This window comes from Rhipicephalus microplus, unplaced genomic scaffold, assembly GCF_043290135.1.
Source record: "Rhipicephalus microplus isolate Deutch F79 unplaced genomic scaffold, USDA_Rmic scaffold_29, whole genome shotgun sequence".
In the NCBI taxonomy this organism is placed as follows: Eukaryota; Metazoa; Arthropoda; class Arachnida; order Ixodida; family Ixodidae; genus Rhipicephalus; species Rhipicephalus microplus.
In genome coordinates this window covers 6,242,342-6,386,520 of record NW_027464602.1, presented here as the reverse complement: position 1 = coordinate 6,386,520, position 144,179 = coordinate 6,242,342, and positions in this window count along the sequence as shown.

Below are 144,179 nucleotides of genomic sequence, written 5' to 3'. Positions count from 1 at the left end.
TAGTGAGATGCAGTGTTTTTCACCTTTACAAGTTGGGAACTGTGATATCTAATGGGAAAGCGCTTGAAACCGTCGTAATGTTGTAGAAAGCAATGTAAAGTAGCGAGTAAAACGTTTTCTAACGATAGAAGTGCGAAGGTTATGTTAGGTTGAGTTATGTTAGTTTAAGCTAGGTAGCGTCGTGAAACTACCAAAAACAACGTCATCTAACGAGATAGTGTTGTTTTATTGCGAGTACGAAACTGCGATAGGTGAAATGTTGTGAAAGCACACAAAACGGCATGAACAAGCCAAATACTGCGTGTTGTACCGTTACAAGTGCGAAACTGCTATGTTGTGATATTCTCCTTGAAGCGCATGCAAGTATCTTGAAACCTTAAAGAACGATGTCATTTAGCGAGATACAGCGTTCTGTACTGTAATAAGTTGGTGAGAAACTGTGAGGTCAAGCAAATATCGTAATTGTGAACGAAACAGTGTAATTGAGCGTATTTAGATACAAGTGCGAATGTTAGGTTAGGTTGAGATATCAACCGTCGTAAAACCGCATTAAACAATGTCACTTAGTGAGATGTAGTGTTTTTCAACATTACAAGTCGGGAACTACGATATCTAATGTGAAAGCGCATGAAACCGTCGTAATCTTGTAGAAAACATTGTAAAGTTGCGAGTAAAACGTTTTCTAACGATAGAAGTGCGAAGGTTAGCTTGAGTTATGTTAGTTTAAGCTATGTAGCGTCGTGAGACCACCAAAAAGAACGTCATCTAACGAGATAGTGTTGTTTTATTGCGAGTACGAAACTGCGATAGGTAAAATGTTGTGAAAGCACACAAAACGGCATGAACAAGCCAAATACTGCGTGTTGTACCGTTACAAGTGCGAAACTGCTATGTTGTGACATTCTCGGTAAAGCGCATGCAAGTATCGTGAAACCTAAAAGAACGATGTCATTTAGCGAGATACAGCGTTCTGTACTGTAATAAGTTGGTGAGAAACTGTGAGGTCAAGCAAATATCGTAATTGTGAACGAAACAGTGGAATAGAGCGTTTTTCAATACAAGTACGAATGTTAGGTTAGGTTAAGATATGAACGGTCGTAAAACCGCATTAAACAATGTCACTTAGTGAGATGCAGTGTTTTTCACCATTACAAGTCGGGAACTGCGATATCTAATGTGAAAGCGCTTGCAAACGTCGTTAGGTTAGGTTAGGTTAGGTTAGGTTAGGTTACGTTAGGTTAGGTTTGGTTAGGTTAGGTTAGGTTAGGTTAGGTTAGGTTAGGTTAGGTTGGGTTAGGTTAGGTTAGGTTACGTTAGGTTAAGGTATGAACTGTCGTAAAACCGCATTAAACAATGTCACTTAGTGAGATGCAGTGTTTTTCACCTTTACAAGTTGGGAACTGTGATATCTAATGTGAAAGCGCTTGAAACCGTCATAATGTTGTAGAAAGCAATGTAAAGTAGCGAGTAAAACGTTTTCTAACGATAGAAGTGCGAAGGTTATGTTAGGTTGAGTTATGTTAGTTTAAGCTAGGTAGCGTCGTGCAACTACCAAAAACAACGTCATCTAACGAGATAGTGTTGTTTTATTGCGAGTACGAAACTGCGATAGGTGAAATGTTGTGAAAGCACACAAAACGGCATGAACAAGCCAAATACTGCGTGTTGTACCGTTACAAGTGCGAAACTGCTATGTTGTGATATTCTCGTAAAGCGCATGCAAGCATCGTGAAACCTTAAAGAACGATGTCATTTAGCGAGATACAGAGTTCTGTACTGCAATAAGTTGGGGAAAAACTGTGAGGTTATGCAAATATCCTAATTGTGAACGAAACAGTGTAATTGAGCGTCTTTAGATACAAGTGCGAATGTTAGGTTAGGTTGACATATCAACCATCGTAAAACCGCATTAAACAACGTCACTTAGTGAGATGTAGCGTTTTTCAACATTACAAGTCGGGAACTACGATATCTAATGTGAAAGCGCATGAAACCGTCGTAATCTTGTAGAAAACATTGTAAAGTTGCGAGTAAAACGTTTTCTAACGATAGAAGCGTGGTTAGGTTAGGTTAGTTTAGGCTAGGTAGCGTCGTGAAACTACCAAAAACGACGTCATCTAAAGAGATAGTGTTGTTTTATTGCGAGTATTAAACTGCGATAGGTGAAATGTTGTGAAAGCACACAAAACGGCATGAACAAGTTAAATACTGCGTGTTCTACCGTTACAAGTGCGAAACTGCTATATTGTGATATTCTCGTTGAAGCGCATGCAAGCATCGTGAAACCTTAAAGAAATATGTCATTTAGTGAGATACAACGTTCTGTACTGCAATAAGTATGTGAAAAACTGTGAGGTTATGCAAATATCGTAATTGAGAACAAAACAGTGTAATAGAGCGTTTTTAGATACAAGTGCGAATGTTAGGTTAGGTTAAGATATGAACCGTCGTAAAACCGCATTAAACAATGTAAATTAGTGAGATGCAGTGTTTTTCACCATTAAAAGTCGGGAACTGCGATATCTGATGTGAAAGCGCTTGCAACCGTTGTTAGGTTAGGTTAGGTTAGGTTAGGTTAGGTTTTGTTAGGTTAGGTTAGATTAGGTTAGGTTGGGTTGAGTTGGGTTAGGTTAGGTTAGGTTAGGTTGGGTTAGGTTAGGTTAGGTTACGTTAGGTTAAGGTATGAACCGTCGTAAAACCGCAATAAACAATGTCACTTAGTGAGATGCAGTGTTTTTCACCTTTACAAGTTGGGAACTGCGATATCTAATGTGAAAGCGCTTGAAACCGTCGTAATGTTGTAGAAAGCAATGTAAAGTAGCGAGTAAAACGTTTTCTAACGATAGAAGTGCGAAGGTTATGTTAGGTTGAGTTATGTTAGTTTAAGCTAGGTAGCGTCGTGAAACCACCAAAAACGACGTCATCTAACAAGATAGTGTTGTTTTATTGCGAGTACGAAACTGCGATAGGTAAAATGTTGTGAAAGCACACAAAACGGCATGAACAAGCCAAATACTGCGTGTTGTACCGTTACAAGTGCGAAACTGCTATGTTTTGACATTCTCGGTAAAGCGCATGCAAGTATCGTGAAACCTTAAAGAACGATGTCATTTAGCGAGATACAGCGTTCTGTACTGTAATAAGTTGGTGAGAAACTGTGAGGTCAAGCAAATATCGTAATTGTGAACGAAACAGTGTAATTGAGCGTCTTTAGATGCAAGTGCGAATGTTAGGTTAGGTTGACATATCAACCGTCGTAAAATCGCATTAAACAATGTCACTTAGTGAGATGTAGTGTTTTTCAACATTACAAGTCGGGAACTACGATATCTAATGTGAAAACGCATGAAACCGTCGTAATCTTGTAGAAAACATTGTAAAGTTGCGAGTAAAACGTTTTCTAACGATAGAAATGCGAAGGTTAGGTTATGTTAGGTTAGTTTAAGCTAGGTAGCGTCGTGAAACTACCAAAAACGACGTCATCTAACGAGATAGTGTTGTTTTATAGCGAGTATTAACCTGCGATAGGTGAAATGTTGTGAAAGCACACAAAACGGCATGAACAAGCCAAATACTGCGTGTTCTACCGTTACAAGTGCGAAACTGCTATATTGTGATATTCTCGTTAAAGCGCATGCAAGCATCGTGAAACCTTAAAGAAATATGTCATTTAGTGAGATACAACGTTCTGTACTGCAATAAGTATGTGAAAAACTGTGAGGTTATGCAAATATCGTAATTGAGAACAAAACAGTGTAATAGAGCGTTTTTAGATACAAGTGCGAATGTTAGGTTAGGTTAAGATATGAACCGTCGTAAAACCGCATTAAACAATGTAAATTAGTGAGATGGAGTGTTTTTCACCATTAAAAGTCGGGAACTGCGATATCTAATGTGAAAGCGCTTGCAACCGTTGTTAGGTTAGGTTAGGTTAGGTTAGGTTAGGTTTTGTTAGGTTAGGTTAGATTAGGTTAGGTTGGGTTGAGTTGGGTTAGGTTAGGTTAGGTTAGGTTGGGTTAGGTTAGGTTAGGTTAGGTTGGGTTACGTTAGGTTAGGTTAGGTTACGTTAGGTTAGGTTAGGTTAGGTTACGTTAGGTTAGGTTAGGTTAGGTAAGGATAATTTGGTTAGGTTAGGTAATGTTAGGTTAGGTTAGGTTGGGTTGGGTGTTGTTGGGTTGGGTGATGTTGGGTTGGGTTGGGTTGGGTTAGGTTGGGTTAGGTTAGGTTAGGTTACGTTAGGTTATGTTAGGTTAGGTTAGGTTACGTTAGGTTAGGTTAGGTTACGTTAGGTTAGGTTAGGTCAGGTAAGGTTAGGTTACGTTAGAATAGGTTAGGTTAGGTTAGGTTACGTTAGGTTAGGTTAAGTTAGGTTAGGTTAGGTTTGGTTAGGTTAGCTTAGGTTAGGTTAGGTTGGGTTGGGTTGGGTTGGGTTAGGTTAGGTTAGGTTAGGTTAGGTTGGGTTAGGTTAGTTTAGGTTAGGTTAGGTTAGGTTAGGTTGGGTTGGGTTGGGTTAGGTTAGGTTAGGTTAGGTTAGGTAAGGTTAGGTTAGGGAAGGTTACGTTAGGTTAAGGTATGAACCGTCGTAAAACCGCATTAAACAATGTCACTTAGTGAGATGCAGTGTTTTTCACCTTTACAAGTTGGGAACTGTGATATCTAATGTGAAAGCGCTTGAAACCGTCGTAATGTTGTAGAAAGCAATGTAAAGTAGCGAGTAAAACGTTTTCTAACGATAGAAGTGCGAAGGTTATGTTAGGTTGAGTTATGTTAGTTTAAGCTAGGTAGCGTCGTGAAACCACCAAAAAGGACGTCATCTAACGAAATAGTGTTGTTTTATTGCGAGTACGAAACTGCAATAGGTGAAATGTTATGAAAGCACACAAAACGGCATCAACAAGCCAGATACTGCGTGTTGTACCGTTACAAGTGCGAAACTGCTATGTTGTGATATTCTCGTGAAAGCGCATGCAAGCATCGTGAAACCTTAAAGAACGATGTCATTTAGCGAGATACAGCGTTCTGTACTGCAATAAGTTGGTGAAAAACTGTGAGGTTATGCAAATATCCTAATTGTGAACGAAACAGTGTAATAGAGCGTTTTTTAATGCAAGTGCGAATGTTAGGTTAGGTTAAGATATGAACCGTCGTAAAACCGCATTAAACAATGTCACTTAGTGAGATGCAGTGTTTTTCACCATTACAAGTCGGGAACTGCGATATCTAATGTGAAAGCGCTTGCAAACGTCGTTAGGTTAGGTTAGGTTAGGTTAGGTTAGGTTACGTTAGGTTAGGTTAGGTTAGGTTTGGTTAGGTTAGGTTAGGTTAGGTTAGGTTAGGGATGTTAGGTAAGGTTTGGTTAGGTTAGGTTAGGTTAGGTTGGGTTAGGTAAGGTTAGGTTAGGTTAAGATATGAACCGCGCTAAAACTGCATTAAACAATGTCACTTAGTGAGATGCTGTGTTTTTCACCATTACAAGTCGGGAACTGCGATATCTAATGTGAAAGCGCATGAAACCGTCGTAATCTTGTAGAAAACATTGTAAAGTAGCGAATAAAACGTTTTCTAACGATAGAAGTGCGAAGGTTCGGTTAGTTTGAGCTAGGTAGCGTTGTGAAGCCACCAAAAACGATGTCATCTAACGAGATAGTGTTGTTTTATTGCGAGTACGAAACTGCGATAAGTGAAATATTGGGAAAGCACACAAAATGGCATGAACTAGCCAGATACTGCGTCTTGTGCCGTTACAAGTGCGAAACTGCTTTATTGTGATATTCTAGTTAAAACGCATGCAAGTATCGTGAAACCTTAAAGAACGATGTCATTTAGCGAGATACAGCGTTCTGTACTGTAATAAGTTGGTGAGAAACTGTGAGGTCAAGCAAATATCGTAATTGTGAACGAAACAGTGTAATTGAGCGTACTTAGATACAAGTGCGAATGTTAGGTTAGGTTGAGATATACACCGTCGTAAAACCGCATTAAACAATGTCAATTAGTGAGATGCAGTGTTTTTCACCATTAAAAGTGGGGAACTGCGATATCTAATGTGAAAGCGCTTGCAACCGTCGTTAGGTTAGGTTAGGTTAGGTTAGGTTAGGTTAGGTTTGGTTAGGTTAGGTTAGGTTAGGTTAGGTTAGATTAGGTTAGGTTGGGTTGAGTTGGGTTAGGTTAGGTTAGGTTAGGTTAGGTTGGGTTAGGTTAGGTTAGGTTACGTTAGGTTAGGTTAGGTTAGGTTACGTTAGGTTAGGTTAGGTTAGGTAAGGATAATTTGGTTAGGTTAGGTAAGGTTAGGTTAGGTTAGGTTAGGTTGGGTTGGGTGTTGTTGGGTTGGGTTGGGTTGGGTTAGGTTGGGTTAGGTTAGGTTAGGTTACGTTAGGTTAGGTTAGGTTACGTTAGGTTATGTTAGGTTAGGTTAGGTTACGTTAGGTTAGGTTAGGTCAGGTAAGGTTAGGTTACGTTAGAATAGGTTAGGTTAGGTTAGGTTACGTTAGGTTAGGTTAAGTTAGGTTAGGTTAGGTTTGGTTAGGTTAGGTTAGGTTAGCTTTGGTTAGGTTAGGTTGGGTTGGGTTGGGTTAGGTTGGGTTAGGTTAGGTTAGGTTAGGTTAGGTTGGGTTAGGTTAGTTTAGGTTAGGTTAGGTTAGGTTAGGTTGGGTTGGGTTGGTTAGGTTAGGTTAGGTTAGGTTAGGTTAGGTTACGTTAGGTTAAGGTATGAACCGTCGTAAAACCGCATTAAACAATGTCACTTAGTGAGATGCAGTGTTTTTCACCTTTACAAGTTGGGAACTGTGATATCTACTGTGAAAGCGCTTGAAACCGTCGTAATGTTGTAGAAAGCAATGTAAAGTAGCGAGTAAAACGTTTTCTAACGATAGAAGTGCGAAGGTTATGTTAGGTTGAGTTATGTTAGTTTAAGCTAGGTAGCGTCGTGAAACTACCAAAAACAACGTCATCTAACGAGATAGTGTTGTTTTATTGCGAGTACGAAACTGCGATAGGTGAAATGTTGTGAAAGCACACAAAACGCAATGAACAAGTTAAATACTGCGTGTTGTACCGTTACAAGTGCGAAACTGCTATGTTGTGATATTCTCGTTGAAGCGCATGCAAGCATCGTGAAATCTTAAAGAACGATGTCATTTAGCGAGATACAGCGTTCTGTACTGCAATAAGTTGGTGAAAAACTGTGAGGTTATGCAAATATCCTAATTGTGAACGAAACAGTGTAATAGAGCGTTTTTAATACAAGTGCGAATGTTAGGTTAGGTTAAGATATGAACCGTCGTAAAACCGCATTAAACAATGTCACTTAGTGAGATGCAGTGTTTTTCACCATTACAAGTCGGGAACTGCGATATCTAATGTGAAAGCGCTTGCAAACGTCGTTAGGTTAGGTTAGGTTTGGTTAGGTTTGGTTAGGCTAGGTTAGGTTAGGTTAGGTTAGGTTAGATTAGGTTAGGTTGGGTTGAGTTGGGTTAGGTTAGGTTAGGTTAGGTTAGGTCTGGTTAGGTTAGGTTAGGTTAGGTTACGTTAGGTTAGGTTAGGTTAGGTTACGTTAGGTTAGGTTAGGTTAGGTAAGGATAATTTGGTTAGGTTAGGTTAGGTTGGGTTGGGTGTTGTTGGGTTGGGTTGGGTTGGGTTAGGTTGGGTTAGGTTAGGTTAGGTTACGTTAGGTTAGGTTAGGTTACGTTAGGTTATGTTAGGTTAAGTTAGGTTACGTTAGGTTAGGTTAGGTCAGGTTAGGTTAGGTTACGTTAGAATAGGTTAGGTTAGGTTAGGTTACGTTAGGTTAGGTTAAGTTAGGTTAGGTTAGGTTTGGTTAGGTTAGGTTAGGTTAGCTTTGGTTAGGTTAGGTTGGGTTGGGTTGGGTTAGGTTGGGTTAGGTTAGGTTAGGTTAGGTTGGGTTAGGTTAGTTTAGGTTAGGTTAGGTTAGGTTAGGTTGGGTTGGGTTGGTTAGGTTAGGTTAGGTTAGGTTAGGTAAGGTTAGGTTAGGTTAGGTTAGGTTACGTTAGGTTAAGGTATGAACCGTCGTAAAACCGCATTAAACAATGTCACTTAGTGAGATGCAGTGTTTTTCACCTTTACAAGTTGGGAACTGTGATATCTAATGGGAAAGCGCTTGAAACCGTCGTAATGTTGTAGAAAGCAATGTAAAGTAGCGAGTAAAACGTTTTCTAACGATAGAAGTGCGAAGGTTATGTTAGGTTGAGTTATGTTAGTTTAAGCTAGGTAGCGTCGTGAAACTACCAAAAACAACGTCATCTAACGAGATAGTGTTGTTTTATTGCGAGTACGAAACTGCGATAGGTGAAATGTTGTGAAAGCACACAAAACGGCATGAACAAGCCAAATACTGCGTGTTGTACCGTTACAAGTGTGAAACTGCTATGTTGTGATATTCTCGTTGAAGCGCATGCAAGTATCTTGAAACCTTAAAGAACGATGTCATTTAGCGAGATACAGCGTTCTGTACTGTAATAAGTTGGTGAGAAACTGTGAGGTCAAGCAAATATCGTAATTGTGAACGAAACAGTGTAATTGAGCGTATTTAGATACAAGTGCGAATGTTAGGTTAGGTTGAGATATCAACCGTCGTAAAACCGCATTAAACAATGTCACTTAGTGAGATGTAGTGTTTTTCAACATTACAAGTCGGGAACTACGATATCTAATGTGAAAGCGCATGAAACCGTCGTAATCTTGTAGAAAACATTGTAAAGTTGCGAGTAAAACGTTTTCTAACGATAGAAGTGCGAAGGTTAGCTTGAGTTATGTTAGTTTAAGCTATGTAGCGTCGTGGGACCACCAAAAAGAACGTCATCTAACGAGATAGTGTTGTTTTATTGCGAGTACGAAACTGCGATAGGTAAAATGTTGTGAAAGCACACAAAACGGCATGAACAAGCCAAATACTGCGTGTTGTACCGTTACAAGTGCGAAACTGCTATGTTGTGACATTCTCGGTAAAGCGCATGCAAGTATCGTGAAACCTAAAAGAACGATGTCATTTAGCGAGATACAGCGTTCTGTACTGTAATAAGTTGGTGAGAAACTGTGAGGTCAAGCAAATATCGTAATTGTGAACGAAACAGTGGAATAGAGCGTTTTTCAATACAAGTACGAATGTTAGGTTAGGTTAAGATATGAACGGTCGTAAAACCGCATTAAACAATGTCACTTAGTGAGATGCAGTGTTTTTCACCATTACAAGTCGGGAACTGCGATATCCAATGTGAAAGCGCTTGCAAACGTCGTTAGGTTAGGTTAGGTTAGGTTAGGTTAGGTTACGTTAGGTTAGGTTTGGTTAGGTTAGGTTAGGTTAGGTTAGGTTTGGTTAGGTTATGTTAGGTTAGCGAAGTGAAAAAACAGCGCGTAACACAGGACACAGGACAGAGAAGAGACGGACGAGGCGCTGACTTACAACCAAAATTTTATTTCGTACAGGGGTGTATATATAGCACACGAAACTTGAAAAAAGAGGGAGTGACATGAAAGAGTAATTTTTGTTATGATATTATGCGTATAACAAATAAACTGTGATTGCGCAATCATTCGCTTGTCAAATACGCCAATTCCCTGGTGAGGAGCGTTATCGAAGGTGCACTGACGCACATATCGCCTTTCTTGATTATGCAGAATGCCTCATAAATCTCACGTGTCCTTTTATCTCTGTAGCGTCGAAGTATCTTGCATTTGTCAAACAATGCACGGCATCCACAAATGGAGCTGTGCGCAGCTAAGTGGCTGCCAACAGAACCCCGCATTAGATTGCGGTGTTCCCTGAGGCGGTCATTTATACAGCGGCCAGAATGCCCGATGTAACAGCGACCGCAAGAGAGGGGAATTTCATAAATGGCACAAAAACAACATTCAACAAACTTGATTGCGTGTTTTTTATCACACACGCGAGGCCCTCTGTCCTCTCTGTTCACCTGATGGCACATACTAGAGAACTTATTTCTGGCTGAAAAAACAACTCTGATTCCAGCTTTTTGTGCTACCTTTTTTAAACAATGTGACACCTTATGCAAGTAAGGAATGACTGCTGTTCTTGAAAAAGAACTTTTTTCTTGACCACTAGTCGGTTCGGTTAGCTGTTTGATGTCTTTTAAGATACTTTCAGCTATGGAACACAGTATGTTATCCGGGTACCCTGCCTTGCGCAATCTGCGCACCTGTGACTCAAAACTAGTACACAATGTGTGATGGCAAGACCGCATCAGGGCCGCCTTTAGACAGGATTTTGCAATCGCTCGCTTTACAAGTTTTGAATGCGCAGAACTGTAGGGTAGCAAACTTTTTTTGGAGCGGGGGGCATACTGCCAGCACACGTGGTCGGACAAAAAAACTTCAATGTCAAGGAACCGGAGTTTGTTAGCAATGGGGAATTCAGTGGTTAGTTGCAGTGAGCCCAAGCAAGTGCGAAACACATCAACAATTTGATCAGCACGTTGCTGAGCTTCAGAGTGGTTGGACCGGTACAAAATCAAGAAGTCATCAACAAATCTAAACACTTTCACGGCGCTCGTCAGTTGTAGGCAATTAATGAGAGATCTGTCATATTTGGCTAAAAGAATGTCACTTAGGATCGGGGCGAGACAGGAACCTATGCAAACACCTTCTTTTTGAATATAAAGTTTGTCATCATGCTTTATAAATGTAGAACGTAAATAAAAGGTCAACATTTCTAAAAAGTTTCTGACGCTAATTCCGCACGAGTCCTGAAATTTGACGTTCCCATAGCGGTCTATGCAGTCGCTCACCTCTGCGCACACCTGGTCCATCGGTAGGGAATAGTATAAGTCTTTTACGTCCACAGAAAAGAAGCTCACTTCTGAAGGGCACTCTTGTTGAAGAAATTCGGATACTATTTGAGGCTTTCTGATGAGGCAAGGGTCTTCCACAGGAAGGACAGATAGGGAACGCTGCAGGTACCTTCCCACCAGGCGCTGCCATGTGCCCTGTTCCGAGACAATGACGCGGAAGGGAACTTCCGGCTTGTGCGTCTTTGCTGAAAAGAACACTGAAAGGTTCACACCCCTCGCTGCTCTCACTGATGACGCCAGTTTTTGAAGGCCAGCCTCTTCACAAAGTTTGCTAGCTGTTGCCTTGACCTTGGAAGGTTTTACATTCGCGACTTGGAAGTTTTCGGTGACAGCAGCGTCCGCCTTTTCTTTGTAGACGGTTGTCGGGGCAAGGACAAAACCGCCTTCTTTGTCCGCCTGAAGGAGCTTGAGATCTGCAGCGCGTAGCGACTTAATCACGGAAGGCTGACGTGATGTTCCGGTTTGCTTTGTTGGCAACAAACAATCCACGCCTTCTTGAATGCACCTGTCTCTATTATCAACAGAGGCTCGTGCCGCCGTGCTCCTTACTAAGCTCAAAAGCTCTACTTGGTCCAATTTTGGTGGCTCGCAAAATTTTGGGCCCTTTTCCAATGCGCTTTTTACTCCAGGAGGGATGCTTGCGTTCCCTAGAGTCACAACTTCTTGTCCAGATTGGCATGTTTGCTTCTTTCTTCTTGGCAGGCTGGCAAATATCATCTTCCAAAGAAAATCCGCTGTCCGGGATGCAATACCCAGGTCTCTGCGGTACCCAGGTCTCTCCGTGATTAAGTCGCTACGCGCTGCAGATCTCAAGCTCCTTCAGGCGGACAAAGAAGGCGGTTTTGTCCTTGCCCCGACAACCGTCTACAAAGAAAAGGCGGACGCTGCTGTCACCGAAAACTTCCAAGTCGCGAATGTAAAACCTTCCAAGGTCAAGGCAACAGCTAGCAAACTTTGTGAAGAGGCTGGCCTTCAAAAACTGGCGTCATCAGTGAGAGCAGCGAGGGGTGTGAACCTTTCAGTGTTCTTTTCAGCAAAGACGCACAAGCCGGAAGTTCCCTTCCGCGTCATTGTCTCGGAACAGGGCACATGGCAGCGCCTGGTGGGAAGGTACCTGCAGCGTTCCCTATCTGTCCTTCCTGTGGAAGACCCTTGCCTCATCAGAAAGCCTCAAATAGTATCCGAATTTCTTCAACAAGAGTGCCCTTCAGAAGTGAGCTTCTTTTCTGTGGACGTAAAAGACTTATACTATTCCCTACCGATGGACCAGGTGTGCGCAGAGGTGAGCGACTGCATAGACCGCTATGGGAACGTCAAATTTCAGGACTCGTGCGGAATTAGCGTCAGAAACTTTTTAGAAATGTTGACCTTTTATTTACGTTCTACATTTATAAAGCATGATGACAAACTTTATATTCAAAAAGAAGGTGTTTGCATAGGTTCCTGTCTCGCCCCGATCCTAAGTGACATTCTTTTAGCCAAATATGACAGATCTCTCATTAATTGCCTACAACTGACGAGCGCCGTGAAAGTGTTTAGATTTGTTGATGACTTCTTGATTTTGTACCGGTCCAACCACTCTGAAGCTCAGCAACGTGCTGATCAAATTGTTGATGTGTTTCGCACTTGCTTGGGCTCACTGCAACTAACCACTGAATTCCCCATTGCTAACAAACTCCGGTTCCTTGACATTGAAGTTTTTTTGTCCGACCACGTGTGCTGGCAGTATGCCCCCCGCTCCAAAAAAAGTTTGCTACCCTACAGTTCTGCGCATTCAAAACTTGTAAAGCGAGCGATTGCAAAATCCTGTCTAAAGGCGGCCCTGATGCGGTCTTGCCATCACACATTGTGTACTAGTTTTGAGTCACAGGTGCGCAGATTGCGCAAGGCAGGGTACCCGGATAACATACTGTGTTCCATAGCTGAAAGTATCTTAAAAGACATCAAACAGCTAACCGAACCGACTAGTGGTCAAGAAAAAAGTTCTTTTTCAAGAACAGCAGTCATTCCTTACTTGCATAAGGTGTCACATTGTTTAAAAAAGGTAGCACAAAAAGCTGGAATCAGAGTTGTTTTTTCAGCCAGAAATAAGTTCTCTAGTATGTGCCATCAGGTGAACAGAGAGGACAGAGGGCCTCGCGTGTGTGATAAAAAACACGCAATCAAGTTTGTTGAATGTTGTTTTTGTGCCATTTATGAAATTCCCCTCTCTTGCGGTCGCTGTTACATCGGGCATTCTGGCCGCTGTATAAATGACCGCCTCAGGGAACACCGCAATCTAATGCGGGGTTCTGTTGGCAGCCACTTAGCTGCGCACAGCTCCATTTGTGGATGCCGTGCATTGTTTGACAAATGCAAGATACTTCGACGCTACAGAGATAAAAGGACACGTGAGATTTATGAGGCATTCTGCATAATCAAGAAAGGCGATATGTGTGTCAGTGCACCTTCGATAACGCTCCTCACCAGGGAATTGGCGTATTTGACAAGCGAATGATTGCGCAATCACAGTTTATTTGTTATACGCATACAATCATAACAAAAATTACTCTTTCATGTCACTCCCTCTTTTTTCAAGTTTCGTGTGCTATATATACACCCCTGTACGAAATAAAATTTTGGTTGTAAGTCAGCGCCTCGTCCGTCTCTTCTCTGTCCTGTGTCCTGTGTTACGCGCTGTTTTTTCACTTCGTTGACCATGTACCAACCGGCCCAAATAAGCACTTTAGTATGTTAGGTTAGGTTGGGTTAGGTTAGGTTAGGTTACGTTAGGTTAAGGTATGAACTGTCGTAAAACCGCATTAAACAATGTCACTTAGTGAGATGCAGTGTTTTTCACCTTTACAAGTTGGGAACTGTGATATCTAATGTGAAAGCGCTTGAAACCGTCATAATGTTGTAGAAAGCAATGTAAAGTAGCGAGTAAAACGTTTTCTAACGATAGAAGTGCGAAGGTTATGTTAGGTTGAGTTATGTTAGTTTAAGCTAGGTAGCGTCGTGTAACTACCAAAAACAACGTCATCTAACGAGATAGTGTTGTTTTATTGCGAGTACGAAACTGCGATAGGTGAAATGTTGTGAAAGCACACAAAACGGCATGAACAAGCCAAATACTGCGTGTTGTACCGTTACAAGTGCGAAACTGCTATGTTGTGATATTCTCGTAAAGCGCATGCAAGCATCGTGAAACCTTAAAGAACGATGTCATTTAGCGAAATACAGCGTTCTGTACTGCAATAAGTTGGTGAAAAACTGTGAGGTTATGCAAATATCCTAATTGTGAACGAAACAGTGTAATAGAGCGTTTTTTAATACAAGTGCGAATGTTAGGTTAGGTTAAGATATGAACCGTCGTAAAACCGCATTAAACAATGTCACTTAGTGAGATGCAGTGTTTTTCACCATTACAAGTCGGGAACTGCGATATCTAATGTGAAAGCGCTTGCAAACGTCGTTAGGTTAGGTTAGGTTTGGTTAGGTTAGGTTAGGTTAGGTTACGTTAGGTTAGGTCAGGTTAGGTTTGGTTAGGTTAGGTTAGGTTAGGTTAGGTTATGTTAGGTAAGGTTTGGTTAGGTTAGGTTAGGTTAGGTTGGGTTAAGTAAGGTTGGGTTAGGTTAAGATATGAACCGCGCTAAAACCGCATTAAACAATGTCACTTAGTGAGATGCTGTGTTTTTCACCATTACAAGTCGGGAACTGCGATATCTAATGTGAAAGCGCATGAAACCGTCGTAATCTTGTAGAAAACATTGTAAAGTTGCGAGTAAAACGTTTTCTAACGATAGAAGCGCGGTTAGGTTAGGTTAGTTTAGGCTAGGTAGCGTCGTGAAACTACCAAAAACGACGTCATCTAAAGAGATAGTGTTGTTTTATTGCGAGTATTAAACTGCGATAGGTGAAATGTTGTGAAAGCACACAAAACGGCATGAACAAGTTAAATACTGCGTGTTCTACCGTTACAAGTGCGAAACTGCTATATTGTGATATTCTCGTTAAAGCGCATGCAAGCATCGTGAAACCTTAAAGAACAATGTCATTTAGCGAGATACAGCGTTCTGTACTGCAATAAGTTGGTGAAAAACTGTGAGGTTATGCAAATATCGTAATTGTGAACGAAACAGTGTAATAGAGCGTTTTTCAATACAAGTACGAATGTTAGGTTAGGTTAAGATATGAACCGTCGTAAAACCGCACTAAACAATGTCACTTAGTGAGATGCAGTGTTTTTCACCATTACAAGTCGGGAACTGCGATATCTAATGTGAAAGCGCTTGCAAACGTCGTTAGGTTAGGTTAGGTTAGGTTAGGTTAGGTCAGGTTAGGTTACGTTAGGTTAGGTTTGGTTAGGTTAGGTTAGGTTAGGTTAGGTTATGTTAGGTTAGGTTGGGTTAGGTTAGGTTAGGTTACGTTAGGTTAAGGTATGAACCGTCGTAAAACCGCAATAAACAATGTCACTTAGTGAGATGCAGTGTTTTTCACCTTTACAAGTTGGGAACTGCGATATCTAATGTGAAAGCGCTTGAAACCGTCGTAATGTTGTAGAAAGCAATGTAAAGTAGCGAGTAAAACGTTTTCTAACGATAGAAGTGCGAAGGTTATGTTAGGTTGAGTTATGTTAGTTTAAGCTAGGTAGCGTCGTGAAACCACCAAAAACGACGTCATCTAACAAGATAGTGTTGTTTTATTGCGAGTACGAAACTGCGATAGGTAAAATGTTGTGAAAGCACACAAAACGGCATGAACAAGCCAAATACTGCGTGTTGTACCGTTACAAGTGCGAAACTGCTATGTTTTGACATTCTCGGTAAAGCGCATGCAAGTATCGTGAAACCTTAAAGAACGATGTCATTTAGCGAGATACAGCGTTCTGTACTGTAATAAGTTGGTGAGAAACTGTGAGGTCAAGCAAATATCGTAATTGTGAACGAAACAGTGTAATTGAGCGTCTTTAGATGCAAGTGCGAATGTTAGGTTAGGTTGACATATCAACCGTCGTAAAATCGCATTAAACAATGTCACTTAGTGAGATGTAGTGTTTTTCAACATTACAAGTCGGGAACTACGATATCTAATGTGAAAACGCATGAAACCGTCGTAATCTTGTAGAAAACATTGTAAAGTTGCGAGTAAAACGTTTTCTAACGATAGAAATGCGAAGGTTAGGTTATGTTAGGTTAGTTTAAGCTAGGTAGCGTCGTGAAACTACCAAAAACGACGTCATCTAACGAGATAGTGTTGTTTTATAGCGAGTATTAACCTGCGATTGGTGAAATGTTGTGAAAGCACACAAAACGGCATGAACAAGCCAAATACTGCGTGTTCTACCGTTACAAGTGCGAAACTGCTATATTGTGATATTCTCGTTAAAGCGCATGCAAGCATCGTGAAACCTTAAAGAAATATGTCATTTAGTGAGATACAACGTTCTGTACTGCAATAAGTATGTGAAAAACTGTGAGGTTATGCAAATATCGTAATTGAGAACAAAACAGTGTAATAGAGCGTTTTTAGATACAAGTGCGAATGTTAGGTTAGGTTAAGATATGAACCGTCGTAAAACCGCATTAAACAATGTAAATTAGTGAGATGCAGTTTTTCACCATTAAAAGTCGGGAACTGCGATATCTAATGTGAAAGCGCTTGCAACCGTTGTTAGGTTAGGTTAGGTTAGGTTAGGTTAGGTTTTGTTAGGTTAGGTTAGATTAGGTTAGGTTGGGTTGAGTTGGGTTAGGTTAGGTTAGGTTAGGTTGGGTTAGGTTAGGTTAGGTTAGGTTGGGTTACGTTAGGTTAGGTTAGGTTACGTTAGGTTAGGTTAGGTTAGGTTACGTTAGGTTAGGTTAGGTTAGGTAAGGATAATTTGGTTAGGTTAGGTAAGGTTAGGTTAGGTTAGGTTGGGTTGGGTGTTGTTGGGTTGGGTGATGTTGGGTTGGGTTGGGTTGGGTTAGGTTGGGTTAGGTTAGGTTAGGTTACGTTAGGTTATGTTAGGTTAGGTAAGGTTACGTTAGGTTAGGTTAGGTTACGTTAGGTTAGGTTAGGTCAGGTAAGGTTAGGTTACGTTAGAATAGGTTAGGTTAGGTTAGGTTACGTTAGGTTAGGTTAAGTTAGGTTAGGTTAGGTTTGGTTAGGTTAGCTTAGGTTAGGTTAGGTTGGGTTGGGTTGGGTTGGGTTAGGTTAGGTTAGGTTAGGTTAGGTTGGGTTAGGTTAGTTTAGGTTAGGTTAGGTTAGGTTAGGTTGGGTTGGGTTGGGTTAGGTTAGGTTAGGTTAGGTTAGGTAAGGTTAGGTTAGGGAAGGTTACGTTAGGTTAAGGTATGAACCGTCGTAAAACCGCATTAAACAATGTCACTTAGTGAGATGCAGTGTTTTTCACCTTTACAAGTTGGGAACTGTGATATCTAATGGGAAAGCGCTTGAAACCGTCGTAATGTTGTAGAAAGCAATGTAAAGTAGCGAGTAAAACGTTTTCTAACGATAGAAGTGCGAAGGTTATGTTAGGTTGAGTTATGTTAGTTTAAGCTAGGTAGCGTCGTGAAACTACCAAAAACAACGTCATCTAACGAGATAGTGTTGTTTTATTGCGAGTACGAAACTGCGATAGGTGAAATGTTGTGAAAGCACACAAAACGGCATGAACAAGCCAAATACTGCGTGTTGTACCGTTACAAGTGTGAAACTGCTATGTTGTGATATTCTCGTTGAAGCGCATGCAAGTATCTTGAAACCTTAAAGAACGATGTCATTTAGCGAGATACAGCGTTCTGTACTGTAATAAGTTGGTGAGAAACTGTGAGGTCAAGCAAATATCGTAATTGTGAACGAAACAGTGTAATTGAGCGTATTTAGATACAAGTGCGAATGTTAGGTTAGGTTGAGATATCAACCGTCGTAAAACCGCATTAAACAATGTCACTTAGTGAGATGTAGTGTTTTTCAACATTACAAGTCGGGAACTACGATATCTAATGTGAAAGCGCATGAAACCGTCGTAATCTTGTAGAAAACATTGTAAAGTTGCGAGTAAAACGTTTTCTAACGATAGAAGTGCGAAGGTTAGCTTGAGTTATGTTAGTTTAAGCTATGTAGCGTCGTGGGACCACCAAAAAGAACGTCATCTAACGAGATAGTGTTGTTTTATTGCGAGTACGAAACTGCGATAGGTAAAATGTTGTGAAAGCACACAAAACGGCATGAACAAGCCAAATACTGCGTGTTGTACCGTTACAAGTGCGAAACTGCTATGTTGTGACATTCTCGGTAAAGCGCATGCAAGTATCGTGAAACCTAAAAGAACGATGTCATTTAGCGAGATACAGCGTTCTGTACTGTAATAAGTTGGTGAGAAACTGTGAGGTCAAGCAAATATCGTAATTGTGAACGAAACAGTGGAATAGAGCGTTTTTCAATACAAGTACGAATGTTAGGTTAGGTTAAGATATGAACGGTCGTAAAACCGCATTAAACAATGTCACTTAGTGAGATGCAGTGTTTTTCACCATTACAAGTCGGGAACTGCGATATCCAATGTGAAAGCGCTTGCAAACGTCGTTAGGTTAGGTTAGGTTAGGTTAGGTTACGTTAGGTTAGGTTTGGTTAGGTTAGGTTAGGTTAGGTTAGGTTTGGTTAGGTTATGTTAGGTTAGGTTGGGTTAGGTTAGGTTAGGTTACGTTAGGTTAAGGTATGAACTGTCGTAAAACCGCATTAAACAATGTCACTTAGTGAGATGCAGTGTTTTTCACCTTTACAAGTTGGGAACTGTGATATCTAATGTGAAAGCGCTTGAAACCGTCATAATGTTGTAGAAAGCAATGTAAAGTAGCGAGTAAAACGTTTTCTAACGATAGAAGTGCGAAGGTTATGTTAGGTTGAGTTATGTTAGTTTAAGCTAGGTAGCGTCGTGCAACTACCAAAAACAACGTCATCTAACGAGATAGTGTTGTTTTATTGCGAGTACGAAACTGCGATAGGTGAAATGTTGTGAAAGCACACAAAACGGCATGAACAAGCCAAATACTGCGTGTTGTACCGTTACAAGTGCGAAACTGCTATGTTGTGATATTCTCGTAAAGCGCATGCAAGCATCGTGAAACCTTAAAGAACGATGTCATTTAGCGAAATACAGCGTTCTGTACTGCAATAAGTTGGTGAAAAACTGTGAGGTTATGCAAATATCCTAATTGTGAACGAAACAGTGTAATAGAGCGTTTTTTAATACAAGTGCGAATGTTAGGTTAGGTTAAGATATGAACCGTCGTAAAACCGCATTAAACAATGTCACTTAGTGAGATGCAGTGTTTTTCACCATTACAAGTCGGGAACTGCGATATCTAATGTGAAAGCGCTTGCAAACGTCGTTAGGTTAGGTTAGGTTTGGTTAGGTTAGGTTAGGTTAGGTTACGTTAGGTTAGGTCAGGTTAGGTTTGGTTAGGTTAGGTTAGGTTAGGTTAGGTTATGTTAGGTAAGGTTTGGTTAGGTTAGGTTAGGTTAGGTTGGGTTAAGTAAGGTTGGGTTAGGTTAAGATATGAACCGCGCTAAAACCGCATTAAACAATGTCACTTAGTGAGATGCTGTGTTTTTCACCATTACAAGTCGGGAACTGCGATATCTAATGTGAAAGCGCATGAAACCGTCGTAATCTTGTAGAAAACATTGTAAAGTTGCGAGTAAAACGTTTTCTAACGATAGAAGCGCGGTTAGGTTAGGTTAGTTTAGGCTAGGTAGCGTCGTGAAACTACCAAAAACGACGTCATCTAAAGAGATAGTGTTGTTTTATTGCGAGTATTAAACTGCGATAGGTGAAATGTTGTGAAAGCACACAAAACGGCATGAACAAGTTAAATACTGCGTGTTCTACCGTTACAAGTGCGAAACTGCTATATTGTGATATTCTCGTTAAAGCGCATGCAAGCATCGTGAAACCTTAAAGAACAATGTCATTTAGCGAGATACAGCGTTCTGTACTGCAATAAGTTGGTGAAAAACTGTGAGGTTATGCAAATATCGTAATTGTGAACGAAACAGTGTAATAGAGCGTTTTTCAATACAAGTACGAATGTTAGGTTAGGTTAAGATATGAACCGTCGTAAAACCGCACTAAACAATGTCACTTAGTGAGATGCAGTGTTTTTCACCATTACAAGTCGGGAACTGCGATATCTAATGTGAAAGCGCTTGCAAACGTCGTTAGGTTAGGTTAGGTTAGGTTAGGTTAGGTCAGGTTAGGTTACGTTAGGTTAGGTTTGGTTAGGTTAGGTTAGGTTAGGTTAGGTTATGTTAGGTTAGGTTGGGTTAGGTTAGGTTAGGTTACGTTAGGTTAAGGTATGAACCGTCGTAAAACCGCAATAAACAATGTCACTTAGTGAGATGCAGTGTTTTTCACCTTTACAAGTTGGGAACTGCGATATCTAATGTGAAAGCGCTTGAAACCGTCGTAATGTTGTAGAAAGCAATGTAAAGTAGCGAGTAAAACGTTTTCTAACGATAGAAGTGCGAAGGTTATGTTAGGTTGAGTTATGTTAGTTTAAGCTAGGTAGCGTCGTGAAACCACCAAAAACGACGTCATCTAACAAGATAGTGTTGTTTTATTGCGAGTACGAAACTGCGATAGGTAAAATGTTGTGAAAGCACACAAAACGGCATGAACAAGCCAAATACTGCGTGTTGTACCGTTACAAGTGCGAAACTGCTATGTTTTGACATTCTCGGTAAAGCGCATGCAAGTATCGTGAAACCTTAAAGAACGATGTCATTTAGCGAGATACAGCGTTCTGTACTGTAATAAGTTGGTGAGAAACTGTGAGGTCAAGCAAATATCGTAATTGTGAACGAAACAGTGTAATTGAGCGTCTTTAGATGCAAGTGCGAATGTTAGGTTAGGTTGACATATCAACCGTCGTAAAATCGCATTAAACAATGTCACTTAGTGAGATGTAGTGTTTTTCAACATTACAAGTCGGGAACTACGATATCTAATGTGAAAACGCATGAAACCGTCGTAATCTTGTAGAAAACATTGTAAAGTTGCGAGTAAAACGTTTTCTAACGATAGAAATGCGAAGGTTAGGTTATGTTAGGTTAGTTTAAGCTAGGTAGCGTCGTGAAACTACCAAAAACGACGTCATCTAACGAGATAGTGTTGTTTTATAGCGAGTATTAACCTGCGATAGGTGAAATGTTGTGAAAGCACACAAAACGGCATGAACAAGCCAAATACTGCGTGTTCTACCGTTACAAGTGCGAAACTGCTATATTGTGATATTCTCGTTAAAGCGCATGCAAGCATCGTGAAACCTTAAAGAAATATGTCATTTAGTGAGATACAACGTTCTGTACTGCAATAAGTATGTGAAAAACTGTGAGGTTATGCAAATATCGTAATTGAGAACAAAACAGTGTAATAGAGCGTTTTTAGATACAAGTGCGAATGTTAGGTTAGGTTAAGATATGAACCGTCGTAAAACCGCATTAAACAATGTAAATTAGTGAGATGCAGTTTTTCACCATTAAAAGTCGGGAACTGCGATATCTAATGTGAAAGCGCTTGCAACCGTTGTTAGGTTAGGTTAGGTTAGGTTAGGTTAGGTTTTGTTAGGTTAGGTTAGATTAGGTTAGGTTGGGTTGAGTTGGGTTAGGTTAGGTTAGGTTAGGTTGGGTTAGGTTAGGTTAGGTTAGGTTAGGTTGGGTTACGTTAGGTTAGGTTAGGTTACGTTAGGTTAGGTTAGGTTAGGTTACGTTAGGTTAGGTTAGGTTAGGTAAGGATAATTTGGTTAGGTTAGGTAAGGTTAGGTTAGGTTAGGTTGGGTTGGGTGTTGTTGGGTTGGGTGATGTTGGGTTGGGTTGGGTTGGGTTAGGTTGGGTTAGGTTAGGTTAGGTTACGTTAGGTTATGTTAGGTTAGGTAAGGTTACGTTAGGTTAGGTTAGGTTACGTTAGGTTAGGTTAGGTCAGGTAAGGTTAGGTTACGTTAGAATAGGTTAGGTTAGGTTAGGTTACGTTAGGTTAGGTTAAGTTAGGTTAGGTTAGGTTTGGTTAGGTTAGCTTAGGTTAGGTTAGGTTGGGTTGGGTTGGGTTGGGTTAGGTTAGGTTAGGTTAGGTTAGGTTGGGTTAGGTTAGTTTAGGTTAGGTTAGGTTAGGTTAGGTTGGGTTGGGTTGGGTTAGGTTAGGTTAGGTTAGGTTAGGTAAGGTTAGGTTAGGGAAGGTTACGTTAGGTTAAGGTATGAACCGTCGTAAAACCGCATTAAACAATGTCACTTAGTGAGATGCAGTGTTTTTCACCTTTACAAGTTGGGAACTGTGATATCTAATGTGAAAGCGCTTGAAACCGTCGTAATGTTGTAGAAAGCAATGTAAAGTAGCGAGTAAAACGTTTTCTAACGATAGAAGTGCGAAGGTTATGTTAGGTTGAGTTATGTTAGTTTAAGCTAGGTAGCGTCGTGAAACTACCAAAAACAACGTCATCTAACGAGATAGTGTTGTTTTATTGCGAGTACGAAACTGCGATAGGTGAAATGTTGTGAAAGCACACAAAACGGCATGAACAAGCCAAATACTGCGTGTTGTACCGTTACAAGTGCGAAACTGCTATGTTGTGATATTCTCGTTAAAGCGCATGCAAGCATCGTGAAACCTTAAAGAACGATGTCATTTAGCGAGATACAGCGTTCTGTACTGCAATAAGTTGGTGAAAAACTGTGAGGTTATGCAAATATCCTAATTGTGAACGAAACAGTGTAATAGAGCGTTTTTTAATGCAAGTGCGAATGTTAGGTTAGGTTAAGATATGAACCGTCGTAAAACCGCATTAAACAATGTCACTTAGTGAGATGCAGTGTTTTTCACCATTACAAGTCGGGAACTGCGATATCTAATGTGAAAGCGCTTGCAAACGTCGTTAGGTTAGGTTAGGTTAGGTTAGGTTAGGTTACGTTAGGTTAGGTTAGGTTAGGTTTGGTTAGGTTAGGTTAGGTTAGGTTAGGTTAGGGATGTTAGGTAAGGTTTGGTTAGGTTAGGTTAGGTTAGGTTGGGTTAGGTAAGGTTAGGTTAGGTTAAGATATGAACCGCGCTAAAACTGCATTAAACAATGTCACTTAGTGAGATGCTGTGTTTTTCACCATTACAAGTCGGGAACTGCGATATCTAATGTGAAAGCGCATGAAACCGTCGTAATCTTGTAGAAAACATTGTAAAGTAGCGAATAAAACGTTTTCTAACGATAGAAGTGCGAAGGTTCGGTTAGTTTGAGCTAGGTAGCGTCGTGAAGCCACCAAAAACGATGTCATCTAACGAGATAGTGTTGTTTTATTGCGAGTACGAAACTGCGATAGGTGAAATATTGGGAAAGCACACAAAATGGCATGAACTAGCCAGATACTGCGTCTTGTGCCGTTACAAGTGCGAAACTGCTTTATTGTGATATTCTCGGTAAAGCGCATGCAAGTATCGTGAAACCTTAAAGAACGATGTCATTTAGCGAGATACAGCGTTCTGTACTGTAATAAGTTGGTGAGAAACTGTGAGGTCAAGCAAATATCGTAATTGTGAACGAAACAGTGTAATTGAGCGTACTTAGATACAAGTGCGAATGTTAGGTTAGGTTGAGATATACACCGTCGTAAAACCGCATTAAACAATGTCAATTAGTGAGATGCAGTGTTTTTCACCATTAAAAGTGGGGAACTGCGATATCTAATGTGAAAGCGCTTGCAACCGTCGTTAGGTTAGGTTAGGTTTGGTTAGGTTAGGTTAGGTTAGGTTAGGTTAGATTAGGTTAGGTTGGGTTGAGTTGGGTTAGGTTAGGTTAGGTTAGGTTAGGTTGGGTTAGGTTAGGTTAGGTTACGTTAGGTTAGGTTAGGTTAGGTTACGTTAGGTTAGGTTAGGTTAGGTAAGGATAATTTGGTTAGGTTAGGTAAGGTTAGGTTAGGTTAGGTTAGGTTGGGTTGGGTGTTGTTGGGTTGGGTTGGGTTGGGTTAGGTTGGGTTAGGTTAGGTTAGGTTACGTTAGGTTAGGTTAGGTTACGTTAGGTTATGTTAGGTTAGGTTAGGTTACGTTAGGTTAGGTTAGGTCAGGTAAGGTTAGGTTACGTTAGAATAGGTTAGGTTAGGTTAGGTTACGTTAGGTTAGGTTAAGTTAGGTTAGGTTAGGTTTGGTTAGGTTAGGTTAGGTTAGCTTTGGTTAGGTTAGGTTGGGTTGGGTTGGGTTAGGTTGGGTTAGGTTAGGTTAGGTTAGGTTAGGTTGGGTTAGGTTAGTTTAGGTTAGGTTAGGTTAGGTTAGGTTGGGTTGGGTTGGTTAGGTTAGGTTAGGTTAGGTTAGGTTAGGTTACGTTAGGTTAAGGTATGAACCGTCGTAAAACCGCATTAAACAATGTCACTTAGTGAGATGCAGTGTTTTTCACCTTTACAAGTTGGGAACTGTGATATCTACTGTGAAAGCGCTTGAAACCGTCGTAATGTTGTAGAAAGCACTGTAAAGTAGCGAGTAAAACGTTTTCTAACGATAGAAGTGCGAAGGTTATGTTAGGTTGAGTTATGTTAGTTTAAGCTAGGTAGCGTCGTGAAACTACCAAAAACAACGTCATCTAACGAGATAGTGTTGTTTTATTGCGAGTACGAAACTGCGATAGGTGAAATGTTGTGAAAGCACACAAAACGCAATGAACAAGTTAAATACTGCGTGTTGTACCGTTACAAGTGCGAAACTGCTATGTTGTGATATTCTCGTTGAAGCGCATGCAAGCATCGTGAAATCTTAAAGAACGATGTCATTTAGCGAGATACAGCGTTCTGTACTGCAATAAGTTGGTGAAAAACTGTGAGGTTATGCAAATATCCTAATTGTGAACGAAACAGTGTAATAGAGCGTTTTTAATACAAGTGCGAATGTTAGGTTAGGTTAAGATATGAACCGTCGTAAAACCGCATTAAACAATGTCACTTAGTGAGATGCAGTGTTTTTCACCATTACAAGTCGGGAACTGCGATATCTAATGTGAAAGCGCTTGAAAACGTCGTTAGGTTAGGTTAGGTTAGGTTAGGTTAGGTTTGGTTAGGTTAGGTTAGGTTAGGTCAGGTTAGGGTATGTTAGGTAAGGTTTGGTTAGGGTAGGTTAGGTTAGGTCGGGTTAGGTAAGGTTAGGTTAGGTTAAGATATGAACCGCGCTAAAACCGCATTAAACAATGTCACTTAGTGAGATGCTGTGTTTTTCACCATTACAAGTCGGGAACTGCGATATCTAATGTGAAAGCGCATGAAACCGTCGTAATCTTGTAGAAAACATTGTAAAGTAGCGAATAAAACGTTTTCTAACGATAGAAGTGCGAAGGTTCGGTTAGTTTGAGCTAGGTAGCGTCGTGAAACCACCAAAAACGATGTCATCTAACGAGATAGTGTTGTTTTATTGCGAGTACGAAACTGCGATAGGTGAAATATTGGGAAAGCACACAAAACGGCATGAACAAGCCAAATACTGCGTGTTCTACCGTTACAAGTGCGAAACTGCTATATTGTGATATTCTCGTTAAAGCGCATGCAAGCATCGTGAAACCTTAAAGAACAATGTCATTTAGCGAGATACAGCGTTCTGTACTGCAATAAGTTGGTGAAAAACTGTGAGGTTATGCAAATATCGTAATTGTGAACAAAACAGTGTAATAGAGCGTTTTTAGATACAAGTGCGAATGTTAGGTTAGGTTAAGATATGAACCGTCGTAAAACCGCATTAAACAATGTCAATTAGTGAGATGCAGTGTTTTTCACCATTAAAAGTGGGGAACTGCGATATCTAATGTGAAAGCGCTTGCAACCGTCGTTAGGTTAGGTTAGGTTAGGTTAGGTTAGGTTAGGTTTGGTTAGGTTAGGTTAGGTTAGGTTAGATTAGGTGAGGTTGGGTTGAGTTGGGTTAGGTTAGGTTAGGTTAGGTTGGGTTAGGTTAGGTTAGGTTAGGTTAGGTTACGTTAGGATAGGTTAGGTTAGGTTACGTTAGGTTAGGTTAGGTTAGGTAAGGATAATTTGGTTAGGTTAGGTAAGGTTAGGTTAGGTTAGGTTAGGTTGGGTGTGGTGTTGTTGGGTTGGGTTGGGTTGGGTTAGGTTGGGTTAGGTTGGGTTAGGTTACGTTAGGTTAGGTTAGGTTACGTTAGGTTATGTTAGGTTAGGTTAGGTTACGTTAGGTTAGGTTAGGTCAGGTTAGGTTAGGTTACGTTAGAATAGGTTAGGTTAGGTTAGGTTACGTTAGGTTAGGTTAAGTTAGGTTAGGTTAGGTTTGGTTAGGTTAGGTTAGGTTAGCTTTGGTTAGGTTAGGTTGGGTTGGGTTGGGTTAGGTTGGGTTAGGTTAGGTTACGTTAGGTTAGGTTGGGTTAGGTTAGTTTAGGTTAGGTTAGGTTAGGTTGGGTTGGGTTGGTTAGGTTAGGTTAGGTTAGGTTAGGTAAGGTTAGGTTAGGTTAGGTTAGGTTACGTTAGGTTAAGGTATGAACCGTCGTAAAACCGCATTAAACAATGTCACTTAGTGAGATGCAGTGTTTTTCACCTTTACAAGTTGGGAACTGTGATATCTAATGTGAAAGCGCTTGAAACCGTCGTAATGTTGTAGAAAGCAATGTAAAGTAGCGAGTAAAACGTTTTCTAACGATAGAAGTGCGAAGGTTATGTTAGGTTGAGTTATGTTAATTTAAGCTAGGTAGCGTCGTGAAACTACCAAAAACAACGTCATCTAACGAGATAGTGTTGTTTTATTGCGAGTACGAAACTGCGATAGGTGAAATGTTGTGAAAGCACACAAAACGGCATGAACAAGCCAAATACTGCGTGTTGTACCGTTACAAGTGCGAAACTGCTATGTTGTGATATTCTCGTTGAAGCGCATGCAAGCATCGTGAAACCTTAAAGAACGATGTCATTTAGCGAGATACAGCGTTCTGTACTGCAATAAGTTGGTGAAAAACTGTGAGGTTATGCAAATATCCTAATTGTGAACGAAACAGTGTAATAGAGCGTTTTTAATACAAGTGCGAATGTTAGGTTAGGTTAAGATATGAACCGTCGTAAAACCACATTAAACAATGTCACTTAGTGAGATGTAGTGTTTTTCAACATTACAAGTCGGGAACTACGATATCTAATGTGAAAGCGCATGAAACCGTCGTAATCTTGTAGAAAACATTGTAAAGTTGCGAGTAAAACGTTTTCTAACGATAGAAGTGCGAAGGTTAGCTTGAGTTATGTTAGTTTAAGCTATGTAGCGTCGTGAGACCACCAAAAAGAACGTCATCTAACGAGATAGTGTTGTTTTATTGCGAGTACGAAACTGCGATAGGTAAAATGTTGTGAAAGCACACAAAACGGCATGAACAAGCCAAATACTGCGTGTTGTACCGTTACAAGTGCGAAACTGCTATGTTGTGACATTCTCGGTAAAGCGCATGCAAGTATCGTGAAACCTAAAAGAACGATGTCATTTAGCGAGATACAGCGTTCTGTACTGTAATAAGTTGGTGAGAAACTGTGAGGTCAAGCAAATATCGTAATTGTGAACGAAACAGTGTAATTGAGCGTCTTTAGATACAAGTGCGAATGTTAGGTTAGGTTGACATATCAACCATCGTAAAACCGCATTAAACAACGTCACTTAGTGAGATGTAGCGTTTTTCAACATTACAAGTCGGGAACTACGATATCTAATGTGAAAGCGCTTGCAACCGTCGTTAGGTTAGGTTAGGTTAGGTTATGTTAGGTTTGGTTAGGTTAGGTTAGGTTAGGTTAGATTAGGTTAGGTTGAGTTGGGTTAGGTTAGGTTAGGTTAGGTTAGGTTGGGTTAGGTTAGTTTAGGTTAGGTTAGGTTAGGTTAGGTTAGGTTAGGTTACGTTAGGTTAGGTTAGGTTAGGTTAGGTTAGGTTAGGTAAGGATAATTTGGTTAGGTTAGGTAAGGTTAGGTTAGGTTAGGTTAGGTTGGGTTGGGTGTTGTTGGGTTGGGTTGGGTTGGGTTAGGTTGGGTTAGGTTAGGTTAGGTTACGTTAGGTTAGGTTAGGTTAGGTTAGGTTACGTTAGGTTATGTTAGGTTAGGTTAGGTTACGTTAGGTTAGGTTAGGTCAGGTAAGGTTAGGTTACGTTAGAATAGGTTAGGTTAGGTAAGGTTACGTTAGGTTAGGTTAAGTTAGGTTAGGTTAGGTTTGGTTAGCTTAGGTTAGGTTACCTTAGGTTAGGTTAGGTTGGGTTGGGTTGGGTTAGGTTGGGTTAGGTTAGGTTAGGTTAGGTTAGGTTGGGTTAGGTTAGTTTAGGTTAGGTTAGGTTAGGTTAGGTTAGGTTGGGTTGGGTTGGGTTAGGTTAGGTTAGGTTAGGTTAGGTAAGGTTAGGTTAGGTTAGGTTACGTTAGGTTAAGGTATGAACTGTCGTAAAACCGCATTAAACAATGTCACTTAGTGAGATGCAGTGTTTTTCACCTTTACAAGTTGGGAACTGTGATATCTAATGTGAAAGCGCTTGAAACCGTCGTAATGTTGTAGAAAGCAATGTAAAGTAGCGAGTAAAACGTTTTCTAACGATAGAAGTGCGAAGGTTATGTTAGGTTGAGTTATGTTAGTTTAAGCTAGGTAGCGTCGTGCAACTACCAAAAACAACGTCATCTAACGAGATAGTGTTGTTTTATTGCGAGTACGAAACTGCGATAGGTGAAATGTTGTGAAAGCACACAAAACGGCATGAACAAGCCAAATACTGCGTGTTGTACCGTTACAAGTGCGAAACTGCTATGTTGTGATATTCTCGGTAAAGCGCATGCAAGTATCGTGAAACCTTAAAGAACGATGTCATTTAGCGAGATACAGCGTTCTGTACTGTAATAAGTTGGTGAGAAACTGTGAGGTCAAGCAAATATCGTAATTGTGAACGAAACAGTGTAATTGAGCGTCTTTAGATACAAGTGCGAATGTTAGGTTAGGTTGACATATCAACCATCGTAAAACCGCATTAAACAACGTCACTTAGTGAGATGTAGCGTTTTTCAACATTACAAGTCGGGAACTACGATATCTAATGTGAAAGCGCATGAAACCGTCGTAATCTTGTAGAAAACATTGTAAAGTTGCGAGTAAAACGTTTTCTAACGATAGAAGCGCGAAGGTTAGGTTAGGTTAGTTTAGGCTAGGTAGCGTCGTGAAACTACAAAAACGACGTCATCTAAAGAGATAGTGTTGTTTTATTGCGAGTATTAAACTGCGATAGGTGAAATGTTGTGAAAGCACACAAAACGGCATGAACAAGCCAAATACTGCGTGTTCTACCGTTACATGTGCGAAACTGCTATATTGTGATATTCTCGTTAAAGCGCATGCAAGCATCGTGAAACCTTAAAGAACAATGTCATTTAGCGAGATACAGCGTTCTGTACTGCAATAAGTTGGTGAAAAACTGTGAGGTTATGCAAATATCGTAATTGTGAACGAAACAGTGTAATAGAGCGTTTTTCAATACAAGTACGAATGTTAGGTTAGGTTAAGATATGAACCGTCGTAAAACCGCACTAAACAATGTCACTTAGTGAGATGCAGTGTTTTTCACCATTACAAGTCGGGAACTGCGATATCTAATGTGAAAGCGCTTGCAAACGTCGTTAGGTTAGGTTAGGTTAGGTTAGGTCAGGTTAGGTTACGTTAGGTTAGGTTTGGTTAGGTTAGGTTAGGTTAGGTTAGGTTAGGTTAGGTTATGTTAGGTTAGGTTGGGTTAGGTTAGGTTAGGTTACGTTAGGTTAAGGTATGAACCGTCGTAAAACCGCAATAAACAATGTCACTTAGTGAGATGCAGTGTTTTTCACCTTTACAAGTTGGGAACTGCGATATCTAATGTGAAAGCGCTTGAAACCGTCGTAATGTTGTAGAAAGCAATGTAAAGTAGCGAGTAAAACGTTTTCTAACGATAGAAGTGCGAAGGTTATGTTAGGTTGAGTTATGTTAGTTTAAGCTAGGTAGCGTCGTGAAACCACCAAAAACGACGTCATCTAACAAGATAGTGTTGTTTTATTGCGAGTACGAAACTGCGATAGGTAAAATGTTGTGAAAGCACACAAAACGGCATGAACAAGCCAAATACTGCGTGTTGTACCGTTACAAGTGCGAAACTGCTATGTTTTGACATTCTCGGTAAAGCGCATGCAAGTATCGTGAAACCTTAAAGAACGATGTCATTTAGCGAGATACAGCGTTCTGTACTGTAATAAGTTGGTGAGAAACTGTGAGGTCAAGCAAATATCGTAATTGTGAACGAAACAGTGTAATTGAGCGTCTTTAGATGCAAGTGCGAATGTTAGGTTAGGTTGACATATCAACCGTCGTAAAATCGCATTAAACAATGTCACTTAGTGAGATGTAGTGTTTTTCAACCTTACAAGTCGGGAACTACGATATCTAATGTGAAAACGCATGAAACCGTCGTAATCTTGTAGAAAACATTGTAAAGTTGCGAGTAAAACGTTTTCTAACGATAGAAATGCGAAGGTTAGGTTATGTTAGGTTAGTTTAAGCTAGGTAGCGTCGTGAAACTACCAAAAACGACGTCATCTAACGAGATAGTGTTGTTTTATAGCGAGTATTAAACTGCGATAGGTGAAATGTTGTGAAAGCACACAAAACGGCATGAACAAGCCAAATACTGCGTGTTCTACCGTTACAAGTGCGAAACTGCTATATTGTGATATTCTCGTTAAAGCGCATGCAAGCATCGTGAAACCTTAAAGAAATATGTCATTTAGTGAGATACAACGTTCTGTACTGCAATAAGTTGGTGAAAAACTGTGAGGTTATGCAAATATCGTAATTGAGAACAAAACAGTGTAATAGAGCGTTTTTAGATACAAGTGCGAATGTTAGGTTAGGTTAAGATATGAACCGTCGTAAAACCGCATTAAACAATGTAAATTAGTGAGATGCAGTGTTTTTCACCATTAAAAGTCGGGAACTGCGATATCTAATGTGAAAGCGCTTGCAACCGTTGTTAGGTTAGGTTAGGTTAGGTTAGGTTAGGTTTTGTTAGGTTAGGTTAGGTTAGGTTAGGTTAGATTAGGTTGGGTTGAGTTGGGTTAGGTTAGGTTAGGTTAGGTTGGGTTAGGTTAGGTTAGGTTAGGTTGGGTTACGTTAGGTTAGGTTAGGTTACGTTAGGTTAGGTTAGGTTAGGTTACGTAGGTTAGGTTAGGTTAGGTAAGGATAATTTGGTTAGGTTAGGTAAGGTTAGGTTAGGTTAGGTTGGGTTGGGTGTTGTTGGGTTGGGTGTTGTTGGGTTGGGTTGGGTTGGGTTAGGTTGGGTTAGGTTAGGTTAGGTTACGTTAAGTTATGTTAGGTTAGGTTAGGTTAGGTTACGTTAGGTTAGGTTAGGTCAGGTAAGGTTAGGTTACGTTAGAATAGGTTAGGTTAGGTTAGGTTACGTTAGGTTAGGTTAAGTTAGGTTAGGTTAGGTTTGGTTAGGTTAGCTTAGGTTAGGTTAGGTTGGGTTGGGTTGGGTTGGGTTGGGTTAGGTTAGGTTAGGTTAGGTTAGGTTGGGTTAGGTTAGTTTAGGTTAGGTTAGGTTAGGTTAGGTTGGGTTGGGTTGGGTTAGGTTAGGTTAGGTTAGGTAAGGTTAGGTTAGGTTAGGTTACGTTAGGTTAAGGTATGAACCGTCGTAAAACCGCATTAAACAATGTCACTTAGTGAGATGCAGTGTTTTTCACCTTTACAAGTTGGGAACTGCGATATCTAATGTGAAAGCGCTTGAAACCGTCGTAATGTTGTAGAAAGCAATGTAAAGTAGCGAGTAAAACGTTTTCTAACGATAGAAGTGCGAAGGTTATGTTAGGTTGAGTTATGTTAGTCTAAGCTAGGTAGCGTCGAGAAACTACCAAAAACAACGTCATCTAACGAGATAGTGTTGTTTTATTGCGAGTACGAAACTGCGATAGGTGAAATGTTTTGAAAGCAAACAAAACGCAATGAACAAGCCAAATACTGCGTGTTGTACCGTTACAAGTGCGAAACTGCTATGTTGTGATATTCTCGTTGAAGCGCATGCAAGCATCGTGAAATCTTAAAGAACGATGTCATTTAGCGAGATACAGCGTTCTGCACTGCAATAAGTTGGTGAAAAACTGTGAGGTTATGCAAATATCCTAATTGTGAACGAAACAGTGTAATAGAGCGTTTTTAATACAAGTGCGAATGTTAGGTTAGGTTAAGATATGAACCGTCGTAAAACCGCATTAAACAATGTCACTTAGTGAGATGCAGTGTTTTTCACCATTACAAGTCGGGAACTGCGATATCTAATGTGAAAGCGCTTGAAAACGTCGTTAGGTTAGGTTAGGTTAGGTTAGGTTTGGTTAGGTTAGGTTAGGTTAGGTCAGGTTAGGGTATGTTAGGTAAGGTTTGGTTAGGGTAGGTTAGGTTAGGTCGGGTTAGGTAAGGTTAGGTTAGGTTAAGATATGAACCGCGCTAAAACCGCATTAAACAATGTCACTTAGTGAGATGCTGTGTTTTTCACCATTACAAGTCGGGAACTGCGATATCTAATGTGAAAGCGCATGAAACCGTCGTAATCTTGTAGAAAACATTGTAAAGTAGCGAATAAAACGTTTTCTAACGATAGAAGTGCGAAGGTTCGGTTAGTTTGAGCTAGGTAGCGTCGTGAAACCACCAAAAACGATGTCATCTAACGAGATAGTGTTGTTTTATTGCGAGTACGAAACTGCGATAGGTGAAATATTGGGAAAGCACACAAAATGGCATGAACTAGCCAGATACTGCGTCTTGTGCCGTTACAAGTGCGAAACTGCTTTATTGTGATATTCTCGTTAAAGCGCATGCAAGCATCGTGAAACCTTAAAGAACAATGTCATTTAGCGATATACAGCGTTCTGTACTGCAATAAGTTGGTGAAAAACTGTGAGGTTATGCAAATATCGTAATTGTGAACGAGACAGTGTAATAGAGCGTTTTTCAATACAAGTACGAATGTTAGGTTAGGTTAAGATATGAACCGTCGTAAAACCGCATTAAACAATGTCACTAAGTGAGATGCAGTGTTTTTCACCATTACAAGTCGGCAACTGCGATATCTAATGTGAAAGCGCTTGCAAACGTCGTTAGGTTAGGTTAGGTTAGGTTAGGTTACGTTAGGTTAGGTTTGGTTAGGTTAGGTTAGGTTAGGTTATGTTAGGTTAGGTTGGGTTAGGTTAGGTTAGGTTACGTTAGGTTAAGGTATGAACCGTCGTAAAACCGCATTAAACAATGTCACTTAGTGAGATGCAGTGTTTTTCACCTTTACAAGTTGGGAACTGCGATATCTAATGTGAAAGCGCTTGAAACCGTCGTAATGTTCCAGAAAGCAATGTAAAGTAGCGAGTAAAACGTTTTCTAACGATAGAAGTGCGAAGGTTATGTTAGGTTGAGTTATGTTAGTTTAAGCTAGGTAGCGTCGTGAAACCACCAAAAACGACGTCATCTAACGAGATAGTGTTGTTTTATTGCGAGTAATAAACTGCGATAGGTGAAATGTGAATGCACACAAAACGGCATGAACAAGCCAAATACTGCGTGTTCTACCGTTACAAGTGCGAAACTGCTATATTGTGATATTCTCGTTAAAGCGCATGCAAGCATCGTGAAACCTTAAAGAACAATGTCATTTAGCGAGATACAGCGTTCTGTACTGCAATAAGTTGGTGAAAAACTGTGAGGGTATGCAAATATCCTAATTGTGAACGAAACAGTGTAATAGAGCGTTTTTTAATGCAAGTGCGAATGTTAGGTTAGGTTAAGATATGAACCGTCGTAAAATCGCATTAAACAATGTCACTTAGTGAGATGCAGTGTTTTTCACCATTACAAGTCGGGAACTGCGATATCTAATGTGAAAGCGCTTGCAAACGTCGTTAGGTTAGGTTAGGTTAGGTTAGGTTACGTTAGGTTAGGTTAGGTTAGGTTTGGTTAGGTTAGGTTAGGTTAGGTTAGGTTAGGGATGTTAGGTAAGGTTTGGTTAGGTTAGGTTAGGTTAGGTTGGGTTAGGTAAGGTTAGGTTAGGTTAAGATATGAACCGCGCTAAAACTGCATTAAACAATGTCACTTAGTGAGATGCTGTGTTTTTCACCATTACAAGTCGGGAACTGCGATATCTAATGTGAAAGCGCATGAAACCGTCGTAATCTTGTAGAAAACATTGTAAAGTAGCGAATAAAACGTTTTCTAACGATAGAAGTGCGAAGGTTCGGTTAGTTTGAGCTAGGTAGCGTCGTGAAGCCACCAAAAACGATGTCATCTAACGAGATAGTGTTGTTTTATTGCGAGTACGAAACTGCGATAGGTGAAATATTGGGAAAGCACACAAAATGGCATGAACTAGCCAGATACTGCGTCTTGTGCCGTTACAAGTGCGAAACTGCTTTATTGTGATATTCTCGTTAAAGCGCATGCAAGTATCGTGAAACCTTAAAGAACGATGTCATTTAGCGAGATACAGCGTTCTGTACTGTAATAAGTTGGTGAGAAACTGTGAGGTCAAGCAAATATCGTAATTGTGAACGAAACAGTGTAATTGAGCGTACTTAGATACAAGTGCGAATGTTAGGTTAGGTTGAGATATACACCGTCGTAAAACCGCATTAAACAATGTCACTTAGTGAGATGCAGTGTTTTTCACCTTTACAAGTTGGGAACTGCGATATCTAATGTGAAAGCGCTTGCAAACGTCGTTAGGTTAGGTTAGGTTTGGTTAGGTTAGGTTAGGTTAGGTTTCGTTAGGTTAGGTCAGGTTAGGTTTGGTTAGGTTAGGTTAGGTTAGGTTAGGTTAGGTTAGGTTATGTTAGGTAAGGTTTGGTTAGGTTAGGTTAGGTTAGGTTGGGTTAGGTAAGGTTAGGTTAGGTTAAGATATGAACCGCGCTAAAACCGCATTAAACAATGTCACTTAGTGAGATGCTGTGTTTTTCACCATTACAAGTCGGGAACTGCGATATCTAATGTGAAAGCGCATGAAACCGTCGTAATCTTGTAGAAAACATTGTAAAGTAGCGAATAAAACGTTTTCTAACGATAGAAGTGCGAAGGTTCGGTTAGTTTGAGCTAGGTAGCGTCGTGAAACCACCAAAAACGATGTCATCTAACGAGATAGTGTTGTTTTATTGCGAGTACGAAACTGCGATAGGTGAAATGTTGTGAAAGCACACAAAACGGCATGAACAAGCCAAATACTGCGTGTTGTACCGTTACAAGTGCGAAACTGCTATGTTGTGACATTCTCGGTAAAGCGCATGCAAGTATCGTGAAACCTTAAAGAACGATGTCATTTAGCGAGATACAGCGTTCTGTACTGTAATAAGTTGGTGAAAAACTGTGAGGTTATGCAAATATCGTAATTGTGAACGAAACAGTGTAATAGAGCGTTTTTCAATACAAGTACGAATGTTAGGTTAGGTTAAGATATGAACCGTCGTAAAACCGCACTAAACAATGTCACTTAGTGAGATGCTGTGTTTTTCACCATTACAAGTCGGGAACTGCGATATCTAATGTGAAAGCGCATGAAACCGTCGTAATCTTGTAGAAAACATTGTAAAGTAGCGAATAAAACGTTTTCTAACGATAGAAGTGCGAAGGTTCGGTTAGTTTGAGCTAGGTAGCGTCGTGAAACCACCAAAAACGATGTCATCTAACGAGATAGTGTTGTTTTATTGCGAGTATTAAACTGCGATAGGTGAAATGTTGTGAAAGCACACAAAACGGCATGAACAAGCCAAATACTGCGTGTTCTACCGTTACAAGTGCGAAACTGCTATATTGTGATATTCTCGTTAAAGCGCATGCAAGCATCGTGAAACCTTAAAGAACAATGTCATTTAGCGAGATACAGCGTTCTGTACTGCAATAAGTTGGTGAAAAACTGTGAGGTTATGCAAATATCGTAATTGTGAACGAAACAGTGTAATAGAGCGTTTTTCAATACAAGTACGAATGTTAGGTTAGGTTAAGATATGAACCGTCGTAAAACCGCACTAAACAATGTCACTTAGTGAGATGCAGTGTTTTTCACCATTACAAGTCGGGAACTGCGATATCTAATGTGAAAGCGCTTGCAAACGTCGTTAGGTTAGGTTAGGTTAGGTTAGGTCAGGTTAGGTTACGTTAGGTTAGGTTTGGTTAGGTTAGGTTAGGTTAGGTTAGGTTATGTTAGGTTAGGTTGGGTTAGGTTAGGTTAGGTTACGTTAGGTTAAGGTATGAACCGTCGTAAAACCGCAATAAACAATGTCACTTAGTGAGATGCAGTGTTTTTCACCTTTACAAGTTGGGAACTGCGATATCTAATGTGAAAGCGCTTGAAACCGTCGTAATGTTGTAGAAAGCAATGTAAAGTAGCGAGTAAAACGTTTTCTAACGATAGAAGTGCGAAGGTTATGTTAGGTTGAGTTATGTTAGTTTAAGCTAGGTAGCGTCGTGAAACCACCAAAAACGACGTCATCTAACAAGATAGTGTTGTTTTATTGCGAGTACGAAACTGCGATAGGTAAAATGTTGTGAAAGCACACAAAACGGCATGAACAAGCCAAATACTGCGTGTTGTACCGTTACAAGTGCGAAACTGCTATGTTTTGACATTCTCGGTAAAGCGCATGCAAGTATCGTGAAACCTTAAAGAACGATGTCATTTAGCGAGATACAGCGTTCTGTACTGTAATAAGTTGGTGAGAAACTGTGAGGTCAAGCAAATATTGTAATTGTGAACGAAACAGTGTAATTGAGCGTCTTTAGATGCAAGTGCGAATGTTAGGTTAGGTTGACATATCAACCGTCGTAAAATCGCATTAAACAATGTCACTTAGTGAGATGTAGTGTTTTTCAACATTACAAGTCGGGAACTACGATATCTAATGTGAAAACGCATGAAACCGTCGTAATCTTGTAGAAAACATTGTAAAGTTGCGAGTAAAACGTTTTCTAACGATAGAAATGCGAAGGTTAGGTTATGTTAGGTTAGTTTAAGCTAGGTAGCGTCGTGAAACTACCAAAAACGACGTCATCTAACGAGATAGTGTTGTTTTATAGCGAGTATTAAACTGCGATAGGTGAAATGTTGTGAAAGCACACAAAACGGCATGAACAAGCCAAATACTGCGTGTTCTACCGTTACAAGTGCGAAACTGCTATATTGTGATATTCTCGTTAAAGCGCATGCAAGCATCGTGAAACCTTAAAGAAATATGTCATTTAGTGAGATACAACGTTCTGTACTGCAATAAGTTGGTGAAAAACTGTGAGGTTATGCAAATATCGTAATTGAGAACAAAACAGTGTAATAGAGCGTTTTTAGATACAAGTGCGAATGTTAGGTTAGGTTAAGATATGAACCGTCGTAAAACCGCATTAAACAATGTAAATTAGTGAGATGCAGTGTTTTTCACCATTAAAAGTCGGGAACTGCGATATCTAATGTGAAAGCGCTTGCAACCGTTGTTAGGTTAGGTTAGGTTAGGTTAGGTTTTGTTAGGTTAGGTTAGGTTAGGTTAGATTAGGTTAGGTTGGGTTGAGTTGGGTTAGGTTAGGTTAGGTTAGGTTGGGTTAGGTTAGGTTAGGTTAGGTTGGGTTACGTTAGGTTAGGTTAGGTTACGTTAGGTTAGGTTAGGTTAGGTTACGTAGGTTAGGTTAGGTTAGGTAAGGATAATTTGGTTAGGTTAGGTAAGGTTAGGTTAGGTTAGGTTGGGTTGGGTGTTGTTGGGTTGGGTGTTGTTGGGTTGGGTTGGGTTGGGTTAGGTTGGGTTAGGTTAGGTTAGGTTACGTTAGGTTATGTTAGGTTAGGTTAGGTTAGGTTAGGTTAGGTTACGTTAGGTTAGGTTAGGTCAGGTAAGGTTAGGTTACGTTAGAATAGGTTAGGTTAGGTTAGGTTAGGTTAGGTTAGGTTAAGTTAGGTTAGGTTAGGTTTGGTTAGGTTAGCTTAGGTTAGGTTAGGTTGGGTTGGGTTGGGTTGGGTTAGGTTAGGTTAGGTTAGGTTAGGTTGGGTTAGGTTAGTTTAGGTTAGGTTAGGTTAGGTTAGGTTGGGTTGGGTTGGGTTAGGTTAGGTTAGGTTAGGTTAGGTAAGGTTAGGTTAGGTTAGGTTACGTTAGGTTAAGGTATGAACCGTCGTAAAACCGCATTAAACAATGTCACTTAGTGAGATGCAGTGTTTTTCACCTTTACAAGTTGGGAACTGTGATATCTAATGTGAAAGCGCTTGAAACCGTCGTAATGTTGTAGAAAGCAATGTAAAGTAGCGAGTAAAACGTTTTCTAACGATAGAAGTGCGAAGGTTATGTTAGGTTGAGTTATGTTAGTTTAAGCTAGGTAGCGTCGAGAAACTACCAAAAACAACGTCATCTAACGAGATAGTGTTGTTTTATTGCGAGTACGAAACTGCGATAGGTGAAATGTTGTGAAAGCACACAAAACGCAATGAACAAGCCAAATACTGCGTGTTGTACCGTTACAAGTGCGAAACTGCTATGTTGTGTTATTCTCGTTGACGCGCATGCAAGCATCGTGAAATCTTAAAGAACGATGTCATTTAGCGAGATACAGCGTTCTGTACTGCAATAAGTTGGTGAAAAACTGTGAGGTTATGCAAATATCCTAATTGTGAACGAAACAGTGTAATAGAGCGTTTTTAATACAAGTGCGAATGTTAGGTTAGGTTAAGATATGAACCGTCGTAAAACCGCATTAAACAATGTCACTTAGTGAGATGCAGTGTTTTTCACCATTACAAGTCGGGAACTGCGATATCTAATGTGAAAGCGCTTGAAAACGTCGTTAGGTTAGGTTAGGTTAGGTTAGGTTTGGTTAGGTTAGGTTAGGTTAGGTCAGGTTAGGGTATGTTAGGTAAGGTTTGGTTAGGGTAGGTTAGGTTAGGTCGGGTTAGGTAAGGTTAGGTTAGGTTAAGATATGAACCGCGCTAAAACCGCATTAAACAATGTCACTTAGTGAGATGCTGTGTTTTTCACCATTACAAGTCGGGAACTGCGATATCTAATGTGAAAGCGCATGAAACCGTCGTAATCTTGTAGAAAACATTGTAAAGTAGCGAATAAAACGTTTTCTAACGATAGAAGTGCGAAGGTTCGGTTAGTTTGAGCTAGGTAGCGTCGTGAAACCACCAAAAACGATGTCATCTAACGAGATAGTGTTGTTTTATTGCGAGTACGAAACTGCGATAGGTGAAATATTGGGAAAGCACACAAAATGGCATGAACTAGCCAGATACTGCGTCTTGTGCCGTTACAAGTGCGAAACTGCTTTATTGTGATATTCTCGTTAAAGCGCATGCAAGCATCGTGAAACCTTAAAGAACAATGTCATTTAGCGAGATACAGCGTTCTGTACTGCAATAAGTTGGTGAAAAACTGTGAGGTTATGCAAATATCGTAATTGTGAACGAGACAGTGTAATAGAGCGTTTTTCAATACAAGTACGAATGTTAGGTTAGGTTAAGATATGAACCGTCGTAAAACCGCATTAAACAATGTCACTAAGTGAGATGCAGTGTTTTTCACCATTACAAGTCGGCAACTGCGATATCTAATGTGAAAGCGCTTGCAAACGTCGTTAGGTTAGGTTAGGTTAGGTTAGGTTACGTTAGGTTAGGTTTGGTTAGGTTAGGTTAGGTTAGGTTATGTTAGGTTAGGTTGGGTTAGGTTAGGTTAGGTTACGTTAGGTTAAGGTATGAACCGTCGTAAAACCGCATTAAACAATGTCACTTAGTGAGATGCAGTGTTTTTCACCTTTACAAGTTGGGAACTGCGATATCTAATGTGAAAGCGCTTGAAACCGTCGTAATGTTCCAGAAAGCAATGTAAAGTAGCGAGTAAAACGTTTTCTAACGATAGAAGTGCGAAGGTTATGTTAGGTTGAGTTATGTTAGTTTAAGCTAGGTAGCGTCGTGAAACCACCAAAAACGACGTCATCTAACGAGATAGTGTTGTTTTATTGCGAGTATTAAACTGCGATAGGTGAAATGTGAATGCACACAAAACGGCATGAACAAGCCAAATACTGCGTGTTCTACCGTTACAAGTGCGAAACTGCTATATTGTGATATTCTCGTTAAAGCGCATGCAAGCATCGTGAAACCTTAAAGAACAATGTCATTTAGCGAGATACAGCGTTCTGTACTGCAATAAGTTGGTGCACAACGTTGAGGTTATGCAAATATCGTAATTGTGAACGAAACAGTGTAATAGAGCGTTTTTCAATACAAGTACGAATGTTAGGTTAGGTTAAGATATGAACCGTCGTAAAACCGCATTAAACAATGTCACTTAGTGAGATGCAGTGTTTTTCACCATTCCAAGTCGGGAACTGCGATATCTAATGTGAAAGCGCTTGCAAACGTCGTTAGGTTAGGTTAGGTTAGGTTAGGTTAGGTTTTGTTAGGTTAGGTTAGGTTAGGTTAGGTTAGGTTAGATTAGTTTAGGTTGGGTTGAGTTGGGTTAGGTTAGGTTAGGTTAGGTTAGGTTAGGTTAGGTTACGTTAGGTTAGGTTAGGTTACGTTAGGTTAGGTTAGGTTAGGTTACGTTAGGTTAGGTTAGGTTAGGTAAGGATAATTTGGTTAGGTTAGGTAAGGTTAGCTTAGGTTAGGTTGGGTTGGGTGTTGTTGGGTTGGGTGTTGTTGGGTTGGGTTGGGTTGGGTTAGGTTGGGTTAGGTTAGGTTAGGTTAGGTTAGGTTAGGTTACGTTAGGTTACGTTAGGTTATGTTAGGTTAGGTTAGGTTACGTTAGGTTAGGTTAGGTCAGGTAAGGTTAGGTTACGTTAGAATAGGTTAGGTTAGGTTAGGTTACGTTAGGTTAGGTTAAGTTAGGTTAGGTTAGGTTTGGTTAGGTTAGCTTAGGTTAGGTTAGGTTGGGTTGGGTTGGGTTGGGTTAGGTTAGGTTAGGTTAGGTTGGGTTAGGTTAGTTTAGGTTAGGTTAGGTTAGGTTAGGTTAGGTTGGGTTGGGTTGGGTTAGGTTAGGTTAGGTTAGGTTAGGTAAGGTTAGGTTAGGTTAGGTTACGTTAGGTTAAGGTATGAACCGTCGTAAAACCGCATTAAACAATGTCACTTAGTGAGATGCAGTGTTTTTCACCTTTACAAGTTGGGAACTGTGATATCTAATGTGAAAGCGCTTGAAACCGTCGTAATGTTGTAGAAAGCAATGTAAAGTAGCGAGTAAAACGTTTTCTAACGATAGAAGTGCGAAGGTTATGTTAGGTTGAGTTATGTTAGTTTAAGCTAGGTAGCGTCGTGAAACTACCAAAAACAACGTCATCTAACGAGATAGTGTTGTTTTATTGCGAGTACGAAACTGCGATAGGTGAAATGTTGTGAAAGCACACAAAACGGCATGAACAAGCCAAATACTGCGTGTTGTACCGTTACAAGTGCGAAACTGCTATGTTGTGATATTCTCGAAGCGCATGCAAGCATCGTGAAACCTTAAAGAACGATGTCATTTAGCGAGATACAGCGTTCTGTACTGCAATAAGTTGGTGAAAAACTGTGAGGTTATGCAAATATCCTAATTGTGAACGAAACAGTGTAATAGAGCGTTTTTAATACAAGTGCGAATGTTAGGTTAGGTTAAGATATGAACCGTCGTAAAACCGCATTAAACAATGTCACTTAGTGAGATGTAGTGTTTTTCAACATTACAAGTCGGGAACTACGATATCTAATGTGAAAGCGCATGAAACCGTCGTAATCTTGTAGAAAACATTGTAAAGTTGCGAGTAAAACGTTTTCTAACGATAGAAGTGCGAAGGTTAGCTTGAGTTATGTTAGTTTAAGCTATGTAGCGTCGTGAGACCACCAAAAAGGACGTCATCTAACGAGATAGTGTTTTTTTATTGCATGTACGAAACTGCAATAGGTGAAATGTTGTGAAATTACACAAAACGGCTTGAACAAGCCAGATACTGCGTGTTGTACCGTTACAAGTGCGAAACTGCTATAATGTGATATTCTCGTTAAAGCGCATGCAAGCATCGTGAAACCTTAAAGAACGATGTCATTTAGCGAGATACAGCGTTCTGTACTGCAATAAGTTGGTGAAAAACTGTGAGGTTATGCAAATATCGTAATTGTGAACGAAACAGTGTAATAGAGCGTTTTTCAATACAAGTGCGAATGTTAGGTTAGGTTAAGATATGAACCGTCGTAAAACCGCATTAAACAATGTCACTTAGTGAGATGCAGTGTTTTTCACCATTACAAGTCGGGAACTGCGATATCTAATGTGAAAGCGCTTGCAAACGTCGTTAGGTTAGGTTAGGTTAGGTTAGGTTACGTTAGGTTAGGTTAGGTTAGGTTTGGTTAGGTTAGGTTAGGTTAGGTTAGGTTAGGGATGTTAGGTAAGGTTTGGTTAGGTTAGGTTAGGTTAGGTTGGGTTAGGTAAGGTTAGGTTAGGTTAAGATATGAACCGCGCTAAAACTGCATTAAACAATGTCACTTAGTGAGATGCTGTGTTTTTCACCATTACAAGTCGGGAACTGCGATATCTAATGTGAAAGCGCATGAAACCGTCGTAATCTTGTAGAAAACATTGTAAAGTAGCGAATAAAACGTTTTCTAACGATAGAAGTGCGAAGGTTCGGTTAGTTTGAGCTAGGTAGCGTCGTGAAGCCACCAAAAACGATGTCATCTAACGAGATAGTGTTGTTTTATTGCGAGTACGAAACTGCGATAGGTGAAATATTGGGAAAGCAAAACAAATTGGCATGAACTAGCCAGATACTGCGTCTTGTGCCGTTACAAGTGCGAAACTGCTTTATTGTGATATTCTCGTTAAAGCGCATGCAAGTATCGTGAAACCTTAAAGAACGATGTCATTTAGCGAGATACAGCGTTCTGTACTGTAATAAGTTGGTGAGAAACTGTGAGGTCAAGCAAATATCGTAATTGTGAACGAAACAGTGTAATTGAGCGTACTAAGATACAAGTGCGAATGTTAGGTTAGGTTGAGATATACACCGTCGTAAAACCGCATTAAACAATGTCACTTAGTGAGATGTAGTGTTTTTCAACATTACAAGTCGGGAACTACGATATCTAATGTGAAAGCGCATGAAACCGTCGTAATCTTGTAGAAAACATTGTAAAGTTGCGAGTAAAACGTTTTCTAACGATAGAAGTGCGAAGGTTAGCTTGAGTTATGTTAGTTTAAGCTATGTAGCGTCGTGAGACCACCAAAAAGGACGTCATCTAACGAGATAGTGTTGTTTTATTGCATGTACGAAACTGCAATAGGTGAAATGTTGTGAAATTACACAAAACGGCTTGAACAAGCCAGATACTGCGTGTTGTACCGTTACAAGTGCGAAACTGCTATAATGTGATATTCTCGTTAAAGCGCATGCAAGCATCGTGAAACCTTAAAGAACGATGTCATTTAGCGAGATACAGCGTTCTGTACTGCAATAAGTTGGTGAAAAACTGTGAGGTTATGCAAATATCGTAATTGTGACCGAAACAGTGTAATAGAGCGTTTTTCAATACAAGTACGAATGTTAGGTTAGGTTAAGATATGAACCGTCGTAAAACCGCATTAAACAATGTCACTTAGTGAGATGCAGTGTTTTTCACCATTACAAGTCGGGAACTGCGAAATCTAATGTGAAAGCGCTTGCAAACGTCGTTAGGTTAGGTTAGGTTAGGTTAGGTTAGGTTAGGTTACGTTAGGTTAGGTTTGGTTAGGTTAGGTTAGGTTAGGTTAGGTTATGTTAGGTTAGGTTGGGTTAGGTTAGGTTAGGTTACGTTAGGTTAAGGTATGAACCGTCGTAAAACCGCATTAAACAATGTCACTTAGTGAGATGCAGTGTTTTTCACCTTTACAAGTTGGGAACTGCGATATCTAATGTGAAAGCGCTTGAAACCGTCGTAATGTTGTAGAAAGCAATGTAAAGTAGCGAGTAAAACGTTTTCTAACGATAGAAGTGCGAAGGTTATGTTAGGTTGAGTTATGTTAGTTTAAGCTACGTAGCGTCGTGAAACCACCAAAAACGACGTCATCTAACGAGATAGTGTTGTTTTATTGCGAGTATTAAACTGCGATAGGTGAAATGTGAAAGCACACAAAACGGCATGAACAAGCCAAATACTGCGTGTTCTACCGTTACAAGTGCGAAACTGCTATATTGTGATATTCTCGGTAAAGCGCATGCAAGTATCGTGAAACCTTAAAGAACGATGTCATTTAGCGAGATACAGCGTTCTGTACTGTAATAAGTTGGTGAGAAACTGTGAGGTCAAGCAAATATCGTAATTGTGAACGAAACAGTGTAATTGAGCGTCTTTAGATACAAGTGCGAATGTTAGGTTAGGTTGATATATCAACCGTCGTAAAACCGCATTAAACAATGTCACTTAGTGAGATGTAGTGTTTTTCAACATTACAAGTCGGCAACTACGATATCTAATGTGAAAGCGCATGAAACCGTCGTAATCTTGTAAAAAACATTGTAAAGTTGCGAGTAAAACGTTTTCTAACGATAGAAGTGCGAAGGTTAGGTTAGGTTAGGTTAGTTTAAGCTAGGTAGCGTCGTGAAACTACCAAAAACGACGTCATCTAACGAGATAGTTCATGATTACAAATAAGCAGCGCACGACGTTTTACACAAAGAGAGACGATAGGGACACCGCTGCACTCTCAACTAGTTTATTTCGTAAACGACCTTGGTTATTATACAACAAGACGGTGTACCACGTGCTACAATGACAACGTATTTTCTAAAAAGCCAACTTCGCAATCGCTCAAAATAATCGATGCTTGGCTTATACAGTAATCTTTTCTTTTTGCGATGTGGAAGGCCTCAATCACTTCCCTTGTCATCTTATCTCTGTGGCTGGAAAGAATTTTAGTCTCAGAGAACAGCGGGGAACAGCCACATTCTAAGCAATGCCGTCTTAAGTGCGAGTAAGCATTATTAGCTAATGCTCTCTTGTGCTCCGTTAACCTTGTATTTATGCACCGGCCTGTTTGACCGATGTACATTTTCCCACACGACATGAGCAAACAGTAAACCACCGCGGTTCTGCACTCCACAAACAAAACACTGTGCTTAACAGAGCACCGACACCTATCCTTTTTTGTCAATCGCTTCCTATCTAGCCTAGCGCATATCTTTCCTAGTTTGTTAGGTGCAGAAAAAACAACTTGTAAGCCATACCGGCTGCCTACATTCTTTAGATTATGTGATATACTGTGCGCATAGGGTATGGAGACACATTTCTTTTTCCTTTCTTCATAATTCCTCTCAATTTGAGGCTGCTCCGAAGATATATTCTTGCGCACAAGATGAACCAACTTCTGTGCGGTCCTGCGCAGAACATGCTCTTCGTAACCCGCACAAGCCAATCTATCTACTTGTCTGATGAAGCTATCATTAACTTTGTGGGGACAAGATTTGGCCAAGGCAGCGCGGAGACAAGAGAATGCTATGCCATTCTTAACTGTCTTTGAATGCCCGGAAGAATAGCTAAGCAGGGGCTTCTCAGATCGTGGGCTATATAACCAGCAAACATGGTCTGGCTTACGTGATAACAACAAGTCCAAAAACTGAAGCTGACTTTCCCGTGGCACTTCCCACGTAAACTCGAGGCCCTCGCTGCAGTCCCTGAAAACATTTAAGATATCTACTATAGCCCTGTCAAGTACAGTGTGTTCTACAAAAATTAGGTAATCGTCAACATATCTAAATATGGTCTTTGCAAGGCCCTTTATGTTGGCTTCAATTTTTTTGTTCACGTAACCCAAGAAAATGTTGCTAAGTATCGGGGCCACCTTCGAACCAATGCATATTCCCGATCTTTGTAGGTACAACTCATCATGCCATTTGATGAAAGTAGACCTTAAGTAAAAAGACAATAATTCGAGGAAAGCTCCCACTGAAATGCCGCATTTGTTAACAAATTCGATTTCATCATTATCATCTGTAATGCACTTTCTAACAACTGTCAATAAAGGACCATGTGGAATGTTGTAGTACAAATCCTGAACATCAACACTAAAAAAATTGCAAGTACCAGGGTTTGAGGTTGTCAAGAAGGCAACCAACGCCTCCGAGTTCGGTACACAGAAGGGATCTGATACCTTAAGGCTAGCTAGCTGCTCTTGAAGAAAGGTAGAAAGATTAAGTTGCCATGAGTCCCTTTCCGATACAATACACCTAAACGGAACGTCAGGCTTGTGAGTTTTTGCTGCAAAAAACAACTCCAGGTGCAAATTTGTCGCACGTTTCACAGTAGAAGCAAGCTTTTCCAGATTGTGGTTCAAAAGTAGCGCGACAGCTTCCTCCTTGACTTTGCTAGCTTTCTTGTTAACAGGAACAAAATTCTTTTTAACTGCCGATAACGCCTTTGTTTGGAAAAGCCCATCAGGTAAAATAACAAAGCAACCCTCCTTGTCAGAGGTCAGAACATAAAGGGCCTTGCAAAGACCATATTTAGATATGTTGACGATTACCTAATTTTTGTAGAACACACTGTACTTGACAGGGCTATAGTAGATATCTTAAATGTTTTCAGGGACTGCAGCGAGGGCCTCGAGTTTACGTGGGAAGTGCCACGGGAAAGTCAGCTTCAGTTTTTGGACTTGTTGTTATCACGTAAGCCAGACCATGTTTGCTGGTTATATAGCCCACGATCTGAGAAGCCCCTGCTTAGCTATTCTTCCGGGCATTCAAAGACAGTTAAGAATGGCATAGCATTCTCTTGTCTCCGCGCTGCCTTGGCCAAATCTTGTCCCCACAAAGTTAATGATAGCTTCATCAGACAAGTAGATAGATTGGCTTGTGCGGGTTACGAAGAGCATGTTCTGCGCAGGACCGCACAGAAGTTGGTTCATCTTGTGCGCAAGAATATATCTTCGGAGCAGCCTCAAATTGAGAGGAATTATGAAGAAAGGAAAAAGAAATGTGTCTCCATACCCTATGCGCACAGTATATCACATAATCTAAAGAATGTAGGCAGCCGGTATGGCTTACAAGTTGTTTTTTCTGCACCTAACAAACTAGGAAAGATATGCGCTAGGCTAGATAGGAAGCGATTGACAAAAAAGGATAGGTGTCGGTGCTCTGTTAAGCACAGTGTTTTGTTTGTGGAGTGCAGAACCGCGGTGGTTTACTGTTTGCTCATGTCGTGTGGGAAAATGTACATCGGTCAAACAGGCCGGTGCATAAATACAAGGTTAACGGAGCACAAGAGAGCATTAGCTAATAATGCTTACTCGCACTTAAGACGGCATTGCTTAGAATGTGGCTGTTCCCCGCTGTTCTCTGAGACTAAAATTCTTTCCAGCCACAGAGATAAGATGACAAGGGAAGTGATTGAGGCCTTCCACATCGCAAAAAGAAAAGATTACTGTATAAGCCAAGCATCGATTATTTTGAGCGATTGCGAAGTTGGCTTTTTAGAAAATACGTTGTCATTGTAGCACGTGGTACACCGTCTTGTTGTATAATAACCAAGGTCGTTTACGAAATAAACTAGTTGAGAGTGCAGCGGTGTCCCTATCGTCTCTCTTTGTGTAAAACGTCGTGCGCTGCTTATTTGTAATCATGAACAATCACCAACTCGCCCAACTTTCGGTGTTACTTAACGAGATAGTGTTGTTTTATAGCGAGTATTAAACTGCCATAGGTGAAATGTTGTGAAAGCACACAAAACGGCATGAACAAGCCAAATACTGCGTGTTCTACCGTTACAAGTGCGAAACTGCTATATTGTGATATTCTCGTTAAAGCGCATGCAAGCATCGTGAAACCTTAAAGAACAATGTCATTTAGCGAGATACAGCGTTCTGTACTGCAATAAGTTGGTGAAAAACTGTGAGGTTATGCAAATATCGTAATTGTGAACAAAACAGTGTAATAGAGCGTTTTTAGATACAAGTGCGAATGTTAGGTTAGGTTAAGATATGAACCGTCGTAAAACCGCATTAAACAATGTCAATTAGTGAGATGCAGTGTTTTTCACCATTAAAAGTGGGGAACTGCGATATCTAATGTGAAAGCGCTTGCAACCGTCGTTAGGTTAGGTTAGGTTAGGTTAGGTTAGGTTAGGTTAGGTTTGGTTAGGTTAGGTTAGGTTAGATTAGGTGAGGTTGGGTTGAGTTGGGTTAGGTTAGGTTAGGTTAGGTTAGGTTGGGTTAGGTTAGGTTAGGTTAGGTTAGGTTACGTTAGGTTAGGTTAGGTTAGGTTACGTTAGGTTAGGTTAGGTTAGGTAAGGATAATTTGGTTAGGTTAGGTAAGGTTAGGTTAGGTTAGGTTAGGTTGGGTGTGGTGTTGCTGGGTTGGGTTGGGTTGGGTAAGGTTGGGTTAGGTTGGGTTAGGTTACGTTAGGTTAGGTTAGGTTACGTTAGGTTATGTTAGGTTAGGTTAGGTTACGTTAGGTTAGGTTAGGTCAGGTTAGGTTAGGTTACGTTAGAATAGGTTAGGTTAGGTTAGGTTACGTTAGGTTAGGTTAAGTTAGGTTAGGTTAGGTTTGGTTGGGTTAGGTTAGGTTAGCTTTGGTTAGGTTAGGTTGGGTTGGGTTGGGTTAGGTTGGGTTAGGTTAGGTTAGGTTAGGTTAGGTTGGGTTAGGTTAGTTTAGGTTAGGTTAGGTTAGGTTGGGTTGGGTTGGTTAGGTTAGGTTAGGTTAGGTTAGGTAAGGTTAGGTTAGGTTAGGTTAGGTTACGTTAGGTTAAGGTATGAACCGTCGTAAAACCGCATTAAACAATGTCACTTAGTGAGATGCAGTGTTTTTCACCTTTACAAGTTGGGAACTGTGATATCTAATGTGAAAGCGCTTGAAACCGTCGTAATGTTGTAGAAAGCAATGTAAAGTAGCGAGTAAAACATTTTCTAACGATAGAAGTGCGAAGGTTATGTTAGGTTGAGTTATGTTAGTTTAAGCTAGGTAGCGTCGTGAAACTACCAAAAACAACGTCATCTAACGAGATAGTGTTGTTTTATTGCGAGTACGAAACTGCGATAGGTGAAATGTTGTGAAAGCACACAAAACGGCATGAACAAGCCAAATACTGCGTGTTGTACCGTTACAAGTGCGAAACTGCTATGTTGTGATATTCTCGAAGCGCATGCAAGCATCGTGAAACCTTAAAGAACGATGTCATTTAGCGAGATACAGCGTTCTGTACTGCAATAAGTTGGTGAAAAACTGTGAGGTTATGCAAATATCCTAATTGTGAACGAAACAGTGTAATAGAGCGTTTTTAATACAAGTGCGAATGTTAGGTTAGGTTAAGATATGAACCGTCGTAAAACCGCATTAAACAATGTCACTTAGTGAGATGTAGTGTTTTTCAACATTACAAGTCGGGAACTACGATATCTAATGTGAAAGCGCATGAAACCGTCGTAATCTTGTAGAAAACATTGTAAAGTTGCGAGTAAAACGTTTTCGAACGATAGAAGTGCGAAGGTTAGCTTGAGTTATGTTAGTTTAAGCTATGTAGCGTCGTGAGACCACCAAAAAGAACGTCATCTAACGAGATAGTGTTGTTTTATTGCGAGTACGAAACTGCGATAGGTAAAATGTTGTGAAAGCACACAAAACGGCATGAACAAGCCAAATACTGCGTGTTGTACCGTTACAAGTGCGAAACTGCTATGTTGTGACATTCTCGGTAAAGCGCATGCAAGTATCGTGAAACCTAAAAGAACGATGTCATTTAGCGAGATACAGCGTTCTGTACTGTAATAAGTTGGTGAGAAACTGTGAGGTCAAGCAAATATCGTAATTGTGAACGAAACAGTGTAATTGAGCGTACTTAGATACAAGTGCGAATGTTAGGTTAGGTTGAGATATACACCGTCGTAAAACCGCATTAAACAATGTCACTTAGTGAGATGTAGTGTTTTTCAACATTACAAGTCGGGAACTACGATATCTAATGTGAAAGCGCATGAAACCGTCGTAATCTTGTAGAAAACATTGTAAAGTTGCGAGTAAAACGTTTTCTAACGATAGAAGTGCGAAGGTTAGCTTGAGTTATGTTAGTTTAAGCTATGTAGCGTCGTGAGACCACCAAAAAGGACGTCATCTAACGAGATAGTGTTGTTTTATTGCATGTACGAAACTGCAATAGGTGAAATGTTGTGAAATTACACAAAACGGCTTGAACAAGCCAGATACTGCGTGTTGTACCGTTACAAGTGCGAAACTGCTATAATGTGATATTCTCGTTAAAGCGCATGCAAGCATCGTGAAACCTTAAAGAACGATGTCATTTAGCGAGATACAGCGTTCTGTACTGCAATAAGTTGGTGAAAAACTGTGAGGTTATGCAAATATCGTAATTGTGAACGAAACAGTGTAATAGAGCGTTTTTCAATACAAGTGCGAATGTTAGGTTAGGTTAAGATATGAACCGTCGTAAAACCGCATTAAACAATGTCACTTAGTGAGATGCAGTGTTTTTCACCATTACAAGTCGGGAACTGCGAAATCTAATGTGAAAGCGCTTGCAAACGTCGTTAGGTTAGGTTAGGTTAGGTTACGTTACGTTAGGTTAGGTTTGGTTAGGTTAGGTTAGGTTAGGTTAGGTTAGGTTAGGTTAGGTTATGTTAGGTTAGGTTGGGTTAGGTTAGGTTAGGTTACGTTAGGTTAAGGTATGAACCGTCGTAAAACCGCATTAAACAATGTCACTTAGTGAGATGCAGTGTTTTTCACCTTTACAAGTTGGGAACTGCGATATCTAATGTGAAAGCGCTTGAAACCGTCGTAATGTTGTAGAAAGCAATGTAAAGTAGCGAGTAAAACGTTTTCTAACGATAGAAGTGCGAAGGTTATGTTAGGTTGAGTTATGTTAGTTTAAGCTAGGTAGCGTCGTGAAACTACCAAAAACAACGTCATCTAACGAGATAGTGTTGTTTTATTGCGAGTACGAAACTGCGATAGGTGAAATGTTGTGAAAGCACACAAAACGGCATGAACAAGCCAAATACTGCGTGTTGTACCGTTACAAGTGCGAAACTGCTATGTTGTGATATTCTCGAAGCGCATGCAAGCATCGTGAAACCTTAAAGAACGATGTCATTTAGCGAGATACAGCGTTCTGTACTGCAATAAGTTGGTGAAAAACTGTGAGGTTATGCAAATATCCTAATTGTGAACGAAACAGTGTAATAGAGCGTTTTTAATACAAGTGCGAATGTTAGGTTAGGTTAAGATATGAACCGTCGTAAAACCGCATTAAACAATGTCACTTAGTGAGATGTAGTGTTTTTCAACATTACAAGTCGGGAACTACGATATCTAATGTGAAAGCGCATGAAACCGTCGTAATCTTGTAGAAAACATTGTAAAGTTGCGAGTAAAACGTTTTCGAACGATAGAAGTGCGAAGGTTAGCTTGAGTTATGTTAGTTTAAGCTATGTAGCGTCGTGAGACCACCAAAAAGAACGTCATCTAACGAGATAGTGTTGTTTTATTGCGAGTACGAAACTGCGATAGGTAAAATGTTGTGAAAGCACACAAAACGGCATGAACAAGCCAAATACTGCGTGTTGTACCGTTACAAGTGCGAAACTGCTATGTTGTGACATTCTCGGTAAAGCGCATGCAAGTATCGTGAAACCTAAAAGAACGATGTCATTTAGCGAGATACAGCGTTCTGTACTGTAATAAGTTGGTGAGAAACTGTGAGGTCAAGCAAATATCGTAATTGTGAACGAAACAGTGTAATTGAGCGTACTTAGATACAAGTGCGAATGTTAGGTTAGGTTGAGATATACACCGTCGTAAAACCGCATTAAACAATGTCACTTAGTGAGATGTAGTGTTTTTCAACATTACAAGTCGGGAACTACGATATCTAATGTGAAAGCGCATGAAACCGTCGTAATCTTGTAGAAAACATTGTAAAGTTGCGAGTAAAACGTTTTCTAACGATAGAAGTGCGAAGGTTAGCTTGAGTTATGTTAGTTTAAGCTATGTAGCGTCGTGAGACCACCAAAAAGGACGTCATCTAACGAGATAGTGTTGTTTTATTGCATGTACGAAACTGCAATAGGTGAAATGTTGTGAAATTACACAAAACGGCTTGAACAAGCCAGATACTGCGTGTTGTACCGTTACAAGTGCGAAACTGCTATAATGTGATATTCTCGTTAAAGCGCATGCAAGCATCGTGAAACCTTAAAGAACGATGTCATTTAGCGAGATACAGCGTTCTGTACTGCAATAAGTTGGTGAAAAACTGTGAGGTTATGCAAATATCGTAATTGTGAACGAAACAGTGTAATAGAGCGTTTTTCAATACAAGTGCGAATGTTAGGTTAGGTTAAGATATGAACCGTCGTAAAACCGCATTAAACAATGTCACTTAGTGAGATGCAGTGTTTTTCACCATTACAAGTCGGGAACTGCGAAATCTAATGTGAAAGCGCTTGCAAACGTCGTTAGGTTAGGTTAGGTTAGGTTACGTTACGTTAGGTTAGGTTTGGTTAGGTTAGGTTAGGTTAGGTTAGGTTAGGTTAGGTTAGGTTATGTTAGGTTAGGTTGGGTTAGGTTAGGTTAGGTTACGTTAGGTTAAGGTATGAACCGTCGTAAAACCGCATTAAACAATGTCACTTAGTGAGATGCAGTGTTTTTCACCTTTACAAGTTGGGAACTGCGATATCTAATGTGAAAGCGCTTGAAACCGTCGTAATGTTGTAGAAAGCAATGTAAAGTAGCGAGTAAAACGTTTTCTAACGATAGAAGTGCGAAGGTTATGTTAGGTTGAGTTATGTTAGTTTAAGCTACGTAGCGTCGTGAAACCACCAAAAACGACGTCATCTAACGAGATAGTGTTGTTTTATTGCGAGTATTAAACTGCGATAGGTGAAATGTTGTGAAAGCACACAAAACGGCATGAACAAGCCAAATACTGCGTGTTCTACCGTTACAAGTGCGAAACTGCTATATTGTGATATTCTCGGTAAAGCGCATGCAAGTATCGTGAAACCTTAAAGAACGATGTCATTTAGCGAGATACAGCGTTCTGTACTGTAATAAGTTGGTGAGAAACTGTGAGGTCAAGCAAATATCGTAATTGTGAACGAAACAGTGTAATTGAGCGTCTTTAGATACAAGTGCGAATGTTAGGTTAGGTTGATATATCAACCGTCGTAAAACCGCATTAAACAATGTCACTTAGTGAGATGTAGTGTTTTTCAACATTACAAGTCGGGAACTACGATATCTAATGTGAAAGCGCATGAAACCGTCGTAATCTTGTAAAAAACATTGTAAAGTTGCGAGTAAAACGTTTTCTAACGATAGAAGTGCGAAGGTTAGGTTAGGTTAGGTTAGTTTAAGCTAGGTAGCGTCGTGAAACTACCAAAAACGACGTCATCTAACGAGATAGTGTTGTTTTATAGCGAGTATTAAACTGCCATAGGTGAAATGTTGTGAAAGCACACAAAACGGCATGAACAAGCCAAATACTGCGTGTTCTACCGTTACAAGTGCGAAACTGCTATATTGTGATATTCTCGTTAAAGCGCATGCAAGCATCGTGAAACCTTAAAGAACAATGTCATTTAGCGAGATACAGCGTTCTGTACTGCAATAAGTTGGTGAAAAACTGTGAGGTTATGCAAATATCGTAATTGTGAACAAAACAGTGTAATAGAGCGTTTTTAGATACAAGTGCGAATGTTAGGTTAGGTTAAGATATGAACCGTCGTAAAACCGCATTAAACAATGTCAATTAGTGAGATGCAGTGTTTTTCACCATTAAAAGTGGGGAACTGCGATATCTAATGTGAAAGCGCTTGCAACCGTCGTTAGGTTAGGTTAGGTTAGGTTAGGTTAGGTTAGGTTAGGTTTGGTTAGGTTAGGTTAGGTTAGGTTAGATTAGGTGAGGTTGGGTTGAGTTGGGTTAGGTTAGGTTAGGTTAGGTTAGGTTGGGTTAGGTTAGGTTAGGTTAGGTTAGGTTACGTTAGGTTAGGTTAGGTTACGTTAGGTTAGGTTAGGTTAGGTAAGGATAATTTGGTTAGGTTAGGTAAGGTTAGGTTAGGTTAGGTTAGGTTGTGTGTGGTGTTGTTGGGTTGGGTTGGGTTGGGTTAGGTTGGGTTAGGTTGGGTTAGGTTACGTTAGGTTAGGTTAGGTTACGTTAGGTTATGTTAGGTTAGGTTAGGTTACGTTAGGTTAGGTTAGGTCAGGTTAGGTTAGGTTACGTTAGAATAGGTTAGGTTAGGTTAGGTTACGTTAGGTTAGGTTAAGTTAGGTTAGGTTAGGTTTGGTTAGGTTAGGTTAGGTTAGCTTTGGTTAGATTAGGTTGGGTTAGGTTGGGTTAGGTTAGGTTAGGTTAGGTTGGGTTAGGTTAGTTTACGTTAGGTTATGTTAGGTTGGGTTGGGTTGGTTAGGTTAGGTTAGGTTAGGTTAGGTAAGGTTAGGTTAGGTTAGGTTAGGTTACGTTAGGTTAAGGTATGAACCGTCGTAAAACCGCATTAAACAATGTCACTTAGTGAGATGCAGTGTTTTTCACCTTTACAAGTTGGGAACTGTGATATCTAATGTGAAAGCGCTTGAAACCGTCGTAATGTTGTAGAAAGCAATGTAAAGTAGCGAGTAAAACGTTTTCTAACGATAGAAGTGCGAAGGTTATGTTAGGTTGAGTTATGTTAGTTTAAGCTAGGTAGCGTCGTGAAACTACCAAAAACAACGTCATCTAACGAGATAGTGTTGTTTTATTGCGAGTACGAAACTGCGATAGGTGAAATGTTGTGAAAGCACACAAAACGGCATGAACAAGCCAAATACTGCGTGTTGTACCGTTTCAAGTGCGAAACTGCTATGTTGTGATATTCTCGAAGCGCATGCAAGCATCGTGAAACCTTAAAGAACGATGTCATTTAGCGAGATACAGCGTTCTGTACTGCAATAAGTTGGTGAAAAACTGTGAGGTTATGCAAATATCCTAATTGTGAACGAAACAGTGTAATAGAGCGTTTTTAATACAAGTGCGAATGTTAGGTTAGGTTAAGATATGAACCGTCGTAAAACCGCATTAAACAATGTCACTTAGTGAGATGTAGTGTTTTTCAACATTACAAGTCGGGAACTACGATATCTAATGTGAAAGCGCATGAAACCGTCGTAATCTTGTAGAAAACATTGTAAAGTTGCGAGTAAAACGTTTTCTAACGATAGAAGTGCGAAGGTTAGCTTGAGTTATGTTAGTTTAAGCTATGTAGCGTCGTGAGACCACCAAAAAGAACGTCATCTAACGAGATAGTGTTGTTTTATTGCGAGTACGAAACTGCGATAGGGAAAATGTTGTGAAAGCACACAAAACGGCATGAACAAGCCAAATACTGCGTGTTGTACCGTTACAAGTGCGAAACTGCTATGTTGTGACATTCTCGGTAAAGCGCATGCAAGTATCGTGAAACCTAAAAGAACGATGTCATTTAGCGAGATACAGCGTTCTGTACTGTAATAAGTTGGTGAGAAACTGTGAGGTCAAGCAAATATCGTAATTGTGAACGAAACAGTGTAATTGAGCGTACTTAGATACAAGTGCGAATGTTAGGTTAGGTTGAGATATACACCGTCGTAAAACCGCATTAAACAATGTCACTTAGTGAGATGTAGTGTTTTTCAACATTACAAGTCGGGAAATACGATATCTAATGTGAAAGCGCATGAAACCGTCGTAATCTTGTAGAAAACATTGTAAAGTTGCGAGTAAAACGTTTTCTAACGATAGAAGTGCGAAGGTTAGCTTGAGTTATGTTAGTTTAAGCTATGTAGCGTCGTGAGACCACCAAAAAGGACGTCATCTAACGAGATAGTGTTGTTTTATTGCATGTACGAAACTGCAATAGGTGAAATGTTGTGAAATTACACAAAACGGCTTGAACAAGCCAGATACTGCGTGTTGTACCGTTACAAGTGCGAAACTGCTATAATGTGATATTCTCGTTAAAGCGCATGCAAGCATCGTGAAACCTTAAAGAACGATGTCATTTAGCGAGATACAGCGTTCTGTACTGCAATGGGTTGGTGAAAAACTGTGAGGTTATGCAAATATCGTAATTGTGAACGAAACAGTGTAATAGAGCGTTTTTCAATACAAGTGCGAATGTTAGGTTAGGTTAAGATATGAACCGTCGTAAAACCGCATTAAACAATGTCACTTAGTGAGATGCAGTGTTTTTCACCATTACAAGTCGGGAACTGCGAAATCTAATGTGAAAGCGCTTGCAAACGTCGTTAGGTTAGGTTAGGTTAGGTTACGTTAGGTTAGGTTTGGTTAGGTTAGGTTAGGTTAGGTTAGGTTAGGTTAGGTTAGGTTAGGTTAGGTTAGGTTAGGTTAGGTTAGGTTAGGTTGGGTTAGGTTAGGTTAGGTTACGTTAGGTTAAGGTATGAACCGTCGTAAAACCGCATTAAACAATGTCACTTAGTGAGATGCAGTGTTTTTCACCTTTACAAGTTGGGAACTGCGATATCTAATGTGAAAGCGCTTGAAACCGTCGTAATGTTGTAGAAAGCAATGTAAAGTAGCGAGTAAAACGTTTTCTAACGATAGAAGTGCGAAGGTTATGTTAGGTTGAGTTATGTTAGTTTAAGCTACGTAGCGTCGTGAAACCACCAAAAACGACGTCATCTAACGAGATAGTGTTGTTTTATTGCGAGTATTAAACTGCGATAGGTGAAATGTTGTGAAAGCACACAAAACGGCATGAACAAGCCAAATACTGCGTGTTCTACCGTTACAAGTGCGAAACTGCTATATTGTGATATTCTCGGTAGAACGATGTCATTTAGCGAGATACAGCGTTCTGTACTGTAATAAGTTGGTGAGAAACTGTGAGGTCAAGCAAATATCGTAATTGTGAACGAAACAGTGTAATTGAGCGTCTTTAGATACAAGTGCGAATGTTAGGTTAGGTTGATATATCAACCGTCGTAAAACCGCATTAAACAATGTCACTTAGTGAGATGTAGTGTTTTTCAACATTACAAGTCGGGAACTACGATATCTAATGTGAAAGCGCATGAAACCGTCGTAATCTTGTAAAAAACATTGTAAAGTTGCGAGTAAAACGTTTTCTAACGATAGAAGTGCGAAGGTTAGGTTAGGTTAGGTTAGTTTTAGCTAGGTAGCGTCGTGAAACTACCAAAAACGACGTCATCTAACGAGATAGTGTTGTTTTATAGCGAGTATTAAACTGCCATAGGTGAAATGTTGTGAAAGCACACAAAACGGCATGAACAAGCCAAATACTGCGTGTTCTACCGTTACAAGTGCGAAACTGCTATATTGTGATATTCTCGTTAAAGCGCATGCAAGCATCGTGAAACCTTAAAGAACAATGTCATTTAGCGAGATACAGCGTTCTGTACTGCAATAAGTTGGTGAAAAACTGTGAGGTTATGCAAATATCGTAATTGTGAACAAAACAGTGTAATAGAGCGTTTTTAGATACAAGTGCGAATGTTAGGTTAGGTTAAGATATGAACCGTCGTAAAACCGCATTAAACAATGTCAATTAGTGAGATGCAGTGTTTTTCACCATTAAAAGTGGGGAGCTGCGATATCTAATGTGAAAGCGCTTGCAACCGTCGTTAGGTTAGGTTAGGTTAGGTTAGGTTAGGTTAGGTTTGGTTAGGTTAGGTTAGGTTAGGTTAGGTTAGATTAGGTGAGGTTGGGTTGAGTTGGGTTAGGTTAGGTTAGGTTAGGTTAGGTTGGGTTAGGTTAGGTTAGGTTAGGTTAGGTTACGTTAGGTTAGGTTAGGTTAGGTTACGTTAGGTTAGGTTAGGTTAGGTAAGGATAATTTGGTTAGGTTAGGTAAGGTTAGGTTAGGTTAGGTTAGGTTGGGTGTGGTGTTGTTGGGTTGGGTTGGGTTGGGTTAGGTTGGGTTAGGTTGGGTTAGGTTACGTTAGGTTAGGTTAGGTTACGTTAGGTTATGTTAGGTTAGGTTAGGTTACGTTAGGTTAGGTTAGGTCAGGTTAGGTTAGGTTACGTTAGAATAGGTTAGGTTAGGTTAGGTTACGTTAGGTTAGGTTAAGTTAGGTTAGGTTAGGTTTGGTTAGGTTAGGTTAGGTTAGCTTTGGTTAGGTTAGGTTGGGTTGGGTTGGGTTAGGTTGGGTTAGGTTAGGTTAGGTTAGGTTAGGTTGGGTTAGGTTAGTTTATGTTAGGTTAGGTTAGGTTGGGTTGGGTTGGTTAGGTTAGGTTAGGTTAGGTTAGGTAAGGTTAGGTTATGTTAGGTTAGGTTACGTTAGGTTAAAGTATAAACCGTCGTAAAACCGCATTAAACAATGTCACTTAGTGAGATGCAGTGTTTTTCACCTTTACAAGTTGGGAACTGTGATATTTAATGTGAAAGCGCTTGAAACCGTCATAATGTTGTAGAAAGCAATGTAAAGTAGCGAGTAAAACGTTTTCTAACGATAGAAGTGCGAAGGTTATGTTAGGTTGAGTTATGTTAGTTTAAGCTAGGTAGCGTCGTGCAACTACCAAAAACAACGTCATCTAACGAGATAGTGTTGTTTTATTGCGAGTACGAAACTGCGATAGGTGAAATGTTGTGAAAGCACACAAAACGCCATGAACAAGCCAAATACTGCGTGTTGTACCGTTACAAGTGCGAAACTGCTATGTTGTGATATGCTCGTTAAAGCGCATGCAAGCATCGTGAAACCTTAAAGAACGATGTCATTTAGCGAGATACAGCGTTCTGTACTGCAATAAGTTGGTGAAAAACTGTGAGGTTATGCAAATATCCTAATTGTGAACGAAACAGTGTAATAGAGCGTTTTTTAATGCAAGTGCGAATGTTAGGTTAGGTTAAGATATGAACCGTCGTAAAACCGCATTAAACAATGTCACTTAGTGAGATGCAGTGTTTTTCACCATTACAAGTCGGGAACTGCGATATCTAATGTGAAAGCGCTTGCAAACGTCGTTAGGTTAGGTTAGGTTAGGTTAGGTTAGGTTACGTTAGGTTAGGTTAGGTTAGGTTTGGTTAGGTTAGGTTAGGGTAGGTTAGGTTAGGGATGTTAGGTAAGGTTTGGTTAGGTTAGGTTAGGTTAGGTTGGGTTAGGTAAGGTTAGGTTAGGTTAAGATATGAACCGCGCTAAAACTGCATTAAACAATGTCACTTAGTGAGATGCTGTGTTTTCACCATTACAAGTCGGGAACTGCGATATCTAATGTGAAAGCGCATGAAACCGTCGTAATCTTGTAGAAAACATTGTAAAGTAGCGAATAAAACGTTTTCTAACGATAGAAGTGCGAAGGTTCGGTTAGTTTGAGCTAGGTAGCGTCGTGAAGCCACCAAAAACGATGTCATCTAACGAGATAGTGTTGTTTTATTGCGAGTACGAAACTGCGATAGGTGAAATATTGGGAAAGCACACAAAATGGCATGAACTAGCCAGATACTGCGTCTTGTGCCGTTACAAGTGCGAAACTGCTTTATTGTGATATTCTCGTTAAAACGCATGCAAGTATCGTGAAACCTTAAAGAACGATGTCATTTAGCGAGATACAGCGTTCTGTACTGTAATAAGTTGGTGAGAAACTGTGAGGTCAAGCAAATATCGTAATTGTGAACGAAACAGTGTAATTGAGCGTACTTAGATACAAGTGCGAATGTTAGGTTAGGTTGAGATATACACCGTCGTAAAACCGCATTAAACAATGTCAATTAATGAGATGCAGTGTTTTTCACCATTAAAAGTGGGGAACTGCGATATCTAATGTGAAAGCGCTTGCAACCGTCGTTAGGTTAGGTTAGGTTAGGTTAGGTTAGGTTAGGTTTGGTTAGGTTAGGTTAGGTTAGGTTAGGTTAGATTAGGTTAGGTTGGGTTGAGTTGGGTTAGGTTAGGTTAGGTTAGGTTAGGTTGGGTTAGGTTAGGTTAGGTTACGTTAGGTTAGGTTAGGTTAGGTTAGGTTACGTTAGGTTAGGTTAGGTTAGGTAAGGATAATTTGGTTAGGTTAGGTAAGGTTAGGTTAGGTTAGGTTAGGTTGGGTTGGGTGTTGTTGGGTTGGGTTGGGTTGGGTTAGGTTGGGTTAGGTTAGGTTAGGTTAGGTTACGTTAGGTTATGTTAGGTTAGGTTAGGTTACGTTAGGTTAGGTTAGGTCAGGTAAGGTTAGGTTACGTTAGAATAGGTTAGGTTAGGTTAGGTTACGTTAGGTTAGGTTAAGTTAGGTTAGGTTAGGTTTGGTTAGGTTAGGTTAGGTTAGCTTTGGTTAGGTTAGGTTGGGTTGGGTTGGGTTAGGTTGGGTTAGGTTAGGTTAGGTTAGGTTAGGTTGGGTTAGGTTAGTTTAGGTTAGGTTAGGTTAGGTTAGGTTGGGTTGGGTTGGTTAGGTTAGGTTAGGTTAGGTTAGGTTAGGTTAAGGTATGAACCGTCGTAAAACCGCATTAAACAATGTCACTTAGTGAGATGCAGTGTTTTTCACCTTTACAAGTTGGGAACTGTGATATCTAATGTGAAAGCACTTGAAACCGTCGTAATGTTGTAGAAAGCAATGTAAAGTAGCGAGTAAAACGTTTTCTAACGATAGAAGTGCGAAGGTTATGTTAGGTTGAGTTATGTTAGTTTAAGCTAGGTAGCGTCGTGAAACTACCAAAAACAACGTCATCTAACGAGATAGTGTTGTTTTATTGCGAGTACGAAACTGCGATAGGTGAAATGTTGTGAAAGCACACAAAACGCAATGAACAAGTTAAATACTGCGTGTTGTACCGTTACAAGTGCGAAACTGCTATGTTGTGATATTCTCGTTGAAGCGCATGCAAGCATCGTGAAATCTTAAAGAACGATGTCATTTAGCGAGATACAGCGTTCTGTACTGCAATAAGTTGGTGAAAAACTGTGAGGTTATGCAAATATCCTAATTGTGAACGAAACAGTGTAATAGAGCGTTTTTAATACAAGTGCGAATGTTAGGTTAGGTTAAGATATGAACCGTCGTAAAACCGCATTAAACAATGTCACTTAGTGAGATGCAGTGTTTTTCACCATTACAAGTCGGGAACTGCGATATCTAATGTGAAAGCGCTTGAAAACGTCGTTAGGTTAGGTTAGGTTAGGTTAGGTTAGGTTAGGTTAGGTTTGGTTAGGTTAGGTTAGGTTAGGTCAGGTTAGGGTATGTTAGGTAAGGTTTGGTTAGGGTAGGTTAGGTTAGGTCGGGTTAGGTAAGGTTAGGTTAGGTTAAGATATGAACCGCGCTAAAACCGCATTAAACAATGTCACTTAGTGAGATGCTGTGTTTTTCACCATTACAAGTCGGGAACTGCGATATCTAATGTGAAAGCGCATGAAACCGTCGTAATCTTCTAGAAAACATTGTAAAGTAGCGAATAAAACGTTTTCTAACGATAGAAGTGCGAAGGTTCGGTTAGTTTGAGCTAGGTAGCGTCGTGAAACCACCAAAAACGATGTCATCTAACGAGATAGTGTTGTTTTATTGCGAGTACGAAACTGCGATAGGTGAAACATTGGGAAAGCACACAAAACGGCATGAACAAGCCAAATACTGCGTGTTGTACCGTTACAAGTGCGAAACTGCTATGTTGTGATATTCTCGTAAAGCGCATGCAAGCATCGTGAAACCTTAAAGAACGATGTCATTTAGCGAGATACAGCGTTCTGTACTGCAATAAGTTGGTGAAAAACTGTGAGGTTATGCAAATATCCTAATTGTGAACGAAACAGTGTAATAGAGCGTTTTTTAATACAAGTGCGAATGTTAGGTTAGGTTAAGATATGAACCGTCGTAAAACCGCATTAAACAATGTCACTTAGTGAGATGCAGTGTTTTTCACCATTACAAGTCGGGAACTGCGATATCTAATGTGAAAGCGCTTGCAAACGTCGTTAGGTTAGGTTAGGTTAGGTTAGGTTAGGTTAGGTTTGGTTAGGTTAGGTTAGGTTAGGTTAGATTAGGTGAGGTTGGGTTGAGTTGGGTTAGGTTAGGTTAGGTTAGGTTAGGTTGGGTTAGGTTAGGTTAGGTTAGGTTAGGTTACGTTAGGTTAGGTTAGGTTAGGTTACGTTAGGTTAGGTTAGGTTAGGTAAGGATAATTTGGTTAGGTTAGGTAAGGTTAGGTTAGGTTAGGTTAGGTTGGGTGTGGTGTTGTTGGGTTGGGTTGGGTTGGGTTAGGTTGGGTTAGGTTGGGTTAGGTTACGTTAGGTTAGGTTAGGTTACGTTAGGTTATGTTAGGTTAGGTTAGGTTACGTTAGGTTAGGTTAGGTCAGGTTAGGTTAGGTTACGTTAGAATAGGTTAGGTTAGGTTAGGTTACGTTAGGTTAGGTTAAGTTAGGTTAGGTTAGGTTTGGTTAGGTTAGGTTAGGTTAGCTTTGGTTAGGTTAGGTTGGGTTGGGTTGGGTTAGGTTGGGTTAGGTTAGGTTAGGTTAGGTTAGGTTGGGTTAGGTTAGTTTAGGTTAGGTTAGGTTAGGTTGGGTTGGGTTGGTTAGGTTAGGTTAGGTTAGGTTAGGTAAGGTTAGGTTAGGTTAGGTTAGGTTACGTTAGGTTAAGGTATGAACCGTCGTAAAACCGCATTAAACAATGTCACTTAGTGAGATGCAGTGTTTTTCACCTTTACAAGTTGGGAACTGTGATATCTAATGTGAAAGCGCTTGAAACCGTCGTAATGTTGTAGAAAGCAATGTAAAGTAGCGAGTAAAACGTTTTCTAACGATAGAAGTGCGAAGGTTATGTTAGGTTGAGTTATGTTAATTTAAGCTAGGTAGCGTCGTGAAACTACCAAAAACAACGTCATCTAACGAGATAGTGTTGTTTTATTGCGAGTACGAAACTGCGATAGGTGAAATGTTGTGAAAGCACACAAAACGGCATGAACAAGCCAAATACTGCGTGTTGTACCGTTACAAGTGCGAAACTGCTATGTTGTGATATTCTCGTTGAAGCGCATGCAAGCATCGTGAAACCTTAAAGAACGATGTCATTTAGCGAGATACAGCGTTCTGTACTGCAATAAGTTGGTGAAAAACTGTGAGGTTATGCAAATATCCTAATTGTGAACGAAACAGTGTAATAGAGCGTTTTTAATACAAGTGCGAATGTTAGGTTAGGTTAAGATATGAACCGTCGTAAAACCGCATTAAACAATGTCACTTAGTGAGATGTAGTGTTTTTCAACATTACAAGTCGGGAACTACGATATCTAATGTGAAAGCGCATGAAACCGTCGTAATCTTGTAGAAAACATTGTAAAGTTGCGAGTAAAACGTTTTCTAACGATAGAAGTGCGAAGGTTAGCTTGAGTTATGTTAGTTTAATCTATGTAGCGTCGTGAGACCACCAAAAAGAACGTCATCTAACGAGATAGTGTTGTTTTATTGCGAGTACGAAACTGCGATAGGTAAAATGTTGTGAAAGCACACAAAACGGCATGAACAAGCCAAATACTGCGTGTTGTACCGTTACAAGTGCGAAACTGCTATGTTGTGACATTCTCGGTAAAGCGCATGCAAGTATCGTGAAACCTAAAAGAACGATGTCATTTAGCGAGATACAGCGTTCTGTACTGTAATAAGTTGGTGAGAAACTGTGAGGTCAAGCAAATATCGTAATTGTGAACGAAACAGTGTAATTGAGCGTCTTTAGATACAAGTGTGAATGTTAGGTTAGGTTCACATATCAACCATCGTAAAACCGCATTAAACAATGTCCCTTAGTGAGATGTAGTGTTTTTCAACATTACAAGTCGGGAACTACGATATCTAATGTGAAAGCGCATGAAACCGTCGTAATCTTGTAGAAAACATTGTAAAGTGGCGAGTAAAACGTTTTCTAACGATAGAAGTGCGAAGGTTAGGTTAGGTTAGGTTAGTTTAAGCTAGGTAGCGTCGTGAAACTACCAAAAACGACGTCATCTAACGAGATAGTGTTGTTTTATAGCGAGTATTAAACTGCGATAGGTGAAATGTTGTGAAAGCACACAAAACGGCATGAACAAGCCAAATACTGCGTGTTCTACCGTTACAAGTGCGAGACTGCTATATTGTGATATTCTCGTTAAAGCGCATGCAAGCATCGTGAAACCTTAAAGAACAATGTCATTTAGCGAGATACAGCGTTCTGTACTGCAATAAGTTGGTGAAAAACTGTGAGGTTATGCAAATATCGTAATTGTGAACAAAACAGTGTAGTAGAGCGTTTTTAGATACAAGTGCGAATGTTAGGTTAGGTTAAGATATGAACCGTCGTAAAACCGCATTAAACAATGTCTATTACTGAGATGCAGTGTTTTTCACCATTAAAAGTGGGGAACTGCGATATTTAATGTGAAAGCGCTTGCAACCGTCGTTAGGTTAGGTTAGGTTAGGTTAGGTTAGGTTTGGTTAGGTTAGGTTAGGTTAGGTTAGATTAGGTTAGGTTGAGTTGGGTTAGGTTAGGTTAGGTTAGGTTGGGTTAGGTTAGGTTAGGTTAGGTTAGGTTAGGTTAGGTTACGTTAGGTTAGGTTAGGTTAGGTTAGGTTAGGTAAGGATAATTTGGTTAGGTTAGGTAAGGTTAGGTTAGGTTAGGTTAGGTTGGGTTGGGTGTTGTTGGGTTGGGTTGGGTTGGGTTAGGTTGGGTTAGGTTAGGTTAGGTTACGTTAGGTTAGGTTAGGTTAGGTTACGTTAGGTTATGTTAGGTTAGGTTAGGTTACGTTAGGTTAGGTTAGGTCAGGTAAGGTTAGGTTACGTTAGAATAGGTTAGGTTAGGTAAGGTTACGTTAGGTTAGGTTAGGTTAGGTTACGTTAGGTTAGGTTAAGTTAGGTTAGGTTAGGTTTGGTTAGCTTAGGTTAGGTTAGCTTAGGTTAGGTTAGGTTGGGTTGGGTTGGGTTAGGTTGGGTTAGGTTAGGTTAGGTTAGGTTAGGTTAGGTTGGGTTAGGTTAGTTTAGGTTAGGTTAGGTTAGGTTAGGTTGGGTTGGGTTGGGTTAGGTTAGGTTAGGTTAGGTTAGGTAAGGTTAGGTTAGGTTAGGTTACGTTAGGTTAAGGTATGAACTGTCGTAAAACCGCATTAAACAATGTCACTTAGTGAGATGCAGTGTTTTTCACCTTTACAAGTTGGGAACTGTGATATCTAATGTGAAAGCGCTTGAAACCGTCGTAATGTTGTAGAAAGCAATGTAAAGTAGCGAGTAAAACGTTTTCTAACGATAGAAGTGCGAAGGTTATGTTAGGTTGAGTTATGTTAGTTTAAGCTAGGTAGCGTCGTGCAACTACCAAAAACAACGTCATCTAACGAGATAGTGTTGTTTTATTGCGAGTACGAAACTGCGATAGGTGAAATGTTGTGAAAGCACACAAAACGGCATGAACAAGCCAAATACTGCGTGTTGTACCGTTACAAGTGCGAAACTGCTATGTTGTGATATTCTCGTAAAGCGCATGCAAGCATCGTGAAACCTTAAAGAACGATGTCATTTAGCGAGATACAGCGTTCTGTACTGCAATAAGTTGGTGAAAAACTGTGAGGTTATGCAAATATCCTAATTGTGAACGAAACAGTGTAATAGAGCGTTTTTTAATACAAGTGCGAATGTTAGGTTAGGTTAAGATATGAACCGTCGTAAAACCGCATTAAACAATGTCACTTAGTGAGATGCAGTGTTTTTCACCATTACAAGTCGGGAACTGCGATATCTAATGTGAAAGCGCTTGCAAACGTCGTTAGGTTAGGTTAGGTTTGGTTAGGTTAGGTTAGGTTAGGTTACGTTAGGTTAGGTCAGGTTAGGTTTGGTTAGGTTAGGTTAGGTTAGGTTAGGTTAGGTTATGTTAGGTAAGGTTTGGTTAGGTTAGGTTAGGTTAGGTTGGGTTAGGTAAGGTTGGGTTAGGTTAAGATATGAACCGCGCTAAAACCGCATTAAACAATGTCACTTAGTGAGATGCTGTGTTTTTCACCATTACAAGTCGGGAACTGCGATATCTAATGTGAAAGCGCATGAAACCGTCGTAATCTTGTAGAAAACATTGTAAAGTAGCGAATAAAACGTTTTCTAACGATAGAAGTGCGAAGGTTCGGTTAGTTTGAGCTAGGTAGCGTCGTGAAACCACCAAAACGATGTCATCTAACGAGATAGTGTTGTTTTATTGCGAGTACGAAACTGCGATAGGTGAAATGTTGTGAAAGCACACAAAACGGCATGAACAAGCCAAATACTGCGTGTTGTACCGTTACAAGTGCGAAACTGCTATGTTGTGACATTCTCGGTAAAGCGCATGCAAGTATCGTGAAACCTTAAAGAACGATGTCATTTAGCGAGATACAGCGTTCTGTACTGTAATAAGTTGGTGAGAAACTGTGAGGTCAAGCAAATATCGTAATTGTGAACGAAACAGTGTAATTGAGCGTCTTTAGATGCAAGTGCGAATGTTAGGTTAGGTTGACATATCAACCGTCGTAAAATCGCATTAAACAATGTCACTTAGTGAGATGTAGTGTTTTTCAACATTACAAGTCGGGAACTACGATATCTAATGTGAAAACGCATGAAACCGTCGTAATCTTGTAGAAAACATTGTAAAGTTGCGAGTAAAACGTTTTCTAACGATAGAAATGCGAAGGTTAGGTTATGTTAGGTTAGTTTAAGCTAGGTAGCGTCGTGAAACTACCAAAAACGACGTCATCTAACGAGATAGTGTTGTTTTATAGCGAGTATTAAACTGCGATAGGTGAAATGTTGTGAAAGCACACAAAACGGCATGAACAAGCCAAATACTGCGTGTTCTACCGTTACAAGTGCGAAACTGCTATATTGTGATATTCTCGTTAAAGCGCATGCAAGCATCGTGAAATCTTAAAGAACGATGTCATTTAGCGAGATACAGCGTTCTGTACTGCAAGAAGTTGGTGAAAAACTGTGAGGTTATGCAAATATCCTAATTGTGAACGAAACAGTGTAATAGAGCGTTTTTAATACAAGTGCGAATGTTAGGTTAGGTTAAGATATGAACCGTCGTAAAACCGCATTAAACAATGTCACTTAGTGAGATGCAGTGTTTTTCACCATTACAAGTCGGGAACTGCGATATCTAATGTGAAAGCGCTTGAAAACGTCGTTAGGTTAGGTTAGGTTAGGTTAGGTTAGGTTAGGTTTGGTTAGGTTAGGTTAGGTTAGGTCAGGTTAGGGTATGTTAGGTAAGGTTTGGTTAGGGTAGGTTAGGTTAGGTCGGGTTAGGTAAGGTTAGGTTAGGTTAAGATATGAACCGCGCTAAAACCGCATTAAACAATGTCACTTAGTGAGATGCTGTGTTTTTCACCATTACAAGTCGGGAACTGCGATATCTAATGTGAAAGCGCATGAAACCGTCGTAATCTTCTAGAAAACATTGTAAAGTAGCGAATAAAACGTTTTATAACGATAGAAGTGCGAAGGTTCGGTTAGTTTGAGCTAGGTAGCGTCGTGAAACCACCAAAAACGATGTCATCTAACGAGATAGTGTTGTTTTATTGCGAGTACGAAACTGCGATAGGTGAAACATTGGGAAAGCACACAAAACGGCATGAACAAGCCAAATACTGCGTGTTCTACCGTTACAAGTGCGAAACTGCTATATTGTGATATTCTCGTTAAAGCGCATGCAAGCATCGTGAAACCTTAAAGAACAATGTCATTTAGCGAGATACAGCGTTCTGTACTGCAATAAGTTGGTGAAAAACTGTGAGGTTATGCAAATATCGTAATTGTGAACAAAACAGTGTAATAGAGCGTTTTTAGATACAAGTGCGAATGTTAGGTTAGGTTAAGATATGAAACGTCGTAAAACCGCATTAAACAATGTCAATTAGTGAGATGCAGTGTTTTTCACCATTAAAAGTGGGGAACTGCGATATCTAATGTGAAAGCGCTTGCAACCGTCGTTAGGTTAGGTTAGGTTAGGTTAGGTTAGGTTAGGTTACGTTAGGTTTGGTTAGGTTAGGTTAGGTTAGATTAGGTGAGGTTGGGTTGAGTTGGGTTAGGTTAGGTTAGGTTAGGTTAGATTAGGTGAGGTTGGGTTGAGTTGGGTTAGGTTAGGTTAGGTTAGGTTAGGTTGGGTTAGGTTAGGTTAGGTTAGGTTAGGTTACGTTAGGTTAGGTTAGGTTAGGTTACGTCAGGTTAGGTTAGGTTAGGTAAGGATAATTTGGTTAGGTTAGGTAAGGTTAGGTTAGGTTAGGTTAGGTTGGGTGTGGTGTTGTTGGGTTGGGTTGGGTTGGGTTAGGTTGGGTTAGGTTGGGTTAGGTTACGTTAGGTTAGGTTAGGTTACGTTAGGTTATGTTAGGTTAGGTTAGGTTACGTTAGGTTAGGTTAGGTCAGGTTAGGTTAGGTTACGTTAGAATAGGTTAGGTTAGGTTAGGTTACGTTAGGTTAGGTTAAGTTAGGTTAGGTTAGGTTTGGTTAGGTTAGGTTAGGTTAGCTTTGGTTAGGTTAGGTTGGGTTGGGTTGGGTTAGGTTGGGTTAGGTTAGGTTAGGTTAGGTTAGGTTGGGTTAGGTTAGTTTAGGTTAGGTTAGGTTAGGTTGGGTTGGGTTGGTTAGGTTAGGTTAGGTTAGGTTAGGTAAGGTTAGGTTAGGTTAGGTTAGGTTACGTTAGGTTAAGGTATGAACCGTCGTAAAACCGCATTAAACAATGTCACTTAGTGAGATGCAGTGTTTTTCACCTTTACAAGTTGGGAACTGTGATATCTAATGTGAAAGCGCTTGAAACCGTCGTAATGTTGTAGAAAGCAATGTAAAGTAGCGAGTAAAACGTTTTCTAACGATAGAAGTGCGAAGGTTATGTTAGGTTGAGTTATGTTAATTTAAGCTAGGTAGCGTCGTGAAACTACCAAAAACAACGTCATCTAACGAGATAGTGTTGTTTTATTGCGAGTACGAAACTGCGATAGGTGAAATGTTGTGAAAGCACACAAAACGGCATGAACAAGCCAAATACTGCGTGTTGTACCGTTACAAGTGCGAAACTGCTATGTTGTGACATTCTCGGTAAAGCGCATGCAAGTATCGTGAAACCTTAAAGAACGATGTCATTTAGCGAGATACAGCGTTCTGTACTGTAATAAGTTGGTGAGAAACTGTGAGGTCAAGCAAATATCGTAATTGTGAACGAAACAGTGTAATTGAGCGTCTTTAGATGCAAGTGCGAATGTTAGGTTAGGTTGACATATCAACCGTCGTAAAATCGCATTAAACAATGTCACTTAGTGAGATGTAGTGTTTTTCAACATTACAAGTCGGGAACTACGATATCTAATGTGAAAACGCATGAAACCGTCGTAATCTTGTAGAAAACATTGTAAAGTTGCGAGTAAAACGTTTTCTAACGATAGAAATGCGAAGGTTAGGTTATGTTAGGTTAGTTTAAGCTAGGTAGCGTCGTGAAACTACCAAAAACGACGTCATCTAACGAGATAGTGTTGTTTTATAGCGAGTATTAAACTGCGATAGGTGAAATGTTGTGAAAGCACACAAAACGGCATGAACAAGCCAAATACTGCGTGTTCTACCGTTACAAGTGCGAAACTGCTATATTGTGATATTCTCGTTAAAGCGCATGCAAGCATCGTGAAACCTTAAAGAAATATGTCATTTAGTGAGATACAACGTTCTGTACTGCAATAAGTTGGTGAAAAACTGTGAGGTTATGCAAATATCGTAATTGAGAACAAAACAGTGTAATAGAGCGTTTTTAGATACAAGTGCGAATGTTAGGTTAGGTTAAGATATGAACCGTCGTAAAACCGCATTAAACAATGTAAATTAGTGAGATGCAGTGTTTTTCACCATTAAAAGTCGGGAACTGCGATATCTAATGTGAAAGCGCTTGCAACCGTTGTTAGGTTAGGTTAGGTTAGGTTAGGTTAGGTTTTGTTAGGTTAGGTTAGGTTAGGTTAGGTTAGATTAGGTTGGGTTGAGTTGGGTTAGGTTAGGTTAGGTTAGGTTGGGTTAGGTTAGGTTAGGTTAGGTTGGGTTACGTTAGGTTAGGTTAGGTTACGTTAGGTTAGGTTAGGTTAGGTTACGTAGGTTAGGTTAGGTTAGGTAAGGATAATTTGGTTAGGTTAGGTAAGGTTAGGTTAGGTTAGGTTGGGTTGGGTGTTGTTGGGTTGGGTTGGGTTGGGTTAGGTTGGGTTAGGTTAGGTTAGGTTACGTTAAGTTATGTTAGGTTAGGTTAGGTTAGGTTACGTTAGGTTAGGTTAGGTCAGGTAAGGTTAGGTTACGTTAGAATAGGTTAGGTTAGGTTAGGTTACGTTAGGTTAGGTTAAGTTAGGTTAGGTTAGGTTTGGTTAGGTTAGCTTAGGTTAGGTTAGGTTGGGTTGGGTTGGGTTGGGTTGGGTTAGGTTAGGTTAGGTTAGGTTAGGTTGGGTTAGGTTAGTTTAGGTTAGGTTAGGTTAGGTTAGGTTGGGTTGGGTTGGGTTAGGTTAGGTTAGGTTAGGTAAGGTTAGGTTAGGTTAGGTTACGTTAGGTTAAGGTATGAACCGTCGTAAAACCGCATTAAACAATGTCACTTAGTGAGATGCAGTGTTTTTCACCTTTACAAGTTGGGAACTGCGATATCTAATGTGAAAGCGCTTGAAACCGGCGTAATGTTGTAGAAAGCAATGTAAAGTAGCGAGTAAAACGTTTTCTAACGATAGAAGTGCGAAGGTTATGTTAGGTTGAGTTATGTTAGTCTAAGCTAGGTAGCGTCGAGAAACTACCAAAAACAACGTCATCTAACGAGATAGTGTTGTTTTATTGCGAGTACGAAACTGCGATAGGTGAAATGTTGTGAAAGCACACAAAACGCAATGAACAAGCCAAATACTGCGTGTTGTACCGTTACAAGTGCGAAACTGCTATGTTGTGATATTCTCGTTGAAGCGCATGCAAGCATCGTGAAATCTTAAAGAACGATGTCATTTAGCGAGATACAGCGTTCTGTACTGCAATAAGTTGGTGAAAAACTGTGAGGTTATGCAAATATCCTAATTGTGAACGAAACAGTGTAATAGAGCGTTTTTAATACAAGTGCGAATGTTAGGTTAGGTTAAGATATGAACCGTCGTAAAACCGCATTAAACAATGTCACTTAGTGAGATGCAGTGTTTTTCACCATTACAAGTCGGGAACTGCGATATCTAATGTGAAAGCGCTTGAAAACGTCGTTAGGTTAGGTTAGGTTAGGTTAGGTTTGGTTAGGTTAGGTTAGGTTAGGTCAGGTTAGGGTATGTTAGGTAAGGTTTGGTTAGGGTAGGTTAGGTTAGGTCGGGTTAGGTAAGGTTAGGTTAGGTTAAGATAGGAACCGCGCTAAAACCGCATTAAACAATGTCACTTAGTGAGATGCTGTGTTTTTCACCATTACAAGTCGGGAACTGCGATATCTAATGTGAAAGCGCATGAAACCGTCGTAATCTTGTAGAAAACATTGTAAAGTAGCGAATAAAACGTTTTCTAACGATAGAAGTGCGAAGGTTCGGTTAGTTTGAGCTAGGTAGCGTCGTGAAACCACCAAAAACGATGTCATCTAACGAGATAGTGTTGTTTTATTGCGAGTACGAAACTGCGATAGGTGAAATATTGGGAAAGCACACAAAATGGCATGAACTAGCCAGATACTGCGTCTTGTGCCGTTACAAGTGCGAAACTGCTTTATTGTGATATTCTCGTTAAAGCGCATGCAAGCATCGTGAAACCTTAAAGAACAATGTCATTTAGCGAGATACAGCGTTCTGTACTGCAATAAGTTGGTGAAAAACTGTGAGGTTATGCAAATATCGTAATTGTGAACGAGACAGTGTAATAGAGCGTTTTTCAATACAAGTACGAATGTTAGGTTAGGTTAAGATATGAACCGTCGTAAAACCGCATTAAACAATGTCACTAAGTGAGATGCAGTGTTTTTCACCATTACAAGTCGGCAACTGCGATATCTAATGTGAAAGCGCTTGCAAACGTCGTTAGGTTAGGTTAGGTTAGGTTAGGTTACGTTAGGTTAGGTTTGGTTAGGTTAGGTTAGGTTAGGTTATGTTAGGTTAGGTTGGGTTAGGTTAGGTTAGGTTACGTTAGGTTAAGGTATGAACCGTCGTAAAACCGCATTAAACAATGTCACTTAGTGAGATGCAGTGTTTTTCACCTTTACAAGTTGGGAACTGCGATATCTAATGTGAAAGCGCTTGAAACCGTCGTAATGTTCCAGAAAGCAATGTAAAGTAGCGAGTAAAACGTTTTCTAACGATAGAAGTGCGAAGGTTATGTTAGGTTGAGTTATGTTAGTTTAAGCTAGGTAGCGTCGTGAAACCACCAAAAACGACGTCATCTAACGAGATAGTGTTGTTTTATTGCGAGTATTAAACTGCGATAGGTGAAATGTGAATGCACACAAAACGGCATGAACAAGCCAAATACTGCGTGTTCTACCGTTACAAGTGCGAAACTGCTATATTGTGATATTCTCGTTAAAGCGCATGCAAGCATCGTGAAACCTTAAAGAACAATGTCATTTAGCGAGATACAGCGTTCTGTACTGCAATAAGTTGGTGCACAACGTTGAGGTTATGCAAATATCGTAATTGTGAACGAAACAGTGTAATAGAGCGTTTTTCAATACAAGTACGAATGTTAGGTTAGGTTAAGATATGAACCGTCGTAAAACCGCATTAAACAATGTCACTTAGTGAGATGCAGTGTTTTTCACCATTCCAAGTCGGGAACTGCGATATCTAATGTGAAGGCGCTTGCAAACGTCGTTAGGTTAGGTTAGGTTAGGTTAGGTTAGGTTTTGTTAGGTTAGGTTAGGTTAGGTTAGGTTAGATTAGGTTAGGTTGGGTTGAGTTGGGTTAGGTTAGGTTAGGTTAGGTTAGGTTAGGTTACGTTAGGTTAGGTTAGGTTACGTTAGGTTAGGTTAGGTTAGGTTACGTTAGGTTAGGTTAGGTTAGGTAAGGATAATTTGGTTAGGTTAGGTAAGGTTAGGTTAGGTTAGGTTGGGTTGGGTGTTGTTGGGTTGGGTGTTGTTGGGTTGGGTTGGGTTGGGTTAGGTTGGGTTAGGTTAGGTTAGGTTACGTTAGGTTAGGTTAGGTTAGGTTAGGTTACGTTAGGTTATGTTAGGTTAGGTTAGGTTACGTTAGGTTAGGTTAGGTCAGGTAAGGTTAGGTTACGTTAGAATAGGTTAGGTTAGGTTAGGTTACGTTAGGTTAGGTTAAGTTAGGTTAGGTTAGGTTTGGTTAGGTTAGCTTAGGTTAGGTTAGGTTGGGTTGGGTTGGGTTAGGTTAGGTTAGGTTAGGTTAGGTTGGGTTAGGTTAGTTTAGGTTAGGTTAGGTTAGGTTAGGTTGGGTTGGGTTGGGTTAGGTTAGGTTAGGTTAGGTTAGGTAAGGTTAGGTTAGGTTAGGTTACGTTAGGTTAAGGTATGAACCGTCGTAAAACCGCATTAAACAATGTCACTTAGTGAGATGCAGTGTTTTTCACCTTTACAAGTTGGGAACTGTGATATCTAATGTGAAAGCGCTTGAAACCGTCGTAATGTTGTAGAAAGCAATGTAAAGTAGCGAGTAAAACGTTTTCTAACGATAGAAGTGCGAAGGTTATGTTAGGTTGAGTTATGTTAGTTTAAGCTAGGCAGCGTCGTGAAACTACCAAAAACAACGTCATCTAACGAGATAGTGTTGTTTTATTGCGAGTACGAAACTGCGATAGGTGAAATGTTGTGAAAGCACACAAAACGGCATGAACAAGCCAAATACTGCGTGTTGTACCGTTACAAGTGCGAAACTGCTATGTTGTGATATTCTCGTTAAAGCGCATGCAAGCATCGTGAAACCTTAAAGAACGATGTCATTTAGCGAGATACAGCGTTCTGTACTGCAATAAGTTGGTGAAAAACTGTGAGGGTATGCAAATATCCTAATTGTGAACGAAACAGTGTAATAGAGCGTTTTTTAATGCAAGTGCGAATGTTAGGTTAGGTTAAGATATGAACCGTCGTAAAACCGCATTAAACAATGTCACTTAGTGAGATGCAGTGTTTTTCACCATTACAAGTCGGGAACTGCGATATCTAATGTGAAAGCGCTTGCAAACGTCGTTAGGTTAGGTTAGGTTAGGTTAGGTTACGTTAGGTTAGGTTAGGTTAGGTTTGGTTAGGTTAGGTTAGGTTAGGTTAGGTTAGGTTAGGGATGTTAGGTAAGGTTTGGTTAGGTTAGGTTAGGTTAGGTTGGGTTAGGTAAGGTTAGGTTAGGTTAAGATATGAACCACGCTAAAACTGCATTAAACAATGTCACTTAGTGAGATGCTGTGTTTTTCACCATTACAAGTCGGGAACTGCGATATCTAATGTGAAAGCGCATGAAACCGTCGTAATCTTGTAGAAAACATTGTAAAGTAGCGAATAAAACGTTTTCTAACGATAGAAGTGCGAAGGTTCGGTTAGTTTGAGCTAGGTAGCGTCGTGAAGCCACCAAAAACGATGTCATCTAACGAGATAGTGTTGTTTTATTGCGAGTACGAAACTGCGATAGGTGAAATATTGGGAAAGCACACAAAATGGCATGAACTAGCCAGATACTGCGTCTTGTGCCGTTACAAGTGCGAAACTGCTTTATTGTGATATTCTCGTTAAAGCGCATGCAAGTATCGTGAAACCTTAAAGAACGATGTCATTTAGCGAGATACAGCGTTCTGTACTGTAATAAGTTGGTGAGAAACTGTGAGGTCAAGCAAATATCGTAATTGTGAACGAAACAGTGTAATTGAGCGTACTTAGATACAAGTGCGAATGTTAGGTTAGGTTGAGATATACACCGTCGTAAAACCGCATTAAACAATGTCACTTAGTGAGATGCAGTGTTTTTCACCTTTACAAGTTGGGAACTGCGATATCTAATGTGAAAGCGCTTGCAAACGTCGTTAGGTTAGGTTAGGTTTCGTTAGGTTAGGTCAGGTTAGGTTTGGTTAGGTTAGGTTAGGTTAGGTTAGGTTAGGTTATGTTAGGTAAGGTTTGGTTAGGTTAGGTTAGGTTAGGTTGGGTTAGGTAAGGTTGGGTTAGGTTAAGATATGAACCGCGCTAAAACCGCATTAAACAATGTCACTTAGTGAGATGCTGTGTTTTTCACCATTACAAGTCGGGAACTGCGATATCTAATGTGAAAGCGCATGAAACCGTCGTAATCTTGTAGAAAACATTGTAAAGTAGCGAATAAAACGTTTTCTAACGATAGAAGTGCGAAGGTTCGGTTAGTTTGAGCTAGGTAGCGTCGTGAAACCACCAAAAACGATGTCATCTAACGAGATAGTGTTGTTTTATTGCGAGTACGAAACTGCGATAGGTGAAATGTTGTGAAAGCACACAAAACGGCATGAACAAGCCAAATACTGCGTGTTGTACCGTTACAAGTGCGAAACTGCTATGTTGTGACATTCTCGGTAAAGCGCATGCAAGTATCGTGAAACCTTAAAGAACGATGTCATTTAGCGAGATACAGCGTTCTGTACTGTAATAAGTTGGTGAGAAACTGTGAGGTCAAGCAAATATCGTAATTGTGAACGAAACAGTGTAATTGAGCGTCTTTAGATACAAGTGCGAATGTTAGGTTAGGTTGACATATCAACCATCGTAAAACCGCATTAAACAACGTCACTTAGTGAGATGTAGCGTTTTTCAACATTACAAGTCGGGAACTACGATATCTAATGTGAAAGCGCATGAAACCGTCGTAATCTTGTAGAAAACATTGTAAAGTAGCGAATAAAACGTTTTCTAACGATAGAAGTGCGAAGGTTCGGTTAGTTTGAGCTAGGTAGCGTCGTGAAGCCACCAAAAACGATGTCATCTAACGAGATAGTGTTGTTTTATTGCGAGTACGAAACTGCGATAGGTGAAATATTGGGAAAGCACACAAAATGGCATGAACTAGCCAGATACTGCGTCTTGTGCCGTTACAAGTGCGAAACTGCTTTATTGTGATATTCTCGTTAAAGCGCATGCAAGTATCGTGAAACCTTAAAGAACGATGTCATTTAGCGAGATACAGCGTTCTGTACTGTAATAAGTTGGTGAGAAACTGTGAGGTCAAGCAAATATCGTAATTGTGAACGAAACAGTGTAATTGAGCGTACTTAGATACAAGTGCGAATGTTAGGTTAGGTTGAGATATACACCGTCGTAAAACCGCATTAAACAATGTCACTTAGTGAGATGCAGTGTTTTTCACCTTTACAAGTTGGGAACTGCGATATCTAATGTGAAAGCGCTTGCAAACGTCGTTAGGTTAGGTTAGGTTTGGTTAGGTTAGGTTAGGTTAGGTTTCGTTAGGTTAGGTCAGGTTAGGTTTGGTTAGGTTAGGTTAGGTTAGGTTAGGTTATGTTAGGTAAGGTTTGGTTAGGTTAGGTTAGGTTGGGTTAGGTAAGGTTGGGTTAGGTTAAGATATGAACCGCGCTAAAACCGCATTAAACAATGTCACTTAGTGAGATGCTGTGTTTTTCACCATTACAAGTCGGGAACTGCGATATCTAATGTGAAAGCGCATGAAACCGTCGTAATCTTGTAGAAAACATTGTAAAGTAGCGAATAAAACGTTTTCTAACGATAGAAGTGCGAAGGTTCGGTTAGTTTGAGCTAGGTAGCGTCGTGAAACCACCAAAAACGATGTCATCTAACGAGATAGTGTTGTTTTATAGCGAGTATTAAACTGCGATAGGTGAAATGTTGTGAAAGCACACAAAACGGCATGAACAAGCCAAATACTGCGTGTTCTACCGTTACAAGTGCGAAACTGCTATATTGTGATATTCTCGTTAAAGCGCATGCAAGCATCGTGAAACCTTAAAGAAATATGTCATTTAGTGAGATACAACGTTCTGTACTGCAATAAGTTGGTGAAAAACTGTGAGGTTATGCAAATATCGTAATTGAGAACAAAACAGTGTAATAGAGCGTTTTTAGATACAAGTGCGAATGTTAGGTTAGGTTAAGATATGAACCGTCGTAAAACCGCATTAAACAATGTAAATTAGTGAGATGCAGTGTTTTTCACCATTAAAAGTCGGGAACTGCGATATCTAATGTGAAAGCGCTTGCAACCGTTGTTAGGTTAGGTTAGGTTAGGTTAGGTTAGGTTTTGTTAGGTTAGGTTAGGTTAGGTTAGGTTAGATTAGGTTGGGTTGAGTTGGGTTAGGTTAGGTTAGGTTAGGTTGGGTTAGGTTAGGTTAGGTTAGGTTGGGTTACGTTAGGTTAGGTTAGGTTACGTTAGGTTAGGTTAGGTTAGGTTACGTAGGTTAGGTTAGGTTAGGTAAGGATAATTTGGTTAGGTTAGGTAAGGTTAGGTTAGGTTAGGTTGGGTTGGGTGTTGTTGGGTTGGGTTGGGTTGGGTTAGGTTGGGTTAGGTTAGGTTAGGTTACGTTAAGTTATGTTAGGTTAGGTTAGGTTAGGTTACGTTAGGTTAGGTTAGGTCAGGTAAGGTTAGGTTACGTTAGAATAGGTTAGGTTAGGTTAGGTTACGTTAGGTTAGGTTAAGTTAGGTTAGGTTAGGTTTGGTTAGGTTAGCTTAGGTTAGGTTAGGTTGGGTTGGGTTGGGTTGGGTTGGGTTAGGTTAGGTTAGGTTAGGTTAGGTTGGGTTAGGTTAGTTTAGGTTAGGTTAGGTTAGGTTAGGTTGGGTTGGGTTGGGTTAGGTTAGGTTAGGTTAGGTAAGGTTAGGTTAGGTTAGGTTACGTTAGGTTAAGGTATGAACCGTCGTAAAACCGCATTAAACAATGTCACTTAGTGAGATGCAGTGTTTTTCACCTTTACAAGTTGGGAACTGCGATATCTAATGTGAAAGCGCTTGAAACCGGCGTAATGTTGTAGAAAGCAATGTAAAGTAGCGAGTAAAACGTTTTCTAACGATAGAAGTGCGAAGGTTATGTTAGGTTGAGTTATGTTAGTCTAAGCTAGGTAGCGTCGAGAAACTACCAAAAACAACGTCATCTAACGAGATAGTGTTGTTTTATTGCGAGTACGAAACTGCGATAGGTGAAATGTTGTGAAAGCACACAAAACGCAATGAACAAGCCAAATACTGCGTGTTGTACCGTTACAAGTGCGAAACTGCTATGTTGTGATATTCTCGTTGAAGCGCATGCAAGCATCGTGAAATCTTAAAGAACGATGTCATTTAGCGAGATACAGCGTTCTGTACTGCAATAAGTTGGTGAAAAACTGTGAGGTTATGCAAATATCCTAATTGTGAACGAAACAGTGTAATAGAGCGTTTTTAATACAAGTGCGAATGTTAGGTTAGGTTAAGATATGAACCGTCGTAAAACCGCATTAAACAATGTCACTTAGTGAGATGCAGTGTTTTTCACCATTACAAGTCGGGAACTGCGATATCTAATGTGAAAGCGCTTGAAAACGTCGTTAGGTTAGGTTAGGTTAGGTTAGGTTTGGTTAGGTTAGGTTAGGTTAGGTCAGGTTAGGGTATGTTAGGTAAGGTTTGGTTAGGGTAGGTTAGGTTAGGTCGGGTTAGGTAAGGTTAGGTTAGGTTAAGATATGAACCGCGCTAAAACCGCATTAAACAATGTCACTTAGTGAGATGCTGTGTTTTTCACCATTACAAGTCGGGAACTGCGATATCTAATGTGAAAGCGCATGAAACCGTCGTAATCTTGTAGAAAACATTGTAAAGTAGCGAATAAAACGTTTTCTAACGATAGAAGTGCGAAGGTTCGGTTAGTTTGAGCTAGGTAGCGTCGTGAAACCACCAAAAACGATGTCATCTAACGAGATAGTGTTGTTTTATTGCGAGTACGAAACTGCGATAGGTGAAATATTGGGAAAGCACACAAAATGGCATGAACTAGCCAGATACTGCGTCTTGTGCCGTTACAAGTGCGAAACTGCTTTATTGTGATATTCTCGTTAAAGCGCATGCAAGCATCGTGAAACCTTAAAGAACAATGTCATTTAGCGAGATACAGCGTTCTGTACTGCAATAAGTTGGTGAAAAACTGTGAGGTTATGCAAATATCGTAATTGTGAACGAGACAGTGTAATAGAGCGTTTTTCAATACAAGTACGAATGTTAGGTTAGGTTAAGATATGAACCGTCGTAAAACCGCATTAAACAATGTCACTAAGTGAGATGCAGTGTTTTTCACCATTACAAGTCGGCAACTGCGATATCTAATGTGAAAGCGCTTGCAAACGTCGTTAGGTTAGGTTAGGTTAGGTTAGGTTACGTTAGGTTAGGTTTGGTTAGGTTAGGTTAGGTTAGGTTATGTTAGGTTAGGTTGGGTTAGGTTAGGTTAGGTTACGTTAGGTTAAGGTATGAACCGTCGTAAAACCGCATTAAACAATGTCACTTAGTGAGATGCAGTGTTTTTCACCTTTACAAGTTGGGAACTGCGATATCTAATGTGAAAGCGCTTGAAACCGTCGTAATGTTCCAGAAAGCAATGTAAAGTAGCGAGTAAAACGTTTTCTAACGATAGAAGTGCGAAGGTTATGTTAGGTTGAGTTATGTTAGTTTAAGCTAGGTAGCGTCGTGAAACCACCAAAAACGACGTCATCTAACGAGATAGTGTTGTTTTATTGCGAGTATTAAACTGCGATAGGTGAAATGTGAATGCACACAAAACGGCATGAACAAGCCAAATACTGCGTGTTCTACCGTTACAAGTGCGAAACTGCTATATTGTGATATTCTCGTTAAAGCGCATGCAAGCATCGTGAAACCTTAAAGAACAATGTCATTTAGCGAGATACAGCGTTCTGTACTGCAATAAGTTGGTGCACAACGTTGAGGTTATGCAAATATCGTAATTGTGAACGAAACAGTGTAATAGAGCGTTTTTCAATACAAGTACGAATGTTAGGTTAGGTTAAGATATGAACCGTCGTAAAACCGCATTAAACAATGTCACTTAGTGAGATGCAGTGTTTTTCACCATTCCAAGTCGGGAACTGCGATATCTAATGTGAAAGCGCTTGCAAACGTCGTTAGGTTAGGTTAGGTTAGGTTAGGTTAGGTTTTGTTAGGTTAGGTTAGGTTAGGTTAGGTTAGATTAGGTTAGGTTGGGTTGAGTTGGGTTAGGTTAGGTTAGGTTAGGTTAGGTTAGGTTAGGTTACGTTAGGTTAGGTTAGGTTACGTTAGGTTAGGTTAGGTTAGGTTACGTTAGGTTAGGTTAGGTTAGGTAAGGATAATTTGGTTAGGTTAGGTAAGGTTAGGTTAGGTTAGGTTGGGTTGGGTGTTGTTGGGTTGGGTGTTGTTGGGTTGGGTTGGGTTGGGTTAGGTTGGGTTAGGTTAGGTTAGGTTACGTTAGGTTAGGTTAGGTTAGGTTAGGTTACGTTAGGTTATGTTAGGTTAGGTTAGGTTACGTTAGGTTAGGTTAGGTCAGGTAAGGTTAGGTTACGTTAGAATAGGTTAGGTTAGGTTAGGTTACGTTAGGTTAGGTTAAGTTAGGTTAGGTTAGGTTTGGTTAGGTTAGCTTAGGTTAGGTTAGGTTGGGTTGGGTTGGGTTAGGTTAGGTTAGGTTAGGTTAGGTTGGGTTAGGTTAGTTTAGGTTAGGTTAGGTTAGGTTAGGTTGGGTTGGGTTGGGTTAGGTTAGGTTAGGTTAGGTTAGGTAAGGTTAGGTTAGGTTAGGTTACGTTAGGTTAAGGTATGAACCGTCGTAAAACCGCATTAAACAATGTCACTTAGTGAGATGCAGTGTTTTTCACCTTTACAAGTTGGGAACTGTGATATCTAATGTGAAAGCGCTTGAAACCGTCGTAATGTTGTAGAAAGCAATGTAAAGTAGCGAGTAAAACGTTTTCTAACGATAGAAGTGCGAAGGTTATGTTAGGTTGAGTTATGTTAGTTTAAGCTAGGCAGCGTCGTGAAACTACCAAAAACAACGTCATCTAACGAGATAGTGTTGTTTTATTGCGAGTACGAAACTGCGATAGGTGAAATGTTGTGAAAGCACACAAAACGGCATGAACAAGCCAAATACTGCGTGTTGTACCGTTACAAGTGCGAAACTGCTATGTTGTGATATTCTCGTTAAAGCGCATGCAAGCATCGTGAAACCTTAAAGAACGATGTCATTTAGCGAGATACAGCGTTCTGTACTGCAATAAGTTGGTGAAAAACTGTGAGGGTATGCAAATATCCTAATTGTGAACGAAACAGTGTAATAGAGCGTTTTTTAATGCAAGTGCGAATGTTAGGTTAGGTTAAGATATGAACCGTCGTAAAACCGCATTAAACAATGTCACTTAGTGAGATGCAGTGTTTTTCACCATTACAAGTCGGGAACTGCGATATCTAATGTGAAAGCGCTTGCAAACGTCGTTAGGTTAGGTTAGGTTAGGTTAGGTTACGTTAGGTTAGGTTAGGTTAGGTTTGGTTAGGTTAGGTTAGGTTAGGTTAGGTTAGGGATGTTAGGTAAGGTTTGGTTAGGTTAGGTTAGGTTAGGTTGGGTTAGGTAAGGTTAGGTTAGGTTAAGATATGAACCGCGCTAAAACTGCATTAAACAATGTCACTTAGTGAGATGCTGTGTTTTTCACCATTACAAGTCGGGAACTGCGATATCTAATGTGAAAGCGCATGAAACCGTCGTAATCTTGTAGAAAACATTGTAAAGTAGCGAATAAAACGTTTTCTAACGATAGAAGTGCGAAGGTTCGGTTAGTTTGAGCTAGGTAGCGTCGTGAAGCCACCAAAAACGATGTCATCTAACGAGATAGTGTTGTTTTATTGCGAGTACGAAACTGCGATAGGTGAAATATTGGGAAAGCACACAAAATGGCATGAACTAGCCAGATACTGCGTCTTGTGCCGTTACAAGTGCGAAACTGCTTTATTGTGATATTCTCGTTAAAGCGCATGCAAGTATCGTGAAACCTTAAAGAACGATGTCATTTAGCGAGATACAGCGTTCTGTACTGTAATAAGTTGGTGAGAAACTGTGAGGTCAAGCAAATATCGTAATTGTGAACGAAACAGTGTAATTGAGCGTACTTAGATACAAGTGCGAATGTTAGGTTAGGTTGAGATATACACCGTCGTAAAACCGCATTAAACAATGTCACTTAGTGAGATGCAGTGTTTTTCACCTTTACAAGTTGGGAACTGCGATATCTAATGTGAAAGCGCTTGCAAACGTCGTTAGGTTAGGTTAGGTTTGGTTAGGTTAGGTTAGGTTAGGTTTCGTTAGGTTAGGTCAGGTTAGGTTTGGTTAGGTTAGGTTAGGTTAGGTTAGGTTAGGTTATGTTAGGTAAGGTTTGGTTAGGTTAGGTTAGGTTAGGTTGGGTTAGGTAAGGTTGGGTTAGGTTAAGATATGAACCGCGCTAAAACCGCATTAAACAATGTCACTTAGTGAGATGCTGTGTTTTTCACCATTACAAGTCGGGAACTGCGATATCTAATGTGAAAGCGCATGAAACCGTCGTAATCTTGTAGAAAACATTGTAAAGTAGCGAATAAAACGTTTTCTAACGATAGAAGTGCGAAGGTTCGGTTAGTTTGAGCTAGGTAGCGTCGTGAAACCACCAAAAACGATGTCATCTAACGAGATAGTGTTGTTTTATTGCGAGTACGAAACTGCGATAGGTGAAATGTTGTGAAAGCACACAAAACGGCATGAACAAGCCAAATACTGCGTGTTGTACCGTTACAAGTGCGAAACTGCTATGTTGTGACATTCTCGGTAAAGCGCATGCAAGTATCGTGAAACCTTAAAGAACGATGTCATTTAGCGAGATACAGCGTTCTGTACTGTAATAAGTTGGTGAGAAACTGTGAGGTCAAGCAAATATCGTAATTGTGAACGAAACAGTGTAATTGAGCGTCTTTAGATACAAGTGCGAATGTTAGGTTAGGTTGACATATCAACCATCGTAAAACCGCATTAAACAACGTCACTTAGTGAGATGTAGCGTTTTTCAACATTACAAGTCGGGAACTACGATATCTAATGTGAAAGCGCATGAAACCGTCGTAATCTTGTAGAAAACATTGTAAAGTAGCGAATAAAACGTTTTCTAACGATAGAAGTGCGAAGGTTCGGTTAGTTTGAGCTAGGTAGCGTCGTGAAGCCACCAAAAACGATGTCATCTAACGAGATAGTGTTGTTTTATTGCGAGTACGAAACTGCGATAGGTGAAATATTGGGAAAGCACACAAAATGGCATGAACTAGCCAGATACTGCGTCTTGTGCCGTTACAAGTGCGAAACTGCTTTATTGTGATATTCTCGTTAAAGCGCATGCAAGTATCGTGAAACCTTAAAGAACGATGTCATTTAGCGAGATACAGCGTTCTGTACTGTAATAAGTTGGTGAGAAACTGTGAGGTCAAGCAAATATCGTAATTGTGAACGAAACAGTGTAATTGAGCGTACTTAGATACAAGTGCGAATGTTAGGTTAGGTTGAGATATACACCGTCGTAAAACCGCATTAAACAATGTCACTTAGTGAGATGCAGTGTTTTTCACCTTTACAAGTTGGGAACTGCGATATCTAATGTGAAAGCGCTTGCAAACGTCGTTAGGTTAGGTTAGGTTTGGTTAGGTTAGGTTAGGTTAGGTTTCGTTAGGTTAGGTCAGGTTAGGTTTGGTTAGGTTAGGTTAGGTTAGGTTAGGTTAGGTTATGTTAGGTAAGGTTTGGTTAGGTTAGGTTAGGTTAGGTTGGGTTAGGTAAGGTTGGGTTAGGTTAAGATATGAACCGCGCTAAAACCGCATTAAACAATGTCACTTAGTGAGATGCTGTGTTTTTCACCATTACAAGTCGGGAACTGCGATATCTAATGTGAAAGCGCATGAAACCGTCGTAATCTTGTAGAAAACATTGTAAAGTAGCGAATAAAACGTTTTCTAACGATAGAAGTGCGAAGGTTCGGTTAGTTTGAGCTAGGTAGCGTCGTGAAACCACCAAAAACGATGTCATCTAACGAGATAGTGTTGTTTTATTGCGAGTACGAAACTGCGATAGGTGAAATGTTGTGAAAGCACACAAAACGGCATGAACAAGCCAAATACTGCGTGTTGTACCGTTACAAGTGCGAAACTGCTATGTTGTGACATTCTCGGTAAAGCGCATGCAAGTATCGTGAAACCTTAAAGAACGATGTCATTTAGCGAGATACAGCGTTCTGTACTGTAATAAGTTGGTGAGAAACTGTGAGGTCAAGCAAATATCGTAATTGTGAACGAAACAGTGTAAATGAGCGTCTTTAGATACAAGTGCGAATGTTAGGTTAGGTTGACATATCAACCATCGTAAAACCGCATTAAACAACGTCACTTAGTGAGATGTAGCGTTTTTCAACATTACAAGTCGGGAACTACGATATCTAATGTGAAAGCGCATGAAACCGTCGTAATCTTGTAGAAAACATTGTAAAGTAGCGAATAAAACGTTTTCTAACGATAGAAGTGCGAAGGTTCGGTTAGTTTGAGCTAGGTAGCGTCGTGAAGCCACCAAAAACGATGTCATCTAACGAGATAGTGTTGTTTTATTGCGAGTACGAAACTGCGATAGGTGAAATATTGGGAAAGCACACAAAATGGCATGAACTAGCCAGATACTGCGTCTTGTGCCGTTACAAGTGCGAAACTGATTTATTGTGATATTCTCGTTAAAGCGCATGCAAGTATCGTGAAACCTTAAAGAACGATGTCATTTAGCGAGATACAGCGTTCTGTACTGTAATAAGTTGGTGAGAAACTGTGAGGTCAAGCAAATATCGTAATTGTGAACGAAACAGTGTAATTGAGCGTACTTAGATACAAGTGCGAATGTTAGGTTAGGTTGAGATATACACCGTCGTAAAACCGCATTAAACAATGTCACTTAGTGAGATGCAGTGTTTTTCACCTTTACAAGTTGGGAACTGCGATATCTAATGTGAAAGCGCTTGCAAACGTCGTTAGGTTAGGTTAGGTTTGGTTAGGTTAGGTTAGGTTAGGTTTCGTTAGGTTAGGTCAGGTTAGGTTTGGTTAGGTTAGGTTAGGTTAGGTTAGGTTATGTTAGGTAAGGTTTGGTTAGGTTAGGTTAGGTTGGGTTAGGTAAGGTTGGGTTAGGTTAAGATATGAACCGCGCTAAAACCGCATTAAACAATGTCACTTAGTGAGATGCTGTGTTTTTCACCATTACAAGTCGGGAACTGCGATATCTAATGTGAAAGCGCATGAAACCGTCGTAATCTTGTAGAAAACATTGTAAAGTAGCGAATAAAACGTTTTCTAACGATAGAAGTGCGAAGGTTCGGTTAGTTTGAGCTAGGTAGCGTCGTGAAACCACCAAAAACGATGTCATCTAACGAGATAGTGTTGTTTTATTGCGAGTACGAAACTGCGATAGGTGAAATGTTGTGAAAGCACACAAAACGGCATGAACAAGCCAAATACTGCGTGTTGTACCGTTACAAGTGCGAAACTGCTATGTTGTGACATTCTCGGTAAAGCGCATGCAAGTATCGTGAAACCTTAAAGAACGATGTCATTTAGCGAGATACAGCGTTCTGTACTGTAATAAGTTGGTGAGAAACTGTGAGGTCAAGCAAATATCGTAATTGTGAACGAAACAGTGTAATTGAGCGTCTTTAGATACAAGTGCGAATGTTAGGTTAGGTTGACATATCAACCATCGTAAAACCGCATTAAACAACGTCACTTAGTGAGATGTAGCGTTTTTCAACATTACAAGTCGGGAACTACGATATCTAATGTGAAAGCGCATGAAACCGTCGTAATCTTGTAGAAAACATTGTAAAGTTGCGAGTAAAACGTTTTCTAACGATAGAAGCGCGAAGGTTAGGTTAGGTTAGTTTAGGCTAGGTAGCGTCGTGAAACTACCAAAAACGACGTCATCTAAAGAGATAGTGTTGTTTTATTGCGAGTATTAAACTGCGATAGGTGAAATGTTGTGAAAGCACACAAAACGGCATGAACAAGCCAAATACTGCGTGTTCTACCGTTACAAGTGCGAAACTGCTATATTGTGATATTCTCGTTAAAGCGCATGCAAGCATCGTGAAACCTTAAAGAACAATGTCATTTAGCGAGATACAGCGTTCTGTACTGCAATAAGTTGGTGAAAAACTGTGAGGTTATGCAAATATCGTAATTGTGAACGAAACAGTGTAATAGAGCGTTTTTCAATACAAGTACGAATGTTAGGTTAGGTTAAGATATGAACCGTCGTAAAACCGCACTAAACAATGTCACTTAGTGAGATGCAGTGTTTTTCACCATTACAAGTCGGGAACTGCGATATCTAATGTGAAAGCGCTTGCAAACGTCGTTAGGTTAGGTTAGGTTAGGTTAGGTCAGGTTAGGTTACGTTAGGTTAGGTTTGGTTAGGTTAGGTTAGGTTAGGTTAGGTTAGGTTATGTTAGGTTAGGTTGGGTTAGGTTAGGTTAGGTTACGTTAGGTTAAGGTATGAACCGTCGTAAAACCGCAATAAACAATGTCACTTAGTGAGATGCAGTGTTTTTCACCTTTACAAGTTGGGAACTGCGATATCTAATGTGAAAGCGCTTGAAACCGTCGTAATCTTGTAGAAAACATTGTAAAGTAGCGAGTAAAACGTTTTCTAACGATAGAAGTGCGAAGGTTATGTTAGGTTGAGTTATGTTAGTTTAAGCTAGGTAGCGTCGTGAAACTACCAAAAACGACGTCATCTAACGAGATAGTGTTGTTTTATAGCGAGTATTAAACTGCGATAGGTGAAATGTTGTGAAAGCACACAAAACGGCATGAACAAGCCAAATACTGCGTGTTCTACCGTTACAAGTGCGAAACTGCTATATTGTGATATTCTCGTTAAAGCGCATGCAAGCATCGTGAAACCTTAAATAAATATGTCATTTAGTAAGATACAACGTTCTGTACTGCAATAAGTTGGTGAAAAACTGTGAGGTTATGCAAATATCGTAATTGAGAACAAAACAGTGTAATAGAGCGTTTTTAGATACAAGTGCGAATGTTAGGTTAGGTTGATATATCAACCGTCGTAAAACCGCATTAAACAATGTCACTTAGTGAGATGTAGTGTTTTTCAACATTACAAGTCGGGAACTACGATATCTAATGTGAAAGCGCATGAAACCGTCGTAATCTTGTAAAAAACATTGTAAAGTTGCGAGTAAAACGTTTTCTAACGATAGAAGTGCGAAGGTTAGGTTAGGTTAGGTTAGTTTAAGCTAGGTAGCGTCGTGAAACTACCAAAAACGACGTCATCTAACGAGATAGTGTTGTTTTATAGCGAGTATTAAACTGCCATAGGTGAAATGTTGTGAAAGCACACAAAACGGCATGAACAAGCCAAATACGGCGTGTTCTACCGTTACAAGTGCGAAACTGCTATATTGTGATATTCTCGTTAAAGCGCATGCAAGCATCGTGAAACCTTAAAGAACAATGTCATTTAGCGAGATACAGCGTTCTGTACTGCAATAAGTTGGTGAAAAACTGTGAGGTTATGCAAATATCGTAATTGTGAACAAAACAGTGTAATAGAGCGTTTTTAGATACAAGTGCGAATGTTAGGTTAGGTTAAGATATGAACCGTCGTAAAACCGCATTAAACAATGTCAATTAGTGAGATGCAGTGTTTTTCACCATTAAAAGTGGGGAACTGCGATATCTAATGTGAAAGCGCTTGCAACCGTCGTTAGGTTAGGTTAGGTTAGGTTAGGTTAGGTTAGGTTTGGTTAGGTTAGGTTAGGTTAGGTTAGATTAGGTGAGGTTGGGTTGAGTTGGGTTAGGTTAGGTTAGGTTAGGTTAGGTTGGGTTAGGTTAGGTTAGGTTAGGTTAGGTTACGTTAGGTTAGGTTAGGTTAGGTTACGTTAGGTTAGGTTAGGTTAGGTAAGGATAATTTGGTTAGGTTAGGTAAGGTTAGGTTAGGTTAGGTTAGGTTGGGTGTGGTGTTGTTGGGTTGGGTTGGGTTGGGTTAGGTTGGGTTAGGTTACGTTAGGTTAGGTTAGGTTACGTTAGGTTATGTTAGGTTAGGTTAGGTTACGTTAGGTTAGGTTAGGTCAGGTTAGGTTAGGTTACGTTAGAATAGGTTAGGTTAGGTTAGGTTACGTTAGGTTAGGTTAAGTTAGGTTAGGTTAGGTTTGGTTAGGTTAGGTTAGGTTAGCTTTGGTTAGGTTAGGTTGGGTTGGGTTGGGTTAGGTTGGGTTAGGTTAGGTTAGGTTAGGTTAGGTTGGGTTAGGTTAGTTTAGGTTAGGTTAGGTTAGGTTGGGTTGGGTTGGGTTGGTTAGGTTAGGTTAGGTTAGGTAAGGTTAGGTTAGGTTAGGTTAGGTTACGTTAGGTTAAAGTATAAACCGTCGTAAAACCGCATTAAACAATGTCACTTAGTGAGATGCAGTGTTTTTCACCTTTACAAGTTGGGAACTGTGATATTTAATGTGAAAGCGCTTGAAACCGTCATAATGTTGTAGAAAGCAATGTAAAGTAGCGAGTAAAACGTTTTCTAACGATAGAAGTGCGAAGGTTATGTTAGGTTGAGTTATGTTAGTTTAAGCTAGGTAGCGTCGTGCAACTACCAAAAACAACGTCATCTAACGAGATAGTGTTGTTTTATTGCGAGTACGAAACTGCGATAGGTGAAATGTTGTGAAAGCACACAAAACGGCATGAACAAGCCAAATACTGCGTGTGATACCGTTACAAGTGCGAAACTGCTATGTTGTGATATTCTCGTTAAAGCGCATGCAAGCATCGTGAAACCTTAAAGAACGATGTCATTTAGCGAGATACAGCGTTCTGTACTGCAATAAGTTGGTGAAAAACTGTGAGGTTATGCAAATATCCTAATTGTGAACGAAACAGTGTAATAGAGCGTTTTTTAATGCAAGTGCGAATGTTAGGTTAGGTTAAGATATGAACCGTCGTAAAACCGCATTAAACAATGTCACTTAGTGAGATGCAGTGTTTTTCACCATTACAAGTCGGGAACTGCGATATCTAATGTGAAAGCGCTTGCAAACGTCGTTAGGTTAGGTTAGGTTAGGTTAGGTTAGGTTACGTTAGGTTAGGTTAGGTTAGGTTTGGTTAGGTTAGGTTAGGTTAGGTTAGGGATGTTAGGTAAGGTTTGGTTAGGTTAGGTTAGGTTAGGTTGGGTTAGGTAAGGTTAGGTTAGGTTAAGATAGGAACCGCGCTAAAACTGCATTAAACAATGTCACTTAGTGAGATGCTGTGTTTTTCACCATTACAAGTCGGGAACTGCGATATCTAATGTGAAAGCGCATGAAACCGTCGTAATCTTGTAGAAAACATTGTAAAGTAGCGAATAAAACGTTTTCTAACGATAGAAGTGCGAAGGTTCGGTTAGTTTGAGCTAGGTAGCGTCGTGAAGCCACCAAAAACGATGTCATCTAACGAGATAGTGTTGTTTTATTGCGAGTACGAAACTGCGATAGGTGAAATATTGGGAAAGCACACAAAATGGCATGAACTAGCCAGATACTGCGTCTTGTGCCGTTACAAGTGCGAAACTGCTTTATTGTGATATTCTCGTTAAAGCGCATGCAAGTATCGTGAAACCTTAAAGAACGATGTCATTTAGCGAGATACAGCGTTCTGTACTGTAATAAGTTGGTGAGAAACTGTGAGGTCAAGCAAATATCGTAATTGTGAACGAAACAGTGTAATTGAGCGTACTTAGATACAAGTGCGAATGTTAGGTTAGGTTGAGATATACACCGTCGTAAAACCGCATTAAACAATGTCACTTAGTGAGATGCAGTGTTTTTCACCTTTACAAGTTGGGAACTGCGATATCTAATGTGAAAGCGCTTGCAAACGTCGTTAGGTTAGGTTAGGTTTGGTTAGGTTAGGTTAGGTTAGGTTTCGTTAGGTTAGGTCAGGTTAGGTTTGGTTAGGTTAGGTTAGGTTAGGTTAGGTTAGGTTATGTTAGGTAAGGTTTGGTTAGGTTAGGTTAGGTTAGGTTGGGTTAGGTAAGGTTGGGTTAGGTTAAGATATGAACCGCGCTAAAACCGCATTAAACAATGTCACTTAGTGAGATGCTGTGTTTTTCACCATTACAAGTCGGGAACTGCGATATCTAATGTGAAAGCGCATGAAACCGTCGTAATCTTGTAGAAAACATTGTAAAGTAGCGAATAAAACGTTTTCTAACGATAGAAGTGCGAAGGTTCGGTTAGTTTGAGCTAGGTAGCGTCGTGAAACCACCAAAAACGATGTCATCTAACGAGATAGTGTTGTTTTATTGCGAGTACGAAACTGCGATAGGTGAAATGTTGTGAAAGCACACAAAACGGCATGAACAAGCCAAATACTGCGTGTTGTACCGTTACAAGTGCGAAACTGCTATGTTGTGACATTCTCGGTAAAGCGCATGCAAGTATCGTGAAACCTTAAAGAACGATGTCATTTAGCGAGATACAGCGTTCTGTACTGTAATAAGTTGGTGAGAAACTGTGAGGTCAAGCAAATATCGTAATTGTGAACGAAACAGTGTAATTGAGCGTCTTTAGATACAAGTGCGAATGTTAGGTTAGGTTGACATATCAACCATCGTAAAACCGCATTAAACAACGTCACTTAGTGAGATGTAGCGTTTTTCAACATTACAAGTCGGGAACTACGATATCTAATGTGAAAGCGCATGAAACCGTCGTAATCTTGTAGAAAACATTGTAAAGTAGCGAATAAAACGTTTTCTAACGATAGAAGTGCGAAGGTTCGGTTAGTTTGAGCTAGGTAGCGTCGTGAAGCCACCAAAAACGATGTCATCTAACGAGATAGTGTTGTTTTATTGCGAGTACGAAACTGCGATAGGTGAAATATTGGGAAAGCACACAAAATGGCATGAACTAGCCAGATACTGCGTCTTGTGCCGTTACAAGTGCGAAACTGCTTTATTGTGATATTCTCGTTAAAGCGCATGCAAGTATCGTGAAACCTTAAAGAACGATGTCATTTAGCGAGATACAGCGTTCTGTACTGTAATAAGTTGGTGAGAAACTGTGAGGTCAAGCAAATATCGTAATTGTGAACGAAACAGTGTAATTGAGCGTACTTAGATACAAGTGCGAATGTTAGGTTAGGTTGAGATATACACCGTCGTAAAACCGCATTAAACAATGTCACTTAGTGAGATGCAGTGTTTTTCACCTTTACAAGTTGGGAACTGCGATATCTAATGTGAAAGCGCTTGCAAACGTCGTTAGGTTAGGTTAGGTTTGGTTAGGTTAGGTTAGGTTAGGTTTCGTTGGGTTAGGTCAGGTTAGGTTTGGTTAGGTTAGGTTAGGTTAGGTTAGGTTAGGTTATGTTAGGTAAGGTTTGGTTAGGTTAGGTTAGGTTGGGTTAGGTAAGGTTGGGTTAGGTTAAGATATGAACCGCGCTAAAACCGCATTAAACAATGTCACTTAGTGAGATGCTGTGTTTTTCACCATTACAAGTCGGGAACTGCGATATCTAATGTGAAAGCGCATGAAACCGTCGTAATCTTGTAGAAAACATTGTAAAGTAGCGAATAAAACGTTTTCTAACGATAGAAGTGCGAAGGTTCGGTTAGTTTGAGCTAGGTAGCGTCGTGAAACCACCAAAAACGATGTCATCTAACGAGATAGTGTTGTTTTATTGCGAGTACGAAACTGCGATAGGTGAAATGTTGTGAAAGCACACAAAACGGCATGAACAAGCCAAATACTGCGTGTTGTACCGTTACAAGTGCGAAACTGCTATGTTGTGACATTCTCGGTAAAGCGCATGCAAGTATCGTGAAACCTTAAAGAACGATGTCATTTAGCGAGATACAGCGTTCTGTACTGTAATAAGTTGGTGAGAAACTGTGAGGTCAAGCAAATATCGTAATTGTGAACGAAACAGTGTAATTGAGCGTCTTTAGATACAAGTGCGAATGTTAGGTTAGGTTGACATATCAACCATCGTAAAACCGCATTAAACAATGTCAATTAGTGAGATGCAGTGTTTTTCACCATTAAAAGTGGGGAACTGCGATATCTAATGTGAAAGCGCTTGCAACCGTCGTTAGGTTAGGTTAGGTTAGGTTAGGTTAGGTTAGGTTTGGTTAGGTTAGGTTAGGTTAGATTAGGTTAGGTTGGGTTGAGTTGGGTTAGGTTAGGTTAGGTTAGCTTAGGTTGGGTTAGGTTAGGTTAGGTTACGTTAGGTTAGGTTAGGTTAGGTTACGTTAGGTTAGGTTAGGTTAGGTAAGGATAATTTGGTTAGGTTAGGTAAGGTTAGGTTAGGTTAGGTTAGGTTTGGTTGGGTGTTGTTGGGTTGGGTTGGGTTGGGTTAGGTTGGGTTAGGTTAGGTTAGGTTACGTTAGGTTAGGTTAGGTTACGTTAGGTTATGTTAGGTTAGGTTAGGTTACGTTAGGTTAGGTTAGGTCAGGTAAGGTTAGGTTACGTTAGAATAGGTTAGGTTAGGTTAGGTTACGTTAGGTTAGGTTAAGTTAGGTTAGGTTAGGTTTGGTTAGGTTAGGTTAGGTTAGCTTTGGTTAGGTTAGGTTGGGTTGGGTTGGGTTAGGTTGGGTTAGGTTAGGTTAGGTTAGGTTAGGTTGGGTTAGGTTAGTTTAGGTTAGGTTAGGTTAGGTTGGGTTGGGTTGGTTAGGTTAGGTTAGGTTAGGTTAGGTTACGTTAGGTTAAGGTATGAACCGTCGTAAAACCGCATTAAACAATGTCACTTAGTGAGATGCAGTGTTTTTCACCTTTACAAGTTGGGAACTGTGATATCTAATGTGAAAGCGCTTGAAACCGTCGTAATGTTGTAGAAAGCAATGTAAAGTAGCGAGTAAAACGTTTTCTAACGATAGAAGTGCGAAGGTTATGTTAGGTTGAGTTATGTTAGTTTAAGCTAGGTAGCGTCGTGAAACTACCAAAAACAACGTCATCTAACGAGATAGTGTTGTTTTATTGCGAGTACGAAACTGCGATAGGTGAAATGTTGTGAAAGCACACAAAACGCAATGAACAAGTTAAATACTGCGTGTTGTACCGTTACAAGTGCGAAACTGCTATGTTGTGATATTCTCGTTGAAGCGCATGCAAGCATCGTGAAATCTTAAAGAACGATGTCATTTAGCGAGATACAGCGTTCTGTACTGCAATAAGTTGGTGAAAAACTGTGAGGTTATGCAAATATCCTAATTGTGAACGAAACAGTGTAATAGAGCGTTTTTAATACAAGTGCGAATGTTAGGTTAGGTTAAGATATGAACCGTCGTAAAACCGCATTAAACAATGTCACTTAGTGAGATGCAGTGTTTTTCACCATTACAAGTCGGGAACTGCGATATCTAATGTGAAAGCGCTTGAAAACGTCGTTAGGTTAGGTTAGGTTAGGTTAGGTTAGGTTAGGTTTGGTTAGGTTAGGTTAGGTTAGGTCAGGTTAGGGTATGTTAGGTAAGGTTTGGTTAGGGTAGGTTAGGTTAGGTCGGGTTAGGTAAGGTTAGGTTAGGTTAAGATATGAACCGCGCTAAAACCGCATTAAACAATGTCACTTAGTGAGATGCTGTGTTTTTCACCATTACAAGTCGGGAACTGCGATATCTAATGTGAAAGCGCATGAAACCGTCGTAATCTTGTAGAAAACATTGTAAAGTAGCGAATAAAACGTTTTCTAACGATAGAAGTGCGAAGGTTCGGTTAGTTTGAGCTAGGTAGCGTCGTGAAACCACCAAAAACGATGTCATCTAACGAGATAGTGTTGTTTTATTGCGAGTACGAAACTGCGATAGGTGAAACATTGGGAAAGCACACAAAACGGCATGAACAAGCCAAATACTGCGTGTTCTATCGTTACAAGTGCGAAACTGCTATATTGTGATATTCTCGTTAAAGCGCATGCAAGCATCGTGAAACCTTAAAGAACAATGTCATTTAGCGAGATACAGCGTTCTGTACTGCAATAAGTTGGTGAAAAACTGTGAGGTTATGCAAATATCGTAATTGTGAACAAAACAGTGTAATAGAGCGTTTTTAGATACAAGTGCGAATGTTAGGTTAGGTTAAGATATGAACCGTCGTAAAACCGCATTAAACAATGTCAATTAGTGAGATGCAGTGTTTTTCACCATTAAAAGTGGGGAACTGCGATATCTAATGTGAAAGCGCTTGCAACCGTCGTTAGGTTAGGTTAGGTTAGGTTAGGTTAGGTTAGGTTAGGTTTGGTTAGGTTAGGTTAGGTTAGGTTAGATTAGGTGAGGTTGGGTTGAGTTGGGTTAGGTTAGGTTAGGTTAGGTTAGGTTGGGTTAGGTTAGGTTAGGTTAGGTTAGGTTACGTTAGGTTAGGTTAGGTTAGGTTACGTTAGGTTAGGTTAGGTTAGGTAAGGATAATTTGGTTAGGTTAGGTAAGGTTAGGTTAGGTTAGGTTAGGTTGGGTGTGGTGTTGTTGGGTTGGGTTGGGTTGGGTTAGGTTGGGTTAGGTTGGGTTAGGTTACGTTAGGTTAGGTTAGGTTACGTTAGGTTATGTTAGGTTAGGTTAGGTTACGTTAGGTTAGGTTAGGTCAGGTTAGGTTAGGTTACGTTAGAATAGGTTAGGTTAGGTTAGGTTACGTTAGGTTAGGTTAAGTTAGGTTAGGTTAGGTTTGGTTAGGTTAGGTTAGGTTAGCTTTGGTTAGGTTAGGTTGGGTTGGGTTGGGTTAGGTTGGGTTAGGTTAGGTTAGGTTAGGTTAGGTTGGGTTAGGTTAGTTTAGGTTAGGTTAGGTTAGGTTGGGTTGGGTTGGTTAGGTTAGGTTAGGTTAGGTTAGGTTAGGTAAGGTTAGGTTAGGTTAGGTTAGGTTACGTTAGGTTAAGGTATGAACCGTCGTAAAACCGCATTAAACAATGTCACTTAGTGAGATGCAGTGTTTTTCACCTTTACAAGTTGGGAACTGTGATATCTAATGTGAAAGCGCTTGAAACCGTCGTAATGTTGTAGAAAGCAATGTAAAGTAGCGAGTAAAACGTTTTCTAACGATAGAAGTGCGAAGGTTATGTTAGGTTGAGTTATGTTAATTTAAGCTAGGTAGCGTCGTGAAACTACCAAAAACAACGTCATCTAACGAGATAGTGTTGTTTTATTGCGAGTACGAAACTGCGATAGGTGAAATGTTGTGAAAGCACACAAAACGGCATGAACAAGCCAAATACTGCGTGTTGTACCGTTACAAGTGCGAAACTGCTATGTTGTGATATTCTCGTTGAAGCGCATGCAAGCATCGTGAAACCTTAAAGAACGATGTCATTTAGCGAGATACAGCGTTCTGTACTGCAATAAGTTGGTGAAAAACTGTGAGGTTATGCAAATATCCTAATTGTGAACGAAACAGTGTAATAGAGCGTTTTTAATACAAGTGCGAATGTTAGGTTAGGTTAAGATATGAACCGTCGTAAAACCGCATTAAACAATGTCACTTAGTGAGATGTAGTGTTTTTCAACATTACAAGTCGGGAACTACGATATCTAATGTGAAAGCGCATGAAACCGTCGTAATCTTGTAGAAAACATTGTAAAGTTGCGAGTAAAACGTTTTCTAACGATAGAAGTGCGAAGGTTAGCTTGAGTTATGTTAGTTTAAGCTATGTAGCGTCGTGAGACCACCAAAAAGAACGTCATCTAACGAGATAGTGTTGTTTTATTGCGAGTACGAAACTGCGATAGGTAAAATGTTGTGAAAGCACACAAAACGGCATGAACAAGCCAAATACTGCGTGTTGTACCGTTACAAGTGCGAAACTGCTATGTTGTGACATTCTCGGTAAAGCGCATGCAAGTATCGTGAAACCTAAAAGAACGATGTCATTTAGCGAGATACAGCGTTCTGTACTGTAATAAGTTGGTGAGAAACTGTGAGGTCAAGCAAATATCGTAATTGTGAACGAAACAGTGTAATTGAGCGTCTTCAGATACAAGTGTGAATGTTAGGTTAGGTTCACATATCAACCATCGTAAAACCGCATTAAACAATGTCCCTTAGTGAGATGTAGTGTTTTTCAACATTACAAGTCGGGAACTACGATATCTAATGTGAAAGCGCATGAAACCGTCGTAATCTTGTAGAAAACATTGTAAAGTGGCGAGTAAAACGTTTTCTAACGATAGAAGTGCGAAGGTTAGGTTAGGTTAGGTTAGTTTAAGCTAGGTAGCGTCGTGAAACTACCAAAAACGACGTCATCTAACGAGATAGTGTTGTTTTATAGCGAGTATTAAACTGCGATAGGTGAAATGTTGTGAAAGCACACAAAACGGCATGAACAAGCCAAATACTGCGTGTTCTACCGTTACAAGTGCGAGACTGCTATATTGTGATATTCTCGTTAAAGCGCATGCAAGCATCGTGAAACCTTAAAGAACAATGTCATTTAGCGAGATACAGCGTTCTGTACTGCAATAAGTTGGTGAAAAACTGTGAGGTTATGCAAATATCGTAATTGTGAACAAAACAGTGTAGTAGAGCGTTTTTAGATACAAGTGCGAATGTTAGGTTAGGTTAAGATATGAACCGTCGTAAAACCGCATTAAACAATGTCTATTACTGAGATGCAGTGTTTTTCACCATTAAAAGTGGGGAACTGCGATATTTAATGTGAAAGCGCTTGCAACCGTCGTTAGGTTAGGTTAGGTTAGGTTAGGTTAGGTTTGGTTAGGTTAGGTTAGGTTAGGTTAGATTAGGTTAGGTTGAGTTGGGTTAGGTTAGGTTAGGTTAGGTTAGGTTGGGTTAGGTTAGGTTAGGTTAGGTTAGGTTAGGTTACGTTAGGTTAGGTTAGGTTAGGTTAGGTAAGGATAATTTGGTTAGGTTAGGTAAGGTTAGGTTAGGTTAGGTTAGGTTGGGTTGGGTGTTGTTGGGTTGGGTTGGGTTGGGTTAGGTTGGGTTAGGTTAGGTTAGGTTACGTTAGGTTAGGTTAGGTTAGGTTAGGTTACGTTAGGTTATGTTAGGTTAGGTTAGGTTACGTTAGGTTAGGTTAGGTCAGGTAAGGTTAGGTTACGTTAGAATAGGTTAGGTTAGGTTAGGTTACGTTAGGTTAGGTTAAGTTAGGTTAGGTTAGGTTTGGTTAGGTTAGCTTAGGTTAGGTTAGGTTGGGTTGGGTTGGGTTGGGTTAGGTTAGGTTAGGTTAGGTTAGGTTGGGTTAGGTTAGTTTAGGTTAGGTTAGGTTAGGTTAGGTTGGGTTGGGTTGGGTTAGGTTAGGTTAGGTTACGTTAGGTTAAGGTATGAACCGTCGTAAAACCGCATTAAACAATGTCACTTAGTGAGATGCAGTGTTTTTCACCTTTACAAGTTGGGAACTGTGATATCTAATGTGAAAGCGCTTGAAACCGTCGTAATGTTGTAGAAAGCAATGTAAAGTAGCGAGTAAAACGTTTTCTAACGATAGAAGTGCGAAGGTTATGTTAGGTTGAGTTATGTTAGTTTAAGCTAGGCAGCGTCGTGAAACTACCAAAAACAACGTCATCTAACGAGATAGTGTTGTTTTATTGCGAGTACGAAACTGCGATAGGTGAAATGTTGTGAAAGCACACAAAACGGCATGAACAAGCCAAATACTGCGTGTTGTACCGTTACAAGTGCGAAACTGCTATGTTGTGATATTCTCGTTAAAGCGCATGCAAGCATCGTGAAACCTTAAAGAACGATGTCATTTAGCGAGATACAGCGTTCTGTACTGCAATAAGTTGGTGAAAAACTGTGAGGGTATGCAAATATCCTAATTGTGAACGAAACAGTGTAATAGAGCGTTTTTTAATGCAAGTGCGAATGTTAGGTTAGGTTAAGATATGAACCGTCGTAAAACCGCATTAAACAATGTCACTTAGTGAGATGCAGTGTTTTTCACCATTACAAGTCGGGAACTGCGATATCTAATGTGAAAGCGCTTGCAAACGTCGTTAGGTTAGGTTAGGTTAGGTTAGGTTACGTTAGGTTAGGTTAGGTTAGGTTTGGTTAGGTTAGGTTAGGTTAGGTTAGGTTAGGTTAGGGATGTTAGGTAAGGTTTGGTTAGGTTAGGTTAGGTTAGGTTGGGTTAGGTAAGGTTAGGTTAGGTTAAGATATGAACCGCGCTAAAACTGCATTAAACAATGTCACTTAGTGAGATGCTGTGTTTTTCACCATTACAAGTCGGGAACTGCGATATCTAATGTGAAAGCGCATGAAACCGTCGTAATCTTGTAGAAAACATTGTAAAGTAGCGAATAAAACGTTTTCTAACGATAGAAGTGCGAAGGTTCGGTTAGTTTGAGCTAGGTAGCGTCGTGAAGCCACCAAAAACGATGTCATCTAACGAGATAGTGTTGTTTTATTGCGAGTACGAAACTGCGATAGGTGAAATATTGGGAAAGCACACAAAATGGCATGAACTAGCCAGATACTGCGTCTTGTGCCGTTACAAGTGCGAAACTGCTTTATTGTGATATTCTCGTTAAAGCGCATGCAAGTATCGTGAAACCTTAAAGAACGATGTCATTTAGCGAGATACAGCGTTCTGTACTGTAATAAGTTGGTGAGAAACTGTGAGGTCAAGCAAATATCGTAATTGTGAACGAAACAGTGTAATTGAGCGTACTTAGATACAAGTGCGAATGTTAGGTTAGGTTGAGATATACACCGTCGTAAAACCGCATTAAACAATGTCACTTAGTGAGATGCAGTGTTTTTCACCTTTACAAGTTGGGAACTGCGATATCTAATGTGAAAGCGCTTGCAAACGTCGTTAGGTTAGGTTAGGTTTGGTTAGGTTAGGTTAGGTTAGGTTTCGTTAGGTTAGGTCAGGTTAGGTTTGGTTAGGTTAGGTTAGGTTAGGTTAGGTTAGGTTATGTTAGGTAAGGTTTGGTTAGGTTAGGTTAGGTTAGGTTGGGTTAGGTAAGGTTGGGTTAGGTTAAGATATGAACCGCGCTAAAACCGCATTAAACAATGTCACTTAGTGAGATGCTGTGTTTTTCACCATTACAAGTCGGGAACTGCGATATCTAATGTGAAAGCGCATGAAACCGTCGTAATCTTGTAGAAAACATTGTAAAGTAGCGAATAAAACGTTTTCTAACGATAGAAGTGCGAAGGTTCGGTTAGTTTGAGCTAGGTAGCGTCGTGAAACCACCAAAAACGATGTCATCTAACGAGATAGTGTTGTTTTATTGCGAGTACGAAACTGCGATAGGTGAAATGTTGTGAAAGCACACAAAACGGCATGAACAAGCCAAATACTGCGTGTTGTACCGTTACAAGTGCGAAACTGCTATGTTGTGACATTCTCGGTAAAGCGCATGCAAGTATCGTGAAACCTTAAAGAACGATGTCATTTAGCGAGATACAGCGTTCTGTACTGTAATAAGTTGGTGAGAAACTGTGAGGTCAAGCAAATATTGTAATTGTGAACGAAACAGTGTAATTGAGCGTCTTTAGATGCAAGTGCGAATGTTAGGTTAGGTTGACATATCAACCGTCGTAAAATCGCATTAAACAATGTCACTTAGTGAGATGTAGTGTTTTTCAACATTACAAGTCGGGAACTACGATATCTAATGTGAAAACGCATGAAACCGTCGTAATCTTGTAGAAAACATTGTAAAGTTGCGAGTAAAACGTTTTCTAACGATAGAAATGCGAAGGTTAGGTTATGTTAGGTTAGTTTAAGCTAGGTAGCGTCGTGAAACTACCAAAAACGACGTCATCTAACGAGATAGTGTTGTTTTATAGCGAGTATTAAACTGCGATAGGTGAAATGTTGTGAAAGCACACAAAACGGCATGAACAAGCCAAATACTGCGTGTTCTACCGTTACAAGTGCGAAACTGCTATATTGTGATATTCTCGTTAAAGCGCATGCAAGCATCGTGAAACCTTAAAGAACGATGTCATTTAGCGAGATACAGCGTTCTGTACTGCAATAAGTTGGTGAAAAACTGTGAGGTTATGCAAATATCCTAATTGTGAACGAAACAGTGTAATAGAGCGTTTTTAATACAAGTGCGAATGTTAGGTTAGGTTAAGATATGAACCGTCGTAAAACCGCATTAAACAATGTCACTTAGTGAGATGCAGTGTTTTTCACCATTACAAGTCGGGAACTGCGATATCTAATGTGAAAGCGCTTGCAAACGTCGTTAGGTTAGGTTAGGTTAGGTTAGGTTACGTTAGGTTAGGTTAGGTTAGGTTTGGTTAGGTTAGGTTAGGTTAGGTTAGGTTAGGGATGTTAGGTAAGGTTTGGTTAGGTTAGGTTAGGTTAGGTTGGGTTAGGTAAGGTTAGGTTAGGTTAAGATATGAACCGCGCTAAAACTGCATTAAACAATGTCACTTAGTGAGATGCTGTGTTTTTCACCATTACAAGTCGGGAACTGCGATATCTAATGTGAAAGCGCATGAAACCGTTGTAATCTTGTAGAAAACATTGTAAAGTAGCGAATAAAACGTTTTCTAACGATAGAAGTGCGAAGGTTCGGTTAGTTTGAGCTAGGTAGCGTCGTGAAGCCACCAAAAACGATGTCATCTAACGAGATAGTGTTGTTTTATTGCGAGTACGAAACTGCGATAGGTGAAATATTGGGAAAGCACACAAAATGGCATGAACTAGCCAGATACTGCGTCTTGTGCCGTTACAAGTGCGAAACTGCTTTATTGTGATATTCTCGCTAAAGCGCATGCAAGTATCGTGAAACCTTAAAGAACGATGTCATTTAGCGAGATACAGCGTTCTGTACTGTAATAAGTTGGTGAGAAACTGTGAGGTCAAGCAAATATCGTAATTGTGAACGAAACAGTGTAATTGAGCGTACTTAGATACAAGTGCGAATGTTAGGTTAGGTTGAGATATACACCGTCGTAAAACCGCATTAAACAATGTCACTTAGTGAGATGCAGTGTTTTTCACCTTTACAAGTTGGGAACTGCGATATCTAATGTGAAAGCGCTTGCAAACGTCGTTAGGTTAGGTTAGGTTTGGTTAGGTTAGGTTAGGTTAGGTTTCGTTAGGTTAGGTCAGGTTAGGTTTGGTTAGGTTAGGTTAGGTTAGGTTAGGTTAGGTTATGTTAGGTAAGGTTTGGTTAGGTTAGGTTAGGTTAGGTTGGGTTAGGTAAGGTTGGGTTAGGTTAAGATATGAACCGCGCTAAAACCGCATTAAACAATGTCACTTAGTGAGATGCTGTGTTTTTCACCATTACAAGTCGGGAACTGCGATATCTAATGTGAAAGCGCATGAAACCGTCGTAATCTTGTAGAAAACATTGTAAAGTAGCGAATAAAACGTTTTCTAACGATAGAAGTGCGAAGGTTCGGTTAGTTTGAGCTAGGTAGCGTCGTGAAACCACCAAAAACGATGTCATCTAACGAGATAGTGTTGTTTTATTGCGAGTACGAAACTGCGATAGGTGAAATGTTGTGAAAGCACACAAAACGGCATGAACAAGCCAAATACTGCGTGTTGTACCGTTACAAGTGCGAAACTGCTATGTTGTGACATTCTCGGTAAAGCGCATGCAAGTATCGTGAAACCTTAAAGAACGATGTCATTTAGCGAGATACAGCGTTCTGTACTGTAATAAGTTGGTGAGAAACTGTGAGGTCAAGCAAATATCGTAATTGTAAACGAAACAGTGTAATTGAGCGTCTTTAGATACAAGTGCGAATGTTAGGTTAGGTTGACATATCAACCATCGTAAAACCGCATTAAACAACGTCACTTAGTGAGATGTAGCGTTTTTGAACATTACAAGTCGGGAACTACGATATCTAATGTGAAAGCGCATGAAACCGTCGTAATCTTGTAGAAAACATTGTAAAGTTGCGAGTAAAACGTTTTCTAACGATAGAAGCGCGAAGGTTAGGTTAGGTTAGTTTAGGCTAGGTAGCGTCGTGAAACTACCAAAAACGACGTCATCTAAAGAGATAGTGTTGTTTTATTGCGAGTATTAAACTGCGATAGGTGAAATGTTGTGAAAGCACACAAAACGGCATGAACAAGCCAAATACTGCGTGTTCTACCGTTACAAGTGCGAAACTGCTATATTGTGATATTCTCGTTAAAGCGCATGCAAGCATCGTGAAACCTTAAAGAACAATGTCATTTAGCGAGATACAGCGTTCTGTACTGCAATAAGTTGGTGAAAAACTGTGAGGTTATGCAAATATCGTAATTGTGAACGAAACAGTGTAATAGAGCGTTTTTCAATACAAGTACGAATGTTAGGTTAGGTTAAGATATGAACCGTCGTAAAACCGCACTAAACAATGTCACTTAGTGAGATGCAGTGTTTTTCACCATTACAAGTCGGGAACTGCGATATCTAATGTGAAAGCGCTTGCAAACGTCGTTAGGTTAGGTTAGGTTAGGTTAGGTCAGGTTAGGTTACGTTAGGTTAGGTTTGGTTAGGTTAGGTTAGGTTAGGTTACGTTAGGTTATGTTAGGTTAGGTTGGGTTAGGTTAGGTTAGGTTACGTTAGGTTAAGGTATGAACCGTCGTAAAACCGCAATAAACAATGTCACTTAGTGAGATGCAGTGTTTTTCACCTTTACAAGTTGGGAACTGCGATATCTAATGTGAAAGCGCTTGAAACCGTCGTAATGTTGTAGAAAGCAATGTAAAGTAGCGAGTAAAACGTTTTCTAACGATAGAAGTGCGAAGGTTATGTTAGGTTGAGTTATGTTAGTTTAAGCTAGGTAGCGTCGTGAAACCACCAAAAACGACGTCATCTAACAAGATAGTGTTGTTTTATTGCGAGTACGAAACTGCGATAGGTAAAATGTTGTGAAAGCACACAAAACGGCATGAACAAGCCAAATACTGCGTGTTGTACCGTTACAAGTGCGAAACTGCTATGTTTTGACATTCTCGGTAAAGCGCATGCAAGTATCGTGAAACCTTAAAGAACGATGTCATTTAGCGAGATACAGCGTTCTGTACTGTAATAAGTTGGTGAGAAACTGTGAGGTCAAGCAAATATTGTAATTGTGAACGAAACAGTGTAATTGAGCGTCTTTAGATGCAAGTGCGAATGTTAGGTTAGGTTGACATATCAACCGTCGTAAAATCGCATTAAACAATGTCACTTAGTGAGATGTAGTGTTTTTCAACATTACAAGTCGGGAACTACGATATCTAATGTGAAAACGCATGAAACCGTCGTAATCTTGTAGAAAACATTGTAAAGTTGCGAGTAAAACGTTTTCTAACGATAGAAATGCGAAGGTTAGGTTATGTTAGGTTAGTTTAAGCTAGGTAGCGTCGTGAAACTACCAAAAACGACGTCATCTAACGAGATAGTGTTGTTTTATAGCGAGTATTAAACTGCGATAGGTGAAATGTTGTGAAAGCACACAAAACGGCATGAACAAGCCAAATACTGCGTGTTCTACCGTTACAAGTGCGAAACTGCTATATTGTGATATTCTCGTTAAAGCGCATGCAAGCATCGTGAAACCTTAAAGAACGATGTCATTTAGCGAGATACAGCGTTCTGTACTGCAATAAGTTGGTGAAAAACTGTGAGGTTATGCAAATATCCTAATTGTGAACGAAACAGTGTAATAGAGCGTTTTTAATACAAGTGCGAATGTTAGGTTAGGTTAAGATATGAACCGTCGTAAAACCGCATTAAACAATGTCACTTAGTGAGATGCAGTGTTTTTCACCATTCCAAGTCGGGAACTGCGATATCTAATGTGAAAGCGCTTGCAAACGTCGTTAGGTTAGGTTAGAGTAGGTTAGGTTAGGTTTTGTTAGGTTAGGTTAGGTTAGGTTAGGTTAGGTTAGGTTAGATTAGGTTAGGTTGGGTTGAGTTGGGTTAGGTTAGGTTAGGTTAGGTTAGGTTAGGTTAGGTTACGTTAGGTTAGGTTAGGTTACGTTAGGTTAGGTTAGGTTAGGTTACGTTAGGTTAGGTTAGGTTAGGTAAGGATAATTTGGTTAGGTTAGGTAAGGTTAGGTTAGGTTAGGTTGGGTTGGGTGTTGTTGGGTTGGGTGTTGTTGGGTTGGGTTGGGTTGGGTTAGGTTGGGTTAGGTTAGGTTAGGTTAGGTTAGGTTAGGTTACGTTAGGTTATGTTAGGTTAGGTTAGGTTACGTTAGGTTAGGTTAGGTCAGGTAAGGTTAGGTTACGTTAGAATAGGTTAGGTTAGGTTAGGTTACGTTAGGTTAGGTTAAGTTAGGTTAGGTTAGGTTTGGTTAGGTTAGCTTAGGTTAGGTTGGGTTGGGTTGGGTTGGGTTAGGTTAGGTTAGGTTAGGTTAGGTTGGGTTAGGTTAGTTTAGGTTAGGTTAGGTTAGGTTAGGTTGGGTTGGGTTGGGTTAGGTTAGGTTAGGTTAGGTTAGGTAAGGTTAGGTTAGGTTAGGTTACGTTAGGTTAAGGTATGAACCGTCGTAAAACCGCATTAAACAATGTCACTTAGTGAGATGCAGTGTTTTTCACCTTTACAAGTTGGGAACTGTGATATCTAATGTGAAAGCGCTTGAAACCGTCGTAATGTTGTAGAAAGCAATGTAAAGTAGCGAGTAAAACGTTTTCTAACGATAGAAGTGCGAAGGTTATGTTAGGTTGAGTTATGTTAGTTTAAGCTAGGCAGCGTCGTGAAACTACCAAAAACAACGTCATCTAACGAGATAGTGTTGTTTTATTGCGAGTACGAAACTGCGATAGGTGAAATGTTGTGAAAGCACACAAAACGGCATGAACAAGCCAAATACTGCGTGTTGTACCGTTACAAGTGCGAAACTGCTATGTTGTGATATTCTCGTTAAAGCGCATGCAAGCATCGTGAAACCTTAAAGAACGATGTCATTTAGCGAGATACAGCGTTCTGTACTGCAATAAGTTGGTGAAAAACTGTGAGGGTATGCAAATATCCTAATTGTGAACGAAACAGTGTAATAGAGCGTTTTTTAATGCAAGTGCGAATGTTAGGTTAGGTTAAGATATGAACCGTCGTAAAACCGCATTAAACAATGTCACTTAGTGAGATGCAGTGTTTTTCACCATTACAAGTCGGGAACTGCGATATCTAATGTGAAAGCGCTTGCAAACGTCGTTAGGTTAGGTTAGGTTAGGTTAGGTTACGTTAGGTTAGGTTAGGTTAGGTTTGGTTAGGTTAGGTTAGGTTAGGTTAGGTTAGGGATGTTAGGTAAGGTTTGGTTAGGTTAGGTTAGGTTAGGTTGGGTTAGGTAAGGTTAGGTTAGGTTAAGATATGAACCGTGCTAAAACTGCATTAAACAATGTCACTTAGTGAGATGCTGTGTTTTTCACCATTACAAGTCGGGAACTGCGATATCTAATGTGAAAGCGCATGAAACCGTCGTAATCTTGTAGAAAACATTGTAAAGTAGCGAATAAAACGTTTTCTAACGATAGAAGTGCGAAGGTTCGGTTAGTTTGAGCTAGGTAGCGTCGTGAAGCCACCAAAAACGATGTCATCTAACGAGATAGTGTTGTTTTATTGCGAGTACGAAACTGCGATAGGTGAAATATTGGGAAAGCACACAAAATGGCATGAACTAGCCAGATACTGCGTCTTGTGCCGTTACAAGTGCGAAACTGCTTTATTGTGATATTCTCGGTAAAGCGCATGCAAGTATCGTGAAACCTTAAAGAACGATGTCATTTAGCGAGATACAGCGTTCTGTACTGTAATAAGTTGGTGAGAAACTGTGAGGTCAAGCAAATATCGTAATTGTGAACGAAACAGTGTAATTGAGCGTCTTTAGATACAAGTGCGAATGTTAGGTTAGGTTGATATATCAACCGTCGTAAAACCGCATTAAACAATGTCACTTAGTGAGATGTAGTGTTTTTCAACATTACAAGTCGGGAACTACGATATCTAATGTGAAAGCGCATGAAACCGTCGTAATCTTGTAAAAAACATTGTAAAGTTGCGAGTAAAACGTTTTCTAACGATAGAAGTGCGAAGGTTAGGTTAGGTTAGGTTAGTTTAAGCTAGGTAGCGTCGTGAAACTACCAAAAACGACGTCATCTAACGAGATAGTGTTGTTTTATAGCGAGTATTAAACTGCCATAGGTGAAATGTTGTGAAAGCACACAAAACGGCATGAACAAGCCAAATACTGCGTGTTCTACCGTTACAAGTGCGAAACTGCTATATTGTGATATTCTCGTTAAAGCGCATGCAAGCATCGTGAAACCTTAAAGAACAATGTCATTTAGCGAGATACAGCGTTCTGTACTGCAATAAGTTGGTGAAAAACTGTGAGGTTATGCAAATATCGTATTGTGAACAAAACAGTGTAATAGAGCGTTTTTAGATACAAGTGCGAATGTTAGGTTAGGTTAAGATATGAACCGTCGTAAAACCGCATTAAACAATGTCAATTAGTGAGATGCAGTGTTTTTCACCATTAAAAGTGGGGAACTGCGATATCTAATGTGAAAGCGCTTGCAACCGTCGTTAGGTTAGGTTAGGTTAGGTTAGGTTAGGTTAGGTTAGGTTTGGTTAGGTTAGATTAGGTGAGGTTGGGTTGAGTTGGGTTAGGTTAGGTTAGGTTAGGTTGGGTTAGGTTAGGTTAGGTTAGGTTACGTTAGGTTAGGTTAGGTTAGGTTACGTTAGGTTAGGTTAGGTTAGGTAAGGATAATTTGGTTAGGTTAGGTAAGGTTAGGTTAGGTTAGGTTAGGTTGTGTGTGGTGTTGTTGGGTTGGGTTGGGTTGGGTTAGGTTGGGTTAGGTTGGGTTAGGTTACGTTAGGTTAGGTTAGGTTACGTTAGGTTATGTTAGGTTAGGTTAGGTTACGTTAGGTTAGGTTAGGTCAGGTTAGGTTAGGTTACGTTAGAATAGGTTAGGTTAGGTTAGGTTACGTTAGGTTAGGTTAAGTTAGGTTAGGTTAGGTTTGGTTAGGTTAGGTTAGGTTAGCTTTAGTTAGGTTAGGTTGGGTTAGGTTGGGTTAGGTTAGGTTAGGTTAGGTTAGGTTGGGTTAGGTTAGTTTAGGTTAGGTTAGGTTAGGTTGGGTTGGGTTGGTTAGGTTAGGTTAGGTTAGGTTAGGTAAGGTTAGGTTAGGTTAGGTTAGGTTACGTTAGGTTAAGGTATGAACCGTCGTAAAACCGCATTAAACAATGTCACTTAGTGAGATGCAGTGTTTTTCACCTTTACAAGTTGGGAACTGTGATATCTAATGTGAAAGCGCTTGAAACCGTCGTAATGTTGTAGAAAGCAATGTAAAGTAGCGAGTAAAACGTTTTCTAACGATAGAAGTGCGAAGGTTATGTTAGGTTGAGTTATGTTAGTTTAAGCTAGGTAGCGTCGTGAAACTACCAAAAACAACGTCATCTAACGAGATAGTGTTGTTTTATTGCGAGTACGAAACTGCGATAGGTGAAATGTTGTGAAAGCACACAAAACGGCATGAACAAGCCAAATACTGCGTGTTGTACCGTTACAAGTGCGAAACTGCTATGTTGTGATATTCTCGAAGCGCATGCAAGCATCGTGAAACCTTAAAGAACGATGTCATTTAGCGAGATACAGCGTTCTGTACTGCAATAAGTTGGTGAAAAACTGTGAGGTTATGCAAATATCCTAATTGTGAACGAAACAGTGTAATAGAGCGTTTTTAATACAAGTGCGAATGTTAGGTTAGGTTAAGATATGAACCGTCGTAAAACCGCATTAAACAATGTCACTTAGTGAGATGTAGTGTTTTTCAACATTACAAGTCGGGAACTACGATATCTAATGTGAAAGCGCATGAAACCGTCGTAATCTTGTAGAAAACATTGTAAAGTAGCGAATAAAACGTTTTCTAACGATAGAAGTGCGAAGGTTCGGTTAGTTTGAGCTAGGTAGCGTCGTGAAACCACCAAAAACGATGTCATCTAACGAGATAGTGTTGTTTTATTGCGAGTACGAAACTGCGATAGGTGAAATATTGGGAAAGCACACAAAATGGCAAGAACTAGCCAGATACTGCGTCTTGTGCCGTTACAAGTGCGAAACTGCTTTATTGTGATATTCTCGTTAAAGCGCATGCAAGCATCGTGAAACCTTAAAGAACAATGTCATTTAGCGAGATACAGCGTTCTGTACTGCAATAAGTTGGTGAAAAACTGTGAGGTTATGCAAATATCGTAATTGTGAACGAGACAGTGTAATAGAGCGTTTTTCAATACAAGTACGAATGTTAGGTTAGGTTAAGATATGAACCGTCGTAAAACCGCATTAAACAATGTCACTAAGTGAGATGCAGTGTTTTTCACCATTACAAGTCGGCAACTGCGATATCTAATGTGAAAGCGCTTGCAAACGTCGTTAGGTTAGGTTAGGTTAGGTTAGGTTACGTTAGGTTAGGTTTGGTTAGGTTAGGTTAGGTTAGGTTATGTTAGGTTAGGTTGGGTTAGGTTAGGTTAGGTTACGTTAGGTTAAGGTATGAACCGTCGTAAAACCGCATTAAACAATGTCACTTAGTGAGATGCAGTGTTTTTCACCTTTACAAGTTGGGAACTGCGATATCTAATGTGAAAGCGCTTGAAACCGTCGTAATGTTCCAGAAAGCAATGTAAAGTAGCGAGTAAAACGTTTTCTAACGATAGAAGTGCGAAGGTTATGTTAGGTTGAGTTATGTTAGTTTAAGCTAGGTAGCGTCGTGAAACCACCAAAAACGACGTCATCTAACGAGATAGTGTTGTTTTATTGCGAGTATTAAACTGCGATAGGTGAAATGTGAATGCACACATAACGGCATGAACAAGCCAAATACTGCGTGTTCTACCGTTACAAGTGCGAAACTGCTATATTGTGATATTCTCGTTAAAGCGCATGCAAGCATCGTGAAACCTTAAAGAACAATGTCATTTAGCGAGATACAGCGTTCTGTACTGCAATAAGTTGGTGCACAACGTTGAGGTTATGCAAATATCGTAATTGTGAACGAAACAGTGTAATAGAGCGTTTTTCAATACAAGTACGAATGTTAGGTTAGGTTAAGATATGAACCGTCGTAAAACCGCATTAAACAATGTCACTTAGTGAGATGCAGTGTTTTTCACCATTCCAAGTCGGGAACTGCGATATCTAATGTGAAAGCGCTTGCAAACGTCGTTAGGTTAGGTTAGGTTAGGTTAGGTTAGGTTTTGTTAGGTTAGGTTAGGTTAGGTTAGGTTAGGTTAGATTAGGTTAGGTTGGGTTGAGTTGGGTTAGGTTAGGTTAGGTTAGGTTAGGTTAGGTTAGGTTACGTTAGGTTAGGTTAGGTTACGTTAGGTTAGGTTAGGTTAGGTTACGTTAGGTTAGGTTAGGTTAGGTAAGGATAATTTGGTTAGGTTAGGTAAGGTTAGGTTAGGTTAGGTTGGGTTCGGTGTTGTTGGGTTGGGTGTTGTTGGGTTGGGTTGGGTTGGGTTAGGTTGGGTTAGGTTAGGTTAGGTTACGTTAGGTTAGGTTAGGTTAGGTTAGGTTACGTTAGGTTATGTTAGGTTAGGTTAGGTTACGTTAGGTTAGGTTAGGTCAGGTAAGGTTAGGTTACGTTAGAATAGGTTAGGTTAGGTTAGGTTACGTTAGGTTAGGTTAAGTTAGGTTAGGTTAGGTTTGGTTAGGTTAGCTTAGGTTAGGTTAGGTTGGGTTGGGTTGGGTTGGGTTAGGTTAGGTTAGATTAGGTTAGGTTGGGTTAGGTTAGTTTAGGTTAGGTTAGGTTAGGTTAGGTTGGGTTGGGTTGGGTTAGGTTAGGTTAGGTTAGGTTAGGTAAGGTTAGGTTAGGTTAGGTTACGTTAGGTTAAGGTATGAACCGTCGTAAAACCGCATTAAACAATGTCACTTAGTGAGATGCAGTGTTTTTCACCTTTACAAGTTGGGAACTGTGATATCTAATGTGAAAGCGCTTGAAACCGTCGTAATGTTGTAGAAAGCAATGTAAAGTAGCGAGTAAAACGTTTTCTAACGATAGAAGTGCGAAGGTTATGTTAGGTTGAGTTATGTTAGTTTAAGCTAGGCAGCGTCGTGAAACTACCAAAAACAACGTCATCTAACGAGATAGTGTTGTTTTATTGCGAGTACGAAACTGCGATAGGTGAAATGTTGTGAAAGCACACAAAACGGCATGAACAAGCCAAATACTGCGTGTTGTACCGTTACAAGTGCGAAACTGCTATGTTGTGATATTCTCGTTAAAGCGCATGCAAGCATCGTGAAACCTTAAAGAACGATGTCATTTAGCGAGATACAGCGTTCTGTACTGCAATAAGTTGGTGAAAAACTGTGAGGGTATGCAAATATCCTAATTGTGAACGAAACAGTGTAATAGAGCGTTTTTTAATGCAAGTGCGAATGTTAGGTTAGGTTAAGATATGAACCGTCGTAAAACCGCATTAAACAATGTCACTTAGTGAGATGCAGTGTTTTTCACCATTACAAGTCGGGAACTGCGATATCTAATGTGAAAGCGCTTGCAAACGTCGTTAGGTTAGGTTAGGTTAGGTTAGGTTACGTTAGGTTAGGTTAGGTTAGGTTTGGTTAGGTTAGGTTAGGTTAGGTTAGGTTAGGGATGTTAGGTAAGGTTTGGTTAGGTTAGGTTAGGTTAGGTTGGGTTAGGTAAGGTTAGGTTAGGTTAAGATATGAACCGCGCTAAAACTGCATTAAACAATGTCACTTAGTGAGATGCTGTGTTTTTCACCATTACAAGTCGGGAACTGCGATATCTAATGTGAAAGCGCATGAAACCGTCGTAATCTTGTAGAAAACATTGTAAAGTAGCGAATAAAACGTTTTCTAACGATAGAAGTGCGAAGGTTCGGTTAGTTTGAGCTAGGTAGCGTCGTGAAACCACCAACAACGATGTCATCTAACGAGATAGTGTTGTTTTATTGCGAGTACGAAACTGCGATAGGTGAAATATTGGGAAAGCACACAAAATGGCATGAACTAGCCAGATACTGCGTCTTGTGCCGTTACAAGTGCGAAACTGCTTTATTGTGATATTCTCGTTAAAGCGCATGCAAGTATCGTGAAACCTTAAAGAACGATGTCATTTAGCGAGATACAGCGTTCTGTACTGTAATAAGTTGGTGAGAAACTGTGAGGTCAAGCAAATATCGTAATTGTGAATGAAACAGTGTAATTGAGCGTACTTAGATACAAGTGCGAATGTTAGGTTAGGTTGAGATATACACCGTCGTAAAACCGCATTAAACAATGTCACTTAGTGAGATGCAGTGTTTTTCACCTTTACAAGTTGGGAACTGCGATATCTAATGTGAAAGCGCTTGCAAACGTCGTTAGGTTAGGTTAGGTTTGGTTAGGTTAGGTTAGGTTAGGTTTCGTTAGGTTAGGTCAGGTTAGGTTTGGTTAGGTTAGGTTAGGTTAGGTTAGGTTAGGTTATGTTAGGTAAGGTTTGGTTAGGTTAGGTTAGGTTAGGTTGGGTTAGGTAAGGTTGGGTTAGGTTAAGATATGAACCGCGCTAAAACCGCATTAAACAATGTCACTTAGTGAGATGCTGTGTTTTTCACCATTACAAGTCGGGAACTGCGATATCTAATGTGAAAGCGCATGAAACCGTCGTAATCTTGTAGAAAACATTGTAAAGTAGCGAATAAAACGTTTTCTAACGATAGAAGTGCGAAGGTTCGGTTAGTTTGAGCTAGGTAGCGTCGTGAAACCACCAAAAACGATGTCATCTAACGAGATAGTGTTGTTTTATTGCGAGTACGAAACTGCGATAGGTGAAATGTTGTGAAAGCACACAAAACGGCATGAACAAGCCAAATACTGCGTGTTGTACCGTTACAAGTGCGAAACTGCTATGTTGTGACATTCTCGGTAAAGCGCATGCAAGTATCGTGAAACCTTAAAGAACGATGTCATTTAGCGAGATACAGCGTTCTGTACTGTAATAAGTTGGTGAGAAACTGTGAGGTCAAGCAAATATCGTAATTGTGAACGAAACAGTGTAATTGAGCGTCTTTAGATACAAGTGCGAATGTTAGGTTAGGTTGACATATCAACCATCGTAAAACCGCATTAAACAACGTCACTTAGTGAGATGTAGCGTTTTTCAACATTACAAGTCGGGAACTACGATATCTAATGTGAAAGCGCATGAAACCGTCGTAATCTTGTAGAAAACATTGTAAAGTTGCGAGTAAAACGTTTTCTAACGATAGAAGCGCGAAGGTTAGGTTAGGTTAGTTTAGGCTAGGTAGCGTCGTGAAACTACCAAAAACGACGTCATCTAAAGAGATAGTGTTGTTTTATTGCGAGTATTAAACTGCGATAGGTGAACTGTTGTGAAAGCACACAAAACAGCATGAACAAGCCAAATACTGCGTGTTCTACCGTTACAAGTGCGAAACTGCTATATTGTGATATTCTCGTTAAAGCGCATGCAAGCATCGTGAAACCTTAAAGAACAATGTCATTTAGCGAGATACAGCGTTCTGTACTGCAATAAGTTGGTGAAAAACTGTGAGGTTATGCAAATATCGTAATTGTGAACGAAACAGTGTAATAGAGCGTTTTTCAATACAAGTACGAATGTTAGGTTAGGTTAAGATATGAACCGTCGTAAAACCGCACTAAACAATGTCACTTAGTGAGATGCAGTGTTTTTCACCATTACAAGTCGGGAACTGCGATATCTAATGTGAAAGCGCTTGCAAACGTCGTTAGGTTAGGTTAGGTTAGGTTAGGTCAGGTTAGGTTACGTTAGGTTAGGTTTGGTTAGGTTAGGTTAGGTTAGGTTACGTTAGGTTATGTTAGGTTAGGTTGGGTTAGGTTAGGTTAGGTTACGTTAGGTTAAGGTATGAACCGTCGTAAAACCGCAATAAACAATGTCACTTAGTGAGATGCAGTGTTTTTCACCTTTACAAGTTGGGAACTGCGATATCTAATGTGAAAGCGCTTGAAACCGTCGTAATGTTGTAGAAAGCAATGTAAAGTAGCGAGTAAAACGTTTTCTAACGATAGAAGTGCGAAGGTTATGTTAGGTTGAGTTATGTTAGTTTAAGCTAGGTAGCGTCGTGAAACCACCAAAAACGACGTCATCTAACAAGATAGTGTTGTTTTATTGCGAGTACGAAACTGCGATAGGTAAAATGTTGTGAAAGCACACAAAACGGCATGAACAAGCCAAATACTGCGTGTTGTACCGTTACAAGTGCGAAACTGCTATGTTTTGACATTCTCGGTAAAGCGCATGCAAGTATCGTGAAACCTTAAAGAACGATGTCATTTAGCGAGATACAGCGTTCTGTACTGTAATAAGTTGGTGAGAAACTGTGAGGTCAAGCAAATATCGTAATTGTGAACGAAACAGTGTAATTGAGCGTCTTTAGATGCAAGTGCGAATGTTAGGTTAGGTTGACATATCAACCGTCGTAAAATCGCATTAAACAATGTCACTTAGTGAGATGTAGTGTTTTTCAACATTACAAGTCGGGAACTACGATATCTAATGTGAAAACGCATGAAACCGTCGTAATCTTGTAGAAAACATTGTAAAGTTGCGAGTAAAACGTTTTCTAACGATAGAAATGCGAAGGTTAGGTTATGTTAGGTTAGTTTAAGCTAGGTAGCGTCGTGAAACTACCAAAAACGACGTCATCTAACGAGATAGTGTTGTTTTATAGCGAGTATTAAACTGCGATAGGTGAAATGTTGTGAAAGCACACAAAACGGCATGAACAAGCCAAATACTGCGTGTTCTACCGTTACAAGTGCGAAACTGCTATATTGTGATATTCTCGTTAAAGCGCATGCAAGCATCGTGAAACCTTAAAGAAATATGTCATTTAGTGAGATACAACGTTCTGTACTGCAATAAGTTGGTGAAAAACTGTGAGGTTATGCAAATATCGTAATTGAGAACAAAACAGTGTAATAGAGCGTTTTTAGATACAAGTGCGAATGTTAGGTTAGGTTAAGATATGAACCGTCGTAAAACCGCATTAAACAATGTAAATTAGTGAGATGCAGTGTTTTTCACCATTAAAAGTCGGGAACTGCGATATCTAATGTGAAAGCGCTTGCAACCGTTGTTAGGTTAGGTTAGGTTAGGTTAGGTTAGGTTTTGTTAGGTTAGGTTAGGTTAGGTTAGATTAGGTTAGGTTGGGTTGAGTTGGGTTAGGTTAGGTTAGGTTAGGTTGGGTTAGGTTAGGTTAGGTTAGGTTGGGTTACGTTAGGTTAGGTTAGGTTACGTTAGGTTAGGTTAGGTTAGGTTACGTAGGTTAGGTTAGGTTAGGTAAGGATAATTTGGTTAGGTTAGGTAAGGTTAGGTTAGGTTAGGTTGGGTTGGGTGTTGTTGGGTTGGGTGTTGTTGGGTTGGGTTGGGTTGGGTTAGGTTGGGTTAGGTTAGGTTAGGTTACGTTAGGTTATGTTAGGTTAGGTTAGGTTAGGTTAGGTTACGTTAGGTTAGGTTAGGTCAGGTAAGGTTAGGTTACGTTAGAATAGGTTAGGTTAGGTTAGGTTACGTTAGGTTAGGTTAAGTTAGGTTAGGTTAGGTTTGGTTAGGTTAGCTTAGGTTAGGTTAGGTTGGGTTGGGTTGGGTTGGGTTAGGTTAGGTTAGGTTAGGTTAGGTTGGGTTAGGTTAGTTTAGGTTAGGTTAGGTTAGGTTAGGTTGGGTTGCGTTGGGTTAGGTTAGGTTAGGTTAGGTTAGGTAAGGTTAGGTTAGGTTAGGTTACGTTAGGTTAAGGTATGAACCGTCGTAAAACCGCATTAAACAATGTCACTTAGTGAGATGCAGTGTTTTTCACCTTTACAAGTTGGGAACTGTGATATCTAATGTGAAAGCGCTTGAAACCGTCGTAATGTTGTAGAAAGCAATGTAAAGTAGCGAGTAAAACGTTTTCTAACGATAGAAGTGCGAAGGTTATGTTAGGTTGAGTTATGTTAGTTTAAGCTAGGTAGCGTCGAGAAACTACCAAAAACAACGTCATCTAACGAGATAGTGTTGTTTTATTGCGAGTACGAAACTGCGATAGGTGAAATGTTGTGAAAGCACACAAAATGCAATGAACAAGCCAAATACTGCGTGTTGTACCGTTACAAGTGCGAAACTGCTATGTTGTGATATTCTCGTTGAAGCGCATGCAAGCATCGTGAAATCTTAAAGAACGATGTCATTTAGCGAGATACAGCGTTCTGTACTGCAATAAGTTGGTGAAAAACTGTGAGGTTATGCAAATATCCTAATTGTGAACGAAACAGTGTAATAGAGCGTTTTTAATACAAGTGCGAATGTTAGGTTAGGTTAAGATATGAACCGTCGTAAAACCGCATTAAACAATGTCACTTAGTGAGATGCAGTGTTTTTCACCATTACAAGTCGGGAACTGCGATATCTAATGTGAAAGCGCTTGAAAACGTCGTTAGGTTAGGTTAGGTTAGGTTAGGTTTGGTTAGGTTAGGTTAGGTTAGGTCAGGTTAGGGTATGTTAGGTAAGGTTTGGTTAGGGTAGGTTAGGTTAGGTCGGGTTAGGTAAGGTTAGGTTAGGTTAAGATATGAACCGCGCTAAAACCGCATTAAACAATGTCACTTAGTGAGATGCTGTGTTTTTCACCATTACAAGTCGGGAACTGCGATATCTAATGTGAAAGCGCATGAAACCGTCGTAATCTTGTAGAAAACATTGTAAAGTAGCGAATAAAACGTTTTCTAACGATAGAAGTGCGAAGGTTCGGTTAGTTTGAGCTAGGTAGCGTCGTGAAACCACCAAAAACGATGTCATCTAACGAGATAGTGTTGTTTTATTGCGAGTACGAAACTGCGATAGGTGAAATATTGGGAAAGCACACAAAATGGCATGAACTAGCCAGATACTGCGTCTTGTGCCGTTACAAGTGCGAAACTGCTTTATTGTGATATTCTCGTTAAAGCGCATGCAAGCATCGTGAAACCTTAAAGAACAATGTCATTTAGCGAGATACAGCGTTCTGTACTGCAATAAGTTGGTGAAAAACTGTGAGGTTATGCAAATATCGTAATTGTGAACGAGACAGTGTAATAGAGCGTTTTTCAATACAAGTACGAATGTTAGGTTAGGTTAAGATATGAACCGTCGTAAAACCGCATTAAACAATGTCACTAAGTGAGATGCAGTGTTTTTCACCATTACAAGTCGGCAACTGCGATATCTAATGTGAAAGCGCTTGCAAACGTCGTTAGGTTAGGTTAGGTTAGGTTAGGTTACGTTAGGTTAGGTTTGGTTAGGTTAGGTTAGGTTAGGTTATGTTAGGTTAGGTTGGGTTAGGTTAGGTTAGGTTACGTTAGGTTAAGGTATGAACCGTCGTAAAACCGCATTAAACAATGTCACTTAGTGAGATGCAGTGTTTTTCACCTTTACAAGTTGGGAACTGCGATATCTAATGTGAAAGCGCTTGAAACCGTCGTAATGTTCCAGAAAGCAATGTAAAGTAGCGAGTAAAACGTTTTCTAACGATAGAAGTGCGAAGGTTATGTTAGGTTGAGTTATGTTAGTTTAAGCTAGGTAGCGTCGTGAAACCACCAAAAACGACGTCATCTAACGAGATAGTGTTGTTTTATTGCGAGTATTAAACTGCGATAGGTGAAATGTGAATGCACACAAAACGGCATGAACAAGCCAAATACTGCGTGTTCTACCGTTACAAGTGCGAAACTGCTATATTGTGATATTCTCGTTAAAGCGCATGCAAGCATCGTGAAACCTTAAAGAACAATGTCATTTAGCGAGATACAGCGTTCTGTACTGCAATAAGTTGGTGCACAACGTTGAGGTTATGCAAATATCGTAATTGTGAACGAAACAGTGTAATAGAGCGTTTTTCAATACAAGTACGAATGTTACGTTAGGTTAAGATATGAACCGTCGTAAAACCGCATTAAACAATGTCACTTAGTGAGATGCAGTGTTTTTCACCATTCCAAGTCGGGAACTGCGATATCTAATGTGAAAGCGCTTGCAAACGTCGTTAGGTTAGGTTAGGTTAGGTTAGGTTAGGTTAGGTTTTGTTAGGTTAGGTTAGGTTAGGTTAGGTTAGGTTAGGTTAGATTAGGTTAGGTTGGGTTGAGTTGGGTTAGGTTAGGTTAGGTTAGGTTAGGTTACGTTAGGTTAGGTTAGGTTACGTTAGGTTAGGTTAGGTTAGGTTACGTTAGGTTAGGTTAGGTTAGGTAAGGATAATTTGGTTAGGTTAGGTAAGGTTAGGTTAGGTTAGGTTGGGTTGGGTGTTGTTGGGTTGGGTGTTGTTGGGTTGGGTTGGGTTGGGTTAGGTTGGGTTAGGTTAGGTTAGGTTAGGTTAGGTTACGTTAGGTTATGTTAGGTTAGGTTAGGTTACGTTAGGTTAGGTTAGGTCAGGTAAGGTTAGGTTACGTTAGAATAGGTTAGGTTAGGTTAGGTTACGTTAGGTTAGGTTAAGTTAGGTTAGGTTAGGTTTGGTTAGGTTAGCTTAGGTTAGGTTAGGTTGGGTTGGGTTGGGTTGGGTTAGGTTAGGTTAGGTTAGGTTAGGTTGGGTTAGGTTAGTTTAGGTTAGGTTAGGTTAGGTTAGGTTGGGTTGGGTTGGGTTAGGTTAGGTTAGGTTAGGTTAGGTAAGGTTAGGTTAGTTTAGGTTACGTTAGGTTAAGTTATGAACCGTCGTAAAACCGCATTAAACAATGTCACTTAGTGAGATGCAGTGTTTTTCACCTTTACAAGTTGGGAACTGTGATATCTAATGTGAAAGCGCTTGAAACCGTCGTAATGTTGTAGAAAGCAATGTAAAGTAGCGAGTAAAACGTTTTCTAACGATAGAAGTGCGAAGGTTATGTTAGGTTGAGTTATGTTAGTTTAAGCTAGGCAGCGTCGTGAAACTACCAAAAACAACGTCATCTAACGAGATAGTGTTGTTTTATTGCGAGTACGAAACTGCGATAGGTGAAATGTTGTGAAAGCACACAAAACGGCATGAACAAGCCAAATACTGCGTGTTGTACCGTTACAAGTGCGAAACTGCTATGTTGTGATATTCTCGTTAAAGCGCATGCAAGCATCGTGAAACCTTAAAGAACGATGTCATTTAGCGAGATACAGCGTTCTGTACTGCAATAAGTTGGTGAAAAACTGTGAGGGTATGCAAATATCCTAATTGTGAACGAAACAGTGTAATAGAGCGTTTTTTAATGCAAGTGCGAATGTTAGGTTAGGTTAAGATATGAACCGTCGTAAAACCGCATTAAACAATGTCACTTAGTGAGATGCAGTGTTTTTCACCATTACAAGTCGGGAACTGCGATATCTAATGTGAAAGCGCTTGCAAACGTCGTTAGGTTAGGTTAGGTTAGGTTAGGTTACGTTAGGTTAGGTTAGGTTAGGTTTGGTTAGGTTAGGTTAGGTTAGGTTAGGTTAGGGATGTTAGGTAAGGTTTGGTTAGGTTAGGTTAGGTTAGGTTGGGTTAGGTAAGGTTAGGTTAGGTTAAGATATGAACCGTGCTAAAACTGCATTAAACAATGTCACTTAGTGAGATGCTGTGTTTTTCACCATTACAAGTCGGGAACTGCGATATCTAATGTGAAAGCGCATGAAACCGTCGTAATCTTGTAGAAAACATTGTAAAGTAGCGAATAAAACGTTTTCTAACGATAGAAGTGCGAAGGTTCGGTTAGTTTGAGCTAGGTAGCGTCGTGAAGCCACCAAAAACGATGTCATCTAACGAGATAGTGTTGTTTTATTGCGAGTACGAAACTGCGATAGGTGAAATATTGGGAAAGCACACAAAATGGCATGAACTAGCCAGATACTGCGTCTTGTGCCGTTACAAGTGCGAAACTGCTTTATTGTGATATTCTCGGTAAAGCGCATGCAAGTATCGTGAAACCTTAAAGAACGATGTCATTTAGCGAGATACAGCGTTCTGTACTGTAATAAGTTGGTGAGAAACTGTGAGGTCAAGCAAATATCGTAATTGTGAACGAAACAGTGTAATTGAGCGTCTTTATATACAAGTGCGAATGTTAGGTTAGGTTGATATATCAACCGTCGTAAAACCGCATTAAACAATGTCACTTAGTGAGATGTAGTGTTTTTCAACATTACAAGTCGGGAACTACGATATCTAATGTGAAAGCGCATGAAACCGTCGTAATCTTGTAAAAAACATTGTAAAGTTGCGAGTAAAACGTTTTCTAACGATAGAAGTGCGAAGGTTAGGTTAGGTTAGGTTAGTTTAAGCTAGGTAGCGTCGTGAAACTACCAAAAACGACGTCATCTAACGAGATAGTGTTGTTTTATAGCGAGTATTAAACTGCCATAGGTGAAATGTTGTGAAAGCACACAAAACGCCATGAACAAGCCAAATACTGCGTGTTCTACCGTTACAAGTGCGAAACTGCTATATTGTGATATTCTCGTTAAAGCGCATGCAAGCATCGTGAAACCTTAAAGAACAATGTCATTTAGCGAGATACAGCGTTCTGTACTGCAATAAGTTGGTGAAAAACTGTGAGGTTATGCAAATATCGTAATTGTGAACAAAACAGTGTAATAGAGCGTTTTTAGATACAAGTGCGAATGTTAGGTTAGGTTAAGATATGAACCGTCGTAAAACCGCATTAAACAATGTCAATTAGTGAGATGCAGTGTTTTTCACCATTAAAAGTGGGGAACTGCGATATCTAATGTGAAAGCGCTTGCAACCGTCGTTAGGTTAGGTTAGGTTAGGTTAGGTTAGGTTAGGTTAGGTTTGGTTAGGTTAGGTTAGGTTAGATTAGGTGAGGTTGGGTTGAGTTGGGTTAGGTTAGGTTAGGTTAGGTTAGGTTGGGTTAGGTTAGGTTAGGTTAGGTTAGGTTACGTTAGGTTAGGTTAGGTTAGGTTACGTTAGGTTAGGTTAGGTTAGGTAAGGATAATTTGGTTAGGTTAGGTAAGGTTAGGTTAGGTTAGGTTAGGTTGTGTGTGGTGTTGTTGGGTTGGGTTGGGTTGGGTTAGGTTGGGTTAGGTTGGGTTAGGTTACGTTAGGTTAGGTTAGGTTACGTTAGGTTATGTTAGGTTAGGTTAGGTTACGTTAGGTTAGGTTAGGTCAGGTTAGGTTAGGTTACGTTAGAATAGGTTAGGTTAGGTTAGGTTACGTTAGGTTAGGTTAAGTTAGGTTAGGTTAGGTTTGGTTAGGTTAGGTTAGGTTAGCTTTAGTTAGGTTAGGTTGGGTTAGGTTGGGTTAGGTTAGGTTAGGTTAGGTTAGGTTGGGTTAGGTTAGTTTAGGTTAGGTTAGGTTAGGTTGGGTTGGGTTGGTTAGGTTAGGTTAGGTTAGGTTAGGTAAGGTTAGGTTAGGTTAGGTTAGGTTACGTTAGGTTAAGGTATGAACCGTCGTAAAACCGCATTAAACAATGTCACTTAGTGAGATGCAGTGTTTTTCACCTTTACAAGTTGGGAACTGTGATATCTAATGTGAAAGCGCTTGAAACCGTCGTAATGTTGTAGAAAGCAATGTAAAGTAGCGAGTAAAACGTTTTCTAACGATAGAAGTGCGAAGGTTATGTTAGGTTGAGTTATGTTAGTTTAAGCTAGGTAGCGTCGTGAAACTACCAAAAACAACGTCATCTAACGAGATAGTGTTGTTTTATTGCGAGTACGAAACTGCGATAGGTGAAATGTTGTGAAAGCACACAAAACGGCATGAACAAGCCAAATACTGCGTGTTGTACCGTTACAAGTGCGAAACTGCTATGTTGTGATATTCTCGAAGCGCATGCAAGCATCGTGAAACCTTAAAGAACGATGTCATTTAGCGAGATACAGCGTTCTGTACTGCAATAAGTTGGTGAAAAACTGTGAGGTTATGCAAATATCCTAATTGTGAACGAAACAGTGTAATAGAGCGTTTTTAATACAAGTGCGAATGTTAGGTTAGGTTAAGATATGAACCGTCGTAAAACCGCATTAAACAATGTCACTTAGTGAGATGTAGTGTTTTTCAACATTACAAGTCGGGAACTACGATATCTAATGTGAAAGCGCATGAAACCGTCGTAATCTTGTAGAAAACATTGTAAAGTTGCGAGTAAAACGTTTTCTAACGATAGAAGTGCGAAGGTTAGCTTGAGTTATGTTAGTTTAAGCTATGTAGCGTCGTGAGACCACCAAAAAGAACGTCATCTAACGAGATAGTGTTGTTTTATTGCGAGTACGAAACTGCGATAGGTAAAATGTTGTGAAAGCACACAAAACGGCATGAACAAGCCAAATACTGCGTGTTGTACCGTTACAAGTGCGAAACTGCTATGTTGTGACATTCTCGGTAAAGCGCATGCAAGTATCGTGAAACCTAAAAGAACGATGTCATTTAGCGAGATACAGCGTTCTGTACTGTAATAAGTTGGTGAGAAACTGTGAGGTCAAGCAAATATCGTAATTGTGAACGAAACAGTGTAATTGAGCGTACTTAGATACAAGTGCGAATGTTAGGTTAGGTTGAGATATACACCGTCGTAAAACCGCATTAAACAATGTCACTTAGTGAGATGTAGTGTTTTTCAACATTACAAGTCGGGAACTACGATATCTAATGTGAAAGCGCATGAAACCGTCGTAATCTTGTAGAAAACATTGTAAAGTTGCGAGTAAAACGTTTTCTAACGATAGAAGTGCGAAGGTTAGCTTGAGTTATGTTAGTTTAAGCTATGTAGCGTCGTGAGACCACCAAAAAGGACGTCATCTAACGAGATAGTGTTGTTTTATTGCATGTACGAAACTGCAATAGGTGAAATGTTGTGAAATTACACAAAACGGCTTGAACAAGCCAGATACTGCGTGTTGTACCGTTACAAGTGCGAAACTGCTATAATGTGATATTCTCGTTAAAGCGCATGCAAGCATCGTGAAACCTTAAAGAACGATGTCATTTAGCGAGATACAGCGTTCTGTACTGCAATAAGTTGGTGAAAAACTGTGAGGTTATGCAAATATCGTAATTGTGAACGAAACAGTGTAATAGAGCGTTTTTCAATACAAGTGCGAATGTTAGGTTAGGTTAAGATATGAACCGTCGTAAAACCGCATTAAACAATGTCACTTAGTGAGATGCAGTGTTTTTCACCATTACAAGTCGGGAACTGCGATATCTAATGTGAAAGCGCTTGCAAACGTCGTTAGGTTAGGTTAGGTTAGGTTAGGTTACGTTAGGTTAGGTTAGGTTAGGTTTGGTTAGGTTAGGTTAGGTTAGGTTAGGTTAGGGATGTTAGGTAAGGTTTGGTTAGGTTAGGTTAGGTTAGGTTGGGTTAGGTAAGGTTAGGTTAGGTTAAGATATGAACCGCGCTAAAACTGCATTAAACAATGTCACTTAGTGAGATGCTGTGTTTTTCACCATTACAAGTCGGGAACTGCGATATCTAATGTGAAAGCGCATGAAACCGTCGTAATCTTGTAGAAAACATTGTAAAGTAGCGAATAAAACGTTTTCTAACGATAGAAGTGCGAAGGTTCGGTTAGTTTGAGCTAGGTAGCGTCGTGAAGCCACCAAAAACGATGTCATCTAACGAGATAGTGTTGTTTTATTGCGAGTACGAAACTGCGATAGGTGAAATATTGGGAAAGCACACAAAATGGCATGAACTAGCCAGATACTGCGTCTTGTGCCGTTACAAGTGCGAAACTGCTTTATTGTGATATTCTCGTTAAAGCGCATGCAAGTATCGTGAAACCTTAAAGAACGATGTCATTTAGCGAGATACAGCGTTCTGTACTGTAATAAGTTGGTGAGAAACTGTGAGGTCAAGCAAATATCGTAATTGTGAACGAAACAGTGTAATTGAGCGTACTTAGATACAAGTGCGAATGTTAGGTTAGGTTGAGATATACACCGTCGTAAAACCGCATTAAACAATGTCACTTAGTGAGATGTAGTGTTTTTCAACATTACAAGTCGGGAACTACGATATCTAATGTGAAAGCGCATGAAACCGTCGTAATCTTGTAGAAAACATTGTAAAGTTGCGAGTAAAACGTTTTCTAACGATAGAAGTGCGAAGGTTAGCTTGAGTTATGTTAGTTTAAGCTATGTAGCGTCGTGAGACCACCAAAAAGGACGTCATCTAACGAGATAGTGTTGTTTTATTGCATGTACGAAACTGCAATAGGTGAAATGTTGTGAAATTACACAAAACGGCTTGAACAAGCCAGATACTGCGTGTTGTACCGTTACAAGTGCGAAACTGCTATAATGTGATATTCTCGTTAAAGCGCATGCAAGCATCGTGAAACCTTAAAGAACGATGTCATTTAGCGAGATACAGCGTTCTGTACTGCAATAAGTTGATGAAAAACTGTGAGGTTATGCAAATATCGTAATTGTGAACGAAACAGTGTAATAGAGCGTTTTTCAATACAAGTACGAATGTTAGGTTAGGTTAAGATATGAACCGTCGTAAAACCGCATTAAACAATGTCACTTAGTGAGATGCAGTGTTTTTCACCATTGCAAGTCGGGAACTGCGAAATCTAATGTGAAAGCGCTTGCAAACGTCGTTAGGTTAGGTTAGGTTAGGTTAGGTTACGTTAGGTTAGGTTTGGTTAGGTTAGGTTAGGTTAGGTTAGGTTAGGTTAGGTTAGGTTAGGTTATGTTAGGTTAGGTTGGGTTAGGTTAGGTTAGGTTACGTTAGGTTAAGGTATGAACCGTCGTAAAACCGCATTAAACAATGTCACTTAGTGAGATGCAGTGTTTTTCACCTTTACAAGTTGGGAACTGCGATATCTAATGTGAAAGCGCTTGAAACCGTCGTAATGTTGTAGAAAGCAATGTAAAGTAGCGAGTAAAACGTTTTCTAACGATAGAAGTGCGAAGGTTATGTTAGGTTGGGTTATGTTAGTTTAAGCTACGTAGCGTCGTGAAACCACCAAAAACGACGTCATCTAACGAGATAGTGTTGTTTTATTGCGAGTATTAAACTGCCATAGGTGAAATGTTGTGAAAGCACACAAAACGGCATGAACAAGCCAAATACTGCGTGTTCTACCGTTACAAGTGCGAAACTGCTATATTGTGATATTCTCGTTAAAGCGCATGCAAGCATCGTGAAACCTTAAAGAACAATGTCATTTAGCGAGATACAGCGTTCTGTACTGCAATAAGTTGGTGAAAAACTGTGAGGTTATGCAAAGATCGTAATTGTGAACAAAACAGTGTAATAGAGCGTTTTTAGATACAAGTGCGAATGTTAGGTTAGGTTAAGATATGAACCGTCATAAAACCGCATTAAACAATGTCAATTAGTGAGATGCAGTGTTTTTCACCATTAAAAGTGGGGAACTGCGATATCTAATGTGAAAGCGCTTGCAACCGTCGTTAGGTTAGGTTAGGTTAGGTTAGGTTAGGTTAGGTTTGGTTAGGTTAGGTTAGGTTAGGTTAGATTAGGTGAGGTTGGGTTGAGTTGGGTTAGGTTAGGTTAGGTTAGGTTAGGTTGGGTTAGGTTAGGTTAGGTTAGGTTAGGTTACGTTAGGTTAGGTTAGGTTAGGTTAGGTTACGTTAGGTTAGGTTAGGTTAGGTAAGGATAATTTGGTTAGGTTAGGTAAGGTTAGGTTAGGTTAGGTTAGGTTGGGTGTGGTGTTGTTGGGTTGGGTTGGGTTGGGTTAGGTTGGGTTAGGTTGGGTTAGGTTACGTTAGGTTAGGTTAGGTTACGTTAGGTTATGTTAGGTTAGGTTAGGTTACGTTAGGTTAGGTTAGGTCAGGTTAGGTTAGGTTACGTTAGAATAGGTTAGGTTAGGTTAGGTTACGTTAGGTTAGGTTAAGTTAGGTTAGGTTAGGTTTGGTTAGGTAAGGTTAGGTTAGCTTTGGTTAGGTTAGGTTGGGTTGGGTTGGGTTAGGTTGGGTTAGGTTAGGTTAGGTTAGGTTAGGTTGGGTTAGGTTAGTTTAGGTTAGGTTAGGTTAGGTTGGGTTGGGTTGGTTAGGTTAGGTTAGGTTAGGTTAGGTAAGGTTAGGTTAGGTTAGGTTAGGTTACGTTAGGTTAAAGTATAAACCGTCGTAAAACCGCATTAAACAATGTCACTTAGTGAGATGCAGTGTTTTTCACCTTTACAAGTTGGGAAGTGTGATATTTAATGTGAAAGCGCTTGAAACCGTCATAATGTTGTAGAAAGCAATGTAAAGTAGCGAGTAAAACGTTTTCTAACGATAGAAGTGCGAAGGTTATGTTAGGTTGAGTTATGTTAGTTTAAGCTAGGTAGCGTCGTGCAACTACCAAAAACAACGTCATCTAACGAGATAGTGTTGTTTTATTGCGAGTACGAAACTGCGATAGGTGAAATGATGTGAAAGCACACAAAACGGCATGAACAAGCCAAATACTGCGTGTTGTACCGTTACAAGTGCGAAACTGCTATGTTGTGACATTCTCGGTAAAGCGCATGCAAGTATCGTGAAACCTTAAAGAACGATGTCATTTAGCGAGATACAGCGTTCTGTACTGTAATAAGTTGGTGAGAAACTGTGAGGTCAAGCAAATATCGTAATTGTGAACGAAACAGTGTAATTGAGCGTCTTTAGATACAAGTGCGAATGTTAGGTTAGGTTGACATATCAACCATCGTAAAACCGCATTAAACAACGTCACTTAGTGAGATGTAGCGTTTTTCAACATTACAAGTCGGGAACTACGATATCTAATGTGAAAGCGCATGAAACCGTCGTAATCTTGTAGAAAACATTGTAAAGTTGCGAGTAAAACGTTTTCTAACGATAGAAGCGCGAAGGTTAGGTTAGGTTAGTTTAGGCTAGGTAGCGTCGTGAAACTACCAAAAACGACGTCATCTAAAGAGATAGTGTTGTTTTATTGCGAGTATTAAACTGCGATAGGTGAAATGTTGTGAAAGCACACAAAACGGCATGAACAAGCCAAATACTGCGTGTTCTACCGTTACAAGTGCGAAACTGCTATATTGTGATATTCTCGTTAAAGCGCATGCAAGCATCGTGAAACCTTAAAGAACAATGTCATTTAGCGAGATACAGCGTTCTGTACTGCAATAAGTTGGTGAAAAACTGTGAGGTTATGCAAATATCGTAATTGTGAACGAAACAGTGTAATAGAGCGTTTTTCAATACAAGTACGAATGTTAGGTTAGGTTAAGATATGAACCGTCGTAAAACCGCACTAAACAATGTCACTTAGGGAGATGCAGTGTTTTTCACCATTACAAGTCGGGAACTGCGATATCTAATGTGAAAGCGCTTGCAAACGTCGTTAGGTTAGGTTAGGTTAGGTTAGGTCAGGTTAGGTTACGTTAGGTTAGGTTTGGTTAGGTTAGGTTAGGTTATGTTAGGTTAGGTTGGGTTAGGTTAGGTTAAGTTACGTTAGGTTAAGGTATGAACCGTCGTAAAATCGCAATAAACAATGTCACTTAGTGAGATGCAGTGTTTTTCACCTTTACAAGTTGGGAACTGCGATATCTAATGTGAAAGCGCTTGAAACCGTCGTAATGTTGTAGACAGCAATGTAAAGTAGCGAATAAAACGTTTTCTAACGATAGAAGTGCGAAGGTTATGTTAGGTTGAGTTATGTTAGTTTAAGCTAGGTAGCGTCGTGAAACCACCAAAAACGACGTCATCTAACAAGATAGTGTTGTTTTATTGCGAGTACGAAACTGCGATAGGTAAAATGTTGTGAAAGCACACAAAACGGCATGAACAAGCCAAATACTGCGGGTTGTACCGTTACAAGTGCGAAACTGCTATGTTTTGACATTCTCGGTAAAGCGCATGCAAGTATCGTGAAACCTTAAAGAACGATGTCATTTAGCGAGATACAGCGTTCTGTACTGTAATAAGTTGGTGAGAAACTGTGAGGTCAAGCAAATATCGTAATTGTGAACGAAACAGTGTAATTGAGCGTCTTTAGATGCAAGTGCGAATGTTAGGTTAGGTTGACATATCAACCGTCGTAAAATCGCATTAAACAATGTCACTTAGTGAGATGTAGTGTTTTTCAACATTACAAGTCGGGAACTACGATATCTAATGTGAAAACGCATGAAACCGTCGTAATCTTGTAGAAAACATTGTAAAGTTGCGAGTAAAACGTTTTCTAACGATAGAAATGCGAAGGTTAGGTTATGTTAGGTTAGTTTAAGCTAGGTAGCGTCGTGAAACTACCAAAAACGACGTCATCTAACGAGATAGTGTTGTTTTATAGCGAGTATTAAACTCCGATAGGTGAAATGTTGTGAAAGCACACAAAACGGCATGAACAAGCCAAATACTGCGTGTTCTACCGTTACAAGTGCGAAACTGCTATATTGTGATATTCTCGTTAAAGCGCATGCAAGCATCGTGAAACCTTAAAGAACAATGTCATTTAGCGAGATACAGCGTTCTGTACTGCAATAAGTTGGTGAAAAACTGTGAGGTTATGCAAATATCGTAATTGTGAACGAGACAGTGTAATAGAGCGTTTTTCAATACAAGTACGAATGTTAGGTTAGGTTAAGATATGAACCGTCGTAAAACCGCATTAAACAATGTCACTAAGTGAGATGCAGTGTTTTTCACCATTACAAGTCGGCAACTGCGATATCTAATGTGAAAGCGCTTGCAAACGTCGTTAGGTTAGGTTAGGTTAGGTTAGGTTACGTTAGGTTAGGTTTGGTTAGGTTAGGTTAGGTTAGGTTATGTTAGGTTAGGTTGGGTTAGGTTAGGTTAGGTTACGTTAGGTTAAGGTATGAACCGTCGTAAAACCGCATTAAACAATGTCACTTAGTGAGATGCAGTGTTTTTCACCTTTACAAGTTGGGAACTGCGATATCTAATGTGAAAGCGCTTGAAACCGTCGTAATGTTCCAGAAAGCAATGTAAAGTAGCGAGTAAAACGTTTTCTAACGATAGAAGTGCGAAGGTTATGTTAGGTTGAGTTATGTTAGTTTAAGCTAGGTAGCGTCGTGAAACCACCAAAAACGACGTCATCTAACGAGATAGTGTTGTTTTATTGCGAGTATTAAACTGCGATAGGTGAAATGTGAATGCACACAAAACGGCATGAACAAGCCAAATACTGCGTGTTCTACCGTTACAAGTGCGAAACTGCTATATTGTGATATTCTCGTTAAAGCGCATGCAAGCATCGTGAAACCTTAAAGAACAATGTCATTTAGCGAGATACAGCGTTCTGTACTGCAATAAGTTGGTGCACAACGTTGAGGTTATGCAAATATCGTAATTGTGAACGAAACAGTGTAATAGAGCGTTTTTCAATACAAGTACGAATGTTAGGTTAGGTTAAGATATGAACCGTCGTAAAACCGCATTAAACAATGTCACTTAGTGAGATGCAGTGTTTTTCACCATTCCAAGTCGGGAACTGCGATATCTAATGTGAAAGCGCTTGCAAACGTCGTTAGGTTAGGTTAGGTTAGGTTAGGTTAGGTTAGGTTAGGTTTTGTTAGGTTAGGTTAGGTTAGGTTAGGTTAGGTTAGATTAGGTTAGGTTGGGTTGAGTTGGGTTAGGTTAGGTTAGGTTAGGTTAGGTTACGTTAGGTTAGGTTAGGTTACGTTAGGTTAGGTTAGGTTAGGTTACGTTAGGTTAGGTTAGGTTAGGTAAGGATAATTTGGTTAGGTTAGGTAAGGTTAGGTTAGGTTAGGTTGGGTTGGGTGTTGTTGGGTTGGGTGTTGTTGGGTTGGGTTGGGTTGGGTTAGGTTGGGTTAGGTTAGGTTAGGTTACGTTAGGTTAGGTTAGGTTAGGTTAGGTTACGTTAGGTTATGTTAGGTTAGGTTAGGTTACGTTAGGTTAGGTTAGGTCAGGTAAGGTTAGGTTACGTTAGAATAGGTTAGGTTAGGTTAGGTTACGTTAGGTTAGGTTAAGTTAGGTTAGGTTAGGTTTGGTTAGGTTAGCTTAGGTTAGGTTAGGTTGGGTTGGGTTGGGTTGGGTTAGGTTAGGTTAGGTTAGGTTAGGTTGGGTTAGGTTAGTTTAGGTTAGGTTAGGTTAGGTTAGGTTGGGTTGGGTTGGGTTAGGTTAGGTTAGGTTAGGTTAGGTAAGGTTAGGTTAGGTTAGGTTACGTTAGGTTAAGGTATGAACCGTCGTAAAACCGCATTAAACAATGTCACTTAGTGAGATGCAGTGTTTTTCACCTTTACAAGTTGGGAACTGTGATATCTAATGTGAAAGCGCTTGAAACCGTCGTAATGTTGTAGAAAGCAATGTAAAGTACCGAGTAAAACGTTTTCTAACGATAGAAGTGCGAAGGTTATGTTAGGTTGAGTTATGTTAGTTTAAGCTAGGCAGCGTCGTGAAACTACCAAAAACAACGTCATCTAACGAGATAGTGTTGTTTTATTGCGAGTACCAAACTGCGATAGGTGAAATGTTGTGAAAGCACACAAAACGGCATGAACAAGCCAAATACTGCGTGTTGTACCGTTACAAGTGCGAAACTGCTATGTTGTGATATTCTCGTTAAAGCGCATGCAAGCATCGTGAAACCTTAAAGAACGATGTCATTTAGCGATATACAGCGTTCTGTACTGCAATAAGTTGGTGAAAAACTGTGAGGGTATGCAAATATCCTAATTGTGAACGAAACAGTGTAATAGAGCGTTTTTTAATGCAAGTGCGAATGTTAGGTTAGGTTAAGATATGAACCGTCGTAAAACCGCATTAAACAATGTCACTTAGTGAGATGCAGTGTTTTTCACCATTACAAGTCGGGAACTGCGATATCTAATGTGAAAGCGCTTGCAAACGTCGTTAGGTTAGGTTAGGTTAGGTTAGGTTACGTTAGGTTAGGTTAGGTTAGGTTTGGTTAGGTTAGGTTAGGTTAGGTTAGGTTAGGGATGTTAGGTAAGGTTTGGTTAGGTTAGGTTAGGTTAGGTTGGGTTAGGTAAGGTTAGGTTAGGTTAAGAAATGAACCGCGCTAAAACTGCATTAAACAATGTCACTTAGTGAGATGCTGTGTTTTTCACCATTACAAGTCGGGAACTGCGATATCTAATGTGAAAGCGCATGAAACCGTCGTAATCTTGTAGAAAACATTGTAAAGTAGCGAATAAAACGTTTTCTAACGATAGAAGTGCGAAGGTTCGGTTAGTTTGAGCTAGGTAGCGTCGTGAAGCCACCAAAAACGATGTCATCTAACGAGATAGTGTTGTTTTATTGCGAGTACGAAACTGCGATAGGTGAAATATTGGGAAAGCACACAAAATGGCATGAACTAGCCAGATACTGCGTCTTGTGCCGTTACAAGTGCGAAACTGCTTTATTGTGATATTCTCGTTAAAGCGCATGCAAGTATCGTGAAACCTTAAAGAACGATGTCATTTAGCGAGATACAGCGTTCTGTACTGTAATAAGTTGGTGAGAAACTGTGAGGTCAAGCAAATATTGTAATTGTGAACGAAACAGTGTAATTGAGCGTACTTAGATACAAGTGCGAATGTTAGGTTAGGTTGAGATATACACCGTCGTAAAACCGCATTAAACAATGTCACTTAGTGAGATGCAGTGTTTTTCACCTTTACAAGTTGGGAACTGCGATATCTAATGTGAAAGCGCTTGCAAACGTCGTTAGGTTAGGTTAGGTTTGGTTAGGTTAGGTTAGGTTAGGTTTCGTTAGGTTAGGTCAGGTTAGGTTTGGTTAGGTTAGGTTAGGTTAGGTTAGGTTAGGTTATGTTAGGTAAGGTTTGGTTAGGTTAGGTTAGGTTAGGTTAGGTTGGGTTAGGTTAAGATATGAACCGCGCTAAAACCGCATTAAACAATGTCACTTAGTGAGATGCTGTGTTTTTCACCATTACAAGTCGGGAACTGCGATATCTAATGTGAAAGCGCATGAAACCGTCGTAATCTTGTAGAAAACATTGTAAAGTAGCGAATAAAACGTTTTCTAACGATAGAAGTGCGAAGGTTCGGTTAGTTTGAGCTAGGTAGCGTCGTGAAACCACCAAAAACGATGTCATCTAACGAGATAGTGTTGTTTTATTGCGAGTACGAAACTGCGATAGGTGAAATGTTGTGAAAGCACACAAAACGGCATGAACAAGCCAAATACTGCGTGTTGTACCGTTACAAGTGCGAAACTGCTATGTTGTGACATTCTCGGTAAAGCGCATGCAAGTATCGTGAAACCTTAAAGAACGATGTCATTTAGCGAGATACAGCGTTCTGTACTGTAATAAGTTGGTGAGAAACTGTGAGGTCAAGCAAATATCGTAATGGTGAACGAAACAGTGTAATTGAGCGTCTTTAGATACAAGTGCGAATGTTAGGTTAGGTTGACATATCAACCATCGTAAAACCGCATTAAACAACGTCACTTAGTGAGATGTAGCGTTTTTCAACATTACAAGTCGGGAACTACGATATCTAATGTGAAAGCGCATGAAACCGTCGTAATCTTGTAGAAAACATTGTAAAGTTGCGAGTAAAACGTTTTCTAACGATAGAAGCGCGAAGGTTAGGTTAGGATAGTTTAGGCTAGGTAGCGTCGTGAAACTACCAAAAACGACGTCATCTAAAGAGATAGTGTTGTTTTATTGCGAGTATTAAACTGCGATAGGTGAAATGTTGTGAAAGCACACAAAACGGCATGAACAAGCCAAATACTGCGTGTTCTACCGTTACAAGTGCGAAACTGCTATATTGTGATATTCTCGTTAAAGCGCATGCAAGCATCGTGAAACCTTAAAGAACAATGTCATTTAGTGAGATACAGCGTTCTGTACTGCAATAAGTTGGTGAAAAACTGTGAGGTTATGCAAATATCGTAATTGTGAACGAAACAGTGTAATAGAGCGTTTTTCAATACAAGTACGAATGTTAGGTTAGGTTAAGATATGAACCGTCGTAAAACCGCACTAAACAATGTCACTTAGTGAGATGCAGTGTTTTTCACCATTACAAGTCGGGAACTGCGATATCTAATGTGAAAGCGCTTGCAAACGTCGTTAGGTTAGGTTAGGTTAGGTTAGGTCAGGTTAGGTTACGTTAGGTTAGGTTTGGTTAGGTTAGGTTAGGTTAGGTTAGGTTAGGTTATGTTAGGTTAGGTTGGGTTAGGTTAGGTTAGGTTACGTTAGGTTAAGGTATGAACCGTCGTAAAACCGCAATAAACAATGTCACTTAGTGAGATGCAGTGTTTTTCACCTTTACAAGTTGGGAACTGCGATATCTAATGTGAAAGCGCTTGAAACCGTCGTAATGTTGTAGAAAGCAATGTAAAGTAGCGAGTAAAACGTTTTCTAACGATAGAAGTGCGAAGGTTATGTTAGGTTGAGTTATGTTAGTTTAAGCTAGGTAGCGTCGTGAAACCACCAAAAACGACGTCATCTAACAAGATAGTGTTGTTTTATTGCGAGTACGAAACTGCGATAGGTAAAATGTTGTGAAAGCACACAAAACGGCATGAACAAGCCAAATACTGCGTGTTGTACCGTTACAAGTGCGAAACTGCTATGTTTTGACATTCTCGGTAAAGCGCATGCAAGTATCGTGAAACCTTAAAGAACGATGTCATTTAGCGAGATACAGCGTTCTGTACTGTAATAAGTTGGTGAGAAACTGTGAGGTCAAGCAAATATTGTAATTGTGAACGAAACAGTGTAATTGATCGTCTTTAGATGCAAGTGCGAATGTTAGGTTAGGTTGACATATCAACCGTCGTAAAATCGCATTAAACAATGTCACTTAGTGAGATGTAGTGTTTTTCAACATTACAAGTCGGGAACTACGATATCTAATGTGAAAACGCATGAAACCGTCGTAATCTTGTAGAAAACATTGTAAAGTTGCGAGTAAAACGTTTTCTAACGATAGAAATGCGAAGGTTAGGTTATGTTAGGTTAGTTTAAGCTAGGTAGCGTCGTGAAACTACCAAAAACGACGTCATCTAACGAGATAGTGTTGTTTTATAGCGAGTATTAAACTGCGATAGGTGAAATGTTGTGAAAGCACACAAAACGGCATGAACAAGCCAAATACTGCGTGTTCTACCGTTACAAGTGCGAAACTGCTATATTGTGATATTCTCGCTAAAGCGCATGCAAGCATCGTGAAACCTTAAAGAAATATGTCATTTAGTGAGATACAACGTTCTGTACTGCAATAAGTTGGTGAAAAACTGTGAGGTTATGCAAATATCGTAATTGAGAACAAAACAGTGTAATAGAGCGTTTTTAGATACAAGTGCGAATGTTAGGTTAGGTTAAGATATGAACCGTCGTAAAACCGCATTAAACAATGTCACTTAGTGAGATGCAGTGTTTTTCACCATTCCAAGTCGGGAACTGCGATATCTGATGTGAAAGCGCTTGCAAACGTCGTTAGGTTAGGTTAGGTTAGGTTAGGTTAGGTTTTGTTAGGTTAGGTTAGGTTAGGTTAGGTTAGGTTAGGTTAGATTAGGTTAGGTTGGGTTGAGTTGGGTTAGGTTAGGTTAGGATAGGTTAGGTTAGGTTACGTTAGGTTAGGTTAGGTTACGTTAGGTTAGGTTAGGTTAGGTTACGTTAGGTTAGGTTAGGTTAGGTAAGGATAATTTGGTTAGGTTAGGTAAGGTTAGGTTAGGTTAGGTTGGGTTGGGTGTTGTTGGGTTGGGTGTTGTTGGGTTGGGTTGGGTTGGGTTAGGTTGGGTTAGGTTAGGTTAGGTTAGGTTAGGTTAGGTTACGTTAGGTTATGTTAGGTTAGGTTAGGTTACGTTAGGTTAGGTTAGGTCAGGTAAGGTTAGGTTACGTTAGAATAGGTTAGGTTAGGTTAGGTTACGTTAGGTTAGGTTAAGTTAGGTTAGGTTAGGTTTGGTTAGGTTAGCTTAGGTTAGGTTAGGTTGGGTTGGGTTGGGTTGGGTTAGGTTAGGTTAGGTTAGGTTAGGTTGGGTTAGGTTAGTTTAGGTTAGGTTAGGTTAGGTTAGGTTGGGTTGGGTTGGGTTAGGTTAGGTTAGGTTAGGTTAGGTAAGGTTAGGTTAGGTTAGGTTACGTTAGGTTAAGGTATGAACCGTCGTAAAACCGCATTAAACAATGTCACTTAGTGAGATGCAGTGTTTTTCACCTTTACAAGTTGGGAACTGTGATATCTAATGTGAAAGCGCTTGAAACCGTCGTAATGTTGTAGAAAGCAATGTAAAGTAGCGAGTAAAACGTTTTCTAACGATAGAAGTGCGAAGGTTATGTTAGGTTGAGTTATGTTAGTTTAAGCTAGGCAGCGTCGTGAAACTACCAAAAACAACGTCATCTAACGAGATAGTGTTGTTTTATTGCGAGTACGAAACTGCGATAGGTGAAATGTTGTGAAAGCACACAAAACAGCATGAACAAGCCAAATACTGCGTGTTGTACCGTTACAAGTGCGAAACTGCTATGTTGTGATATTCTCGTTAAAGCGCATGCAAGCATCGTGAAACCTTAAAGAACGATGTCATTTAGCGAGATACAGCGTTCTGTACTGCAATAAGTTGGTGAAAAACTGTGAGGGTATGCAAATATCCTAATTGTGAACGAAACAGTGTAATAGAGCGTTTTTTAATGCAAGTGCGAATGTTAGGTTAGGTTAAGATATGAACCGTCGTAAAACCGCATTAAACAATGTCACTTAGTGAGATGCAGTGTTTTTCACCATTACAAGTCGGGAACTGCGATATCTAATGTGAAAGCGCTTGCAAACGTCGTTAGGTTAGGTTAGGTTAGGTTAGGTTACGTTAGGTTAGGTTAGGTTAGGTTTGGTTAGGTTAGGTTAGGTTAGGTTAGGTTAGGGATGTTAGGTAAGGTTTGGTTAGGTTAGGTTAGGTTAGGTTGGGTTAGGTAAGGTTAGGTTAGGTTAAGATATGAACCGTGCTAAAACTGCATTAAACAATGTCACTTAGTGAGATGCTGTGTTTTTCACCATTACAAGTCGGGAACTGCGATATCTAATGTGAAAGCGCATGAAACCGTCGTAATCTTGTAGAAAACATTGTAAAGTAGCGAATAAAACGTTTTCTAACGATAGAAGTGCGAAGGTTCGGTTAGTTTGAGCTAGGTAGCGTCGTGAAGCCACCAAAAACGATGTCATCTAACGAGATAGTGTTGTTTTATTGCGAGTACGAAACTGCGATAGGTGAAATATTGGGAAAGCACACAAAATGGCATGAACTAGCCAGATACTGCGTCTTGTGCCGTTACAAGTGCGAAACTGCTTTATTGTGATATTCTCGGTAAAGCGCATGCAAGTATCGTGAAACCTTAAAGAACGATGTCATTTAGCGAGATACAGCGTTCTGTACTGTAATAAGTTGGTGAGAAACTGTGAGGTCAAGCAAATATCGTAATTGTGAACGAAACAGTGTAATTGAGCGTCTTTAGATACAAGTGCGAATGTTAGGTTAGGTTGATATATCAACCGTCGTAAAACCGCATTAAACAATGTCACTTAGTGAGATGTAGTGTTTTTCAACATTACAAGTCGGGAACTACGATATCTAATGTGAAAGCGCATGAAACCGTCGTAATCTTGTAAAAAACATTGTAAAGTTGCGAGTAAAACGTTTTCTAACGATAGAAGTGCGAAGGTTAGGTTAGGTTAGGTTAGTTTAAGGTAGGTAGCGTCGTGAAACTACCAAAAACGACGTCATCTAACGAGATAGTGTTGTTTTATAGCGAGTATTAAACTGCCATAGGTGAAATGTTGTGAAAGCACACAAAACGGCATGAACAAGCCAAATACTGCGTGTTCTACCGTTACAAGTGCGAAACTGCTATATTGTGATATTCTCGTTAAAGCGCATGCAAGCATCGTGAAACCTTAAAGAACAATGTCATTTAGCGAGATACAGCGTTCTGTACTGCAATAAGTTGGTGAAAAACTGTGAGGTTATGCAAATATCGTAATTGTGAACAAAACAGTGTAATAGAGCGTTTTTAGATACAAGTGCGAATGTTAGGTTAGGTTAAGATATGAACCGTCGTAAAACCGCATTAAACAATGTCAATTAGTGAGATGCAGTGTTTTTCACCATTAAAAGTGGGGAACTGCGATATCTAATGTGAAAGCGCTTGCAACCGTCGTTAGGTTAGGTTAGGTTAGGTTAGGTTAGGTTAGGTTAGGTTTGGTTAGGTTAGGTTAGGTTAGATTAGGTGAGGTTGGGTTGAGTTGGGTTAGGTTAGGTTAGGTTAGGTTAGGTTGGGTTAGGTTAGGTTAGGTTAGGTTAGGTTACGTTAGGTTAGGTTAGGTTAGGTTACGTTAGGTTAGGTTAGGTTAGGTAAGGATAATTTGGTTAGGTTAGGTAAGGTTAGGTTAGGTTAGGTTAGGTTGTGTGTGGTGTTGTTGGGTTGGGTTGGGTTGGGTTAGGTTGGGTTAGGTTGGGTTAGGTTACGTTAGGTTAGGTTAGGTTACGTTAGGTTATGTTAGGTTAGGTTAGGTTACGTTAGGTTAGGTTAGGTCAGGTTAGGTTAGGTTACGTTAGAATAGGTTAGGTTAGGTTAGGTTACGTTAGGTTAGGTTGGGTTAGGTTGGGTTAGGTTAGGTTAGGTTAGGTTAGGTTGGGTTAGGTTAGTTTAGGTTAGGTTAGGTTAGGTTGGGTTGGGTTGGTTAGGTTAGGTTAGGTTAGGTTAGGTAAGGTTAGGTTAGGTTAGGTTAGGTTACGTTAGGTTAAGGTATGAACCGTCGCAAAACCGCATTAAACAATGTCACTTAGTGAGATGCAGTGTTTTTCACCTTTACAAGTTGGGAACTGTGATATCTAATGTGAAAGCGCTTGAAACCGTCGTAATGTTGTAGAAAGCAATGTAAAGTAGCGAGTAAAACGTTTTCTAACGATAGAAGTGCGAAGGTTATGTTAGGTTGAGTTATGTTAGTTTAAGCTAGGTAGCGTCGTGAAACTACCAAAAACAACGTCATCTAACGAGATAGTGTTGTTTTATTGCGAGTACGAAACTGCGATAGGTGAAATGTTGTGAAAGCACACAAAACGGCATGAACAAGCCAAATACTGCGTGTTGTACCGTTACAAGTGCGAAACTGCTATGTTGTGATATTCTCGAAGCGCATGCAAGCATCGTGAAACCTTAAAGAACGATGTCATTTAGCGAGATACAGCGTTCTGTACTGCAATAAGTTGGTGAAAAACTGTGAGGTTATGCAAATATCCTAATTGTGAACGAAACAGTGTAATAGAGCGTTTTTAATACAAGTGCGAATGTTAGGTTAGGTTAAGATATGAACCGTCGTAAAACCGCATTAAACAATGTCACTTAGTGAGATGTAGTGTTTTTCAACATTACAAGTCGGGAACTACGATATCTAATGTGAAAGCGCATGAAACCGTCGTAATCTTGTAGAAAACATTGTAAAGTTGCGAGTAAAACGTTTTCTAACGATAGAAGTGCGAAGGTTAGCTTGAGTTATGTTAGTTTAAGCTATGTAGCGTCGTGAGACCACCAAAAAGAACGTCATCTAACGAGATAGTGTTGTTTTATTGCGAGTACGAAACTGCGATAGGTAAAATGTTGTGAAAGCACACAAAACGGCATGAACAAGCCAAATACTGCGTGTTGTACCGTTACAATCGCGAAACTGCTATGTTGTGACATTCTCGGTAAAGCGCTTGCAAGTATCGTGAAACCTAAAAGAACGATGTCATTTAGCGAGATACAGCGTTCTGTACTGTAATAAGTTGGTGAGAAACTGTGAGGTCAAGCAAATATCGTAATTGTGAACGAAACAGTGTAATTGAGCGTACTTAGATACAAGTGCGAATGTTAGGTTAGGTTGAGATATACACCGTCGTAAAACCGCATTAAACAATGTCACTTAGTGAGATGTAGTGTTTTTCAACATTACAAGTCGGGAACTACGATATCTAATGTGAAAGCGCATGAAACCGTCGTAATCTTGTAGAAAACATTGTAAAGTTGCGAGTAAAACGTTTTCTAACGATAGAAGTGCGAAGGTTAGCTTGAGTTATGTTAGTTTAAGCTATGTAGCGTCGTGAGACCACCAAAAAGGACGTCATCTAACGAGATAGTGTTTTTTTATTGCATGTACGAAACTGCAATAGGTGAAATGTTGTGAAATTACACAAAACAGCTTGAACAAGCCAGATACTGCGTGTTGTACCGTTACAAGTGCGAAACTGCTATAATGTGATATTCTCGTTAAAGCGCATGCAAGCATCGTGAAACCTTAAAGAACGATGTCATTTAGCGAGATACAGCGTTCTGTACTGCAATAAGTTGGTGAAAAACTGTGAGGTTATGCAAATATCGTAATTGTGAACGAAACAGTGTAATAGAGCGTTTTTCAATACAAGTGCGAATGTTAGGTTAGGTTAAGATATGAACCGTCGTAAAACCGCATTAAACAATGTCACTTAGTGAGATGCAGTGTTTTTCACCATTACAAGTCGGGAACTGCGATATCTAATGTGAAAGCGCTTGCAAACGTCGTTAGGTTAGGTTAGGTTAGGTTAGGTTACGTTAGGTTAGGTTAGGTTAGGTTTGGTTAGGTTAGGTTAGGTTAGGTTAGGTTAGGGATGTTAGGTAAGGTTTGGTTAGGTTAGGTTAGGTTAGGTTGGGTTAGGTAAGGTTAGGTTAGGTTAAGATATGAACCGCGCTAAAACTGCATTAAACAATGTCACTTAGTGAGATGCTGTGTTTTTCACCATTACAAGTCGGGAACTGCGATATCTAATGTGAAAGCGCATGAAACCGTCGTAATCTTGTAGAAAACATTGTAAAGTAGCGAATAAAACGTTTTCTAACGATAGAAGTGCGAAGGTTCGGTTAGTTTGAGCTAGGTAGCGTCGTGAAGCCACCAAAAACGATGTCATCTAACGAGATAGTGTTGTTTTATTGCGAGTACGAAACTGCGATAGGTGAAATATTGGGAAAGCACACAAAATGGCATGAACTAGCCAGATACTGCGTCTTGTGCCGTTACAAGTGCGAAACTGCTTTATTGTGATATTCTCGTTAAAGCGCATGCAAGTATCGTGAAACCTTAAAGAACGATGTCATTTAGCGTGATACAGCGTTCTGTACTGTAATAAGTTGGTGAGAAACTGTGAGGTCAAGCAAATATCGTAATTGTGAACGAAACAGTGTAATTGAGCGTACTAAGATACAAGTGCGAATGTTAGGTTAGGTTGAGATATACACCGTCGTAAAACCGCATTAAACAATGTCACTTAGTGAGATGTAGTGTTTTTCAACATTACAAGTCGGGAACTACGATATCTAATGTGAAAGCGCATGAAACCGTCGTAATCTTGTAGAAAACATTGTAAAGTTGCGAGTAAAACGTTTTCTAACGATAGAAGTGCGAAGGTTAGCTTGAGTTATGTTAGTTTAAGCTATGTAGCGTCGTGAGACCACCAAAAAGGACGTCATCTAACGAGATAGTGTTGTTTTATTGCATGTACGAAACTGCAATAGGTGAAATGTTGTGAAATTACACAAAACGGCTTGAACAAGCCAGATACTGCGTGTTGTACCGTTACAAGTGCGAAACTGCTATAATGTGATATTCTCGTTAAAGCGCATGCAAGCATCGTGAAACCTTAAAGAACGATGTCATTTAGCGAGATACAGCGTTCTGTACTGCAATAAGTTGGTGAAAAACTGTGAGGTTATGCAAATATCGTAATTGTGAACGAAACAGTGTAATAGAGCGTTTTTCAATACAAGTACGAATGTTAGGTTAGGTTAAGATATGAACCGTCGTAAAACCGCATTAAACAATGTCACTTAGTGAGATGCAGTGTTTTTCACCATTACAAGTCGGGAACTGCGAAATCTAATGTGAAAGCGCTTGCAAACGTCGTTAGGTTAGGTTAGGTTAGGTTAGGTTAGGTTACGTTAGGTTAGGTTTGGTTAGGTTAGGTTAGGTTAGGTTAGGTTATGTTAGGTTAGGTTGGGTTAGGTTAGGTTAGGTTACGTTAGGTTAAGGTATGAACCGTCGTAAAACCGCATTAAACAATGTCACTTAGTGAGATGCAGTGTTTTTCACCTTTACAAGTTGGGAACTGCGATATCTAATGTGAAAGCGCTTGAAACCGTCGTAATGTTGTAGAAAGCAATGTAAAGTAGCGAGTAAAACGTTTTCTAACGATAGAAGTGCGAAGGTTATGTTAGGTTGAGTTATGTTAGTTTAAGCTACGTAGCGTCGTGAAACCACCAAAAACGACGTCATCTAACGAGATAGTGTTGTTTTATTGCGAGTATTAAACTGCGATAGGTGAAATGTGAAAGCACACAAAACGGCATGAACAAGCCAAATACTGCGTGTTCTACCGTTACAAGTGCGAAACTGCTATATTGTGATATTCTCGGTAAAGCGCATGCAAGTATCGTGAAACCTTAAAGAACGATGTCATTTAGCGAGATACAGCGTTCTGTACTGTAATAAGTTGGTGAGAAACTGTGAGGTCAAGCAAATATCGTAATTGTGAACGAAACAGTGTAATTGAGCGTCTTTAGATACAAGTGCGAATGTTAGGTTAGGTTGATATATCAACCGTCGTAAAACCGCATTAAACAATGTCACTTAGTGAGATGTAGTGTTTTTCAACATTACAAGTCGGGAACTACGATATCTAATGTGAAAGCGCATGAAACCGTCGTAATCTTGTAAAAAACATTGTAAAGTTGCGAGTAAAACGTTTTCTAACGATAGAAGTGCGAAGGTTAGGTTAGGTTAGGTTAGTTTAAGCTAGGTAGCGTCGTGAAACTACCAAAAACGACGTCATCTAACGAGATAGTGTTGTTTTATAGCGAGTATTAAACTGCCATAGGTGAAATGTTGTGAAAGCACACAAAACGGCATGAACAAGCCAAATACTGCGTGTTCTACCGTTACAAGTGCGAAACTGCTATATTGTGATATTCTCGTTAAAGCGCATGCAAGCATCGTGAAACCTTAAAGAACAATGTCATTTAGCGAGATACAGCGTTCTGTACTGCAATAAGTTGGTGAAAAACTGTGAGGTTATGCAAATATCGTAATTGTGAACAAAACAGTGTAATAGAGCGTTTTTAGATACAAGTGCGAATGTTAGGTTAGGTTAAGATATGAACCGTCGTAAAACCGCATTAAACAATGTCAATTAGTGAGATGCAGTGTTTTTCACCATTAAAAGTGGGGAACTGCGATATCTAATGTGAAAGCGCTTGCAACCGTCGTTAGGTTAGGTTAGGTTAGGTTAGGTTAGGTTAGGTTTGGTTAGGTTAGGTTAGGTTAGATTAGGTGAGGTTGGGTTGAGTTGGGTTAGGTTAGGTTAGGTTAGGTTAGGTTAGGTTTGGTTAGGTTAGGTTAGGTTAGATTAGGTGAGGTTGGGTTGAGTTGGGTTAGGTTAGGTTAGGTTAGGTTAGGTTGGGTTAGGTTAGGTTAGGTTAGGTTAGGTTACGTTAGGTTAGGTTAGGTTAGGTTACGTTAGGTTAGGTTAGGTTGGATAAGGATAATTTGGTTAGGTTAGGTAAGGTTAGGTTAGGTTAGGTTAGGTTGGGTGTGGTGTTGTTGGGTTGGGTTGGGTTGGGTAAGGTTGGGTTAGGTTGGGTTAGGTTACGTTAGGTTAGGTTAGGTTACGTTAGGTTATGTTAGGTTAGGTTAGGTTACGTTAGGTTAGGTTAGGTCAGGTTAGGTTAGGTTACGTTAGAATAGGTTAGGTTAGGTTAGGTTACGTTAGGTTAGGTTAAGTTAGGTTAGGTTAGGTTTGGTTAGGTTAGGTTAGGTTAGCTTTGGTTAGGTTAGGTTGGGTTGGGTTGGGTTAGGTTGGGTTAGGTTAGGTTAGGTTAGGTTAGGTTGGGTTAGGTTAGTTTAGGTTAGGTTAGGTTAGGTTGGGTTGGGTTGGTTAGGTTAGGTTAGGTTAGGTTAGGTAAGGTTAGGTTAGGTTAGGTTAGGTTACGTTAGGTTAAGGTATGAACCGTCGTAAAACCGCATTAAACAATGTCACTTAGTGAGATGCAGTGTTTTTCACCTTTACAAGTTGGGAACTGTGATATCTAATGTGAAAGCGCTTGAACCCGTCGTAATGTTGTAGAAAGCAATGTAAAGTAGCGAGTAAAACGTTTTCTAACGATAGAAGTGCGAAGGTTATGTTAGGTTGAGTTATGTTAGTTTAAGCTAGGTAGCGTCGTGAAACTACCAAAAACAACGTCATCTAACGAGATAGTGTTGTTTTATTGCGAGTACGAAACTGCGATAGGTGAAATGTTGTGAAAGCACACAAAACGGCATGAACAAGCCAAATACTGCGTGTTGTACCGTTACAAGTGCGAAACTGCTATGTTGTGATATTCTCGAAGCGCATGCAAGCATCGTGAAACCTTAAAGAACGATGTCATTTAGCGAGATACAGCGTTCTGTACTGCAATAAGTTGGTGAAAAACTGTGAGGTTATGCAAATATCCTAATTGTGAACGAAACAGTGTAATAGAGCGTTTTTAATACAAGTGCGAATGTTAGGTTAGGTTAAGATATGAACCGTCGTAAAACCGCATTAAACAATGTCACTTAGTGAGATGTAGTGTTTTTCAACATTACAAGTCGGGAACTACGATATCTAATGTGAAAGCGCATGAAACCGTCGTAATCTTGTAGAAAACATTGTAAAGTTGCGAGTAAAACGTTTTCTAACGATAGAAGTGCGAAGGTTAGCTTGAGTTATGTTAGTTTAAGCTATGTAGCGTCGTGAGACCACCAAAAAGAACGTCATCTAACGAGATAGTGTTGTTTTATTGCGAGTACGAAACTGCGATAGGTAAAATGTTGTGAAAGCACACAAAACGGCATGAACAAGCCAAATACTGCGTGTTGTACCGTTACAAGTGCGAAACTGCTATGTTGTGACATTCTCGGTAAAGCGCATGCAAGTATCGTGAAACCTAAAAGAACGATGTCATTTAGCGAGATACAGCGTTCTGTACTGTAATAAGTTGGTGAGAAACTGTGAGGTCAAGCAAATATCGTAATTGTGAACGAAACAGTGTAATTGAGCGTACTTAGATACAAGTGCGAATGTTAGGTTAGGTTGAGATCTACGCCGTCGTAAAACCGCATTAAACAATGTCACTTAGTGAGATGTAGTGTTTTTCAACATTACAAGTCGGGAACTACGATATCTAATGTGAAAGCGCATGAAACCGTCGTAATCTTGTAGAAAACATTGTAAAGTTGCGAGTAAAACGTTTTCTAACGATAGAAGTGCGAAGGTTAGCTTGAGTTATGTTAGTTTAAGCTATGTAGCGTCGTGAGACCACCAAAAAGGACGTCATCTAACGAGATAGTGTTGTTTTATTGCATGTACGAAACTGCAATAGGTGAAATGTTGTGAAATTACACAAAACGGCTTGAACAAGCCAGATACTGCGTGTTGTACCGTTACAAGTGCGAAACTGCTATAATGTGATATTCTCGTTAAAGCGCATGCAAGCATCGTGAAACCTTAAAGAACGATGTCATTTAGCGAGATACAGCGTTCTGTACTGCAATAAGTTGGTGAAAAACTGTGAGGTTATGCAAATATCGTAATTGTGAACGAAACAGTGTAATAGAGCGTTTTTCAATACAAGTGCGAATGTTAGGTTAGGTTAAGATATGAACCGTCGTAAAACCGCATTAAACAATGTCACTTAGTGAGATGCAGTGTTTTTCACCATTACAAGTCGGGAACTGCGATATCTAATGTGAAAGCGCTTGCAAACGTCGTTAGGTTAGGTTAGGTTAGGTTAGGTTACGTTAGGTTAGGTTAGGTTAGGTTTGGTTAGGTTAGGTTAGGTTAGGTTAGGTTAGGGATGTTAGGTAAGGTTTGGTTAGGTTAGGTTAGGTTAGGTTGGGTTAGGTAAGGTTAGGTTAGGTTAAGATATGAACCGCGCTAAAACTGCATTAAACAATGTCACTTAGTGAGATGCTGTGTTTTTCACCATTACAAGTCGGGAACTGCGATATCTAATGTGAAAGCGCATGAAACCGTCGTAATCTTGTAGAAAACATTGTAAAGTAGCGAATAAAACGTTTTCTAACGATAGAAGTGCGAAGGTTCGGTTAGTTTGAGCTAGGTAGCGTCGTGAAGCCACCAAAAACGATGTCATCTAACGAGATAGTGTTGTTTTATTGCGAGTACGAAACTGCGATAGGTGAAATATTGGGAAAGCACACAAAATGGCATGAACTAGCCAGATACTGCGTCTTGTGCCGTTACAAGTGCGAAACTGCTTTATTGTGATATTCTCGTTAAAGCGCATGCAAGTATCGTGAAACCTTAAAGAACGATGTCATTTAGCGAGATACAGCGTTCTGTACTGTAATAAGTTGGTGAGAAACTGTGAGGTCAAGCAAATATCGTAATTGTGAACGAAACAGTGTAATAGAGCGTTTTTCAATACAAGTACGAATGTTAGGTTAGGTTAAGATATGAACCGTCGTAAAACCGCATTAAACAATGTCACTTAGTGAGATGCAGTGTTTTTCACCATTACAAGTCGGGAACTGCGAAATCTAATGTGAAAGCGCTTGCAAACGTCGTTAGGTTAGGTTAGGTTAGGTTAGGTTACGTTAGGTTAGGTTTGGTTAGGTTAGGTTAGGTTAGGTTAGGTTAGGTTAGGTTATGTTAGGTTAGGTTGGGTTAGGTTAGGTTAGGTTACGTTAGGTTAAGGTATGAACCGTCGTAAAACCGCATTAAACAATGTCACTTAGTGAGATGCAGTGTTTTTCACCTTTACAAGTTGGGAACTGCAATATCTAATGTGAAAGCGCTTGAAACCGTCGTAATGTTGTAGAAAGCAATGT